Source organism: Lygodium microphyllum, chromosome 11 (genome assembly GCF_053477565.2).
Source record: "Lygodium microphyllum isolate KBCC chromosome 11, Lygodium_microphyllum_v1.1.10, whole genome shotgun sequence".
NCBI classification, from domain to species: domain Eukaryota; kingdom Viridiplantae; phylum Streptophyta; class Polypodiopsida; order Schizaeales; family Lygodiaceae; genus Lygodium; species Lygodium microphyllum.
In genome coordinates, this window is record NC_141145.1 from 45,499,574 (window position 1) to 45,643,752 (window position 144,179).

A 144,179-nucleotide genomic window follows, 5' to 3' on the forward strand; every position below is an offset into this window, starting at 1 on the left:
GAAGATTAGACTATGGCCCCTGTCTTCAATGACTTGAGTGTTTCTCATCCATGGTCGGCCTAGCAGAATGTCATAGTCCACTCCCTTCATGACGATGAAGTTCACAGAGAACTAGACACTTGCGATCTTCACTGGCCAATTCTTCAAGACTCCAAATGGCCTTACTTTCGTTCCATTAGCTAGAGTGACGTTGAATCTAACTGTTTTGACAGGCGGATTTCCCCAAGCCTTGAGCAAAACATGGCTCAACACACTCACTCTTGCCCTAGTTTCACGATTCCCTTCCATGGTATGTCTCCTAGGGCTAGGGTAGGCAACACTGCATGCATCTCAGTGCCTTCCCAAAAAGTGTTGACGTGTAGTGGCTTTGGCATTGAGTGCAGCATCAAGCTAGGTATGTGTGTGACTGCATCATGATCCTGCAAGTCATCTACAACATGCTCCATCGGTTCTTCCACCCAATGTTTCAACTCCTACCATAGCGTGGGGTGCTACTTGAGCAGGCCTCCTACACTCAGAGTCACTGGGGTGGTTACCAACATCGCGAGGAGGTTTCCGGTTTCCTGCCTCTCTCCCAGTGTTGTGTCTCTTGGCCATTGGTCTTGACTGGTTGGCTGGCCCATAGCATCTAAACTTGGCCTGGGAGGGGCCGCTTGTGGCATGGGTGCATCTCTCGATCTTGGTTGTGCAGGCAAGACTGGTGTGCTCATGCTAGAGAGATCCTCGATCTCGTCCTCTAGGATAGGCTCAACGTCCTTGAGGTGCTCTTGGGCTTTCTTTACCCGCTCTTTTACTTTGGCTATTGCTTCAAGTTGGTGCCTAGGATGAGGATACTCCCCTACCTTAGCACTTCCTTTCTCTACTGTCTTTGGAGCAATAGTCTCTGCTTCTTCATCCGTGACCTTCTTGCCAAGGTCACTAGTGTTGTCTCATCCTCAATCTTAAGAGTGACCTTTGCATCAATCTTTTTCTTCCTTATCCGTCAGCTCTTCTTTCCTATTGAGGCTACATCTAAATTGCTGGGGCCTAGCAATGATATTCCTACTTGTTTCGTCTATGCTCTAGTCATGATGTGCAAAGAGATGGGTGTATCCTCACTTTCGAATGTCTCGACTCCGAGCAGCCCCAAGGGTACTGATGGCACAATTGCCAAGCTAGGGGATGGCTTCTATCTAGGGTAATTGGCAAAGAGATGAGTGATGCCGCACTTGACACATCTGAGGTTGGCTTTTTTCTTACTTGCTTGTTCTCTCTTTGGACATCACGATAAGATATGGCCTGGGTGACCACAAGTCCAACACAAGATTGGATCTTGGGTCGGCCCTGCGAATCCTCGTCCCCTACCTCTACCTAATACCATCACCGATACTATTCGATAGTCCATCAGGACTAGATTTCCCTCTTCGTCATATGAGACGTAAGGGTTCACATAGGCTTTGTCTTTGTTAGGCTCCTCCACATAATGGATTGGAGCATCACTCGATATCTGGGTCACATAGAGTCATGGTGGTTTGGGTATGCCTGTCGAGTTGATCTCCATCCTAGGGATGGCTGGTTTTGCGTCGTTTGGTGCTAGGAGCACCAACTAGGCTCCTCTTCCAAAGAAATTTGGCGGCATGTTCCCTAGGTACAACGAATTGTACTATTGAACATAGGGGAATCTCCTAGGCAACCTACAGTGCATGGCATCATGGCCGAACCTACCACAATTCGCACAAGGCCTAGATCTAGAATCCTGGCACTCAATCGAAAGGTGATTGCCACCACAATGCACACATTGGGCATGCGATCGCGTTGGTTTCCTCACCAATTCATGTAGTTGTGCTAGCTCCATTCTCACCTCGTCTAGCTCCTGGCCTTGATCTCTAGCCTTGATCTACACTCTTCCCCCTATCTTGCGTGCTAGGGGTTGGTGGTCCCTTGCTCGAGATTGTGGCCCTCTCTGAGGTTCTGACTAGGGTTGTCATAGTTTGAACTTTGAGAGCTTCTCTCTCTCAGCTAGTCATCCACCCTAATCGCTTCATCAAAGACCCTAGCTAACACGTCTCGCTGTAAGCTAGAGTTACTTGCCAAAGCCTTGTACAACTCCTCGTTGCGGATCCCGTTCATGAACATGGTGGAGACAACTCTTTCATTGGGTTGCTCATTGGTGGGGATTCTCTTAAAGAGGCTACGCACATGAATGACATAGTCTCTTATGTCCTCCTTGTCCTTTTGATTGACGTTCATCATTTGGAACTATGAGGTTATCAGAGTATCCTGCTTTCGAGAATCTCTTAATGAAGAGATCTTTCAATTGGACAAACTTTGCCTACTTTGCCACGTCTAAGCTAGCGTATCATGTCCTACCTTTATCGCCTAAGCACATCCCAAATGCCTGGGAGCATTGTGATAGGTCTGTGAGACCATTGGCCTCGCAAACTTACTCAAATTGCTCTACGAAGCTATACAGGTCACTAGTAGGCCGGTACTTTTCTAGCTGCTTAGCTACTGCAATGATTTTTTATTAGTTCTTCACCCCCTGAGTAATTCCTAGGCCCGAGAGTAGAGAGGTTGCTAGTGCTACTGCAGTCTATTCAGTAGTTGTGTTGTCCATGAGCCACTTGGTCAAGCTCGCTCAACGTGAGGTTTGCCTCTAGTGCTCTCTCACTCTCTGCATTTGGTCCCACCTTGCTTTTGCCAGCTAAGGCTAGCACGCGTTGCACTTCATGCACATCTATGTCCTGTTGTAGCTTCCTAGCTCTCTGCTTGTGGTTGTAGGCTACTATAACCTATAATGCTTTCCTAACTGCTTTCCTCTCTTCCTCTAGGCTTGTCACTACCTCCTCTACTAGCCTATCGTGGATTACTATTCTAGTCAGCAGGTCGTATTCATTGACCATGCCTTGGACCGTGACTGGAAACTCACCCAAGTCCAGTTGATCATCTTCCTGATCTATGTTTTCTCCTAACATTATTCTTGCTTCTTGCTCCACTAGGTTGTCAATCAATCCAAGCAGCTCTGGTAGTGCTTTGCCCTCAATCTTGTTGTTCTTTCTATCCTGCTACTATCTTCGAGGATCTTATTAATGGGGATCTAAGGCACCTGACTGTGTTTTGGGGTCTCCTCATATTGGTGGGTTTCTTTGAGTTATTATGTTCGAGTGTGTTCCTTGTTATTGAAAGCAGTCCTCAACTTGTGTACACTTAGTGTTGGGTGCTCTATTATGCATGGTGCAAATTCAGGCTTTCCGTCCTTTTGGTGCACTTATGTAAAAGAAGTCATTGTGGGGTGCGCAAACAAAACAAAACAATCATACATGTATGGCTACCCCCTTGGCTTGTCCATGACCTAGTATGGGTCTAAGTTAGGTTGGTCTCTTGGCCAAGCTACTAGATTGCACTATTGCAGTTTTCTCTGGTCTTTGGCTTCAGCGAGCTAGGTCGGGTTTCTAGCGGTGTTTAGGAATGTTTCCCAATTGTTCCTAACCTAGGGGGTGGTCGTATTCGTGGTTCTGTTGTCCTCTGCCCAACTGTGAATCGAACGGTGGTTCACAATTCTGGTGGTCCGACTTTGGGAGTCAAACGGTCTGACTAGTGCATCCGATTGGATGGTCCAATTGGACTGGGCTAGTCCGACTCAAAGTTTGATCCGATTGGCAATTGGGTGTCCATCCAATTGATTGATGGCCCGAATGGGAAAGGTCATCCAATTGGATGGGTGGGTGTCCGATTGGATGGTTGGCCTGATCGAACCAAAGGGCTTGGTTCGATTGTCAAGTATGTCCAACTGGATGGGTGGTCTGATCGGACTCGAGGTGATGGTTGACTCTTGGAGTCAAATTTTTCGATTCTCCCAATCAGATGGTCCCGCGACTACCCAACTTTGGGAGTGGACCAGGATAGAATGGTCCGACTGCGAACCCAATGGCATGCTGCAATGCGACTTGGCTGATTTCTCCTAGCGCTTGGTACAACCCCCTATCATACCTTCCAAATCACATCAATGGCACATGAAGAAGATCCTTATGTACCTAGATTGGTTGAAAACACCAAAATTAAAATGCGTGAACTCCTCTGTGATCGGTAGGTCTCTCTCTTTCTCTCAAGCTCTCTCTTTCACTCTCAGTGTGTAGAAATGAGCTCTTTCCCCCCATCCCTAGGATTTTAGGGTTCTGCCTTACTCATTCCTTACCTCCCAACTCACCCTCCTTAGTCATTAGGCCTAGAAGCCTATCTTTTTCTGCTCTTTCCTGGCTGTGCCCCATTTACAGCAGCAAAACCCTACTGTTTTCTCACAATATTTTAGTCCTATCCTACCTTAATGCAAACAAAAATCACAAGACAATGCTTGGACTAAATCATCCTACTCATCTACACATCAAAAACCCAAAATACTACTTATTTCGCAGATTAAAATGCCTAAATCTCCTATCTACCTCAAGCACCGATTCAGGGATGAAACCCTACTTCTATGATGCTCAAGGCTCGAATCCGTTTGTCCCGGCAACGGAACCAAAATGAAGGGAGCTCTCTTGCTCAACCCCCAAGTCCTATGGACCACTTATTGGTCAAGTGTTTCAAGCTGAGTGGCCATGGCTACCTCTCATATAGCCAACACGCTATCCTTACCCATGGGGTGTAGTGAGATTGTGTTGATGCTCGATATTGAGTACCTTCCTCTCTCTTGCACACCGGTAGCTCCACGATCCTTGAGGTAAGCTCAAGCAACCTCAATCCCTTTTGATCAAGCTCCATCCTCCATAGCCACGAGAGACAAGAGAAGAAGATGAAGATGAAGAGAGCGATGGGGGGCTTCATCTCCTTGATCCCTCACTCTCTCTCACACTCACTCACTCCCTCACTCAAGCACAAGTAAAAAGATAAGAGAAGAGAAGAAGAAGAAGAAGCTTTTTGCCACTCGCCCAAAATGAGCTCTCATTCACTTTTTAAACTTTATATACAAAACCCTAAATCCCTTTTGGGCGGTCATCCCCTTATCTCCTTTTTCTTACATGGATAGGCCCTTTTTCCCATTGTCCTCCTTTATTCCTAGCTTAGTCCTACCGCCCGTTCATGGTTATGAATTGCACAGGAGGGAGCCTGGTGCTCTTTTACAGAGGTTTTGGTTATGCCTTTATATTTAAAGGTGCACCTTCTTGCTTTTAGCTTCTTGCGGCTTTCATGGTGGTCTTGTACTCCTGGTGGTTGTTACCATACTTTTAGGTTTTTTTTGGGCCCACTCTCTTGTAGGGCGCCTTTCCCCTTTTTTCCACCTTGCGCTTTTCCTCTTGATGCCTCATTTTCCGCTTCCTTTGCTTTGCAATAAACATTTGGTTGTGAGGATTTCTACCATGTTCCTAAGGACAAGTGCAATAAGATGGATCCTAAGTCCATGAAAGACATCTTTATTGGTTATGGGGATGTAGGTGAAATGGTCTATCGCCTATGGGATCCACAAGCTTGGAAGGTCATCCACAGCCATGATGTTGTTTTCCATGAGAAGAAAATTCATAAGGAGCCTAAGAAGGTAGCTAAGGTACATAGAGTGATATTTTTGGAGGAATCTCCTATCATTGTGTAGCCAGCTAGACAGCCTACAACAGTTGATACTCCACTGGCCCAAGACCATGATGTTAGTAAAGAGATACATGCCTCACAAGCTTTTTTGCAATGGTCTACTAGAGATAAATGTCACCTTGATTGGTTTGCACCCTCTATAGACTATGTTATACTGACAAATGTTGGTGAGCCTCTTACCTATGTGAGGCCATGCGCAGAGACTATAGTCACTCTTGGGAGAGGGCTATGTAGTCAGAGTATAACTCATTGCAAAAAAATCATACATGGGATTTGGTTCCTTTGCCTGATGAAAAGCACACTTTACCATGCAAGTGGGTATACAAGTTGAAAAGTATCCTTGGACACCCAAAACTAGCTTATAAGGCCAGATTGGTTGCTAAGAATTTTAAGCAGGAGTATGGTTTTGACTTGGATGAAGTCTTCTCTCTTGTATTCAAGATAACTACCCTATGCTTGGTACTGGCTTTAATTGTGTAGCTAGATATAGTACTCTCTCAAATGGATGTCAAGATGGCTTTCTTACATGGAGACTTGCATGATGATATTTATATGCAGCAACCTAAGGCCTTTGATGAAAAAGGTAGGGAACACCTAGTTTGCAAGTTGAGAAAGATCCTTTATGGCCTGAAGCAGGTACCTAGGTAATGGTACCATAAGTTTGATGTTTTCATGCATTCCTAGGGATATATCTTTAATGATATGGATTCATAATTAAACATAAAAAAGGCTCATGATGGCAGTCTTATGATTTTGGTACTCTATGTTGATGATATGCTGATTGCGCTCATAATGAGCTTGATGCCTTGAAAAATCATGTCAAGAAGAGCTTTGAGATGAAGGACATAGGACAGGCCTCACATATTCTTGGGATACACATCACACATGGTCGCTCTAAGGGTCTCCTTTACTTAATGCAAAAGGAGTACATCCAAAAGGTTCTTGAGTGGTTTCATATACAAGATGTTAAGCCTATTGGTTGTCCTTTACCTTCTCATATGAAGATTAGTCAAGAGGCCAATTGTCCACAATCTGATAACTAGAAAGCCAAGATGGCCAAGTTTCATTATGCATTAGCAAGGGATAGTTTGATATATGCCATGATAACCACTCATCCTAACATAACATTTGCCGTGGGAGTTGTAGCACGCTATATGGATACACTTGGTAGGCAGCATTGGGATGCAATGAAATGTATCATGAGGTTATTTAAGGGCTCTGCACATATATGCATATGTTATGATGGCTAGGATACAAGAGTCATGGGGTACACTGACTTTGATCATGCAAGACATACAAATAGTAAAAAGTCTACCTCTAGCTATGTCTTCACCTTTATTAGATGTCTAAGGTGCAAAAATGCACCATCTATCTACAGAGGTAGAGTATGTTTTGCAGCCCATAGAGGCTTGCAAGGAGGTTGTCTGGTTTAGGCCGAGTGGTCTCTCAAACCTTGGTATTTCTGATGTCATCCCTACCTTGCATTTGGATTCTATGAGTGCCATTCAATCGGCCAAGAATCTAGTCTTCCATGAGAAGACAAAGCACATTAAGGTGCATTGCTACTTTATCTGAGAGGTCATTGAGGATAAATCTATTAAGCTTGTTAAGATCTCGACTAATGAGAATCCTGCAGATCTGCTCACTAAAAGTCTCTCAACGGAGTGTTTTTCCTTCCTTAGGAAGTTGATGGGCATGGGATAAGATGACATATTTTTTCATCCTATTATACTTTAAGTATAATTGTCCTTTGTCACTTTTTCTCATTCTCTCCTCAATACTGGCACATTCACCTCTAAGTGGGAGATTGTTGGGGGTAAAGGTACCTATGTCTAACCACCCGTGTATTCATTACACTAACAATTGTCGCACACTTGTACACTGCAAGTAGCAAGCACCCATCTCCTTCACTTCATTCTTTATTCTTTCAGTGACATTTAAATAAGGAAAAGCCAGTCACACATTGAAGCTATTGAAGTTCCCACATAGGGTGTCTCTCTATCTCACTCTTACTCCATCTGCCATAGCTCTTACTTTGCTCTTTCTTCCACTTATGTACTAGCTCTACCTTTAAGGCTTGCCAAATGGCTTGGAGGATAAAAATATGTGTCATGTGTTAACTAAGCAATATTGACTTGGGTAGTTATTCCTGAAAGCCAAACATATAGAACAAAAGGGCCTCGTGTAGATTATCCATAATTTTCCATCTCCTAGCTACTTCTAGCCAAAGGTCCTTGGCAATGTAGCCATCCCATAAAGCATGTATGATGGACTCCTCTCTAATAAAGCCAATTTCTCACAATAAAGAAATACACTCAAAATACATGAACTATTAAAAAAATGTGGAAAGCCATGATCAAGATAACAGTAACCATGATCAAGATATCCACCTCTTGCAACGATGGAGCAAGGACTTAGCCCTTTGCTATGGTGGGAGGTCCAAAAGTTAGAATACCTTAAAATGAAATTGATTAATGTCAAAAAGACAATGAGCATCATTACATCTTAGCCTTTTATACTCTTGCCTTAAGATAATGAGCATTGTTATATCTCCATCTTTCATACTCTTTCCTAAATTTATGCTTTAATGAAATATAGGTTTAAGGAAGAGTATAAGAGGTTGAGATGTAACAATGCCCATTATCTTTTTTATATTACTTGGTTTCATCTTGAGGACTCCTAACTTTTGGACCTCCCACCATAGCAAAGGGGTGAGTACCTTGCTCCGCCATTACAAAAGGTGGATATCTTGCTACCACACTTATTTTCCTTTGATACAATGCTTTAGCATATTAATCTAATCTTTGGCTATGGTTATCTTGATCATGACTTTTCACATTTCTTGAATATTTCATGTATTTCTTTATTGTGAGGAACTTGATTTATTATATCTAATGAAGCGTAGGTTTAGGGAAGAGTATAAAAGGCTAAGATGTAACAATGCTCTTTTTTTTTCTCATCTTGTGAGGACTCCTAACTTTTGAACCTCCCGCCATAGTAAAGGGGTGAGTACCTTGCTCCACCATTGCAAGAGGTGGATATCTTATTGCCACACCTATTTTTCTTTGATGTAATGCTTCAACATATTAATATGATATTTGGCTATGGTTAGCTTGATCATGGCATGAGGAGGAATTTTGCACATCCCTCAAGTCTCAGAGCCCATTATATCCCTTCCCTCACATAGGTACTATGATGTGGAGTGTTAAAGAGGTAGAAAATTGATGAAGAATTAGCCTTTTCTTAGTATCCACAAGTTATTATAAGTGTTACAACCATTGGATCAAGGTTTATAGGGATTCTTGATTGAAAAAATGTAAATAGGGCATTTATAGGTCATTGATAGGGTATTATAGATTTATACATGTACTTGTAGATATAACCTTCTTCATTGGTGTTATAGATTTATACATGTACTTATAGATACAACCTTCTTCATTGGTGTTATATAAGAAGTACAAATTACCTATAGGTCCATTGCACTATTCCATAAGGTTTGTCAAAGAAAACAACACTTATAGGTTGCCTTTCATGTGAGAACAAGGTCAAAATAGGGTTCTGAACCATTATGGATAGGTTAAAGAACTTATTTTCAATATACAAAAATGCAATTCTTTAAAAAAATTGGACCCTTATAATGGCTAGAGGACTTTATAATAGAGGTATAGACTCAGTCTAGAGCCAGAAACACCTCAAACAGACACCTAAATCAAAAGTTATTAACAATTTTGTACATGTTGGTCACTGTGGATAGCATCTATTGAGTATGGCTAAGAACAAGACAAAGGATCTATTTATAATCAAGCACCTAGAGAGTGCCAATCACTTGAAAGGCCCTCTAATCATGGCATTGGTCAGTCCTCTCCTAAAGGGATTGGTAGCAACCACAATGGGCAGCCTTATCACACACAAAATTCATGGAACAAAGAGTCTTAGTGACAACAATCATATGGACAACCCAATTCTAATCTATTACCTTACAATGATAGGGGCCATTTAAAAAAAATAGACATTACAAATTTCAAGGGAGATAACTCTTCACCTGCAAAATGGGAAAAATGGGTCAATAAGCTTGATATGTACTTTACACTCTACCTAGGAGCAATGAAGCCAAGATTTATCATGCAACCCTTCACCTTGAAGGTTATGCCCACACTTGGTAGAGGTACATGCAAAAGATTAGGGAAAAGTCTGGTACATGGGAAGAATTCAAGAGAGTAATGCTTGATGTATTCATGTCTCCTATGGAAAAAGAGAAGCTACAAAGAAGGTGGTATCACTTGAAGTAAAGGGGAATGTTCATATGGAACTATTCTACCATGTTCCTAAATCTATCCATGTATGTAGAAGGAATCATAGATTTGGCAAAGCTGAATAAGTATATTTATGGGGGTGATTTACATCTTTCTTTAGAGGTTGGTGCTATGCAACCTAAGACTATACATGAAGCTATTCAGCTTGTTGAAAGGTACATCCAAAAGTATCGTAGAGATATGTCTTCCTTTCAGCCTAAAGCTATGGGAAACATACTTTCAAATCAATCTTCAAGGTTGGGATAGCAATTTAGTTAGTAAAGGGAGCCATTTAGGCAAGAAGGAAGACTCTAAAATTCTTACAACAAAGTTCCAATATTTCCTACAATTATGGTGCAAAACAGGAAATGAATTCTAGGCCTAGTGCTAAAATAAAATTAGATTTAAAGGATATATTTTGGTGGAAAATCTATAGCCATAATGCACAAGCGAAGCATGTGTCTAATGACAAATTGAAAGAGATGTATAGCAAAGACTTGTGTTTCAAGTGTGGGGTGAAGTGGACCCTTGGCCATAAGGCAAAATGCAAATCAAAGGGAGCTAAAATCAACATGATCATAGAAGATGGATCAAATGAAGAAGAAAATGAGAGTGAGCTATTTCAAATGTCATCTATGCCTACATTAAAGGAGACACATAAATATGAAGAAGCTACAAATGAGGAATTTTATGATCCTATGGATGGGCTTCCTTTTAACATGGATGGTTCTTCTATATCATGCACACTCTCTCATGATGCATGGATGCATAGTAGAGGTGAAAATACTCTTTGGCTCAAAGGGCTTGTGAATGGAAGGATTGCCTCTATTCTTGTGGATACAGACATCACACATAGTTTTATGAATACAAAATCTTTGGATGGGCTAAAGCTACTCCCTAAGGATATGGAGGCACCATTACGAGTACAAGTTGCCAATGGGGCTTTTGAAGCTAGTTGGGAGCTAGTAGTGAAGTATGCCCATGCACTTCTATCAAATTATCACCAATGTGCACCATTCAAGTCGATCTTGTAGCCTTAGAAATGGAACCCATTAACATAGTTATTGGTTGTGACTCACTAGAAACAATTGGAAGGTTCACCATGGATTTGAATGCAATGCAAAGAGAATTTTCTTTGGGTGGACAACAATAAACTTTTTCATGGAGTGTATCATAAAAAAATGGAGCTCATTCCTATGAAGAAATTAAAGAGAGAGATCAATGCCAGTCTTATGTATTTGCTCTTCTTCCTTCTAAAGAGGACAAAGATTAGCCCACACCCACTACAAAGAAGAAGAATTTGGCATTGAGCAAGTTATTAGAAGAATACAAATACTTATTTTAGTCCCCATCTTCATTACCCAAGAGAGAGGTCAATCATACTATTGACTTGGTCCCTACTAATACCAAACCCATCAACAAGCCACATTTCAAACTATCTGAGTTTAAGCATGAGGATTTGGAGCGGCAAGTCAAAGAGCTACTACAAATGTCATTGATCCAATCAAGTCAATTAGCTTTTGCCTCTCTAGTGCTACTAGTGAAGAAGAAGGATGGGACATTCCATATGTATATTGATTACATAGAGTTAAACAAGTCCACCATCAAAAATATGTACCCCATTCCCCGTATCGATGATCTCTTGGATGAACTTAAGGATGCAACAGTTTTCACCAATATAGATCTACATTTAGGAGACCATCAAATCTGCATGAAAGAGAAGAATAAGTACAAGACTACATTAAGAACGGAAAGGTTGTATCAATCCTTGGTGATGCCTTTTGGACTATCAAATGCTCCAACCACTTTTCAAGCACTTATAAATAAGATTTTATAAGCATTCTTATTCAAAACAGTCCTTGTTTTCTCTAATAACATTCTCATATATGGCAAATCCAAGGAAGAGCATTTAAGGCATGTATGAGAGGTTTTTGATACATTAAGAAAGCACAAACTCTTTGCAAAGGAATCGAAGTGTTCTTTTATGGAGGATGAGGTGGAATATTGGTTCACATAATCAATGAGAGTGGGGTTAGAGTGGACCCAAAGAATATGCAATGTGTCAAAAATTGGCTTACCCTAACTAATTCCACATCTTTAAGAGGTTTCCTTGGATTATCCTCTTTCTATTTGGTGGTTCATTAAAAATTATGTACATGTTCTGGACTGGTTGAAGAAAGAGGCTTTCTTTTGGGATTCCAAAGTGAACAAAAGCTTCATTGAGCTAAAGTCATTTCTTATATCACGACCGATTTTAGTATGTCCAGATTTTTATAAGGAATTCACTATATGTGTGAATACTAGTAAAATAGATATTGGGGGTTGTTTTACATCAAGATTATGGAGTCATTTCCTATGAGAGCAAAAAATTAGATGATAAGGAATGTCAACTCCATGTCTATGAGGAAGAAATGCTCACCATTCTTCATGCAATCAAAAAGTGGCATCACTATATCCTTTCTCAACCCACTTTATCTCCTAAGCAATGAAGGTGGTTGTCTACACTTCAAGGCTATGACTTTGACATCTCTTATATGGTGGGTAAAGATAATGTTGTGGCGGATTCGTCAAGTATGTGGGCACATTCACTTTCTTGAATCTCTACCCTATATAAAGATTGGATCCATGACATACAAGAGAGTATTTTCTTGATGAAAATGTTGCCACTATGATGAGAGCATTTTAGCAAGGAAGAGGCGAAGAGTAATTTTTCTTGGCATAATGAACTATTATGGTACAAAGGATGGGTCTATTTGATGCCCCAAGCATCCTTTAAGCATTGCATCTTGCAAGAAATGCATTCCTCACCTTTGGCAGGTATCCATGGGCTTTCAAGACATTTGACACTATCAATAGGAGCTTTTATTGGAAGGGAATTCGGCAAGATGTTAAAGATTATGTCATGCAATGTTTACCATGTCAACAAAATAAATACTCCACGCTTCTATCTAGTGGGTTGCTTTAGTGATTACCTATTCCTCAAGGGAAGTGGATTGTATAAGCATGGATTTTATCATGGGATTGCCTACAACAAAGCATAGATGGAACAGCATTTATGTGGTCAACCAATTAACCAAATCAACCCATTTCATCCCAACTAAGGTCAAATTTTCTACCAAATAAGTGGTTGATCAATTTATGGAGAGTGTATTTAAGCTTCATGGAATGCTAGTAAAGATAGTATCTAATCGTGATAGTAAATTTATGGATAATTTTTTGTGAAGCCTATTCTCTTCTATGGGCATCAAATTAACTCCTCCTAGCCTTGAAGATTAATTTGAAAGTACGTTTCCTGTAGTTTTAGGTTGAAAGGAAGACATATCTCTATGATACTTTTGGCTATATCTTTCAGCGAGCTGAATAGCTTCATGTATAGTCTTGAGATGCATAACATTAATTACTGAAGAAAGATGTAAATCAAACCCTTAAATGTACTTATTCAACTTTACCAAATCTGTGATTTCTTCTATAGACATGGATAGACTTAAGAACATGTTAGAATGGTCCCATACAGATATACCCCTTTGCTTCAAGTCATACCACCTTCTTTGTAGCTTCTCCTTTTGCATGGGAGAGATGAACATTACTCTCTTGAATTCTTTCCATGAACCAAACTCTTCCTCAATATTTTACATGTACCTCCATCAAGTGTGGACATAACCTTCAAGGTGAAGGATTGCGTAATAAATCTTGTTTTCATCACTCCTGGGTAGAATGTAAAGAATATTTCAAGCTTATTGACCCACTCTTCCCATTCCATAGGTGAAGAGTTATCTGCCTTGAAATTTGTAGCGTTGATTTTCTCTTTATACTCCCTATCATTGTAAGGTGATGGATTAGAATTGGGTTGCCCATATGATTGTTGTCTCCAAGACTCTTTGTTCCATGAATTTTGCTTCTGTTAAGGCTGCCCATTGTGTTTGCTGCCAATTTTTTGAGAAGATGCCATGAGTAGAGGGTCTTTCAAGGAATTGGCACTCTCTAGTTGATTGATCATGCATAGGTCTTCTTCCATCATGTCTATCTTCAAGATTAACTTCCACTCCTCTTGGCATAGTAACGGGCTAAGTGTAGAAGGATGTACAAAAGGGATTATACTATCTTCATTGTATTCAACTATTGTGTCCTCTTCATGCCTAGAGTTATGCTTTTGACTAAATTGAGGGCTAGACTTACTCTTGGACCAAGTCTTGGCAAAATGGTTCAATGTTAGTGAAGTGATTGCTCTCAAGCCTTAAGCATGATCCAAGAAGCATATAATGCCAAAAGCCCCATCAATTTTGCCAAAAAGGATTCAACAAGTCATGGTGAAGAAGAAGAGTGTTGTGCTGCCTATCAAATAGCCCAAAATGCACTGAAATGTTGTTGTACCATGTGGCTTCAAATCCCTGCACATAGGGTTTCTACTACAAGCATTCCATCCCAAGAATCCTTTGGTTGAGCCTTTGATCACAAAATGAGAGAGGGTAAGGAATGTATGAAGAGATTTTAGCAAGTTCCTCCATGAAATCTTGAACAAGAGTTTGAGAAGGTAAATAGAAACCCTTTTTTTTGAAAAGTAGTTATGCCTTTAGTTTCCACTAAAGCCTAGAAGCTCCATTTTGTCCAAAAACCACCAAAAATGGTCTCAAGAAAGGTCATAACCTACTAAAATGGCAGCTTGACTGCCATTTCTTCCAAGTATTCTTTGAAAGGTGAGAAGGATTGAAGCTTGCACTCAAGAGCTATGGCGGGAGAGCAAGAGCAAGAAAGAGAGAGACAAGAAATGGGAACTCCAATAGTCACAATGTGTGACCGGGCCTTCATTTATTCAAACTTTCACTGAAAGAATAAAGAATAAAGTGACGGTGACGGGCGCCCACCACCTGCATTGTGCAGTGGCGGTGACTATCAGTGTAGTAATACACGGGCGGCTAGGCAGAGGTGCCTTTAGCCCCAACATTCTTCCAAGAAGGTCCAAAATAGTTATGGTTTACTACAGAAGTCCCTAACTAGTGACGGTTTTAATGGACCTAGATCTAGTGACTAAATCTTGTACTCTAGGTACCAATCAATTTAGTGACTAGATTTTGCCAAGAAAATGACCTTACAGCATTATCAAAGCCATGTTCTGAAACCAATGTAATAAAGCCAATTTCTCACAATAAAGAAATACATGAAATATTCAAAAAATGTGAAAATCCATGATCAAGACAACCATAACCGAAGATTAGATTAATATGTTGAAGCATTACATAAAATGAAAATAGGTGTGGTAGCAAGACATCCACCTCTTGGAATGGTGGAGCAAGATACTTGCCCCTTTGCTATGGTGGTAGGTCCAAAAGTTAGGAGTCCTCAAGACGAAATTGATTAATGTCAAAAAGATAATGAACATTGGTATGAAGTATCCTTTTTTTCAATTTTGATTCATAATTTTAAACTCCTTAGACTACCTTCCATGCAAAGATCCAATCTTTCAATACAGATGCTAATTTCCCATGTTTTGTTGATTCTGATGAGCTTGGGTTGTATCTAAAGTAGAATAAAGGGTGTGTGGCTAATGCAAATAATAGGGGGCTCACAAGATACCCCTATCTACCACCCCTCTTGACAAGAAAAGGCTAAAGGAGCTTGTCATTCATTGAAACCAATGCCCCTGAATCTTCACCTAACATAAATGGGAGCTTAGTAATCTTGCTACAAAAGCCCATCTTTAGACTTACTTCTTCTATGTATTCCTAAGACACCTTGTCAAAAGCTCTTTCTAGATCAAGTTGAAGAAAAGAAAATTTCTAACAACTTGAGGTTCTTGCCCATTCCATAACTACCATCACATTCAGAACATTCTCTATGAGTGACTTCCCCTTCAAGAACAATCAAGAACCCATATTGCATTATTCGACGACATTCTTTTGCAAGATAGGTGTTAATCTCAATAATCTAGTCTTGGCAAAAATTTTGCATGCTACTCCCATACGTGAGATAGGGTGCCAATGAGATAGCTCAAGGCATTGAGTTCACTTTGGAATGAGATAGATGATACTTTCCATGAAGATGCAAATCTTCCTTCCTTTAAATATTGACCAACTTGGTGATGTGTGGCTTTAATAGTTGCCAAAACTTCTTGATCATTTTTATGCTCATACCATCATATCTAGGAGCTTTTCTAGTCCATAGCCTACTTAATGCATTGGATAGCTCCTCTTCCAAGAAGTCCTTGCAAATGTGGTCATTCTTTCTTGATTGATAAATTGATCAACATGCTACATAATACTTTTGATAGCTTCCTTACAACCTACATCACTTACCCCATAAAAGTGTGAGAAATAATCAAGGCAAGTTTTTTGGATCTCTCCTTAATAACTATCAATCCACTTTCCATCCTGGGTTTTAAGTACAACTAGACTTTCTTTTCAAGTCTTGAATGAACTCAGGTGTGATGCAGTTTGGATCTAGGGTAAATCTCTTACTGGATTGGAGGCTCGATTTCTCACACTCCCTTTGCAATGCTGCTTGCCATATTGATTGAGCTCTTTGCATTAATTGACTAAGCTCTCTCCTTGCCGTATTAACTAAGCTCTCTGCATTAATTGACTGAGCTCTTTGCTTGCCATGTTGATTAGGCTCTCTACATCAATTGTAGATAGCTCTCTGCATTAATTGTAGCTCCATTCCATCAACTCTCCTTCCTCTCCACAATTGGACAATTGCTTTATCGTTTCCTTTGCCCAAGGAAGTTCCTATTTCTCACAGTTGCAAAGCTAGATAACTTGCAACAAAATAAATTGTTGTACAAGGTCAAAGAAGTCCCATCATGGACCTAGACATTTGTTGGTAGTTGATGTGTTGAGATTTTTAATGACCCCTCCAACAAGTAAGTGAATTACAACAAATTAAAATGATGGGTATTCACAACCAAAGGTATACATTGACCTGCACTTCTTTCCATCCAAAAAGAGCTCATATTTATTATGATTGGCCAATGGTGCAATAGAATGCATGCATAATCCACACTTTGATTGACTACAAGTGGAAGCTAGTTCCCATCATTACTACTATATTAGTGATACAAGTGAGCCCAATATCTTGGAGAGCTGAGAGAGTTCTATGTCATAGGCCTCCATTTGCAAGTACTTACTTATATTTTTTGGTCCCAGATTGTTTGCAACATTAAACCATTCTAGTGTATTACCATGTTGAAATGTCCCCCAAGTAATTCCCTTTCAACCAAGACATTGCTAATCATTGCCCATCACTTTGTTCTTAATTATAGCCATAGACATTAATGATGTCCAGCAAGCCTTCCTCCCACTTAATATTTACTTGAAGCATCCTCCCATCCTACAAGTTGAATATTAAATTTGGTTTTTTGCCTTAGCAAACCACTCTTAAACAACTTGAATAGGCCCTGATGTGCCTCCAACAAAAGCATTCATAATCTTGGTAGGAAAAGATTGTTCCACTAATGTGATGAAATTTATGTTCCTACATAATAATCATATCTAGCTGTAATGAGTAGACCCATCTCCACAATAAAGATTTCTTCACCTCCCCATTAAGCCCTTTGATATTAATTGTGGCCAATTAGATTTTTTCTATTAACATTGTCAGGTTGAGAAGTTGTTTCATTCCTCCTTTTGAAACCTTTAACCCCTTCATCTAGCTTGCCTTGGTCTTTGGACTAGTTATTGGATTTGCCTCCATTCTTGTCTTGTTTCCTTATTGTGATTTGGGTTGAGAACTAGCCATGAAGTGTTGCCTCTTGTATGTTGGGATTGTTTTGTGTAGATAGCATCCTGAGACTTCATGTCTAGGCCAGGGTTCCCTTTTGCCAACCGCTCCAGTGGTATATTGTTGATGTTAGCAAATGTGCTAGCTCTGCCTCTACTAGATTTAGGGATATACAGCTTATTCTAGAAGTTTGCGATGTGGGGAGGGTTTGCCGATATGCTCTCTAGAATCATGTAATCCTGCTTGTTCTTCCCTTTTGAATTCTTGACCACTTGTCACTCACTTTCATTTGTGGACTTCTTGTCAATTGTTTTTTCTTCTGTCTTCCCATGACTCTTAGTCATTTGTGCCCATGTGGGCTTATCAACAAATGTATTAGCAACATGTTCTTATTCATTTTGAAGTAGTGATCCTAGAGTGTGCATTTATGGAATGCATTACTCCAAGACAACTTAAATCAAAGATCACCAACATAAGGCACCTCAATGTCCATGAAGTCAGGTTGCTTCTCACATTGGTGCCCCATAATAGACATAATTTGTTTTTGAAAGGGTTGGTGAGAGGGGCGGGAAGTATTGAGGACTTCCTAATGCATTGCAATATCTAGAAGTAGGTTCCAAAGATATGCCAACAAATCCATTAGGGCAGTCCTTTATAAGGCAATCCTTCCCAATCTCAATTAGTTGCCAAGCTATGGACCATATCCAGACAACTAGTGTATTCTAGGCAAAGCTTGAATTCATGGCGTATATTCTCTAAGCTGTTGACTGTCCTCTTGATCGTCTTCCCTTGGGACTATTGGATCATCACTAGTATTTTCATATTCTTTTGAATTGTGTTTCTGTTTGAGTGATCCAAGTCTCGAGTTGGCTTGCTGAATCACGACCTCATTATCTTCGACTACGTCCTCCATGTGCTCATCCTCTTTGGGCTTCTCTTGATGCCTGTTGATGAGTTTCTAGGAGAGCTCCCATGCAAACACATGCAAGAGGCACCACATGGGGTCCCACTAACTTGTTTTTAATGCGTGATTATTATTCGTTAATGCAACATGTGCTTGGAAGTTGGGCCATCACTCTTGCTAATGCTGAAAGCATGAATCCTATCCTTGATAGTTGGCATATATGTTTTTCAACACATTGATATTTTTTAAATGTGTTACCTATTTGTTCATGCCTAAAACAAAAACTTCACATAATCTCATACAATTATTGGCAGTTTGTCATTGTGTTTTTCGGTCTTCTAGTTCACATATTTTCCCGAGAGTGCCAAGCACACATTTGTCATCATGCCTAATGCTTACGTAATTTAAAAGGAAAATCTCTTGCATGATTTTTTGATTAATATTTAATATCGGTTAAGGAAAGTCATATAAATGATAAATCTAATCTTGCAGCATCCCATAATTTCAGCCCTAAGAAAATGATTTGTTTTTGTATGCTAGTTATAAGTTATAACTTAAGGCCAATACAAAACCTCTTTCCCGATACATTTCTTAATCGATGTCGGCCGGCCTTTCATGGCCTAGGCTGCTGCTGTGAATTCGAGGCAATATATTCGAATTATTTACCCGCCAAAATTTTCATGTGTTTCTCTCGGTCGATTCCTGTGGATAACTTTGTTTCGATACTATCAGTGTGCCCAATGGACCCAGAGAGAGAGAGAGAGAGAGAGAGAGAGAGAGAGAGAGAGAGAGTTAATTAAGAATAAGGGCTCTCAACTTTCCTTTGTTTCTCTCAGTCGATTCCTGTGGTTTACTTTGTTTCGATACTATCAGTGTGCCCAATGGACCCACAGAGAGAGAGAGAGAGAGAGAGAGAGAGAGAGAGAGAGAGAGAGAGAGAGTTAGTTAATTAAGAATAAGGGCTCTCAACATTTCCTTTGTTTCTCTCAGTCGATTCCTGTGGTTTACTTTGTTTCGATACTATCAGTGTGCCCAATGGACCCAGAGAGAGAGAGAGAGAGAGAGAGAGAGAGAGTTAGTTAATTAAGAATAAGGGCTCTCAACATTCCTTTGGATAGTCTCTTCTCATCAGCCGGCATCATTTTACTGATAGAACATTGGGCAATGCCAGCATGGACGCTCACATTCCTCTGCAGTTTTCGAGTTAGCTAGGCATCCTTGTACTAAGAGAACGTTGGCTGATGTCAATACTGCGCTTACACAGAGTTACCAATAGTTTGCCATAGCTGTGTGCCGTATTCAGCTGGTTAGCCTTCGTGATTCCTACTTTGGTTGAGTTGCTTGGTTCAAGAACATGCAGCTTCTAAAGAGGTTGACAATATTATCTGCTCTGGCCTTGATCCTTTACATTGCTGATGGCAGAACTGATCAAAATGATGGTGAGTTCAGGGACGTGACAGTGCTAGGGCTCTGAAAATTCATTGCGGGTGTATGTCTGGTTAGCTGTGCTCACAGCCATCCTTATTGATGACATTGCAGTTGATGCCTTGAATGCTGTTCTCCAACAATTAGAGGATCCCATGAAGTACTTGAGCACGAACTGGACAGGAAATGACCCATGTGGGAGTTTGTGGAATGGCGTTCATTGCAATGGGACACAGCGAGTGCAAGAATTGTATGTTATATCTATAGGCTTAGTTGTGTGATCACTTCTTTGGGCTATGGTTCTTGGTAATAAATCTACTTCTTCTGTACCGATCCCGGACAGGCTTAGGTATTGCTTGACCACCATCATAGGTTCCTCACCTGCAAACAAGAAAACATAACGACAAGTAGAACTAATGGTTTTTCACAAATTATTGAGTTGCAAGAATACATAAAAGCTAAATAATTTTGTGGGGTATGGGCAGGAGCATTCACTGCTAGAGATGATGCCTTTTGATGGCGTTATAAGTAGAACAATTCATGGGAACATTACCTTTGCACTCTTGGTTTATATGGATCTTATTGTACTTCCCAGGCCTCTTAAAAACCATGCTGACTGCCGTCCTGTACAGTTGTCATTGTTTCCCTACTATTTCTCCATTCAAGTACTTCTGCAATGCTAACATTTATAGACCTAGAAAGCACATATTTTGTTTTGCAAAATGTGGATCCTTATTGCTGCAAGTAGGTGAGCATAGCTAATTAGGGTTTAAGAGCCAGCTTGATGAAAGGTCATGATTCTGGGGGGAGTTTGCAATTGAGTACCAAAAGACAAAGCATTTAAGCATAGGACTAGATAGGGGAACGGAAGGGGATTTGGATGAGTCTCAAATCTTCGATGAGTCTCATATGAAGATTTTCTGTTACAAGAGTTTCCATAGTAAGGGCGGTCACCTTCTAAGCACTTTACAAGGGAGTGTGCAAATTTTCAGCACACTGCTGAATGTGTTACACAGGATTTCAAGGATGTTTTCTTTCTTGTGACACAGTTGGGACCAAAGTGTGTCGTTAATGGCACTTTTAGTGCGAATTGGCTACTTTTTAGCTTAGCCCATCCCACTTAAAGAACATCAAGCTAAACCAATGCCTCCGTCCTCTTTCAGGAAAAATTGGTTGGACAACGGTGCAGGCAAGGTTGCTCCTGTTCATGCCATGTGTACACCAGCCAGACTAACCACTTGATATCAAAGGAGACCTCCATTTTACTTTCCCCTGGTAAAGGTTTGCCTTCTGGCTGACATGCAGAACCCATACACACATTTAAGAAAAGGCAGGAACCAAGACTGGAGTGGAACATATAGTCTCCATCCATGGTGCAGCCACCTCTCAAAGGACGGCACTTGTAGATACCATAGAACCTACTTGCCTCACCTAACCATTATGACATGAATGCAAGAAGATAAATCAAACATAAAAGCCTTTCTAGTTGTCTAGATATGCCAAAGTCTGGTGTGATATATAGCCTTCATAATATCTACCTAGGGATGTTGCTCCAACTGTAGGGCCAAATGTAAATGCCTTGATGCTTTGCATCTAATAAAGTAGGTTTGTCCGTATGCTAGGGGTAGTCGGATGTTGGAACAAAGAGACTCATATCTGCTTGAAAGCTGCCTTTTTTCTTTCAGAGCATAAGTTGAATAGGTTAAACTCTTTTAGTGACGTCTGAGTCCAAGATAACAGAGGAGAAGGTAGGAGATCATGCTATTCATCGTCCTTTGCCTCATTCTCTCTCTCTCTCTCTCTCTCTCTCTTTTCGGGGGGGGGGGGGGGGGATTACGTTTTTTAAGTGTAATTTATCAAGTAAGCTAATTGGTGAGAGAATTTGAATTTATCAAGTAAGTTAATTGGTGAGATAATTCTAATTTATGTGACCTATAGACACACAGGAAGTGCATCTATACACAATATTCTACATAGGGGTGGCTAAGTTAAAGGAGGAAAAAGTGCGCGTACAAAAACCCTTTATTGAAAGGGCATTTTACCTCAAATATGCATACAAGGGGTCTCTTTATAGGGGCTTGAGTGCATGTTATAGGGGTAGTGTCTTAATAGCGATTCCCTCGGGTCCCCAGATTGAGAGGAACATGCAATGGCCATTCTTGCGATTTCCAATATGTGCAACTATCGTTGATGCAACTAGACATCCAAACTTACAAAACTCCGAGAGGCCATGTGCACCTTCTTAGATAGCCCAAATGCCGAATAACTCTTTTGTGATGAAGAAGTGTATCCCACCAACCTAATCGAGTCCACTCCTTTGAACAACTAATGAACATATTTTGGAGTATCATATAAAGAGTAAGGCTAACCTAAACAATCCCCAAGCTATCATTGCTTTGTCTAGATCTGGGGTTGCAAAGGAGGCTCAAAGGCATTGTATTTGGGATCGTCCCAAGTTTTAGGCGAATCCCCAGATGGGTATTCCAGGGCGTTCATAGTGAGATTAGTGACCTATGGAGAAGTACCATGGGCTGCAGCAAACAGAATGAGATGCAATTTAGCAATAGCAATTCATCCCTACTTTTGAGACTCGCCTGCATTTGGAAAGAGATCATTATTGTTAGAGGTAGTTGGAAGGGATTGTAGGCAGATCCGTACCTTGGAGACTTGTACTTTTTCCCATTCATGGCCTTTGTGAGTGTATAGTGCAAAAGCAAGAAAGGACACAAAGGACAACTACCGTTGAGTGCTATGTGGACTACAAGACAAGTCGCTTGTAGTAGGAGAGAGAAAGCACGAGTGGAAAGACCAAGGATTGATCTATGCAAGGCTAGGAAACCTGAATGCCCACCTAATATGCCTATGATGAAGTTGCTATCACATTGAAAGAACTCATAGATAGAGAGTGTGTCAGAGCTCTAGATGTGCTCGCTGGGGCGGTTCTAGCAGCTCATACAAGAGCTTAGAGTTGCCTCCTTTCTAGAACCCCCTAATGGACCTTGGTTATTGGCACATCTTCAACTGCTCCAATAGGAACAAGGGTGTGCACTCTGTGTCAACTATGCCCGTATGTTCAGAATTATGGAGGAGTGGGAGCTAACCACCATTCAAGAGGATCTTAGATAGGAGATGCAGGAGGAGCTTGATTCCATTGAGCAGAATCAACTTGTTAGTAGGTTTGGAACTTCGGTGTCTCCCCAAGAGAAAGATCATTGGTGTTTGTTGGGTTTACAGGACCAAGTATTGGGTTGATGGATACTTGGACAGCAAGTATAAGGCAAGGCTTGTTGCCAAGGTTTTTTCCCAAAAGCCAAGCTTGGATTATGCCAAGGCATTTTCTCCGACTGCTCCAATGTCTACCATCAGGATGATCCTCTCTCTTGTAGCCATCATCATTGGGCAGTATATTAGACGGGAGATTTATGTGGATCTGTGAAGATATGCTAGGGTTTATGTAGAGGACTCGAACTGAGGGTGATGAACACAGAACAGCAGAGTGCCAGGTAGTTGAGGAGGTAGATGATGATGTGGAGCAGCTAAGAGCCAAAGTGCAGCCGTCTGGAGATGAATTGTGAATTGGCAACTACTGCAGCAGATGATGACCATGCTGGACAGCAGCTTAGAACCAAAATTGCAGCCTCCAAGGAAGGGAGATGGCTGGCAATAGCAGCGAAATGATGAAGATGAGTGCTGATGATCAAAACACAGGGCTGTAGCAGCAAACTTAGACTGAAAGAGACCATTGAAGATGATGAAGATGAGTGCTGATGATGAAAACACAGGGCTGAAGCAGTGAACTTAAGACTGTAGGAGACCATTGAAGACTGGATGGCACAATTTGGGGCTGGCACTAGTAGGAGCTCCTTTGCTAGTTGGGTGGCACGTGTAGTAGTTGGCAACCACTTCTGGATGATGGTGAAATGGGTGTAGTAGTAGGGCAGCGGCAACTAACAACAGAGGGAGGGCTGATCTCAAGATAATGATGATGGAGTTATTGAATGAAGAGCATGCTCAACACCCTCTCTTAGGCCTAAAAAGGTGCCCAAGTGGAACAAGGTATTAGTAGTCCCTTTTTACCCAAAAGGTCGTACTAGGATGCTTTGGCAGTTTTATTGTGCATTTTTCTGCATTTCTTCAATTTTTGCATAGTTTAGTGTGCATTTCTGGTGCATTTTCTGCATTTCCTAGCTGGTCACCATTTGCTAGACATTGTTCAGACATTTGGCATTTTTCCGCTATTTTTTGCCACGTCAGCATGCTTGTGACTGCATTAAATGCAGTCAGTCGGCCAGTTTTTGGCCATGTGGACAGGTTGGCCAGTTCAATAGATTTTCTGCTATTTATAGCAGGCTTTGGCTGGGGCAGCATTCATTCTCTTCTGCAGGTTGTGTACTCTTCGGATTCGATACTCTCCGTCTTCGGTGCTGCCTCATCAGCCTGATTTGGTGCCCTCACTGATGCTGTGGGTTGCGTGTAGGGATTGATCAGTCCTCCCTTTGTATTCGGCATTCATTTTTAGTCAGTGTAGATTTCTTCCTTCTTGTTGTTGTTGTCTCTCTCTTCCCTTCTCACTGTGTTTTTCCTTCTTCCATTGCGTACTCTCACATGGTTGCCAACAGCAATGGAAGCTAGGCAGCAAAACCTAGTTGGTAGACAAATTCGGCTGAGATATTCTTTGCGAATGGGGTGTGAACAACAACAAGATGGCACTTGCAAATCGCAAAAATAAGATTTAGGTTGAGTGGTGGGCAACCTATCTATTTATAGATGGTTGGGTCCTCCCAAATTAGGGTTTGGCTTATGAGACATAGACACTCTCTAGGAATGCGTTTTCTAATGAGAGTTTAGTCATTTGATTAGTTAAGCTTGTTTTGGGGTTGTTTTAAGTGGCTAATGAGCATGTAATGCATTTTTAGCTCAATAGGAAGGTCTCCAGGGAAAGTGTCTCAGCTCCTTTTGGTTGTGCACTTGATGTAGATGGCAACTAGAAAGAGAAGAGAACTCATCAAGTCTATCCTCAAGGGAGACAAGGAGTGCCTTGAGGGCCAAAATCCAAAGTAGTAGTATTGGTGTACCAACTTGATAACCCCTTGAGTGTAATGGGGCGGATGTTCCTGCTGCCGTGTGACCAACAGATCTACCCGGTTGGGATGGAGGATGACCCCCTTTTGGCTATGGAGGTGGGGCAGAAGTGTTCGTGCTTGATGTGTAGGAGTTCCTAGGTGGAGAAGAGGGTCGAGTCTTGGGCATGGGCAAACTACCCTTGGCCTTTGAGCGACACTTCTTGTCAAAATGGCCAGCCCTTTGGCAATGCTAACAATACCTATTCCTTTTGGGGATATTTTGCCGACCAAATTTCAATCTGGGAGGGGATACCAAGCACAAAGAGTATGTAGGTTTTGTCATAGTCCTCGGCAATAGAAGCAAAATGTTGAGGCATCCAAGTGCAATGCAATGGGACTATGATGGATGCTTTTTCTTTCAAATGTTCTGTTCACTTGTTGGCTAATTGACCTCTCACCTGTGTCACAAGGAATCCAACTCACTCTCCCTACTCTTACTCCAAGAATGTGAGAGAGTTAGATTAAGCTTGAAAGTTCACTAGAAAACTTAACATTGCTTTTGCCTCCATTGTTGTATTCTAAACCAAAGAGGACAGCTCCGAGTCAAGCATAGGCTTCAAATGTGCTCTGTTGGCTCCACGATTTCTAATCCTCCCATCAAGCTTCCGCAAACAAGGAGAGAAGAAGAGGGAGTGCTCAAGAATGAAGGGGACATTACTCTCTCATTCTCTCACTCTTTGACTCTTCCACACTCTCACTTTCACACTTCCAATTGATGGAGTAGAAGAGAGGAGAGAATGAGTCTCTCTTTTCATCTTTTGGTTTAAACACATAGGTTTGAGCTGGGTTTCCACCCTTCAGCTAATTCTATTGAGGAGCACACTTTTACAATGTCCATAGGGCCTTTGTGGTGTGCATAGTTGGATTCAGATGCCTATGTTTCTGCATACCAGGCATCTGGTATGCAGATGTATGAAAAGCCATTTCATACCATTTTTTGGCTTTTCAAAAAACTGCTTCTGACAGGTGAAAACTGCCACTTTTTGCTTGGCACAGCTTTTTCCTGCAATCTTGGCATTTTCGCCTGCAGATTACCTACATGTCCAACCTGCATGCTCAAGCCTCCGCCTGTTTGTGTGGAACCAGCGAGATCAATAATCAGCCTGCACTCTGCAGAACCAAGGCAGCGTGTGCAGAAATTCAGGATCTTGACCCTTGACCCTTCAGTCTCTTGTGTTGTCTAGAGTCTAGAGTATTATGATCTATTATGAGTCATGACATTTTGTGATCTTAGTGCGCTGATTATACTTTATGAGTCATTAGTCATGACATTTTGTGATCTTAGTGGGCTGATTATAATCTCAAAATTCATACACTAAAATTTCAATGTCTTTTATGCTTGTTTTTCGAAGTGTAAGCTTTGTTGAAATGTCTACAATTCATATTTAAGGTTCAACTTATCATTCTTATATTTTTTTAGTTTTTAAAGAAAAAAATTAGGGCAACATATGATTCAGCTTGGGGGTCTGAATCATACTTCAGTCATACTTTCATACTTGTACACATATAGAAGTATGAAATGTATGTTATCAACTATGGTGGCATGCTTGTGGGATTTTTACATTGTGCATGGGAGAGAGGCCAGCTCGTTGCTTTACATCTGCATGCATTCAACTCTTGTGTACAAACCCATTTTTGTGGGAATTTTGATTATTCAGTAGTTATTTTTTACATATTAAGAGGGCGGAGCCTAAAATAATTCCAAACATTAAACAGGATACTTTTCGACTCCTGCTCATTTTCTATTTTTAGTAGCTGCCATATATAGCAGCTTCCTTCCATTCTTCACGGTTTCCTTTGCCATTTCTTACCTTCTTCTTGTAGTATTCTGCTTTTCTGCTATAGTTTTTTTTTTGTCTTGAAATATCCTGGTAACAATGTGGACTTCTAGCAGCATGCTCAATGATTGAGTTTCCAAATCTTGTTGGCTTAGTAATCCAATGTTTATCATGCACCAAGTTATGACAAATTGCATTTCCACACTGCTCTTTAGAGTTTGGGAATTGTTACTTCCAATTACTCCATGGTTCTTGGTCATCCAGGGGAGGATTGAGGCCCAACATTAGCATTAGACAGTCCCAAAACAGCCTGTAAACTCTGGGCACCTTCACTCCCCGCCATGTTGAAAGATAGCAATGGGGCGTCAGCATAAGACAACGTAGAAGGCCTTTGTCAGCCATCCCCTTACATTAGAGAAAAGGTAGAGAACTCCAGGGCTGAGAATAAGGTCATCCATCATTTGTTAGCATTGCAACTGAATACTTTTAAAAGACAATGAAGATGATGTTATTTGAGAGAGAGTTACCGGGAACTCCCTAAGAATCTACATTTTGGCCATTTCCACTTTCCTATTCTGTTTCTTTTTGGATGTTTCTCATCCCTACACTTATTGGGAACTCCCAAATCTTCAAATTTTGTCAAATTCTCTTCTCATTTCTCCTTCCATTCCCTCTTTCCCATAACTATGATGTGAGATACATAGGGTCATCTATAAGCACCTTACAAGAAGGAAACATCCTCAAAACAATACATTTGTTCTTATTAGTTTTGCAACCTGCTTGGGAATGCTGTACTTTGGTAGTGCCTCTTCTTATTGTGGGCAATAGGAAATAGAACTAGATCCAAGAACCAGGACTAGAATCAGAAATCAAAATTGAAAAGCAGTTTTAAAGATTAAGCCACAACCAATTTCAAAATGAGATTTGGATCTAGATTTGTCACATTTGTTAAGCAACAAAAGGTTGATTACCTTTAATCCCCTTTTTGCAGCTCATTAAACCTCCGCAAAACTCAAATATTAAATGTACCTGAAGTCTTTGGGTGCCTACATTTTACAGTATTCCCTGTGTTATTACAGCTTGCAAAGCTTTAACCTTCACCCTTGAGGTGCAAAGCACCTGCTGTTTTAGTACAGGATTAAATAAGATACATGAAAATGGTGTAAATTTTCTTTGGAAAACTGTAGTAATCCTCATATTGTTCGTTTACCTGTGTTTAGATAGACAGTTACTTTTCTTTTCTTTGGCCCCTGAGAAGGTCTAACAGGCTATAACGAGTCTCCTTTAAAAGGAACAAAATGGAATACTAAGGCAGTGCTCCCAAACTGGCTGTTATTATGGGTAGCTGGTTCATAAAACATATCCTTATTGTTAGCTATAGTATTTTTTTCCTCTCTTTTTGGGGGTCCATTGGGAAGGGGGGTTGGGGTTTGGGAGGAAGTCACATTACTGGTCTGTAGAGACACTTTGTCAGTTGGGAGGAGAAAGGGTCTTATCCAGGTACATGGTAATAACTTCACATATAAGGGCGGCTAGTGGCAGAGGCCTAGGGGAACACAAGGTAATGAATTCATGTGTCCTATTATCTGCAATACACACACGTTTAGATTGCTGTTTCAGAAGGAAAAACACACCTTTTTATTTAGGATATATGAAATAATCATGAGTTTTGGTCATCTACATTCATGAATTTCAATACATCCTCTGTACACTGTTTGCAGGCATCTTTTGAATATGAATTTGACAGGGACATTAGCATCCAACATTGGAAATCTGACTTCTCTTCAAGTATTGTAAGTAAATTATTTCCAAGCATCTCACAATGCTGCATCCTTAGTGCCTACTTCACTGATAAATGAGGTCAGAGTTATATTTTCTTTTGTACAGGGATGTCATGTGGAACAAGCTTTATGGAACAATTCCAGATACATTGGGCAACTTGAAAAATTTGACTCTTTTGTAAGCCTCTCTTTATAGTAATAGTTAAAGCATTCAGTCTCTAAATTAGCATAGAATTATGTAACATATTTTCCTGCCATGAATCACATCCACTGAAAATCTGTGTTTTTCATAATATTCTGATCTTAACTGTTGGAGCTCATTTTCTGTTTGATAAGTATATCAGGCAATGATCTTTCCAAATCAGATTGCCCAAAAGGGCAATGGCATTCTAGTTGTTGTAGTAGACAACCGTGAGAGAGTCGCATGGAAACTGAAGTGCCACTAGTAAGCTCCACAAATAGATAGCCTTCGTTTCTTGCTTATTGTTGCCCCAAGAGATGGGTGCCGTACCTGAGGTAAAGAGGTAGCTGCCATGGGAACACCGGATGTTAGGATCTCCTGCCTAGTCAGAGTTAATGTACCCCTACGAACATAAACCGGAACCATAAGTATGTCCATAAGAATAGGTATATCGCAAATATTTCAAAACACGAAGACATGCAATCCAATGTGACATCCTAGGTGCAATGAAATACTAACTAAGCAAACTAACTGAGTAAGCTAAATCTAGCCTAGTGTGAATCAACCAAAGAAATTTCCCTTCCACAGATCTATAGGTGTGCTCATCGAAGGGCTCATCGAAGGGGTGACCTAGGGTATCCTTAGAAAGAGGGACAGTGGGATCAAGAGGCATGGCCATAGGCCGTGTTTGATCCATGTAATACTGGTCCACTAACCGAAGAGTGCACTTTTGTTGTGACACAATTTTTTTTTCTCCAGATCAAACTACCTCCATCCCCAAAAAGAAAGACAACAAACCAAGGTTTGTCATCTCAAAAGTAGAACAAAGTTGAGCCTTAATTTTTGCTATGGTAGCAGAATGTGAGTCAGTGATAAGTAAATCATCTATATATAGCAGGGTATAGTTGACCCCTTTTGAAGTAATACAGGCGTATAAGTTCGGGTCATAAGGGGTAGAATGATATTTGAGAGTTCTGAGAAACTCATCTATCCTTCAGAACTAAGACCGCGGTGCTTGCTTTAGCCCATAAAGAGCTTTCCACAAGCGAAAGACCTCATCTTTCTGTTAGCAAAAGAAAATTTGGGAGGCTGCTCCACATAAACTTCCTCTAGATAACCATTTAGGAAGGCACTTTTGAAGTCCACCTGATAGATCGGCCAACTGTAGTAAGTAGCTAGCACAACAAACAAACGAAATAATGTCAACTGTGCAGTAGGAGTAAAATTCTCTTCATAGTCATACCTTGCTTTCGTCGAAACCCTTGCACCACAAGGCAAGCCTTATACTTGTTTAAAGTCCCATTAGCCTTTAGCTTAGTCCTAAAAATCCGCTTTGTCTAAATGACTTTCTTGTGGCTTGAATGATCCGCCAAGGGCCAAGTCTCATTTCAGTCAATACTCTCTAGCTTCTTTTCCATGGCCTCTCGCTATTGGGGGTGCTAAAGAGCCTCTTGCCAACTTTCTAGTTTAAAATAGCTTTTTAATTAGCTGTAAATAGCTACGCAAATGATGCCTAAGATGCAAGCTGGGTATTTCGTCTAGGCCCCTTTAGAGTGGAATCTGGTGGAAGGATCCTTGAATCTCCATGGTCTATTGGTACCGGTGAGGTAATGGGTCTCATGGAGGGGGACCTGGGAGTTGAAGAATCTGTGGGTGGGGTTGATGAGGAGTTGGTAGTAGACCCGGCTCAGAAGGCACTATCTTTGAGGGAATAATGTGAGGAAAGGGCTCGGAGTCTGGTGCAAAAAAGTGCACAATGTCCCTCTCATAAAAAACTACATCTCTCCTAACAATCACCTTGTTTGTCCAAGGATCAAATAGACAATAGGCTTTCGCTTCGGAGAAGTATTTGACAAAAATTAGGAGATCAGCTTGGGGAATGGACTTGCCTATCTTATCATTAGGGGTGTGCATGTAGCTACAACTCCCACAGACTCTAAAGTGGCAAAAAGTGGCAAAATATAGGTCGAGAGCCAAAGAATATCTCATATGGAGTCCTTTGAGGGACCGCCGTAGTCGGGTACTAGTTCATGATGTTATTGAAGTGTTAATAGCCTTGATCCAAAGGCGCTTAGGGAGCTCTACTGTGAACAACTTAGAGTGTGCTATGTAATTGTGGGACTGGGGGATCGAAGTTTAGTGAGAGTACATAGATGATAGTGAAGTGTGTGAGAGTGAAGACACATCACGACTCCCAATGCAATTATCAGAGTGTAATGAAAGTACAAAGTACAATCCTTACATCTTAGGGTTGTTAATGTGCATTCACACCCGAAAGGTGTAAAACACGATAAGTGCCCGAACTGTGGGACATAAGCACATAAAATAGAAGATAATATAACTGGGGGAAAGAACCTCTCATAAGGAGAGTAAAAGGTGCCCTAGTATCCTACCGCAGATCACTGACACTTCTCTATGAGCGTAGGTGTGAGTCAAACCCAACAAACCCTCATGGAGTGAAAAGTGATCAGCATATAAGGATCATGCACCAAAGGAGATCAAATTTAAAGCATTGTGAAATGCTTCAAATTTGTTGGGAGGAAAAGCTTTGGTGAAGATGTCTATCACATTACTGATGGTAGGATAGTAGACAAGGCTGATATCTGCTGCATGTAGCCTCTCTCTAACAAAGCGATAGTGAATCTCTATGTGTTTCTGTAATAGAGTAAAAGTGCCTAAATGCCTTAGCCAATATTTAACCTACTAGGGTCAAGTATAAAAAGCTAAGTTATAACTAGCCTCCATTTTACAACATTACATGTTTGAGGTCTCAACCTCCCACCATCTAAGAGGGTGAATAGTCTTAGCCACTATAGTTGGGGTGCATACCATGCTACAGCCACTCATCATTTGATTCTCAGCCAACATTGGTAATATCATTTCATACCTAGCCACCTTGGCTATGGTTTCTTGGCAATTTAATCTATTTATTGTATTTTTAGTTTAATGGCTTCTTGTGGGAATTAGCTTCTTTACATTGGTATCAGAGCACATCTTTGATCCAATGGGAAGGTCATTTTCATGGTGAATCTGGTTACAATTTAGACACAAAGTAACTGGAGGATAAGAATTAGTCACAGGATTTGACTTAGTTAAAATTGTGACTAGTTAAGGTCTTTGTAGTAAGTCATGACTAAATTTGATGGTCTTGAAGAATTTGTGAAGAAATAGTGGCGGATTCATGGTTATTTTGATGGTTCATGGTTAATTTTGGGCCATTTTGAAGGATCATGGACTTAATTGAAGCCTAAACAGGGTTTAGAAGGGTTAAACCGTGGTTACTTTTTGGAGCAAGCTTCTCTTTCCTCTTTCCAAGCTTCTTGCTGAAAATTGCCATGGAGATCTCTTCTTATTTCTCTCTGCCATGGCCATATCTCTTCATGAAACCTTCAAAGAATGATCCTTGATGTCTCAAGCAACTTGTAGACTACCTATTTACTTAAGCAACATCAAGATATTGACCACGTGGAGTGGGAAGAGGCTTGGACAGTTTGTGCCATTTTTCCAGCTCATCTCCTCCTGAAGAATCAACAATCTTCTGCCCCATTCAAGCTTCTCCTTGACATGAAGTACTTGCCTTTTGATATTTGATCTTTCACTCTTATTCAGCCCTTAAGCTTCCTTCACAACCATAGCTATAGCAGAAAGTGGACAGCATGAAGATTTCAGCAATTTCTTGAAGTTTTGAGTTAACCTTGGTCTCTTTTAGCTCCAAGAAGTGGAAAGCAAGCATCTACAACTAACATTGGGCAAACATTGGAGCTCCCAAGCAAGATTGAAGCATTTTTCTCATCTCAAATTGGGGAAAAACAGGGCAGCCATCAATCTTCATCAAATTTTGCTTCATTGAGGCTTCAATTCATGGGGCTTTTGTTGTCTACAACCTTAGGGAGGTCTAATTGAAGGTATTTCATAAAGATTGGGCTTACATTAAAGAATTTCTTTAAGATTGAAGGCATTTTTAGCCTCTTCTACATGGCAATGTCTGAAAAATCTTGGAATCTTTAATTCTAACAAAAATTTTCACTCTTCAAAGCTCAAAGGATTTTCTCCAACAAGCCATTGTAGACTCCTATCAAATCAGTGGATTCTTTTCATTGCATTGGAGCAATCTTATTGATCGGGAACTGAAATTATAGGGGAGCATTTATAATGGATAAAGCTTTCTTGAAGCTGGCCTTATGATTTTTAATCTTGGTCCATTGATGGTGGTTTATGTTGAATATTGATTGGTTGGATTCATCTACTGCTCTTCATCAATATTAAAGAGGTAATTCTATTGCTTTCAGCTTAATCTCTCTTTTCATCCAATTGTTGAACTAGTCCTATTGTTCATAAGAGAGATTGAGTGTAATAGAACCTCTTAATTCCCATTGAAGGGCATGTAGAATTCAGCCTAGGACTGATATAATTGCTTGATGAATTTCTTTCTTACCCATTCAAATGTTGATGCTGAATTGATTGTATAAATGCTACTCACTGTCTACTTAACTTGGATTTTTGTTGGATGTTTGAACATTGATGCTATAGGACTGAAATAATGATGAAAATGGTAAGTGGAAATATTGTAAAAGCAGTGAGTCAATGCAAACGGGTAATGCCCTATTCATAGCCCTTTCAATTGAGTCATTTCCCTTTACCCACTTGCATTTCATTGAAGAATTTAAAGGCTTTTTCAATAAATGCATAGCATCCTTGTTTGATTAGCCATTAGAATGTACTTGCCATGTTGGTTCCTGTGAGGAAAAGTGGATGCCAGGCAAGTCGGGGAGACAAAAGAGAGGCGACCCTCCCTTCTCGATTAAGACCCTGAAGAGGTGCACAACTTGGCTTGAGGTGGAACTTTGCACACCCCTCTTGTCTCGGAGCCCATGCAATTTTCAAATTTAGGTGCAGGTACATTTCTCATTATCAGAGTTTAATAGTAGTTCAACAGTGATCAGCCCTATTTAGGGTACCACAGGTGGTTGAAGGTTCTATTGGAACAAAATTGGAAGAGGTGCAGGGGATTTCCTATTTTCAGGATACCTACAAGTATTGGACAGAGTTTTTTACAGGACATACAATAAGTGCAGGAAACTCTTGTTCAGACCTGAAGATTCAATTACAGAATTTTTTTTCCTGATTCAAATTGAGAACTTGATAGCTCCATTTGAAGAGGGGATCCTAAGCTTCGATTTGAATAAAAAATTTTGGTGATCCGATATCGGAAGCTCAAGTTATTGCTGATTTACTAATACTAGGTATATTGAGACAACACCTAGACAGCATATAGGGGAACATTGTTTGACATTGTTCCACCCAAAGTATCCAACCCAAGTGCATATTTTTTGAAATCTAGTATATCCCCATATAATAAGCTTCCCATAGAGCTATTAAGCATTGGGATTGGTGTTATATTCTAAGAGAAACAGAGGATTAATTTATAAATTGTCTACTACTATATCACTACCATCTAATGGCTAGGAATAAGAAGAAAGACCCCATTATTCAAGCATTGAATGATTGTGTCACGGACTTTCAAAAGGATTAAAATTACAAAAATGAATCCCATAATGTTGAACAAATAGATAAATATTTAAGCATTGGGATTGCTTATAACACACATCAAGGATGGCATGACATACATGAAGTGTATGCAGTGAATAATTATCTTTTACTGTCAAAAGAGTTAGGACATGTCAATGAAGGCCTTTCTAAGGATTTGAAGACTTTGAATGAAGGCTTAAAATATGAATCAAGGTTTGTTGCAAGGGATGGCACAAGTAAACAAGAGAATCTCTAATTTGCAGTAAAGCAATAAATCTTCATTCCAAGAACTCATCTCAACCATAAAGGAAATTGGGAGAGCCACAAAGGGAACCTCAAACTATTGAAGATTCCCATGCAATTCCCTTTGTTGGTAATTTTTCCCATCCAAACAAAGAGAGTTCTCAGCCAGCTATGCACACTTTTGAAAGGGGAGAACCATCTAGAGTGAGGGGTAACCATCACCTTTCACAAATCCATGGCATTCATACCCCAAGGCCTCAATTTAGCAGTCCAAAAGATAATCATAGACATGAAGGGGAACAAGACAACACTCGATGGGATAATGATTATCATGGATGTGACCCCTTCTACAAGACTTTTTATCATCAGCCCTCAAATGTACAAAAAGGAAATGCAGTCAACAATCAAGTTCATGAAGGTGGAAGGTATGATGAGCAAAGATCAGCCCATGACATCCCAAACCAAGAGCATGTTTCAAATGGTCAACCCTCATTTCATGTTTTTGGGCCACCTACTTTTAGGCAAAACTCATGGAACAAAGATTCATGAAAGCAACATTCTTATGGGCAGCCATCTTACAATGAAAAAGAATATAAGGAAAATATCAATATCACTAATTTCAAAGGGGATAACGCTTCACCTTCAGAATGGGAGGAGTGGATTAATAAGCTTGAATTGTACTTCATCCTTTATCCTAGAAGTGTCCCGTTGAATTTCAAATTCATTATCTTGTGTTTATCTTGTGTTGGACCAAGAGGGACAAAGTTGAGAGAGATGGAGGTCGAGCAGGAGTGAGCGTGAGAGTGTGATGGCTGGAGAGGGTGTGAGCAGAGTGAGAGAGATGGAGGTCGAGCAGGAGTGAGCGTGAGAGTGTGATGACTGGAGAGGATGTGAGCAGAGTGAAAGTATGAGTCGATTAGAGTGTACCAACAAATGTGTTGGTACGCAAAGAATAAAATGTATTTGTACTTAGAGTACGTAAAGGGTGTGTTCACATGTACAATGTGTGTGTACTATACATGGAGGTTATCGGGCCTTTATCCAAACAACCTCCCACTTAAAGGTCCGATATGAACCGTACAAACTAAGTGCACCTTGCCCATAGCAAATAATTTTTCTTTGTGTACCCTTAAGGTATCGAAGAATACACTTGACAGCCTCCCAATGTGCTTTGCTAGGATTTGACATAAACCTGCTAACAACTCCCACTGCATGAGCAATGTTTGGACGAGTAGTAACCATAGTATACATAAGAGACCCACAAGTTGATGCATAAGGAACTCCCTTCATAGCATTTGCTTCCACGTCATCTTTCGGGATGTTGGCTTTGCTAAGCTTAAGATAAGGAGGTAAGGGTAACCCAAAAGGCTTAGCTTCAGCCATGTTAAATCTGTCCAGTACCTTTCCAATGTACTTTTCTTGAGATAAAAACAACAATTTCTGCATTCTATCTCTACAAATCCTCATGCCCAAAATATGCTTTGCATTCCCCAAATCTTTCATGGAGAAAGCTGATTTCAGCTGATTTTTGAGAGCATCCAAGCTAGTCTTTCTTTTCCCAGCTAGTAACATATCATCCACATACAAAACAAGTATGATGGGGCTGCCATCTGTATCCTTTTTCATGTACAAGCAATGATTTGCATGGCTGCATGTGTAAACTCATGAGATAGCATAAAAGTATCAAACTTTTTGTACCATTGCCATGGTGCTTGCTTCAGCCCATACAGGCTGCGTTTTAGCTTACACACCATCTGCTCTTTTCCAGGAACTACAAAGCCCTCGGGCTGTTTCATGTAGATTTCCTCATCAATGTCACCATGCAAGAAAGTTGTTTTTACATCCATTTGATACAGCTCTAAATCCAAAACAGCAGTAAGAGCAAAAAGCACAAGTAAAGTGATCGTCTTCACAACAGGTGAGAAGACCTCTTGGAAGTCAATCCCTTCCTTTTGTGCATACCCTTTGGCGACTAGCTTTGCCTTGTACTTGGGTTTCCCATCAAATGACTTGACTTTGTACACCCATTTGTTTGGAAGTGGCTTCCTTCCCTTGGGCAAATACACAAGATCCCAAGTATCATTTGCATATAGAGATTTAATCTCTTCTTGCATAGCTAGCTTCCATTTAATACTGAACTCACATGACTTGGCCTCTTTGTATGTAAGAGGCTTACCCTCATCTGTAAGCATCACATAATGCAAGGAGGGGTCAAACCTATGTGGTTGCCTTCTCACGCGTGTAGACCTGCGTACCCAATGATCAACATTTTTAGGAATTGGATCTACATCTAAAGGTATATTATTTTCAGCATTTATTGGTTGTTGTAAACCATTTTCAGCATGCTGTTCATGCTGTACAACACCTTCATTTTCATTTCCAGCACCTGCATTTTCATAATCAGCAAGCCTATCTTGTTGTCCATGACCTCCTTTGCTTCTACTTGCTGTCCATCATCATTTGGCTAAAAAATAACTGGCTGATCATCAGTTTCAGCCTGTGGTACAGCACCTTGAGGCTCATTTTTCGAAGTAATAGGTGGCTGCAAACTCTGAAACTTCACCTTTTTCAGATCTTCATTAGAGGCTGAAGTGGCTTTCAGCAAATTTGCCTCATTGAACATAACATTATGGCTGCGAATAATTTTCTTGGATTGAGGTAACCACACTCTGTAGCCAAATTCACCCTCATCACCATAGCCCATGAAAATGCCTTTGGTGGATTTTGGGTCAAGTTTATTCCTCAGCTCATCCCTAACATGCACAAAAGCATCACATCCAAATATGCGTAAATAGTCATATGAGGCCGATTTGCTAGACCAAAACTTCTCAGGGATGCCATTATTTAAGAATCTATTTGGAGAGTGGTTGCAAATGTGAACCGCAGTTTTGAGTGCCTCTCCTCAAAATGCATGAGATAGATTAGTAGTGGACAACATGCACCGTACTTTTTCACATAAAGTCCTGTTATATCTTTCAGCCACCCCATTTGAAGAAGGGCCGTAAGGGGTTGTAAGCTCCCTCTTAATACCATGCAAGCCACAAAAGGACTTGAATTCAGTCGATGTGAACTCACCCCCATTATCAGTTCTCAATCATTTCAGCTTTCTACCTGCCTAAGTGGTCACAAATGCATGAAAAGTTTTAAAAATAGCAAACACTTCACTTTTCTTTTTCAGCAAGTACACCCAAATCTTCTTGGAACAATCATCAATAAAGGAGACAAAATATGCAGTACCACCCAACGATTTCACGAGCATACTTCATACATCAGAATGCACTAAGTCCAAGACATTGGACTTATGAGAGACACCAGAGTAAAATGAAATTTTTATTTGCTTTCCAAATTGACACTCGTTACAAAAATCAAGTTCAGAGCCTTTTCCATCAACCCTTTAGAGAGGTAAGGACATCAAGTCCTTTTTGGCTCATATGGCCTAATCTCTTATACCATAACTCCAAGTGGCTGCAAATTTCAGCAACTGCAAGAAACTTGCCATTCAAGGCTTTACAGTGCAAGTAATACAAAGTGCCCTTCTTGGTTTCTTTTGCAATCAGCATGGAACCCTTTTTCACTTTCCACAAATCACCACCAAACAGTGTGGTGTAGCCATGCAAGTCAAGCTGACCAACAGATAGTAAACTCTTTTTAATGCCAGGCACATATCTGATATCTTTTAGCACGAGCTCTTGACCATTGTCTAAAGACAAGTGTACTATGCCAATCCCATCAATGTTGCAAGCATTGTTATTTCCAAGATACACCTTCCATAACTACCTACATTGAACATAACAAAATACTCCAAGCAAGGAGTCACATGGAAAGAGGCACCAGAGTCTACAATCCAAGTGTGAGTGACACTATCATCAACTGACAAGAGTACATCAATCACATCAGCCTTGGTAATCAGCATATCTTGCATGTGATATACAAGGGCATCATAATTAACCGCATATAATACATCAACCTTTGGATCTGAAAGCTCCTCTATGACCATGCTAGAGGCCACATTGGCCTTTTCTTTGCCTTTGGTTGTCTCAGATGCATCTGCCTTTTCTTCCTTCTTCTTTTTATCTCTTGTATTCTTCTTTCTCTCTTGTTCCTTCTTGTAGTACGTGCAATCAGGTTTTTTGTTGCCCTTCTGACCACAGTGATAGCAAGTAATGTCACTCTTTTCCTTTCCTTTGCTCTTGCTCCTGTTTTTGTGTCTTACATTTGCATTTTTATTTTCAGCCTTGCCTCTTACATTGTAAGCTGAGTTGCTGCCTTCTCCACTAGACATACGTCTAATTTCTTCATTCAAGATAGAATCCCTCACCTCATCATATGAGAGATTGGGGTTATTGCTGAGTGTAACCACCAAGGTTTCCCACAAGTCTGGCAGTGTCATGATAAAAAAGATCTCTCTCAACTTATCATCAAAGTCCAAATTTGTATCTTTGAGCTGATTTAGAATCCTTGTAAATACACTCAAGTGCTTAGCTGTAGGCTTTGACTCATCCAGTCGCATATTCACCAACTTGCGCATTAAATGTACTTGATTAGCATGTGTGGTGATCTCATAAGTAGTTTTTAGCTTCTCCCATATTGCATAACCTGTGTCTAAACCCTTAATGTCTATCAAAATGTCATCAGTGACACCCATCTTTATGTAAGCCACAGTCTTTTTATTCACTTTGGCCCAATCTGCATCAGACATTAGTAGGGGTTTATCTTCCTGCAAAGCATCCTCATAATCCTTTAGGAACAAAATGCCCTGCATACAGTCTTTCCAAAGGTCAAAGCCATGACCATCAAACCGTTTAATCTCCATCAAACTCTTGATGTCTGAACTGGAAGAAATTGCAGCCATTTTATCACGAACACAGGAGTAAATGCACTAATCTGCGGAAGCACAAGCTGAACCAACAAAATACACTATTGTTTTATTCCTCAACCAGAAATAAATCTCTGCTGTTTGTACATGAACTAGCCACCACACGGGCAAAAGATGCAGAAACTTACCAAATTTTGCACAAATCCCCAAAATTTCAGGTCCAAAATTGCATAAATGTTAGTCAATCTGACCCAGCTGAGCAAAACTTTGCCAATACATGAAAAGCCCCAAGTTTTTGGGATCCAATGTCAAGAAATTTTGCTCAAAGGGGAAAAATTTTGACTAATTTGGTAAAATCCCCAAATTAATTTGGTCATTGATTACAATGTCTGCAATTTTTTGACTCAAAAGTCATTGACAAGTATGAATGATGTCAAATCTGGGAAATGCCCCAAATTTTAGACTCGATTTTGCACAAAATTGAGACTTGTGCTTTCGGTGCGTGAATTGCCACCCGGAGTAAGCGGTGATTGAAAAATTTAGGAGAAAATTTAGATTTAAAAATAACTGACGTGGGTCGTCAGGCGGGTCGCGTGGCCTGTCTGCCGTGGGTCCCGTTGTCGTGATGTTATGAGAACACAGTGTGAAAAAGTATGGAATGCATCATCATCCGACTTCTTTATTGATCTAGAGAGTCAATGCGATCTGAGCCATGAGTAGTAGTGTGAGTTGCATGGATTATCCGAAAATACTAGATTTTTGGATAATTTTAGCCTATTTTTCATATTATTTATTGTAAATCCGAAAAAGTTAGAAAAAGCTTCTAGATTAGGATGGCATACAAAAAGCTAGTTGCTTTTTCTGCCAATCAGGGGATTTTCACAAGAAGGATAGATTGACGAAATCGCGCGCGTCGCGATCGCTGTAAACAGGCTGAAAACTGCAGATTGAACTAAAAGAAGAAGAAGGAGTGATTTGGGAGATCCGTGATCAGGTGTCCTGAGGTTTTATCCCCCTTTCGGAGCCAACAGAGCCATCAGATTTGGGTTCTGGGCAGCAGAGAAAGAGCTGATTTTTCTGATCCACGTTTTTGGTCTATGAAGGAGCTCCAAGAGAACTAATGCCTGGAGATTGCTTCCGAGTAGTGTAAAGATTCCAAGTTCTTTTAATACATATTGATTCAATTCATTGTGATTTGTTTTTGTCGTGTTTACCACTTGGGCATTCTTTATCTTCTCTTCCATCTCCTATCTCTACTTCCTTCTACTTCGGATCCCAGGTGGATTCGACCTTTCGATAAAAATCCCTCTGACATTGGTGAACCCGACGTGAAAGGTCGTCACAGAAGAAGGAAAGATAATATGGGAGAACCTTCGAATACAATTTCCAGTGATGTTTTGCAATAGTTGGTGCAAAATATGAATATGCTTATGCAGATACAACAACAACAACATGTGATGCAAGCTTCAGCTCAAACAGAAAGTGTTGTGATGAATGCTTTGCAAGCAGTTGACGCGAGGTGAAGTTATTCAATGGCAAAAATGTATCTGCATATGTACATACCTATACTCAGAAGATGGAATTCTTTGGAGTAGCTCAATCTGCATGGAGCCGGTATTTTTTACGTGTTACTGTTCATGAACTGAAAGCACGGATTACTGAATTATACTTGCAGGATGCTGATTGGGTAGCCTTGAAGAAGACACTTAGGGAAGAATTTTACATTGAGGACACCAGTTTGATTACTCGCAAGACTTTTCAGGAGTGGGTTACACAACCCAATAAGGGTCTTGTGGCCTAGAATTGTTAAGAGAATTTGAAAGTAGATTTGAGCAGTTGGATCTTGCAGAACAGCAAGCTCTTGCAAGTTGAAAAATTGAATTGTTTCTATAGGAAGCTGATCCTGAGCTTCAAGAGAAACTTGATGATTTGTTAGAGGATCAGACTATAGAGACAGGTTTGAAAACAGAGTGGAGACATGTCAAGGAAGCTATTCCTATGCTTGTGAAGAAACATAGAAGAAGAGAAAGATTGCATGTCTCTAGCTTGCCCATTATTACGGGTAAGACAGTTGAAGTATTCAGTAAGCCACCTGCTTCTGTGGCTAACCCTATGGCTGTACCTACTATTGTTCCCTCTGTTAGGGAAGATGTCTTAGATGAATTGGTCAAAGGGATGCGGGATCTTCAATTGAAGGTTGCAAAATTGGATGAAAAAGGACAAGAGGAAAGGGGACGGGTAGCAGCCCCTAAGCCTGGGAAAAGATGTATGTGGTGTGATAGTTTGCAGCACAAGAGAAAGGATTGTGCTGTCTATTAGGAGGCCTTGGCACGACAGCTTATCTTTTGGAAAGATGGCAAGATCCATGCATAAGAAACGAGATTGCCTCTTGCTTTGAATTTTGGAAAGGGAGGCATGTAAAAGTTGTTGGAAAACTTGGCTGTCTGAAATGCTTATGCGGCAGTACATGCTTCTACTTTTGGTCTACAGTTGAATAGAATGCATGGCTAAGTGATGGTTGGTCCAAAGGCTGAAATATGGGCACATGCTTTACATGCAGCTGAAAAGAGAAAGATCACTGAAAGTGAAATGTCTCATGCAAGGCAAGACATTCGTGGCATAACTGGTTGGGAATCACCGGTAGATGCATATTCAGTGTATGCATATTTAGCAAAGGTACAAAACACGGATGTACTTGTGGAAGAAAAACGAAAAAGAGATGAATATATTGCAGGGACATCTAAAAGAATGACAAAAAGAAGTATGGATCAGCCTAAAGCTGCAAATCAGCCACCTCCCGAGCATGTTATGGAAGAGGTCAGTTAGAAGCAAAAACATGATAACAAACAAGAGGGCAAAAAGAAGGATAAGCAGCCAGGATATAAGTTGCAATCTGACATTGAGACAGCCACAGATCTTAAAAAGGTTCTTGAAGAATGGATCTTAAACAGTCGGGTGGAATTTACCTTGGGAGAGGTGCTTGGCATTGCCAAGCGAGAGTTTCATGATGAGATCATTGACATAATTAAAAGGAAGCGTCAGTTTCTTAGTGATACCACTAGTGCATTGCTGCAATTTGAAGAGGAAGCTGGTTTGTTGGGTATTCGGGCTGAATATGAGCATGAAGTAAGTACATGATTGTCTATGCAGGATGCTACTAATCAGTGGACAGCATGTGGAAAAGAGAAAAAAGTGGTTGAAATTGCATTGTCTTGAAGCAATGTGCATGGTGGAGTAAGGCAAATGCAACAATATGGAGAAGAGACTCTAGGATTTATTCCTCACAGTCACTATACAAGAAATCATTGGGCTAGAGCTACCACTGAAACGGTAGTGAAAATAGGGGAACGTGAAACTCCTTGTGTTGCTTTACTTGACCATGGGTCTGAGATAAATGTCATTGAGTGGGGATTGTATGAAAATGGTGCATGGCCTGTGGACACTGATCATGGTTGGCATATGAGGGCTGCAAATAATTCTTCAAGGGAGCTCTATGCTGCATGTCCTAATGTAAAAGTGACAATTGGTGATGTACAGGAAGAGCAACACTTCTTTGTGCAAGATAATTCCTCATATGCAGTGATTTTGGGACAGCTCTATATTACAGGAGTGCGTATGGAAACAAAGGTACTTGATGATAGTTCTGCTTATGCAAGAGTCAGAAGCAAAGATGGGAGGAAAGCAATCCAATTTCTTACTGTTTGTGTTAATCATCCTAGAAATCGTGATACGCTTCGAGAGTCTCCTTTGGTTCCAAATGCAAGGGAATTCAAAGACCTGGATTTTCATTAAGCACTGCTGTAATGCGGGGCTACAGTAGTGCTGTTCGGAGGGTGTACTCGCCTCTTGATGAAATGAAGCATGTATTTACTATTGCTAATTCTCAGTTTACAGCAAACAGTTCATGTTGGTTTAAGCCTATGGAAGCTATGTGTAGGGCTGAACGCATATCTATGAAACGGGCTATTAAGAAACTGAGATCATTGGGACTGTTAGCTGAAAATGATGGCATTTCAGGCATCTTTTATGGGCTGAATATTACTGACACTATGGCTGAAATTTCAGCAACTATACATGCAGAAAATGAGGCTGAAAACAGAGTGTTGTCAGTATGTTCTTTGGATATGTATGATGTTATAGCATTGTTTGCTCAGCAGGAAGGATTACAATGGGCTGAAGCACTGGTGGAGACAAAGTATAAGACAGTTGACAAAAAAGTGAAACCAATTGCTTTGCCACTTCTACCAGAGAGTGAGGGTATGTATGAAAAAGTGTCAAGGCAACCAAGCTTACGGGATCCTAAAGATATAGGTCATCAGTTTATATCTGAAACATTACAAGAATTGAAAGTTGGTGTAGAAGGGTTTCTTTTGCCTGCTGAGAGAAACTGTTTTATGCAGATGTTGGCTAGACATGGGAAGGCATTTGCATTTCAACCAAGTGAAATAGGTTGTGTGGATCCAAATGTTGTCTCTCCTATGGTCATATTTACTGTGCCACATGTACCATGGAACTTGAGGCCTATTCCAGTACCTAAAGCTTACTTGCCAAAGTTGATGGATTTGCTAAATGAAAAGATTCACATGAAGATCTTGGAGCCTTCTTCAGCCCCGTACTCAAATCATTGGTTTATTGTGCCCAAAAAGAATGGGGCTTTGAGATTTATTCAAGACATCCAACCGGTCAATAAAGTGACCATAAGAAATGTGGGTGCAAGTCCTGTGGTTGATGAATTTGTAGAGGCTTTTGCAGGTAGAGCGATCTATTCTTTGGGTGATCTTTACTCGGGGTATAATCAGTTTCAGCTTGCAATTGAAAGCAGGGATATCACAACCATGAAGACTCCTTTGGGGTTAGTACGGATGTGTACTCTCCCACAGGGTGCAACAAACTCAGTGGCACACATGACAAATGCTATGAATAGGGTACTCAGGGATTTTATACCACAATTGACTATGCCCTTCTTGGATGATGTTCCAATCAAAGGGTGTGCAGTGGAAAAAGAATGAAGAGATGGATGCTCATGGATGCAAACAGTTTGTTGCAGATCATATTGTGGATTGTGAGAGGATTTTGACATGTCTAGAAGATGTGTATTTAACTCTTTCTGGACAAAAGTCTGTCTTTGGAGTTGAAGAGGTTTTGATTGTTGGGCATATGTGTGGGCTTTATGGGTGAAGGCCATCACCAGCAAAAATAGATGGGATTGATAGAATGCGAGATGTATGCATGAATGTATCAGAGGTGCATAGATTCTTGGGTGCATGTGTGTTCTATTTGATATGGATTCCTCACTTTGCACATGTAGCCGATGTTCTTTATCAGCTTCTAAGGAAAGGTCAGAATTTTCATTGGGAAAGGAAGCATTAAAAAGTAATGAAGAAACTCTTAAAATTTGCTTCAACGTTGAGAAAGGCTGACTATTCACATGGAAAGCCTATCATTATTACTGTTGATACAAGCCCAATCAGGATTGGATGGGCAATTAGGCAAGATGATGAGGAAGGGCAAAGATATGCAATATGCTTTGGTGCAAAAGTATTGATTGAACGATAGAGAAGATATCCACAGGTAAAAAGAGAATTATGGGGAATTGTGACAGCCCTTAAATGTGATAAGGAATATTTTATAGGTGCTCATGTAGTCATTGAGACTGATTGTTTGCCGGTATTGGGTATGATTACTAGTTGTGCTACCCTGGACATTGCTATACTCCGGTGGATTGCATACATCAAATCTTTGAACCCTGAATTTCAGCATATTGCAGGAAGAGGTAACCCAGTGTGGCAGACATGTTATCTTGAGCACGTTATGAGAATGAAGATGGGATGATGGATGAGGAAGAAGAAGATGACTTTCTTATGGCTAAAAATGATGATGCAAGAGTGAATTTAGTAATGCAAGGTATTGTTACAGCATTAACAGAATCTTGGACAACAAAGAGAAGACACTTTAGATGTTTTACATCTTGTGTAGAGGTGTTTTTGGAAGACAAATATGCAGGAGAGTGGTTGAGAATTGGTCAATATCTCAGTACATTAACAAAGAGAGATGAATGGTCAGATGAGGAGTTTAAGAAGATCAAGAGGAAAGCCTATGGATTTTTCTTAAAAGATGGATACTTATGGAAACATGCTAAAAAGAAACAAGGTATGCCATTGCGAGTTTTGGGTGATAGAGCTTCACAAGTAACTGTTATGCAAGAATTTCATGAAAGCTTGTGGGCTGGTCATAGAGGTGTTTGGGATACTTTTACAAAAATCAAAGACAGATATTAGTGGCAGGGTATGTATAAGGATGTTGCTCACTTTGTGGAAACATGTACGACATGTCAAATGTATTCAACTGTGAGACATTAGGATGGATTTTAACCCACATATCCATTGTCTCTTCATTTTAAGTGGGTGGTGGATTTGGTCACAATGCCTACAGGTTTTTGGCAAATGAGGTATCTTGTGCTTGCTCGTGAAGACTTGACTAATCAAGTGGAAGGGAGAGCTCTACGTACTAAGACGACAAATGCCGCATGTACTTTTCTCTTAGAAGAGATCTTTTGTCAATATGGCTGTGTGGGAAAAATTATAGTAGATAGGGGTGAGTTGGATGCAGATGAAGCTCATGATTTCTTTGCACGGTTGGGGATAAAGCTTACTTTAACATCAGCTTATAACCCTAAAGGAAATGGCAAAAGTGAAAGAGGTCATCCACCTATTGTGAAGGCATTGGCAAAAGCATGTGAAGAGAAGATAAAAGAGTGGCCACGATTGCTCCCTTATGCTTTGTGGGCTGACAGAACAACTCATAGTGCTGTTATAGGATATATGCCTGCAGAATTGATATATGGTCAAAAACCTATCATGCCGATAGAAGAGATGACAGTCACATGGAGTGTGTTACCTTGGGAGGAGGAGTTGAATCGAGAGGAGTTGTTGGCCTTACGCATTAGACAGTTGGAAAGAAAGTCAGAAGACATAGAGGTAGCAACTAAAAAGTTAAGGGCAGCAAGGATACAAAACAAGAAACGGTTTGACAAAAGACATAGACTGAGACCAAGAACCATACAAGATGGGGATTGGGTATTGGTTTATGATAGCAGTTTGGATAACCAATATAGTGCCATGCGTAAAGTTTCCAAAAGATGGTTTGGACCCTATGTGGTAAGACAGGTGTTTGATAATGCTACTTATGCATTAAATGAGTTGGATGAGACAGCCATAAAACTTCCGGTAGCAGGGAAAAGAATCAAATTATTCAAAATATGGGAATCTATTGCCTATGAGTTGCCAGAATTGGAAAAAAATAGTAGCCATGATACAGGGGCTAGCCAAGAAGATATGGAAGATGAAGAAGTAAAGGATATGGTTGCAGAGGATGAGGAGAACTCAGAATCCGGTGACAACTAGGATTTTGGCACATACCGGAGGATGTGCAGGTTCAGAGGGGGTGGATGTTGTGATGTTATGAGGACACAGTGTGAAAAAGTATGGAATGTATCATTATCCGACTTCTTTATTGATCTAGAGAGTCAATGTGATCTGAGCCATGAGTAGTAGTGTGAGTTGCATGGATTATCCGAAAATACTAGATTTTTGGATAATTTTAGTCTATTTTTGATATTATTTATTGTAAAAATTCGAAAAAGTTAGAAAAAGCTTCTAGATTAGGATGGCATGCAAAAAGCTAGTTGCTATTTCAGCTAATTAGGGGATTTTCACAAGAAGTACAGATTGACGAAATCGCGCGCATCGCGATTGCGGTAAACAGGCTGAAAACTACAGATTGAACTAAAAGAAGAAGAATGAGTGATCTGGGAGATCCGTGACTAGGTGTCCTAGCGTTTTACCCCCCTTTCGGAGCCAAGGGAGCCATCAGATTTAGGTTCCGGGCAGTAGAGAAAGAGCTAATTTTTCTGATCCACGTTTTTAATCTACGAAGGAGCTCCAGGAGAACTAATGCCTGGAGATTGCTTCTGAGTAGTGCAAAGATTTCAGGTTCTTTCAATACATATTGATTCAATTCATTGTGATTTGTTTTTGTCGTGTTTACCACTTGGGTATTCTCTATCTTCTCTTCCATCTCCTATCTCTACTTCCTTCTACTTCTGATCCCCGGTGGATTTGACCTTTCAACAAAAACCCCTCCGACACCGTCATTGCCCTTTGCCACCGGTGACTCCTGGTTGGTCCCCGCGCCGCGTGTCGCTGCCCGTTGCTGCTGCTAACTGCTGTCTGGTCTCCCTGTATGCGTGTTGCTGCCAGTCGCTTGCCTAAAGAAACCGTCACGTCGGTCGCCAGCTGTAGCAAGTCGCCTGCTTGTCGCTCGCCTGTCTGAAGGTCCCTTTTTGTTTGTTGTGAGCTCATCAGTGGGCCTACACATTGGACATTAGCCCTATCCCGCAGTCACTCGATTGCCCCTTGATCTCGGAAGCATGCAGAGTCTTAAGCTCTGATACCAGTTGTTGGACCAAGAGGGACACAACTAAGAGAGATGAAGGTCGAGCAGGAGTGAGCATGAAAGTGTGACGCGGCTGGAGAGGGTGTGAGCAGAGTGAAAGTACAAGTTCGATTAGAGTGTACCAACAAATGTGTTGGTACACAAAATAAAATGTATTTATACTTAGGGCACGTAAAGGGTGTATTCACATGTACAATGTGCGTGTACTATACATGAAGGTTACCGGGCCTTTATCCCAATATCTTGCTGAATTTTCAGATTAGCCATGGGTTGAATTTCTGCAATGCTCAATGGAGAAGCTGGCTGAACATTGTGTTCATATACTGAAACTCCAACTGTATCACCAAAAGAAATGGGCAGCAACCCTTCAAACACATCATTTGTAGCCTGATATGTGACAAAACTAGCAAGGGATAATTCTGATTTTTCATCAAAAATCACATTCCTATTGATAAAGACTTTCTTGGAAATAGGATCATATAGTCTATATTCTTTGCTCTCATTGCTGTACCCTACAAAAATGTATTTGACAGCCTTGTTGTCCAACTTCTTTCTTAGTACTTTGGGAATATGAGCATATGCAAGACACCGAAAAGTATGAAAATGAACAATTGAAGGTTTCTAGTTGTTCCAATCCTCAAAAGGCGTAACATTTTTTAATGCCTTGGTAGGGCACCTGTTTAAAACATGACAAGCACACATAACTGCTTCCATCCAAAAGCCATGTGGTAGACTCTTAGCTTTTAGCATACATCTGGCCATCTCCATGAGTGACCGATTCTTCCTTTCTACAACCCCATTTTGCTATGGAGTATATGCAATAGTAGTATATTGACGGACAATGCCTTTCTGCTTCAAAATATTATTCAGCAAGGAAGACATGTATTCCCCCCCTGGGTCCAATGGAGAGTCTTAATCCTACAGCCATATTGATTTTCAGCAAGTGCAACAAAAGCCAAAAATGCATCATACATCTCTAACTTTTTCAGCAATGAGTAGACCCAACAAAAATGAATAGAGTCATCAATGAAGGTGACAAAATAATAACATCCACCCAATGACTTTGTTTGTATAGATCCACATACATCTGAATGCACAATCTGTAATCTGGAGGTTGCTGTAAAAGCAACATCACGAGGAAACGAGAATTGATGCATTTTTCCCAAATTGCATCCCTTACAAATATGTTCAGGAGGTCTCTCCAAGAGGGGTAAGCCATCTAGCATTTGAGCACGTTGCATAAGCATCAAATTGCCATAGTTGACATGTCCCATGTGAACATGCCATAACTCTGCTTGTGACATAGCAGGAGTAATAGTAGATGCTAAATAGATTGACTGATCAATCGAACAGGCATCTAACTCATAGAGTCCATGACATAATGTGCTAGTCAAAACCAAAGTCAAGAATTCTTTATCCCTGAAGTATAGGGCACACACGAGATAAAACACATTTTAGACCTTTGTAAAAGAGCGCCAGGCTTCCTCCTGTGCAAGTTGTAAATGAAAAGGCACATGTAAAGGAGCCAAGAGAATAGGAAAGAATAGGAAAAGAGTGGAAAAGAGGACCAAGGCCGAATGGCCGGTCATGGAAATGGGTTGGGTGTCCAAGTGAAGAAGGGCATGTATAAAAGCCAAACAGTTAATGGATAAGCTTATTTTTGAGCTTATTCCTAGTGTGTGTGCAAAGTAGCTCTTCTCTTATTCTTGTTCTTGCTTCTTTCTTGTGCATGAGAGAGGGAGTGTGAGAGGGACAATGTGAGTGTGTGAGAGTGAGGGACTGTGGAGAAGCTCTTCTCCTCTTCTCCTTCTTCTCTTCTCTTTTCTAGCGTGCCCGGCTATGGATCTTGGAGCATGGAGATGGAGCTTGCTTGAGCTAGCGCCTTGAATTGTGGAGCCATCGAAGGATTCGATAAAGAGGACTACAACGATTAGATTCGACCATAAGCTCACTACATTTTTGTGTGAGAGTGTGCATGGCCATGTGAGAGGTAGCCATTGCCACTCACTTGAAACGCTTAACTTGATAAGCAATCCGTAGGGTCTTGGTGGTTACTAGTGATAGGGACGACATTTTGTTCCGTTTTCGGGACCTATAGATTTAAGCTTGAGTGCTTGTGTGCTCCAAATCGAGCGATGGAATAGGAGTTTGTCTCTTGAGCGACACTTGGTGTAGGTAGGAAGCGAGAGTCGGAAGGTATTCGATCTCCTTTGCCGGATAGTTTAAGTTTTGGAAGATTTAGGAACGTTAGTTAGATCAGTGGTATGGTGTTTTTCATTATTAGGATGCATTAAGATTGAGAAAATAAGGAAAAAGAAAGAAAAGATAAGTTTTTGTAACAACTAGGGAGTAGGGAAGCAGGGAAAGAAAAGAAAACAGAATTTGAATACCTTAGAAGGAAAACAGAGAGTAAGGGAGGAAAGAGAGAGCATTAAAAGAAGAGAAAGAGAGGGAAGAGCTCATTTTGGTATGTGAGAGATTGAGAGAGAGAGCAGCAAGTCAAGAGAGAGCAGTAGGTTAAGAGAGCAACATTAGTAGAAATTTGTTGTATCATCACTCTCGGTGATTCCAAGTATGCTCAGAACCTTCCTTGTTGATTGAGGAATAAAAATAGGATCATAGCTAGGTACACGTGATTTAGTGAGTCATTCGTCATCGATTTTTGTCATTTAGTGTGTTTTTCTGCCACTTGGACGTGCCCCAGGCCTCGGATTGCTGAGACTAACCGACCTCTCGGATGGTCCCACTCGGACAACTTAAAGTCCACTTGGACAGCCCTCACTCAAACGGCCTCGAACGGGCCAATTGCCCTCTTTGACTCACCCTCTCGGACTCCGACAAGCACCCTTGTCTGAGTTGGACTCGATTACTCGGACATGCCAAATTCGTTACTCTGACGGTCGAGTTGAGAACTCAGATGGACAAAGACCCGCAACTCGGACGCTCGAATTTGCAGAAAACCTGAACCAAAACACATATTTAGGGACCATCCAGACCCCCCAAACATACCAAAGGCCATGAGCTAATTACCGGGTGATCCTAACTGGATCCTAGATTTGCAAGTGTCACCATAGAGCTAATCAACACCGGAATTTACCCTGACAAGCCCAAGAATTGACCAAATTAGACGGCCACTTGCAGCTTACTTTCCAATAGAGACACTATTTGACTGCCTGGGCAGACTACCCATCAGGACTCCATAGAGAATCAAAATTGATTGCTAGGTGTGATCACAACTTGCGTAAAAGAGCTATAATAAAATAGAACTGACCGGCAAGGAGTGTGTATGAATGATTTCATTGAAGGTTGCACATTGCATTGTAGGCACTTAGGTGCATGAGAAAAGTTGAAAGCCTGATTGTGCACAACTCATCTTACATTGCACCATCCAAGTGTGTAAGCGTAACTTGTGAAGTGATTTAATTAGCCTAAGAAAGCTCTAGGATTAGTGGACAAGCCAGAAAAGAGGCCAAAGAGAGACGTGTACGCCATGCTAGGGATGAATAAGGAACAAGTGTACACGAATGATGGAATCAACCTAGTAGACATCCTTGAGCCCACTGTTAGATTGCAAGCTAAGATGATGCATGCTTTCTTCTCGAGCGAGAGGTACAATATACTCACGAACATAATAGGGGTACTACTGCTCGAGAGTATTGCAACCAAGGCACTAGACGAAGTAAATCTGAACTCTTATGTCCGAATGACAATCCAGGCATCGGCTAAGGCACTAGCATCAGCTCTAAGGCCATGAGCAGAGAATCAGTAGTAACAAAGACTGAGTCAGAAAGAGAAAAACCCACATCCAAGGCATTGAATATTGGTTTCGGAGGAGTGCTAACAGCCGTAATACAAGGGGCCATGGGGGAGATGGACAGAGAAGATGAAGAGGAGGAAACACCAGAACAATCGCCAAACCATGAACGACATTCACCCATTACAGTGAGCCCTCCCGTATCTTTCTTTACATAGAACCTTGGGGAAGGAGAAGTTAACAGAGTTCAAGAGGAAGAAGCAGGGCAAGCGGCTAAGAAGAGCGAAGTTGACCGCCAAACTCAACAACAAGGAACCTCAAGTAAGAGAGCAGTCAGCGAGTAGGGGTAGCAAGGATCAACACCATCTAGTGAAGGAGAGAGGCGAAGAATTATGCTGAGGATTCCCATCAGGAAGACCAGAACTACTAATGAAGAAGGCAGAGACTTATAGAGGGTTGAAGAAGAGTCGAGGAAACTTGAAGAGGAACGTAAAAAGAAACGAGAGAAGGAGGAAGAAAGGTTAAGACAAGAGGAGGAGGAGCATGTGGCCATTGCCATCAGAAGATCAATAGAACAAACCTCTCGATCCCAAGAATTGGCCATGATGAGCCCGGCACATGAAAATGTGCCTAGCTCAAGTGCTGCTATAGAGGAGGTTGAACAGAGACTAGTGGTAGAGGGTAAGGGAAAGGCCCCCATGCATGCAATACCATCAGTCATGGCTACCACAACCATCCCAACACAAGGAGCCACAGAAGTAGTGGTTAATGAAAGTAACGTGATGGCATGGGTGCAGTATCTATTGGGGCAAGGTGTATGAGCTGGCACCAACAACATCAGAAGGGGCCCTAGTGGTAGGAGCCAAGAGACCAACAACAGGCAATGCAGAATCCCGCACAGGTCCTAAGGTGCCATGCCTTGAGGTATCAACCACTTTGGTATCGTCGGTAGCAGTGCGCAACCCAGAGGAGTATGATGAGCTAGTGAAAGAGCTCCAGAGTTAGTATGAGAGAATGAATGAGGAAAGAAAAGCTGCGCTTGCCAAGTTAGAATTGGAAAATGATGCTTTTGTAGCCTTTCAACTAGAAAAGACACTGCAAATGATGATATACACCAGGCAAATGATGTTGCTGAAAGAGGCCTTGAAGGAAAGATAGGGTGACGAGAATTTCCGGACCTGTATGAGGAAGAAAGGGAAATCCGCATGGCATTAGAGCAACTGTGTGCCTTTAACTCTAAAGAAAAGAAACACTTGGAGTTAGAAAACAAGGAATTGAAACAACAGGGGATGTGTTGAGACTAGAGCTATAGGCCACAAAGATGCAAAGAGATGAAGAGGCTATGAAGAAGATGACAGAGCTGCATAATGAACTCCAGGTAGCACTCCATGAGCATGGCATCCTAAAGGAGTAGATGGAACACCAAGGCTAAGACAAAGAGAAGATGCATACAATATGGAAAGAGCAAGAGAAGATGGTAACCATCCTCTCATAAGAGCAAAACCAAAGTCTTGAACAGACGATAGAGAAAGCTAAAGGATGGGTGGAAAGGAACGATGCTAGAATCAAGGATTTAGCAGAGCACCTGGCGCTATTAGAAAGTGAGCGCATAATGACTGAAGGAAAAGCAGAGGCAACAAAGATAGGGATGCTAGCACAACAACATGCTTTCTTAAACATTGTGCTACATATCACTCAGGAGGAAGGAGAGCGATGGGCTTAAAAGGAAATTAGAACTCACAAGGAGAGCATTAAGATACAGTCTCCATGAAAAGACACCTAGGGCTAGCATCAGCCTAAGTATGGAAGAGCAAAGGCAACATCTAATCAAGGTAGGGTTATCTAGGCAAGAGCTCGACCTGTTGGGATTTGGGGACCAAGAGTAGCAAGCACAACTCCCTACTCATGAGCTTGTAGAGTCAATTCTTGAAGAAGGGTCTGATTTTGAGCAGGAGAATGATGAGGAAGAGCAACCTAATGTGCCAAGTCTATCCTCACAACTAGAGTCGCAAGAAGTAGAAGCACATGACGAAGGCCCCACTGCCCTAGAGAGAATTGTGAAAATGAGGAGCAGGAGGGAATTGGCAGAGTTGTCGCAGAGAAAGCTTAATGCCAAGCCCTAGTCAATGCCCGAAGTCCCTATCCCTCAATGTGAAGAGTGCTTCCTAGTCAACTGGGCATGAGAACTCACCCTATGGGAGCAATATAAAGGCCGCTGCAATCCATTCGAATTCATCTTCTCCTATCCCCAATCACTTGATCAAGTACTATTACCAAGGGTGGTGGAGGAGGTGATTAAGCTTTCAATGTGGCTGGGCAAAAGGTGGCTAGAAGAAAGGGCAAGGCAACCAGCGCTATGGCAGAGGGAACCAGCCAGATATTGGGAGAATAAAGTGATGGATGAGCCTAGAAAAGTTAAGAGCTATGAATCACAGCCGAAGTGGAGAAGGAACATATGGATACCAATATGGATGCTTGGATGGCTTTTTGTAACACATTGCCATATGAAAGGGATAATCCGACCTATATGCCCTACCCAAGGAGCATAAGAAAATAGATAGCCCCATGGAAAAAGAAGACCAGGAAGTGTGGGCAAAATTTTAAAATCAAGTACAGGCACACATGAGGTAAAGCGCATTTTAGTCCTTTATAAAAGAGCGCCAGGCTCCCTCTTGTGCAAGTTATAAATGAAAAGGTGTATGTAAAGGACCAAGAGAATAGGAAAGGATAGGAAAAGAGTGGAAAAGAGAACCAAGACCGGATGGCCAGTTATGGAAATGGGTTGGGTGCCTAAGGAGAGAAGGGCATGTATAAAATCCAAAAAGTTAATGTATAAGCTCATTCGTGGCGTGTGTGCAAACTAGCTCTCCTCTTGTTCTTATTCTTGCTTCTTGCTTGTGCATGAGAGAGGGAGTGTGAGAGAGGGAGAGTGTGAGTGTGTGTGAGTGAGGGACCGTGGAGAAGCTCTTCTCCTCTTCTCCTCTTCTCTTCTCTTTTCTCGTGCATGCGGCTATGGAGCTTGGAGCATGGAGATGGAGCTTGATTTAGCTAGCAGCTTGAATCGTGGAGCTGCCAAAGGATTCGAGGAAGAGGACTATGACGACGGTAAGCTCACAACATCCTTGTGTGAGAGTGTGCACAGCTATGTGAGAGGTAGCCATTGTTACTTGCTTGAAATGCTTGACTTGATAAGCGGTCCGTGTAGGGTCTCGATGATTGCTAGTGATAGCGACGACAGTATGAAAGGCCAAATAAGAGGGCCACAAAGAATTTAGAGTAGTAGAGATCAACTGTACATTTGAATAATACTCATCTACATTCATTAATTGCTCATGCAAGCAAGTCTTGAATTTTGTTAAGATGATCCTTCATGATATCACCTTCATCCATCTTCACATTCTCAAGCACTTTCTTCAAGAAAGAGATATGTGTCTCAATTTTTTCTAGCAAATATTTCTCAAGTATGAGCCATGCTTCTCGTGAAGAAGCTGCAGACTGTATGTGTGGGATTATAGATTGTTGAACTGCCAATGCAATCAGTGACAATGCTTGAGCATCTTGAATGTCCCAAGCCTTTTGTGTTGCTAATCATTGGGGAAGTGGCTGAGCTGGAGCGGGCCTTTGACCATGTCCTCCTGTAGGAGGTGTTGCAGGAGCCACAACTCTAGGACGGACTTCCTCACTACTAACATAATCCCAAATATTTTTTGCAATCAGCACATTCTTCATCATGAAAGACAAGAGTGAATAATTATTGCCGTCCAATCTATCCTCCTTTGATACATATGTGAATACATTACTTTATCCTTGATTTCCTATAGTAAATATCACCGTTTCAAAGAGCACAAAAGCAAGAGCCAAAGCTAGAACAACCTGGAAATCTGAAAATTTCCAGAAATTACAGCATGCACCATGTTGTAATTAACAAATCTGTGTCACACTCTGTCAAAACTGTCCAATGTACATGCTGTCCAATGCGCAAACAGTGCTCAGCTACACAATCAATGCAAAAGCACCAAAATTTTGCTGTCCAAAATGCACAAATTCAGTCTATTTCAGATTGAACCTATAGTACATGTGCCAACGAGTGTATAGACCCAAAAACTCCAAATTTCTTGGCTCGCTTCCCAAGAAATCTTTGCTAGAAGTGTGTCCAAGACATGAGATTGCTAGGGCAAAAAGCACCTCCTGCTAGGATTCAAATTTTTAAATTTAAAAAAAAAGTCTCTATTACCTTCTGTGTTGGCAGACTACTGGGGGGTTGACTGCTTGGAGGAGTAGCTAGATGCTGGTAGGCTTGGTGGACAAGTGGTGGGGGAGCTGCAGACTACGGAGGATGAACTAGGTGGTGCTCAAGAGGTGCACAAGAGGTGGACGAGGTAGAGCAGAAGGCGCAGGTAGCTGCACTGCAGGTAGCAATGGAGCTGGAGGAATTGGGAGAGGCAGTGCCCAGGTTGCGCAAGGTACAGTTGCTGGCACTGGAGGTGACGGGCGAACTTGCAGGTGCTGCAGAGGCAGTTGACAGGCGAAGCTGATGGGTGCTGCAAGTTGAGGTTGCTGGTGGTGGAGGATTGGACCAGGGTGACTGGTGCTGCAACCAACGAACAAATCCGGCACTGGTGGTGGGTGATGCCGGGCTGGTGGCTTAAACTGATTGAGATCTTCGTGCGGCTGAGTTTCTTAGCTCTGATACCAAATGTGGGACTGGGGGATTGAAGCTCAACTGAGAATATAGAGTTGATAGTGAAATGTGTGAGAGTGAAGACATAGCATGACTCCCAATGCAATTACCAAAGAGTGTAATGAAAGTATAAAGTACAACCCTTAAATCTTAGGGTTGTTAATGTGCATTCACACTCGAAAGGTATAAAACACAATAAGTGCTTGAATTGTGTGACATAAGCACATAAAATAGAAGATAATATAAGGGGGGGAAAAAACCTCTCATAAGGAGAGTAAAAAGTATCCCAGTGTCCTACCGTGGATCATCGACACTCCTCTATGAGCATAGGCGTGAGTCAAACCCAATAGTAATGGTCTCTATGATTCCATTTTGGGAAGGGGAGTTGGTAGAGGTAAGTTGGCGTGAAATACCATGCTCTTTGTAGAAACTCGAAAAACTCATAGGAGGTGAACTTGCCCCTACTAGCACTCCTCAGACATCCTACATAATGACTAGTTTGGTTATGCGCCAATGAGACCCAAGTAGAAAAATATGTGAAGGTATCGGACTTATGCTTGAGAAAGTACACCCACATATATTGAGAATGATCATCCACAATAAAAAAGAAGTATAGTGTGCCGTTTTTAAAGGCGACGGTGGATGTTGGTCCACAAAGATCAACATGAATTAATCTAAGAGGCACCTTAGCTCTATGTGTAGATTGTTGAGGGAATGGGGTATGACGTTGCTTCCTGAGTCAACAAGCTTTATAGATATCCCATGATAGCTTCAGACGTGAAAGGCCATCAACCATCCATAGACATGACAACTCATAAAGAGAGTCGTATCCAAGATGTCTTAAGAGAAAACACCAAAAGACACTCAGTGCTCGTAGGCTCCTGTGTATTGGCTAAAGCTTGGAGCAATGGAACTCAGAGCCCTTGGCTATCTGCTTGGACTAAAATTGTCTCATGTAGTATAGACCACAGGGCTGTGCCTCACCACAAGCAATCATTAAACCATTGAGAGAGTCAAGAACCTCGACTGTGGTCACTGTGAAGAAGACTGCTTGACCCAATTGGCAAAGTTGTTGAATGGATAACTTCATGCCAAGTTGATGTAAAAAAACATGGATCTTGGACATGGCTATGGAGGCTGAAACTCAAAGAACAAACTCATGGAGACATAGACTAGAACAATGACAGTCACAGAAGTGAATGAGGTTCCAAGATTAAGTGCTTGGACTCATGACCACAAACTTGTATGTATAGATAATGACACTAACTCTTAGTCAAGCACAAAAGTACAATAGCATTGCATTGAAAACTGAACCAAGTACATGCCTTCATAGCTTTTCAGCAGCTCCACTCTCCTCATCGTGCTTATGGGATACAAGTCTCCTCATCATGCAGCATACATCATTTGACCTATTTTCCAACAGTTGGGTGACATAGTATACATAATCCAATATAGCGTAATGTGAGCCTTGGTCAGTGGAAAAACTGACGTGATCGTGAGCTTGGATCTTGATTGAGAAATTGTTCCCAATTGTTTGACTATAGGGGCTTGGAAAATGAAAATGTCCTCGTTGGGGGTCATATAATGAGTAGCTGCATTGTCCACAATCCAAGAAGTAGTTGAAGTACTTTGCTGTGATGAGTGGGCCTTTACAATCACCTCGTTAGGAGGCAACTCATAGATGTGGATGAGACTCGCATCCTTAAATGTCTCTATTGAGACGATGTGGGCCTTTGCAAACCGGTCAGACAAGCCCTCTAGAGTTGAAAATGTTGTCGATTGTGATGGTTGAGTGGTGGTAGTGTGGGTCTGGCCTTATCACTGCCCCTGTTGAGGGTTACCACCACCCTATCTCCTCTGTTGGGGGTTGTCCGGACTGAGGGGCGATGGCTTGAGTCTTAGCTTTTGGTGTTGTGCCTCTTGCCTTTGTCAACACTCATCGTCAAAGTGGCTAGCCTTTTGACAATGTCAATAATACCAATTTTTCTTTGGTACATTCTATCACCTGCGTTTGGGAGACGACTGGGAGTTTCCTGGGGTCTCACTAGATTGATTGTGATTCTAATTTTGAGTTTGTTTTTTATTTTGAGTGGAATTTTGATTTTTTTTATCCTTCGCTTACTGCCCCTTCTGAGAAGAAGCAACAAGAGCCTCCTCTTTGTAGAGGTCAAAAATGAAACTAATCAAATAGTTGAGCATAACGCAGTAGCTGACACTCAAATTCATAGAAATTAGGGCATAGTGGGATGTGAGATCACTTGCTACACAAAATGAAAGTATTTCTCAGGCAGGTTATTTAGAAACAATGTGACCTGATCATCTGAGGTCTTAGGAGCCCCCATGGTAGAGAACTCAGTGAGAAGGTGCTGATACTTAGCCAACTTAACTTTAAGTCATCCTGATCAGTGATTTTAAAGTTTTGGATTTCATGATTCAAATTGATGCGACGGTTGAGCCACATAACAATCAGTCAAGTGTGCCCGATGCTCGGATGCCAAGTCAAAATGTTGAAGAAGTGTATGAAATTCAGGTAATAGACCTTGCATAAGCTCGACAATAGTGGAAGCATTCCTAGCCTTCCATGGGTGGACAACCTTGTATGGAACAAGTGCGGGATCAAGTTGGGGTTCCAATCCCTGTACAAGATCCTGTAGGTTTTGTGAGTTAAGGACATGTCTCATCAGGTTTGAGCAAGTAGTGAAGTTCGACCCGTTAAAATGGGTCTTGTCATTAAAGTCATGTTTGGTTGATGAAGAGAAAGAACCATGAGGTGTGAGATAAGCGGAATAAGTTGGATAAGAAGAAGATGGTGGAGGGGAATAAGTAGGAGGGGAATAAGTAGGAGGGGGAGGTGGGTAGGTAGAAATAGGCTGAAAATGTCCAATGGGTGCTAATTGAGGTGGAGGCACGGGAACATAAATGTTTCCATAAAGTATCGATGGAGGTGGAGGCAGCATGACACATAAGCCCTGGTTGGCTAGGGCACAACAAAATGACCAGAAGGCCCACTAGGTAATGCCATGGAGGCAGACTATGGTACCAATTGATTCACCCTCGGTGATGGCTGGTGGCATTTCCAAGCAGTGAAAAACTTGAAAGTGTGGGGATGGGAGGATGAACCTCTATCATGGAGACACCATCTGGCTGAGGAAAAGATGAGGTTCTAAAGGCTACGCCTAAGGGTGAAGGACCCCCCGGTGTGATGTGTGAAGACATGAAAGGTGCACGTAATGGAGGTTGAAAGGAAGGTGCAGTGAAACTAGTGGGTGGGATATTAAATGGATTTGTCATTTGTGTAGTTGTGGGAAATGTGTTAGGTTCCTTTTGTCCATTAAATGTAAATGATGAAAAAGATGATTCACCAAAATCAAATTGACCATGAGATGTAAAATCTAAAGGAAAAAATGAAGGAGCACTCACCAAAGATTCTTGCAACTTTTGCTTACCTTTTCTTAAGTGCAATTGGAAAAATCTATCCTCTTCGGGGCTTTTGAACCAATACTTGGTTTGAAGAGTTCCTCCATCATGAGGATCACCAATATCTTGCCGAAAAGAGGAAGTAAACTCAAAAGATTGATAAATAGTAATATGCATACTTGTCATAGAAGTGAATGAAGGTTGAGAAGTGTATGGAAAATATGAAAGAGGTAAAGATGGAGATGATGGTGGTAGAGAGCAAAATGGTTTATACTCCATGCTGGTTTCCACATCAAGATGGCCAATCTATTATGGATCTTTCATTCTTCTTGCAAAATCATTAGACCGATGCATCAAATCTCAAGGGGAAAACTCAAATCCACCTTCAATCTGTTGTCAAGCTTGATACATGAAGATGAGATTTAATCGGCTCGTGGGATCTCATATGGTTTGTGGACTCCATGGTAGTCCGAAGACTCTCTAGCCATGTTGGAGGGAGGAGCAAGTTGTGAAGCCCACTCCGTCTCATGTCTCAATGTGCTCGGCTCGGGAGCATAATGATGATGTGGTGAAGATGTGTTCGAAGTCATCTTGCCCTCCTGTTGTTTGTGCTTCTTGCGAAGGGCTTTCAGATCAAAGACCGAGGTTTCATGGAAGAGAACCTTGCTTTGATACCATGTGAAGAAATACCCTAATGCAGAAACATAAATGAAAGTGTACGACAAAGCATAATTCAACAGAACACAGTTAGGGTTGCGGTAACTTCGAGACTATGAATATAGTGGAAATTTAAATGAATGAATGAAGACTGAATATACAATGCTCATGCAGCAAACAAACCGTGCAAGGAATGAAAATTGTACCCAGAACTCTCATGTCTTGAGGACCGAGGTAGAGGTGATGAGTGGGAGAGTGTGTCGTACTCTTGAAGGATCCCGAAACACGGCAAGGCAGCCTCTGAGTGTCGAATAGCAGCAAACAATGCAAACAATGATGTTGGTGGATCAGTGTTGAATAGGTAGAAGAGAGAGAGAAAACCACAAACACAGATTCAACTGATGATGTGGCAGCAGCCTGCACACTAAACTCTGGCAGCAGACTGATGGCAACAGCTGGGATGAGGTTGCTGATGGTGGCTGAGCGGCAGTTGGGGCCTGCAAATGCAGTAGTTTGCTGATGTGGACAGGTTGTACAACAGCAGTGCAGCAAGCAGCAGTAGTCGCTTGGCTGGAAACAATGCGAATCAGCAAGGAGCAGGCTGGAAACAGGTGCCAGATTGATGTAGACAGCAATCTTCAGCTGAGATGTTCTCCACAAGCAGCGTGTAGGCAGCGAAGCTAGAGGGCTTGAAAACTACAAAGAACAAGGTTGGGCTGAATGGAGGGTAAAAAGTTTCAATACCTCATGCTGCACACCGTTTTAAAACTCTCTCAAACCACTTACCATTTTAGGGTTTTCATTAATTAAACATTTTTGGGGCTGTTGAAGAGGCTAATTCAGCATGCAATGCTTATTATAGCTCAACACTCTTGAAGAACAAAATTTGGAAATGACAAACAACTCACTTGCCATGACAATTAACCTGACCAATATGATTATGATTGCTTGAAGTCAAATCAAACATCAAAGCATTTCTTGTTGACCAAACATGCTAAAATTCTAGTTTGCTTTTGCTTGCTGGCCAGATGGCCTCTTGTACATCTTATTATTATTTTCAAAAGCCTTTACAAAAAAAAAAGAGAGAAAGAAATGTAAGAGAATGTTCCATTTGTAGAGTGGTAGTTGATGCCAACTTTCCCATACATGGCTAGTGGTGTGTTGATGTGCCAAAAACTGTCCACAAATGCACAAGATCAATCCCCATGCTTATCTAGCAATTGTACATGAAATGAAAAGTTGAAGAGAAGTTACGACAAAGACTTTAACTTGGTAATGAAACTTTTAGTTCCACACTTAGGAAATCCATCCCACCACTTCGTATGATTATACTTGTGTGAAAAAACTCTATTTTCTTCTCTATGACACATCCCTCATCTTCCACCATTTTATGATAGCATGGTTCACAAAAGCACAATCTAGTGATGGACAAGAATTCTCTTATCCAGGCAATGAAGTATGCTGCCATACCAGATTCTCCAACTCAGTCCAAATCAATTTATAACCCCTACGAATCTGAAAATGCTGTTAAATGGTGCAGAAAGAAAAATTTCTAAAGTTCCCAAAGTGATGATCTAGTAGTGAAGCTTGTGAGTCATAACCTAGAGATTGTAAGTTCAAGCCCTACAAGTGCATCATGGGTAGGACACCTATGTTCACACGAAGTGTTCATGCAGTTGAGACTCTTGCCCCTTGAACACTCAGGTGAACCCTCCTCCTTGGCAGGTGGCCTAAGGAGGAGGATCCTAGTTGCGGTCAAGCTCCGTTGCTCACTTGGCTTGCAGATTATTCTTGGTGTCCATAGATGATAGGAGATGCCTATGTTGTTTCATGGCTAATATTTGGAGGAGAGGCTCTGAGGTGCCCCCTTGTGGGCATAAAAGAAGGAATGAAGAGAGGCAATGAACAAGATACAAGATGACAACCCAAGCAAGTATGAGATGGAGAGGAGTGAGGGTGCTGCTTGTAAAGAAATTCTTGAACAAAGATAGAAAACTTAGTGTATGACAAACACATTGAATAGTAGAACTCAATATGAAGAGAACTTAGAGTGATGATTGAATGAATGTATGAATCAAACTAAATGCTGGTATGATGCAATGTGTTGGGTGTAAAGGCTCTTTGTTCACTTCCCACGTATTACACATGTATTATTTATTTGTACATTTGTATGCACCCTTGTGGGTAAAATCCGTAAACCCTAAAGTATAAATACATCCTTTAATCTTTGTGTACCAACACATTGTTGGTACACACCAAATTGTGGAGTCTACACACACACACACACACATTTTTTTTTTTCCTTTTCGTAATGGATGTTATATTTATAAAGTACTAAACGACAAAAGAGTTACAAAAGTCATGGCAAAGACACAGAGGAAATTGCCATATGCCAGGGAAGTAAGTCCTCCCGAGGGAGTAAGTTAGAGTGCCGAATGAGATCCATCTGCCAATGCAAGAGACCTTTAAGCCTAGCAATATGTCCCTGAACATTAGAGGCTGAATCAAAAAGAAAAGCATTCCGAATGGTCCAATTGTGCCAACAGCCCCAGTATCTAAGAAAGTGAAACAAGATCTTCATATGCGACTGTGCAGGTGTGGAGTATTTGGGCCGCACAAAAACCCAATCAAAAGGGCTTAGCGAGAAACCAACCACTGCTTGCCAAACCGTTGACAAGAGTGACCAGATTTCTTAGCGAGAGGGCAAGAAATAAATTGATGATGGGCCGATTCTACACTGGTGGTGCAAAAGAAACAATGGCCGTTGGAGATTCAACGCTTGGAAAGGGCTGAAGCAAGAGAAAGACCACCAATCATCACTCTCCAAAGAAAGACCTTGCATTTGAAAGGTGTTTTGTTCAACCAGCCCTCCATCACAGTTACCTTCCACCATGACTGAGATTTACACAATCCCATACAGTATTAGCTTTAGTAACCAGCCATTGATGATCTTTAATCAGAAGATGATACACCTGGTTAGCTGAGGCCTTTTCCAAATTCAGCCGGCCTGCAAGGTCCCAGTCCCTAGGGACGATCCGAAGCAAGGGCAAGAAAGGGTTGTCTGCTCTGGAGCACCATTAAAAGCTGTCCCCATAAATCACGGTATCCATGAGGGATCCTGAAAAGCCTCCTGGCTGTACGAAACGATATCAACACATTGCGACTGGCAAGGGTGGCATTTGCAACTGAAGTCAAGCCCAAACGTGCCATGCGGTTAAATTTTGGTCTGAGCTCATGTTTGCCTTCCCAAGAAAGTAATCGCGAGGCTGCCAACAATTCCAGTTGAAAAGAGTTAGTAGCTAAGCGGTCCTCCGCTGGATGCCACTGAGCCTTTTGGAGAACCAATTTCCAGGAACATACCAAATGAGTAAGCAGGGATGATGAAGGACTAGAAAACCGAGAGTCTGCATTAAGAACATCCCACTAGGAGCTCCGAATTTGGGTATTACCATGCACAAGCTCGTGATCCTCAAGAAAATAACGGGCTATAAAGACCCACGGGTGATGATCCAAGCACATGGCATGAAAAAGAGACAAACGGAGTGCTAGCATATGAGTTTCGGCATCCAAAATAGCCCCACCACCCATGCGTTTGGGGGTACATGCATGCGACCAAGAAATTCATGAAATGGCTGTATGCAAGGAGTCATTCTTCCATAACATAAAACAAATGTACTGAGTAAGAGCATTCAATGTAGTAGTAGTCCAAGGCAGCAATGGCAAGAAATATGTGAGCATTGGCAACATAATTGTTTGAGCCACTTTGAGGCGAACATGGAAGGGCCAAGCCTGTGACTTCCAATACAGAAACTTAGCTGCCAGTTTCTGTGAAATCCACTGTAATAGTTGCTTTGGCCGAACATCAACACCCAAAGGGTACCCAAGATGCTTGACAATGGAACCACGGGGAACAACCATTCCCTGCCAGTCCAATGACTGCAAATTTGACTCTGTGCAACTAAGAATGGCTGATTTCAAAGCATTGATATGAAGACCAGAAGCATGATCAAAGAGAGTCCAAACATCTAATGCTTTGCGAAGATTATCCTTGTCTACACACAAAATCATAAAGCTGTCATCAGTCAAGGATTGACTAATGGAGTGCTGTCCAAAAGGAAGAGACAATCCAGCCAACTGAGTAGAAGCTACCATATGAGATAACATCGAAAGAATCGGATGAGTCGCAAGGGCAAAAAAGAAAGAACTCAAAGGGCAACCCTGTCTCACAGAGCGTGCAAGGACAAATGGCTGGGTAACACCACCATTCAGCATAACTCGCGAAGAAGCCGCAGCACTAATGATGTAGATCAAACAAGACATCCGAGTACCAAAGCCCATAGTAGACATAAGTTATGCAATGAAAGACCAGTCTAAATAATCAAAAGCCTTTTCTAGGTCCAATTGAATCAATACCACCTCCTAATTAGAGTGCCTTGCATAGTCAATAGCCATTTGCACATTTAAGACATTATACAGAATGTTTCGGCCCTTAATGAAACCATATTGAAGAGGATGCACAATGGCAGGAAGATGCTTTCTTGGTCAAAGCATATGTTTACCTTCCCACGAAATTAACCGCGAGACTGCCAACAATTCCAATTGAAAAGAATTAGTAGCTAAGCGATCCTCCGCTGGATGCCACTGAGCCTTCCGGAGGACCAGTCTAGCAAACCCCTGTTTGCTCCAAAGCTAGCAGGTTGAGGGGTCTCAAGCTACTTGTGCAGTTAGAGACAAAGCTGCTTGACTCAGAGTATGTAGATGACATATTATGCATGTTGAGCATGATGTGGTGGTGGTCAAGAGGGTGAGTTTGGCATTGGAGGTGTTTTGGAAAATAATAGGTGCAAAGATGTGCTAGCATAAGCCAGTTGGATATTTCTTACAGATCCCAACTCTAGAACAAACTAGTGAGTTCACTTGGGTTTCAAACGGGGGTGAATATAGGGAAGACAATCAAATACACAACTGCCCATTAGTTCACTCTTGTGACTAACTCTATCCAGTGGAAGTTGACTTAATAGAGCAATGCCTATCTCTTTCTAGTGGACACAACTCTAGTGGTTAAGTAGTTCTTGCTAGTGACTGCCTTGTGTGTGGCTTCCTATTGGTGCTTCTTATCAGATAGTATATTTCAATTAGGCCACTTGGTTCTAAACCTCTTGTGGTCCAGTTTATAAGGGTCTAGGGATTCTCGAACTTATGTGGCATGACAAATTATCATTAGATTTCATTCAGAGGGAGGCTTGGGGATCATTGATCCAGAGGACAAGAGTTATGCCTTACTAGACAAGTTGGTGATTCGAGAACTTATATTGCATGGGTAGACCTGGAAGTTTCTCCTCTAGAAAGGCTTCCAAGAATGTCACCAATATCAAAAGATGACGTACCAAAGAGACAGTAGGGTTTGCGGGGAGGAACACGGAGTGAATTTGGCAAACATGGAGAAGAAAAGAGAAGAGAGAAGAAACTCTGATGAATGGAATGATGAAGTTCCGAATCATGGAGTGAATGTGATACAAGGGACCAAGGGTGCCGTAGCACAAGGAAGATGATAAAGACAGCCACGAACCATGAACTGCAATGTCCTCTTGAAGGGGTGTGAGGGTAGTGGAGAGGTTGGAGAGAAGAGGCGACAGACTAAATGAATTAGCCATGAGAAATGAATGAGAAAGTGGCCTATAAATAGGCACAATCAGTCTAGGATGGGGCCCCTTTTTGGGGCTGCAAAACCTAAATGCAAAACGCAGAAACACAAAACACAAACTGCGGGTGAAGGGTTTCTCAACACCCCCTCTCAGGCCCAAAAAGGGGAACAAGAGAAGAGTGAGGTGGAGATGCAATGTGTATGCTGAAGAATGCTCATACAGTAGGTGCCACTTGGACAGTGTCCCTCTTGGGGAAATTGTTCACTTGCCCAAGTGCCCTAGTACAAAGATGATGAAAACATGCAATGCGTAGGAGGAATGCCGGACTTTGTGTGGTACCGAGGACCATAAGGATATGCCCGTACTCGATCTCAGGAGGTGGCCCCATGTTGACCAAGTGACCAAGGCAAGAAGAGAAGAGGAGGAAGAAGATGTAGAGGATTCCTTAGATCCAAGAGTTTCACCTCAAAAGGGAACTTGCAGTAAAGACCAGTAGACAGAGTGAACTGGAGAACCCGAAACACAACCTCGGACGAGAAGCCACTAGCTTTGCACATCCATGCTGGAAGGAATACCAAGGCCTCGTCATCAAGTTGCGGCTGAACCTCTGAAGTCCCGATCTAGGTGGTACCTAAAGATCTTGGGTATCAAAAGAAGAGATGACTGGTCGAAGACAGCCACCCCAAGAAAGTAGAGGATGGGTGAAGAATTTCATGTGGAGTATGTTCCCCCTTTGAGGTGGGAGGTGGAGGGGCCCTTGCTGAAGTCGAAGAAGTAGATACCCCCTCTGAAAGCAAAGAAATAACATCCCCCTCTGAATCCCCCTTTGAAGTAGATAGGGAATTTAAAAACTCATGGATCACGAACTCCAAAATGTTTGATGACGAAGGAAGTGCCACCGGTCATGCTGAAGAAGGTATCTGGGGTGCCGAAGAGCTCCCAGAGGTAGCCTCTCGAATTTGAGTAGTCGAGGGTGGGGCTCAGAATGAGCAAGAGGTGGGCAACAGTCGCTGTCTCTCAGTGGAGTAGACTGGGTAGCTGAAGAAGAGGAAGGAGTCGAGTAGCCACTGTCTCTTGAAGGAGCAGACTGACGAGGAGACAATATCAAACAATCACCGTCTCTCGATGGAGTGAACTGCAGATCTGTAGATTGTGGAAGCCATAGTACCTGAAAATAAGTGGGAGAAGACTGCTGTTGGCATTGCGACGATCTCCAGGAGGTTGTAGTGCCAATTAATCCTCCATGTGCTTGAAAGGAGTGCTTGGTGGAAGATGCATGTACTCCAGGGGGGGTGGGGAGCAAAGGTCGAAGTCGGCAAGCATCGGTGGTGTGTTCAGTGATGCCACAGTAGGAGCACCTAGTAGTCTGGTCATCTATTGGTAAAGAAGCCATGGATACCAGTGTGCCTTGCTAAATAAGGAAGAGGTCAGCCACCATAAAGCATGAACCGCAATGTCCGCCTCAGTAGATGACATATTTCCGCATGTTGAGCATGATGTGGTGGTGCTCGATAGGGTGGGGTTGGCCTTGGAGGTGTTTTGTGTGGCAATAGGTGTGAAGATGTACTATAAGTCAGTTGGATTTCTTACTGATCCCAAGTCGAGAACAGAGTGGTGAGCTCTCTTAAGTTTCAAATGGGTGAGTAGAGGAAAGATAGAAAAATACACAGGGTTATAGGTCGGACTTGATATTGCAGAAGCCCATAGTAACAGGGGATGGCCATTTTCTAGCTTCCCGGCCGTCCCAGTCCCATCCTGTCCCCATACCATCCCAGTCCTGTCCCCATGTTAGAGCCCCCTTTCATGGTAACAGGGGATGGCAATTCCTGCCCCTGTCCTCGTTTCCGGCCCCTGTCCCTGTCCCCGTCCCCATCCCCAAAACCCATCCCATGTTACTGCAGCAGCCCATTACTTCATTCTTGTGATTGACTCTATCTAGTGGAAGTTGACTTACTAGAGCACTGCCTATCTCTTTCTAGTGGGCACAATTGTAGTGATCAACTAGCTCTTGCTAGTGATTACCTTGTGTATGGCTTCCTGCTAGTGCTTTTTGTCAGCCTGTATTTCCCAATTAGGCCACTTGATTCAGAACCTCTTTGGTCTAGTTTACAACTTACATGGTTCTAGGACTCTTGAGCTAATGTGGCATGACAAACCATCATCAGACACTATTCAAAGGGAGGCTAGCCCCCTTGTCACTACAGTGGTCTCAGTCCAGTCAGATTACTTTGTGCCTACGTGACAGTTCCATGTACATGATCTTTCAGCAGTAAGTTGGTTGATGCCGAGGTTGCATGATGGATGACTTTATTTCAAGGAGCTGTTACTCATGATGAGTGTCACTGGCTTCCACCCTGAACCTGATAGTGTGGGTGCTTGTCCATAGTAACAACACTTTGTTCGCTGAAGAAAAGCTCATTCCCTTTCGGTCCAGTCTCATATTACCTATAAGGTGGGGAGATCATCCTCCAGTACCTACTTGAAGGCCAATGTGGCAAGTTGCGGGGTGTTAAGAGAACGGGAAAACACTGAAAGATTTTTTCTGTATTTGGAGCCAAAGCCTTTCCTTCTTTTGAGTTCCAAGAGGTGTGTATCATAGATGGCATGGCTTTCCCTGGCCTCTCGTCCCTTTCCCCGAATTCTGTTGGAGGAGGTAGCCACCCATTGAGAGGTTAGCTTGGGAGAACTGGGTCCTTGTGTATGTTTTCCCATTTGAAAGATTAACTAGTAGAATGTACTTTGTTTTGGAGGAAAAAGAAACACATCAAATTGGTTCTGAAACTTACCCTACTTAAGGAAAATAATTTAGTGCTGGGTTACTTTTGGGTTTAAACGGCTTCATTGTTGAGAATTGATCAAAAGCCATACTTCATCAAAGCTCATCACTAACTTTTTGGAGACATCTTGTTTACTTCCAGGTTATTGAATGGAAATCAATTTTCTGGGGTCCTTCCAGATTCTCTTGGCTACCTTCCAAATCTCAGAAGGTTGCAAATAGATGAGAATAACATTTCTGGACCTATCCCGAAGAGCTTCCAATATCTGAACAAGGCAAGTCACTTGTAAGTCTTTACAATTTCTTGCACTTATGCTGCTACAAATTTTATCCACTATTTCAGTTTCACAGAAACCACCTGTTCACTTTTCCCGAAGACCATAATTCTTAGAACATTGTAGAATTAAATTTAGGTAAGCTCTTTCAACAAAACGTTACTGTGAATGCAGGCACATGAACAACAACTCCTTAACTGGGAGTATTCCATTGGAGCTTGGCAGCCTTCAAAGCTTGCTTCACTTGTAAGCCACCAACTGTACTTTTTAGTCTATTGCTTAGCAGAACGTAATTGTCAAGCATGTTGTAACAAAGAGATTCATTTGTTGAAGTAGATTAAGATATCTTATGGTGCACTGTTTTACTTCAGATTGTTGGATAACAATAACCTGAGTGGAGAACTACCTCAAGAATTATCAAATATTTCTACCTTACTGATTCTGTAATGCTGTCTTCATACCCTGAAGAATTTAAGTTGCATACGCAACTCTTCTTTCTTGCCTGATGACTTACAGAAAGATTGACAGGAAAATTGTGTGCATTGCAGGCAGCTGGATAATAACCAGTTTGTGGGATCCATACCTCCTAATTATTATTATATGTCTAAACTGACAAAACTGTAAGTATAACATGCATTTCAAGAACTACTCCAGTTTTATGTTAGATAACATCACAAATCAAATTTATCATGTACACCTAGACATAATTCTGTTTTCTTCTCTGATGAGAGATGATGATGTCAGTTGTATTAGTTATGGTCTCATAGGCCATTCTGGCCTTCTAGAGACGTTAATAGATCTTTCTTTTTTTCTTTCTTTCTTTCCCTTGTGAAAGACACTTGGGTTGACTATAGAGATCAACATTAAATCTTGCAGCAGATGGCTGAATGTGTGAAGGGATTTATAAGTCAGGAAAAGGTTATCATAGCAAAAGACTAGGTATATATCTTAGCTTGGATAGGATATGTTCCAGTAAAGCCTAGATAATGGCATACAGAAGATGGTATCCTCCTTTTGCTAGGAGGTTTCACTTCTGTTAGTTGATGCAAATCATTGTACAAAGAGCACAGCATGAGTCCATATGGCATGACATTATCAAAAAGATCTGGTGGTCTTGCTTTGAGATTTTGAAAACTTTAATGATAGAGTGAGTTTCAGCTTTTCAGAGGGGTTATGGTCCATAAGGGTTTCCTCCAATGGATTTGGGAGGATCTCTTCAATAGATTTCTCCATGGCTTGTTGGGAGTTGATGGTGTTACTATAGCATCTCACATTGTGAAGTCTTTTTACCAAAACCTAACCACTTATGTAGATTTATTTGCATATTCATTGTTGACTAGGACTTGTTTGATGATTGTCTGTTTTGCATTTTGTGAGCTCCATCAGTATTTGTATGGGGCAACTTCACTTTGGCAAGGCACTTAGTTTTATAGTTGTCTAATGATGCCACTACCAAGCAAGGAAAAGTGGACAAGTTGAAGTGGATGGACATGTGCATTAAAGGATTTTTAAAAACCCTAGAAGTAGGCATGATGGGTAGCAGGCATGTTTTTGGTCTCTACTTAGGTTGTGGTAGTCAAGGATTGGCACTACTAGGATTTCCACTTAGTTTAACAAGATAGTTCAAAAGTTTAGCTTAAATTAATTATTATTTTGTTTAATTATTTAGCTTGGGTGAGAATGGGTGAAGTCTTTGCATCCATTCCTAGGGCATCCTCTACACCTTCTCGGATCACTTCCCCACCTCATTAGGTGTTTCATTGGCAGCAGCCTAGTGATGGGCGTACATGATGGTAACCACATCTTTAGTATTTCCTTCTTCAGTTTTCCACACTCATTGCATTGTTTGTATTCATCTTATTTGGTAACGGCATTTCTATTTTTACTTTAAACATGTGTTCTATCATTTATAGTTATTTTTAAAAAATTAATTTAATTTTTTCTCATTCTAATATCGTACCATACCCCTTATAAAATCTTAAGGTACCATTTAGTACCATATTTTACAGTATCGTACCATATCGTACCTTTTGTATTTGACAACTATGCATGACCCTCAGGATATGGCTTTGCCAGCTTTGAGTAGATGACTCACTAACCATCAAGGACCATATCGACAAGATGGAGAAGACTGGGGATGAGTTTGCACCCCTTGGAAAGAGCATTTCATCAGAGGATATGGCTGTGATGTTGTTGCTACAGTTCCCGTCCCCAAATATGATGTCTTCTATAATAGTCTTCTCATACCAGGGCTCCAGATATCACAATGTCGCAAGAGCTTGTGTTGATGATTTTAGAGCAGGATGTCCAGGATAAGGAGACAGGTTTAGGTGGTGTAGAAACAACCAATCGAGCCTTTGTGGCTGGCACATCTACAGGTAGTGGTCAAAAGAAAAACAAGGGCAAGACACCTAAGATGGAGCAGGATAAGAAGCACGAAAAGTCCAAGGGTCATCCCAGGCACCCTTACTGTGGGAAGATGACCCATTTGGAGGAGAAATGGTGGAAGGAATGCCCCCACCTTTGTCTTGGGGTTAAGGAGGGATTGAAGGAGTCCTAGGCTACACGAGCCATGACAACGATCTCTCTTTGTTCATCTCTATGAGGTGGATGACACCACACTTGCTTCTTCTCGAATGAAGACTTTCCTAGTGGAGAATAGAATGTCTACCCATATAATCTACTGCCATGATTGGATATAGCATCTCCACAACAAAGGGGGCTTAGCCACCATCTGTGACAGGCACAATCATTCCAATACCCAAAAAGCCTCTCAACAATCAACCGATGCTTAATGAGATTTGGGCAATTAAATCCATTGTTATCTTTGTCCACTGTTCTAAAGGCTGAACTTACAGCTGCAATAATTCTGGTGTCGTATGCTGATTATGTGTTGCCCCCCAACCAAAACCCCCAAACAAGAAAAGAGAAATCCCATTAATAACCACCTTAATCAAAAGAGTCCAAGGTGCAAGTAGACAAATGTTTGCAAAGGGATGAAGAATGGGGGAGGAGAGAGGTGGTGCAGGAGGGCACAGAGGTGGAAGGAGGGGGTGCTGAGGATGGGGAGAGAGGGAGCTGCCTCTTTGTTTGGGACTAAACCCTTCAGAGAATTGAGTCCGATGTACAAGAAAGCACGAGCTTCACACTTGGGTAAGCTCCCATTGCAGTGAATCTTCCTTTGGTGGAGAACTTGGAGTCTTAACAGTCAGAAACATTAGCAAAAGGACCAGCCATTATTCTTCTTTGTCTGTGACCCCGGTTCCACCTGAAACTATGTCCGTTCAGGACTGCGTGTTCAGAAAAAGGACCAGCCGTTATTCTTCTTTGTCTGTGACCCCGGTTCCACCTGAAACTATGTCCGTTCAGGACTGCGTGTTCAGAAACATTAGCAAAAGGACCAGCCATTATTCTTCTTTGTCTGTGACCCCGGTTCCACCTGAAACTATGTCCGTTCAGGACTGCGTGTTCAGAAAATCTGTAACATCAAAATCTTGTTGAGAAAAGTGATGTCTCTGTGGATGAAAACTGCAGAATGTTTTAAAATAGCTAAAAGAAAATTACCACATTTTTGTAGAAGCAATAGGCTTAAGTCAGAATAAGTATCAGAATCATCGAAAACATAAATCTTGCTCATGCTGCAGTAATATTTTTGCTTCTACGATCTTAGATTCCTAAGTTTTTCTGATACTGCAGTAGCAATAAACATAAGTTGTGCTGGCACAGCAGTAATAGATTTGTGTCTACAGCTAAAGGTGCTCAATTACGCAGCACATTATTCATGGATAGATTTGAAATAGTATCTTTCGATTTCCATGACCATCATGCCAGATACCAAGATTCAGAGCAGAGCATTAGTGCAAGAGAATATGCCCGGTACTAATGCCAGGTTTTGGCAAACCCACCATTGCATTTGCTGAAAATAAAATGGCTTTGGTGTCTTTGAACTTCAGGAACTTGATGTATCAGTTATTAAAGTCTGGGGACATTTTCACCCATCACAAAATGAGGATCAATGCATCAGTTTTAAACAAGTCAAAGCATGCACAGAACATGCTTCTTGCAGTAACCTTATTCCATGACTGTCTTGTATAATGTCACCAAAAACACTTCTTGCAGTAGCTTTATAGTATGGCTATCTTGTCTAATGTAACAGAAAGCATTTCTTGCAGTAACCTTATTACATGACTGTCTTGTCTAATGTATGTTTTCCTTGACAAGGTAACATTGTTGATTATTTCAGAAGTCTGAGAAACTGCAATTTGAGTGGGATCGTACAAGGTCTTACGAGTCTCTCAAGTTTACAATATGTGTAAGTCGAGGTCCAAAATATGTGCAGTGAGAAAGTACATTTTCCTTCACTTATTGTCTTTGTCATTTCAATCCGTGTAATTTTCTTCTACTCTTTCCTTATCACAATTGGGGGGGATCTGTGGAGTTGTATGTTCCAGAGATCTAAGCTATAACCACTTTATTGGTGAACTTCCATCTGGAAAGCTTCCAGCTAATCTCAACACATAGTAAGTCTTATAGTTATTACAAGTCCTACGAAATGCTCAATAGATTGCATGTGTGGGCACTTAAACTTTACTTCTATGAATGTTTTGCAAATTGGACTGTAAGTCTCTAATGTACTGTCAAAACTTAAAGATCGATTGAGGAACTATGTTGCTTTCAAAGAGGACATTGCTTTTGGATTTCACAAATTAAATATATTGCAAGTGAGGCACTGCTAAAAGAATGAAAACTTGAAATCATGTAACTTATGTCTCAAATTTTTACATCTTTTGAGTTCAGCATTCTGGCATATAATGAGCTAAATGGAACCTTACTGGAAAACCTAGCAGCTTTGACAAAGCTGCAGTATTTGTAAGTGCTTTTCATTCTTGTACCTGTCTTTTTTCTCCCTCAAATATCTCATGTAAAAGGGATATGCCTACTGTACCAGGTCAGGACAACTGAGCAAGGATCAACTCACTGTTGAATAGATGTTTGTCAAGTTTGCACTTGAATTGTTGAATTGTGAAAGGTGTGACTATTTTCCAAAATAATATTTCAGGAATATAAGGAACAATAGCCTACAAGGCACAGTCCCTTACAATCTCTGTGCTGGTGTCCAGTTCCATTCTCCATCATCTAGACTGATTATGTGAGTAAAGAATATGATGCATGTTTTACATGCTTTTAATTATTTCTAATTGCTTCATTATGCAAAGTTGTCTTATAAATTGGTTTATATGGGTACACTTCTAGAGACCTTCGGAACAACAAATTTCAGGAAAATGCTTACATGAATTATACATCAAATGTGACATTATGGTACTATTTCTAGAACTTTTGCAAGATTTATGTGAATGCATCATATGAATTTGTGGCATCAATAACACATCATTTTTGTGTTGACCTGATTCTTCACAGGTTAAATGGGAATCCGGTATGCCATAATTTCCCACTTAGCAGGGAGTGTGCTTCTTCGAATGATGATTCTGACATAAAGAACCTCGGCTATGAAGCACCTTTGATTCCATTGGTACCTGGATGTACTAGTGATACATGTGATCCGTCTTTAAATCAGGATATAGTATACGGTGTTGATGTATGCTTCTGTGCATCCCCTCTACTAGTTGGGTATAGGCTGAAAAGTCCTGGATTTACTTACTTTCCTCCCTTTGAAGATGATTTCCGAAAATACATGTCAGATAAATTATCTATTTTTCTATATCAACTCAACATATCTGAGTTTGATATTGAGCCAGGTCCCAGGTTGGGAATGAGTCTCAAATTATTCCCAAGTCTTCCATCACATAGGTTTAATGATTCGGAGGTGTTCCGTCTGTACAGCATGTTTAGTGATTGGGCAATACCAGACAGTCCTGTTTTCGGCCCTGCTGAATTAATATATTTTTTGATTAGATTTCCTTACACTGGTAAGATTTGAGTAACAAATCAATTCTATTGATCTTTCTTTGTCTGTTTGAAAGTGGGTGATGCTAGAGTTCTTTCTCTTCTGTGAATGCAGAGCCTGTATTAATTCAGAAGGAGCATCCTCTAAGCCAGACAGAGTACATTGGCATAGTTTTCGGCTGCACACTTTCTGCAGCAGCAATAATAGCTAGTCTCCTATTTTTACTGGTCAAACTAATCAGACAACATAGGTTCAACTTGTGCAAATCAGGTAATTTTTCCAGTTTATATAGAGGGATTAAACAAAGTCTTCTTTGCAAAATACTGTTAACTACTGGGTGAAAGGCAATGCAAGATAAATGCTTTTGTAAAATAATATTGTCATCTTGCATTAAAAAGATAAATGCTCATAGAGTGCAACTCTAGTTCAAATAACTTCGCCAAATTGGAACTTGGCTACAAAAAACATACTAAAGATGCCACTCCATTGGGCAGTAATCAAGCACTTGTCAACCCTGCAACAGCAGAATGCAAGTACTGAAGACAGCTAAATGAGTATTGCCAAACTTTGGCTGGCAATATCGTATCTAGAAGTTGGCTTGAGTACCAAAGCTCCATGGTGCACTATATTGTTAAGTTGTCAGCCAACTTTGTAGGGAACACATTGTGTTCTCAACCATATATTTTGGGTGCAAGAAAAAGAGTGTCCCATTGTAGTACTTGTACGAAAACTTGATTTGCAAAGGCTCAGCAGCATGGCTAGAACAAAAACACAAGAGGTGAAAAAAGAGTCTCCCATTGTAGTACTGATTCTGCCTCTCAAGGTGCCCTACATCGATTGGGAACTAGAAGCCAAGGAAGAACAACATAGATCCATCAGGGCCTGTTGCCTTGTAGATGAAAGGTAGGCTATGTTGTTCTATCTGCTATACATCAAAAAGATATATCCATGGTATCGGGAGTGTTGAGCTAAAAATGCATTAGCTTCACTTGAACAACCCCAAAACATGTTTAATTAAGGAAGAAACATTGTTTATTTAAAAAGAAATGCGTTCCTAGAGAGTGTCTATATCCCATAAGCACAAACCCACTTGGGAGGACCCAAACTTTTCATAAATAGGTATGCTACCCTCCTTTCATCCTTAATCTTGTTTTTGCAAATTTCAAGTATTTTAGCTTGCTGCCCATACCCCGGACACAAAGGACATCGCAGTCCAAGCTGCGGTCCAAGTTGTCCATTGCTGTCTACAGCAATCTGGCACCTGTTTCCAGCCTACCACACACTATGCGGAGTTGATTTCAGAATGTTGACTGCTGTTGCTGGTTTTTCCTACGTTTTTAGTATTTCTCTCTCTTGCAGCCTACGTTTGCTGGTTTGCTGTTTTCTCTCTCTTGCAACCAGTGTTTTTAGTCTTTCTCTCTCCTGCAATGTTGTTTGCATTAGATTCAGCTTTCCTTGGTTGCGTTTGCTGGTGTTTGATATATGGAGGCTACATTGTTGCGATTCGGGATCCGTTCGGAGTACGACATGCTTTCTAGCTCATTCCCCAACCTTGATCCTTGAGATACAGGAGTTCGAGGTAGATTATTCGTTCACTACATAGTGTGTTTGCTGCATGAGCATTGTATATTCAATAGTCGTATCACTTCATTTATTTTCTGTGTTCATTGTCTCTGAGTTGTTATCGTGACCCTAACTGTGTTTATCTCTGAGTCTGTGCTTTGTTGTATGGTGTTATTTGTGTTTCTGTGTTAGGATATTTCTTCACAGGGAGTTTCCTTAAAAATGACACCTTTGACTACAGAAAGCACATCGAATACCATTCATGGCTTAAGATGAATGACAACGAGACTTCCAGACCTACCAGCCCACTAGACTGCCAGTTATCTCTTGCACCTCAATGTGTAAACATGATGGCTCCAACACTACCAGAGCTTCAAATTGGAGTTTGTGAAAGAGTTGGTGATTGCGTTAGTTTTTCTTTCTCTCTTCATGTGGTTTGTGGGGAACTGTCCCGCATATACGAGGCATGAAGGGTTTTGGCAAAGAAGCTCAAGGCATAGTTTGGAAACCTTAAAGCATTGCTTATAAAATGCTGTCGTGTTGTTCTCTACACAATATCCAGCTCAAAAGCATGCTTCTCGCCTCTCATCAGCTCAGACCTACTGATGGTAGCACTATTGGCAAATAACAAATGACAAGATTGGGATACCATGTCTTGGGTCTCACCTTGGAGCTTAACAAAAGCACGGCCATCCTACATCTAAACATACCACTCATGCACCACCTCCTAGTGAGGGGTCAAGATTTCAAGTCTTCTCTTTTTCACCAAAAAAAAGAAAAGGAAGTCTATTGAGATCTCTCGGCGGAAATCATCACTAAGGAAAACCCAACAGCTAGAATCCAAATAGGAAAGAATACAAGCACAAGGATAGACATCTCTCAAGTTGGTAGCTCTCAAGGGAGACTGTTCGGGACAAAAGCTATAGAATTTGCCAGTCTAGTGTTCTTTTTAGTGCCAAACCAACAATGCCAACATCTAAGGAGACATCTCACCACTTGCACATACACTTTGGATCTTCCTTTAGTCTCTCTCATCTGTCTCTGAGAGTTAGTACGATCTTTGTCCAAATGTGAGCGAGAATTGAGAGTCTCTCAAAATGGAATTGTGTTGCTAATCGATAGGGTCTTCCTTTAGTCTCTCTCATCTGTCTCTGAGAGTTAGTACGATCTTTGTCCAAATGTGAGCGAGAATTGAGAGTCTCTCAAAATGGAATTGTGTTGCTAATCGATAGGGTCGGTGCTACATCCATGCTAGAAACTATCAAGGCAAATTTTATAATGTGGCTGATCATTGTCTAGTGGCTTGAAATACAAAAAGAGACACACCTCTCAAAATCTCCATGCTGAGAAGTTCACCTAAAAGAGAAGCCTAAGGGTTCTCCACCAAGCCTCCTACAATCCAGCAATCCCCAAACGCAATGCCTTTAAGTCTCCTTGATTGTTCTACATCTCATGCATGGTATTAGGACTCTACTAAAGCCAAGCCAATGGCCTACTATTGGACTCCTATGTGCTAAAAGCTAAGGGAAATAATGTAGCTTCCTTGGCCTGAGGCTCTTCCCATAATTGCACTCGTACGTAGTACGAACTGGTTCGTACTATACGGTTCGTACCGTACCGCACTTACAAATTTGTAAGAAATTGTAAAAAAAACTTTTTTTTTTTTTTGGGTGTGTGGTTGTTGTTGTTGGTGGTGGTTTGGGTTGTTGACTGTTGTTGTTGTGGTGGTGGTGGTGATTTTGTAGCCTTGATCGATCAACCAAGAAAGGGGGTGGAAGCTTGATTAGACTCCTCATACATGTTTTGTTATGATTTATCCTAGAGCCAAAGGCCATACATAAGGTATTCAAGCAGTTCCAAATGTTTCTAATTGATGTCCCATCATTTTTCACAATATGTTAGTGTCATCAATAAATAAACTCAGCACCATTTGAGAATCATTAAGTAGCTTAATCCTATTGACTTTACCTTTGTTCACAGCTCATTTTGCACCACCCAACCCAAAGCATTAGTACACATTGCTAATAAAACTAGGCCAGAGGAAAGCTTGGCCTAATGTACCTTCTGAGAGTACACGAATTAGTGAATGTACCATCGATAGCTGCTTTACTCTTAGCAATGCCAAACAAAACCATAACAAAATTCATAAATCTTTTACCAAAACCTTTGGTGGTTTGTTTGGTAATTGTTGGTCTCACAGGTCATTTTGGCCTCTTGTAGATGTTAATAAAGCATCTCATGTCATTTCATCTCTCTCTCTCTTGCCTCTCCCTCTCTCTCAAGCATACATGCCTCTTATTTGTATGATTATTCATGTATGATGTATCCACTCCTATGTATGTACTTGTAAGTTGTAGCGCATGTTGCGCATGCGGCATATGCCATAGAGGTTTTGGCATGTTACCCTCAAGTATTCATCTTATATACTCCAATAGCATTGCTATTTAGACTTTTAACATTTGTTCTATCATCTATAGTTCAAAATAATGAAGTTTTTTTTTTTTTTTGTACTAATATCGTACTGTACCTTATAAAATCTTAAGGTACCATTTAGTACCGTATTTTATCGTACCGTACTTTTCGTACCTGACAACTATGGCTCTTCCCCACCCTCCTCCAAAAGTCTATTAGGAAAGGCTATGCCCATACCATGTTGTATATGAGTTGGAGTTGCTTTGAAGTCTTGTCACATGTAGTATAGAAGACACATCTAACCATTGGAGATCTTGCAACAGTGCAGTATGTCCCATGTGGGAAGACCCTTGTCAGAAACCTCCATAAAAAAAACATTCCCCTAGTAGGGAAGCGTAGACCTCCATAGTTGAAGCAACTAACCACACCACTTAGCTTTAATATCTTGATAAGACCAAACACTTTCTGCTTTCTGAGTCACTCATCTCTTACTCTCGACCATCTTATGATAAACATGATTAGCTGATCATTTCAGGAAATCATTAAGATGCACAAAAGCCTAGTCCACCTGTAGGGATGAAAGCTAAAATGTAGGCAAAAGGGAATGCCATCAACACTGTTCCTCCAAGTTGGCCCAAATTAGTTGATAAATTCAAGGAACCCAAAAGTATTAGTAGATACAGTAGAAAGACTAACTCGAGATTGACCCGGAATGATAGCATCTTGTATAGTCCTCAAACCTATTGTTTCATCCTGTTAAACCTATCAGGTTGCACGTGCTTATCAGGCTGGTCAAGCAACCTAGATGTGACCAAAACCTCAGCTTGCAATTAGTTAGCCTCCTTTCTAAAGTCAAGGGGACATGAAGTAGTGAAGTGAAAGAGTACGATGACTAGAGATGTCTAGGGCTTTTTGTATTGGGGCTCCAGAGGTGCCACACAGCACTACTACAAGACAGAAGAACTCACCTAGAGGGACCCACGAAGAGAGCAGTGATAAATGTTTTCCACAGACTATGTTGTACAGGCACTACTAGTTCAATAGACACAAGAGTCATCATGCTAGATTGCAGTTACTCCACAATGCAGAGTCACGGTAGACAGGCCATTGCACTTTGCCTTATCACCACCTTGATCACTCGGCCCACGATGACTGAGGGGCCCAGGGCCCATATCATAGTTAGATCAAACCCATCATTTCAAGGCACAAGAGACTCACCCCTCTTCGACAGATCAACATAGCAGCCCTACCATGTGGACCATGTAGACTTTGCGATTCAGAGAGGTTGCTGGAGTATCTAGATATCTTGTACATATAGACTTTGCGATTCAGAGAGGTTGCTGGAGTATCTAGATATCTTGTACATATAGTTCTTAGACTTACAGATCTTTAGACATTAGCCTTATACTAGAATACATTTTTTTCACTTTTATGATAAGATGACATTAGACAAAGATGTACTTTGGTTTTGTCTCATAAGCCACATCGGCTGTTTTTAGATGTTAATGCATCTTTCTGTCTCTTGTAATGGGTAATTACATTAATTACGAAGTATAGACTGTACATGAAACACATGGCTATTAAAGTATCAGGCACATGCACAGTGACTGAAAATATGGAAGGGGGTGTCCATAGAAGCTAGTTGGATATTGAAGCCATTTTCAGATAAACACAAAGCGTGTCCGATAGATGGGCCATCTTTTTAAGCTACTTACTGGTTCACTGAAGTCCTCTAGACTGCCCTAAAGAGAGAGGAGGCCTACACCAGTAGGTTGAATTTCCAAGGAGACAGCCTCAGCAATATGTCCTGTCTCCAAGAGCAAGGAATCCTGCTGCTAGTTGTGAACCATGGATCTCGAGAGATGTGGCCAACATTATGGTTAAAGATGCCTATCTTGGGGTAGTCATTGAGATAGTGGGGAGAGGAAGTAGGGACAATAGCAAATCATGCAGGAGAAACAGCAAATGTTTCAGTACATTTTTGTAGTACTACTGTGTAATATTGAAAGTATACTAAGCAGTTGGCAACTACTCTGTTAGCAATTGTAGAAGATGGTATCAGAGTGAAGGATAACACTTGTAGCTCTTAATCCCCATGTTTAGGCTGGTTTCTTCACAACTAAATGGCATTAAATTGTAGCATGCTTATTCTTGGTGGGTGAGTGATGTCAATTTACCAAGTTTTCAACTATCAAGGACACGACTGTGGTTTCTCAAACATCATATGAAAGTACATGATTTGTTTGACTGTTATGTTCCAGAAAACTATTATCAGCGTGAACGGATCAAGGTGGTTGGTGTACAAAGTTTTACATTTGAAGAGTTGTCTTTGGCCACAAACAATTTTCATGAGTCCATGCAAGTGGGACAAGGTGGGTATGGCAAGGTATACAAGGGTGTTTTCAATGATGGAAGTCTAGTTGCTATTAAGCGTGCCAAGGAAGGATCATTGCAAGGATCGAAAGAATTTTATACAGAAATAGAGCTGCTGTCTCGGATACACCATCGAAACCTAGTGTCACTGCTTGGGTTTTGTGATGATGAAGGAGAACAGGTATTCCAATCAGTGTTTCTCTTGAGTCTCATGGATACTAGATTCTCACATTGTCTTAACATCTGCAGATGCTGGTGTATGAATTCATGGCCAATGGGACATTGCGAGACCATCTTTCTGGTAATCCCTTAATGCATTATTCAATCCACCTCTAGGAAAACAGGTTCAGGAAGACTATTGCAAAAACTAATCAGACAATCACATCACATTGACTGCACTAGATCCAACGGGATCCTGTCTACAGCCTCAATGTGACAGGAATTTTGGGCACACTTTTAGCATTATTGTGGCTATTTTGTATGACAGTTTTTGGTTCAAACCGCTATTGAAATGCTTGGGGCTAATCCTGATACCCTAGCTGCTGCTATGGAACATTGTGTTCAGAAGATTCTTAGACGTTTCAAAGCTTTTTTGCTTAGTTCTTTGCTTGATAGCACAGACTATTACCTTTGTAGGATTAGGTGGAGAGTGGTGATTCAAAGACGCATTGTGTTCCAATCCTGGAATTGTATGTGTGTACTTTTTTTGCTCGGGTGCTTGCTTTTCCTTAGCTGGAGTGAGAAAATCACCAAGTATGTTAGCCTCACAAAGATGTACTGATGGAAGACTTCAAGGTTTCTTGGGTGTGTCTAGTTTGTCATTTCAAGCTGTATGATATTATTTCAAGAGGAATACCAGTGACAGTAATGAAAAAAACCCTTTATTTTCTGCCTTGGTCTTCTTCTAACTGAGAAAGACTTCAATTGCTAGGATTAGAGTATTGTTCAAAAGCTCCCACAGAAGGGTATCATTTGGGTGTGATGATACAATGAAATAATAATTAATAGATATATTTTTTCTTGCCAAATAACTCTAACATCCTTACTTTCCCAGTATCATGTCACTTGATGAAAATTGATTCATGATTTACATTATCACAACCAAATTCTGCATTCAACAATGTAGCTTCTTAATTGAGACTATATTTGAAGATTTTCATGTGACTCACCAGTTTGTAGTTCTTCTGCTGAAAGTCTTCGTTCACTAATATGAGTTTTCAGAAGCTTACAGTAATCTGTGTTACAGTAACATGTGCTTAGAGAAGTTCTCTTGAAATGCTAGTTTTCCGTACTAGGATGCAATACAACCTCCTCTATGTCACAAGAACAGTGTAATGCATCCTCTTTAGTATCCATTGTTACAGTGGTTTCCAGGATACCCCTAACTAAACTTTTTACAGGACAGACAAGCTTTGAGATTAATTCCTCTCACATGAAGCATTGGTCCTTCCAATTGAAAAAATAATGAATCACTGAATCCAGTAATGTATGAGATACCAACATTACAGGCTTTGCTTCAACTGGTGGGATGATTGAGTTTATAGGCCATAGATCTAGTAAAATAGGGTCGATCATTCACTCAATATGGCTAACTGTTTGCATCATTGCAGCCGGTATGTGGAATGAGAAATGTCTCAAGTAATCTCCTGAAAACAAACCTAAATATGTAACACTAAATGTGAATTTTAAATTAAGGACTCTTTGCTCTTGGCATTGGCAGCACAATCCAAGTGGCCTCTTGATTTTCGTTCTCGGATACAAGTAGCGCTTGGGTCTGCACGTGGCATTCTATATCTTCACACTGAGGCAGATCCACCAATTTTTCATCGAGATATCAAAGCCAGTAACATTCTGCTTGATGACAAAAACAATACAAAGGTTGCAGATTTTGGCCTTTCAAAGCTCATCCCTGTCTCTGATGTTGATGGCCTTGCTCCAGATTATGTATCTACAGTCGTGAAAGGAACTCCGGTAAGATTATGCACGAGATTCAGACAGAAAATGGACAAACTCCCCCTGAATTGCTTGTGGAAACTAGGTACATTACCATGCCCATTGTTTTAATTTCAGTACTCTTGAATGTGGTTGCAGGGATATCTAGATCCAGAGTATTTCCTCACTCACAAACTCACAGATAAAAGTGATGTCTATAGCTTTGGGGTAGTATTATTAGAGCTTATAACTGGCATGCAGCCTATATCCCATGGAAAGAACCTGGTCCGAGAGGTGATTGTTGAATGGCATGTCTTTATAAATGATGATTCAAACTGTATATCATCCACTTGAATCAAGGTTATTATCAGCACCCAACTTCTGATGAGCATATGCCATAATAAATGCAGGTCAATATGGCATATGAAGCTGGCATGATGTTATCATTTGTGGACCCACGGATGGGGTCATATCCCTCGGAATGCCTTGAGCCTCTGGTAAGGTTGGCCATGTCCTGCTGTAAGGATAGCACCGATGAGCGGCCTTCTATGGCAGCAGTGGTGAGAGACCTGGAAGACATCCTCCGAAGGACGCCTGATCCGGAAGGTCACCCTGAAGATTCAGATCTAGACATGAACGAATTCAGAAGGCCCTCTGCAAGTGCTTCCTGCAGATCGACTGAACTCCATGCAAATGATGATCTGGGTGTGGCACTGCCAGACATTATGCCAAGATAGGTCCACTGTGAATGTAAATCACTGGACCCACCAGGAGTGATTGCCTTAGAGCTGGTTGCTCCATGACATATAGCCTAGTGCAGGCCTCTATATACATGTACTGATGTTTTTCTCAATCTAGTTGTGTGATACTTACATATAATGAGGATTGTATCTGTATCTATACCACGATATGGCAATCGGCTTGAGCTTCGTATGAGATGTTTGCACATTCCCAAACTAGTGTACAACTTTAGCATGTTTTGTACATATAATTGGGGATTGTATCTATACCACTATATGACAATGAGCTTGATAAGGTCCTCTTCCTTCACCTTCTTTATGACATGTTTGCACATACCATACAACATTTTTTTCAGCTAGATAACCTTCACATCTTCAAGGTGGAAATGTTTGTGGTGGCAATCCAAAGAAACATGTTGATCATGCCACCTAACTACCCTTGCTTATCATTATGCAAGGCAGTGCATTGAGAAGATAGCTAGTCTTAATGCAAAACCACAATTGCAAGATTCCTTACATAGAATATCTATGTATGTTGTATGGATCAATCAGAAAGAGTAGCAAAAATAAGATGATGATAGCTTTGTATACGGATGAAATTGGGAATGGGGTTAAGTATATTATGACATACATTCTTGTTGTATATACTTAAAGAATACTCGGATATTGAAAATTAAGAAGTTTGCATGCTTTTTAAAACAAGTAGGTTCATTCTAAATTGTAACTTGGGAGGATCCTCTAGTATGCAGACATGTTCCAACAAATTATAGATTTCCTCCTACATTAGTTGCAATTATTTGGTCGCACCTACATGCTAACAATAATTGGGTTACATACTTATTCTAATACCTAGCATCAAGCTTTATGTTTTCATGGGGCAAGGTATTGTTGCCCAATGCTTCAGTTTTTAGTTAACGTATAGGTATCCTCATCAATTTACCTTTTAATGACTTGGTGAACTTGTTTAATAGATTAGTAAGGTTTTAGATATTACTAGCTCCCAAAAGTCCCTTCAATTAGGCAAAAATATAAGCTTATTGAAAACTAAAACTTGAAAAGGAGATAGTCAAGCATGAGAACATGAGCAATGTGAACTCCTCACGATTGACACACCTACCTCATGATATATCTTTGTTGCCAACTTCAAAGCTTTACATGTTCTAGCTTTGAGTGGCATCAACCCAAGTTTATTTCCAACAACTCTTTGTCCCAAATGCCATATCACTCATTTTGTGCTAAAACTTATAAGTATCCCCACCCTCACTACTATTCTAGACTTTGATGAGCCTAGGATTTCATGTTGCCTTGTCTCTTATGAGTTTGGTTCTCAATGAACATGTCTTGAATATCTATATCATGAAACTACTTGGACATACTTTTGTTTGGAGAGCCTTGCAAGAAAAAAGGGCACACTTGCTTGTGCTGGAGCATTTCCTTTTGTTCCCTTATTTTAATTTTGATGTAACAAAATGATTTAAAGCAAAATAAAGATAGCTCTTGACTCAATTAAACTAGGAGTAAATTTTTAATGATGATTCAACATTCCATTATACCATTGCAAAAGCATATGCCCTAATAAGCAATGCGAACAAAAGTTAACATGTAGTATATCTTATATCTTTTGTCACTTATGGAAGATGTCAACTTCTTTGATAAGGTAATGGGTTTACTAATCAAAGAGATTAAGGTAAGCTCTCTTCAAATAATAAACCGAAAGTAATATGTGCTAACACCAATAAAATTAATAAGGTTGATGAAAAGCCTAAGAACAAATAAGTGAACCATATCATTTTATGCAAGAATGTTCAAATTTGCTAGAATAAGAAGCACAGAATAAACACGAAAGCATGTCTACTAAAATATATCTTACCATCAAATGTGGAACTTATCATTCTAGAGAAAAAGAAAAATGGGCATTGAATACACAATGCTATTACAGTACATGTTTACATTACTCATGCAGTATTTAATGCTATTATAGCACATATTTATATTATATATGTATATTAGTCCCAAATGTACATGTCCAGTACTTTCTTAGAGCGAATGTATCAATTCTTGACTAGGTGATTTGATCATTTGAGTTCATCTAGATGTTTTAACCAATTGATGTCAATGACATTGCATCTAGTTAGAAATCCTATTCTCCTACTAAGGAAGTTGGAAGGTTATTTGTGTTGTTGCTAATAGTAGTGCATCTACACTTTTCAATATGCTTTATATTGTGGAAACCTTGTATTCGAGACTTAACTATGGGTGAATTAACTACATGGTTACAACAACACATAGAATTATAAGTGGTTGTGGGAGAAGAGAGAGATGGTTTTTTTGGGAAGAAGAAGATTGATGTAGAAGAGACCTTCCCATCTCATACTCTATGTTCTCTTACACACTACATTTTTGGTATAGAGGGCTGGGCAGTCTTCTCTTAGCCCTCTTAGTCCCCACTCACCTCATCAAGACAAACCTATGTTCACTCTACTGGAACCACCATGAATTAAATAAATGCACTGAATCATACATTATTAGCATTTTTGGAGTAGCAAAAACATCGATACTTGTCCTTAGGTTCTAGGATACAATCACAATCTTTTGTAGCACTTCCCATGGAAGATGTCCTTTATCGGTTAGATCACTTCCACAACATTTTAGGATATCATGTTTGGGTAGAAGATTAGAAAACCAAACAGATAAGGACATTGTTGGATGATTTTGTATCTACATGGTATGTTCAATGGGCAAATTACATAAATGAAAGTCGACAACTCCTCAAAAAGCATCGGTGAGACTTTTCACTCCGAAATATCACCCAATCATGTTTGAAAAATTTGAGGGAATGGTAGCAAAATTTTCCATTAAATTATTCACATAATAGCAAGAGCAAACTTGACAATGTCAAAATCCATGAACTTGTCTTTTCTTTGGCCCCATTGTTGAGGCAAAATGGTTACTAAGGCACAAGCATTTGCAGGCTCAAGCCTAAAGAATCCAAACCTAATTTTTCAAATAAAATATATACTCCTATATATAGGAGTTCAATGTTTATAATTTACTCTCACTAAAGAACTTAACATAATCACTTGCCAAATACTTGTTAAAGCTTTATAGCCTACATGAGCACTAGATAGCTTGCTCTTATTCGATTAAAAAAAATGTGATTATTTTTAAATATACTTAAAAAGATAAATACAAATAATTTTAAAAATAAAATTAAATATTAATAACACCTTAGTGTTAGTTTGCTTGCATATTGCCCCAATATTTTTAGGGTTAATAACAAATATGCATTAGATAGGGATGAATATACATTAGATAGTAAAAGTGGAGAATAGAAGAGGACAAGAGCTTCTTGCACCAGTGTTGGGGAGGAAAAGTGTCAAGTCGTAAACCACTAGGATTCAAGAGATAGAAAAGTTAGACAGAACAATCAAAAGAACCTAAAACACACTATCTATTACTCTTTGATAAATTTGTACATTGTAACCACTCTCAGATTACAAATTCTGCCTTTAAGGCAATGGCTTAGATGAAACTCTGCCAAGACAATTGCTTGACTACTCTATCAAGCCAAAACCTCTTGCTACAGAGTACAATGAAAGACTATGCTTCATACAATGACAAAAATAACCCGAATGCACTATGGATGACTCAAATGTACTTTAACCCACTCTTTTTGTCAAAATCCTATCACAAACTCTTATTTATAGCAGTAAATCTCTTTCGGAATCTAACCTACCATAGCAAGTAACTCCACATGCAAATCTACTCCAAATTATTCCAAATTGGGTACTTTTAGGTAAGCCTTTTTGGGCAAAAGGCACCCACCAAGTGGTAGAATCACATTAGTCCACAAGATTTCTCTATAACATAGCTTTCTTAATTTCCTAGACCTTCATACATCAATCCATGCATCTTATATAGGAGTCCATTGTCTTGCTTTACCTTACTGTACGGTGAATGTTTGTGCGAGTGTGAGTTCAATTGAGAGATGGGTCAAACTCTAAGCAAGGTTGGAGTATTGTCCCACACTTGAGGACCTAGTTGGTGTGAAGGGAGATGCAAGGCAATGCTCACAGTGATAGGCCTACCAAGCCTACCCTAGGATGTCCTGCCCTTGATGTGCACTAAGACTCTGATGTGGGAAATGAGCTAAGACCTTATGTGCACTAAGACTCTGATGTGGGAAATGAGCTAAGAGGGTTAGGAGTAGTGCTTGTTGCTGCTAACGGAGATCACAGGACACACCTAACTTGAGGGCCCCTAGGTGTTGTGATTGTGAGCACACCTATACTAAATTGGAGCGAGCTTTTGTTCTCTTTTATTTCACTATCTTTTTGAAAAAAGACATGACATTTTATTTTTGTTCTATCTCCCTTCCTTGTGCTATTAGTGAGAGTGGTCTTAGTGATTGCTCAATGTAGACTATTGTCAATGGTGTTGTCAAGAGCAACATACAATTACAATTCATCAACTTGCCAACATTTATATCCTCAGTGATCTCACTGTCCCAAATTGATAGGGTTGGATTCTTACCTTTGTTGAAAGGGCATATCTTGCACCCATTGGGAAAGGGAGCAAGCTTTCTCTTGATTCTTTTCACTTTCTCCTTTTTTCTTTTCTTGGCTATTCATTACTTCTGAGAGAGTAGGTTCATCTTGAGCAATTGTAGTGTCTTCTAACTCTTATGGTGTTGGCTCTATAGTATTCATTGGATCCCATTCTTCCACTTCGAACAATGCTAAAGAGGGTGACGGTTCTTCTATGGTTAGGATGTTGATCATTCTTAGATCTTTTGTTGTGTTGAGCCCAAATTTCCTTAACCATAGTACACAATCATCCTTTCCTTCAAATTGAGCCAATCTTGTGATCTACTTAGACATGGTATTGTCAAGAATCGTATGCTGGGGGGACTTGCTTGAGTTGCTATGTCAAACTCGCACCATACACAAAAGAGGAAGCTCACTCGAGAAAACAAGAAGAGAGATGGAGACCAAACATTTTCTTGCTAGTTTGTTCTTCTTCTTCCACACATAATACAATGTACATAAAGTATAGATAAGATACAACATAAAGAAAAGTGGCCTACGAAGTCAAACAATGCATAGTTGACTATATGTTAACCCCAAGTCGAGATGGCGGAAAAATGGAGGAAAAAGCAAAAGGAAGATGGAAAAAGAGCAAAGACACGCAGGCGGCCTCTAAAGATGAACCGGGGCAAAAATCGCAACCTTAATTGAAAAAGCGCCTCAAAAAACTCGAAAAACTCTTGTAAAAGAGTTCCAGGCTCCCTCTTGTGCCAATTATAAAATATTAGATGGGTGTAGGCTAGCGGCACAAAGCTAGAAGAGGGAAATGGAAAAAGGACCTTGCCACAATGGCCGGCCATGTAAAAAAGGGATGGGTGCCCATGGGATTTTAAGGTTTGTATATATAAAGTTCAAAAAGTGAATCAGAGATCATTCTTTGGTGTGTGGCAACAAGAGTCTTCTTCTTCTTCTCTCCTTCTTGCTTGTGTGTGCTCTTGAGAGAGGGAGTGTGAGAGTGTGAGGGGGTGAGTGTGTGAGAGTGAGGGATCAAGAGGGTGAAGCTCTTCACCATCTCCTCTTCTCTTCTTCCCTTCCCTTCTCTCTTCTTGCGCGCACGGCTATGGAGGATGGAGCTTGGAGGTGGAGGAGGTTTGAGGATGCTTGAGCTAGCATCTAGGATCGTGGAGCTACCGGCGAGTATGAGAGAGGAGGCAACTCATATCGGCACTAAGGTAAGCTCACTACACTCGTAGAATCGACGGCGCGTCTCCTAGGTGAGAGATAGCCATTAGAGCTCGCTTGGAACTCTTGAAACAATAAGCGGTCCGTGGGTCTTGGCGGTAGATCGAAAGCTCCCACACTATACTAATCAATTGGCGCTATAACTATGCCAGCTATATGCAGGTGCAACAAACTAAATATAATAATTGTTAAATCAATGGCCATGTGAGGATCATAATGACTACCAACGTGCTAAGTGTAAACATGCGGACCCATCTAGCTAGGCGATCCATCATCAATGTCTGCACATGTTGAGCTTGCCATCTCAACACTCCCCCTCAAGCTCAACTATATCTCTGTAACTCCAAGAAGCTTTGAAACTTTTGAAGCTTCTTTGCACCCAATTCCTTTGTGAAAATGTCAACTATTTGATCCTATGTGCTAACATATACTAAGTCAATCTCTCTCACAAAGTGGTAGTGCACCTCAATGTGTTTTGTTCTAGCATGGAACACTGGGTTCCTAATTAGCTGTACGCTACTCATGTTATCACAATGAATGACAACTGGACTATCTCCCTACACATTCAAATCACCCAATAACTTTTGTAGCCATATCACCTCGCATGCTACCATAGCAACACCTCTATACTTAGCCTCTCTACTCAACAAAGCAACTATAGGTTGCTTTTTGCTACTCCATGTAATTGCCATACTACCAAGGGAATACATGAATCCACTAGTAGATCTTATGTGTGATATGCTACCAGTCCAATTGAAATCTGTATATTCAAACACTTGTACATCCTTACTTGCCTCATAAAGAAATCCATAATGCAAAGTGGACTTCACATACCTCAATATGCACCTAATTGCATCAAAATGAGGCTTTCTAGGAATTTGGATAAATTTATTGACAAGGCCAACAACATAGCTCAACTCTGGCCTTGTGATAGTCATGTAAATCAAACTCCCTACTATTCTCCCAAACATAATAGGGTCTTCTATCTCATCCCAAACATCATCACTCAACTTTACGTTTTGCTCCAATGGCGCTAAAAGAGACTTACATGCTATCATACCATACTTGGATAACATATCCAAGTCATATTGTCTTTGGGACATCCATATACCATTATCACATCTAATCACCTCAATACCAAGAAAGTACCGCAACTCACCCAAATCCTTCATCTCAAACTTCTTCTTCAAAAAGTCCTTAACTTTTGCAATTCCACTATCATTGTCACCTATAATAATCAAGTCATCCACATAGATGATTATGATGACCAAGCATGCATCTCCCTTTCTCGCATAAAGTGAGTGGTCAGCATAAAAAACATAAAGCTAATGTTGACAAGATACTCTTTGATATTGTCAAACCATACTCTAGGTGCTTGCTTTAGCCCATAGAGAGCTTTCTTTAACCTGCACACATATGTGGGATGCTCTAAATCCTCATAACCTGTGCTAGGTGCTCCACATACACCTCTTCTTACAATTCACCATGCAATAAGGCATTCTTGACATCCATTTGCTGTAGATTCCAACCTTTGACTGCTACCAAAGTAATCACACATTTAACAGATGCCATTCTAGGAACTAGACCGAATGTCTCTTCATAATCTATGCCATATGTTTGAACATAGCCTTTTGCAACCAGCCTAGCCTTATACCTGCTAACCGAACCATTGGCATTATGCTTGATTTTGTAAATCCACGTACTTCCAATAGCTTTCTTTCCCTAAGTCTTATTGGCTTCTAATGCAGCCATCTCCTCATCCATTGCTACATCCCAATGAGCATGACAAGTGGGCTCAACATCCTCAACTACCTTTATCATATAAGCATAATGGTGAGTTATATAATCTTCAAAGACAAATCTTTTAATAGGATGTCTAACCTTGCTAGACCTGTATACGACTGGATTAGTTAATGGGGCCTTTACATTACCATGTGCTCTCTATATACCTGGTGTTTTGATTAAAGGAATACCAAGCTCATCATCCAAACTCTCTGAACTACTAGAAGCTCCATCAAATCCCAAATGACTAGCAGATGCAACAATACCATCCAACTCTTTCTTCTTTCCTTTGTCTTTACCTACAACACTTGAAAGATCCACCTAAAGATGTGGGGCTACTCCTTAGTCTCCTAGGACAAGAGCTAACTATAGATGTAGTACTAGATGATATTTCTAGTCCACTAAGGCTTCATAATTCTTGTTTTTCTTTCTACACATAACAATCATGATCATGATCATGATCATGATCATCTAATGCATCACCACACTAGATGTATACCAACTACTCATCTCATAAAAAATAACATCCCTACTCACTTTGAACTCACTTGTGACAGGTTTATAATAACAATACCCTTTTTGCTCTAAAGAGTATCCAATAAAAATACGTTTATCAACCTTTGGATCAAGCTTCTTTCGCATCTCATCTGGCACATGAACATATGCAATACAACCAAACACTTTTAAGTGTGACACATCATGCTTCTTGCCTATAAAGCATTCTTCTAGGGTCATCCCATGAATTGTAGCTGTGGAAGTTCTATTCATAATATAGATGGTAGTATAAATAGTTTCAAACCAAAATTACTTTGATATATTCTTTTCAGCCATCAATGCTTGTGCAACTTTTGCAATATGCCTATTTTTTCTTTCTACAACCCCATTTTGTTGTGGGGTATACCTACATGTAAATTGTCTCTTTATCCCATGAGACCTCACGAAGGCACTAAACTCATCAGAGAGATACTCTCCCCCTCCATCTAATCTCAAGAACTTAACTCTCAAGCATGTTTTTGTTTCAATAGTTGCCTTGAAAGTTTTGAAGTGTTCAAATACATCACTCTTTTCCTTTATGAAATATACACATAGCTTCCTTAAACAATCATCAATAAATGTGACAAAGTATTTGCTACCACCAAGAGATACATTTTGTGGAGGCCCCCAAACATCTGTATGCACAACATCAAGTATATTTCTCCTCACATCTATGGCATGTGAAAAAGGTTGTCTTGCTTGTTTACCAAATTGACATGCTTCACACACTTTATGAAATTCTGCAACTCTAAAAGGAGGCAACCCTCTAACCAATCCTTTGGACTGTCTTGATTTCAACCTTTACACATTTGCATGCCTAATTCATTTATGCTATAATTTGATGTCTGCAACCACTCATTTTCCTTTAGCATTCATTACAAGAATTCCAGCATCTAAATTGAACATACAACCAACTCTACTTCCTTTTGCGACCAACCTACACTTATCATTAAAGTCTTCTACAAAAAAACCTTTTACAGCATTAAATTAAGCTTGCAATTGTTGCTCTACCATTTGGCCAATAGATACTAAATTCTTTGTGACTGATGGTACATATAATACATCTGATATACTCTTTGTCTGGCCATCATGCAAGGGCAAGGGGACCTTTTCAACTTGTAAAATTGGGAGGTATGAATTATCACTGTCTGCACATAACCTAGATTTTGTAAGTCATGTCTCTCTCCAAACCATCATGAAGTTATGCTATTCATCACATGTTGTTCGTGAGTTTAGCCTCAACTCTTTTGAGACCCTTACATTGAATTCAAATCTCAATATGAACTTTGAACTTCTTGTTTGAGTACATCATCTTTGTCTTCATATTGTTTTGACTATGCTTGTCTTTGCACCTCATACATCAACTATAGATTAGGATATCAATGTCCACCTATGTCGGTTTCGAGTATGATGGCACTTTGTACTGTGGTGATGATGCTTGGACCCAATTACAAGCATATGTATATGGATCCCAAACCCTCTCACATTGAGAGATTACTCATTGATGTTGAAGTGAGATTAAATTTGAAGTCAGAATGGCTCGAATACCTTAGGGTTCTAAATTACAAACAAAAGGGATACTAGTTCAATGATCATTCTCTAGATCTTGAAGTGTTCACAATTGATGAGAACTTGACCAAAGTCCAAGAGAACACCACCACATCAAGTTCTAAAGTCTAACTCTAGATCAGATGGAAGCAATGATTCTAACCCAAAAATTTTCCAACTAATTAGATCTACCAAGTTTAAGACCAAACTTTCAATCCACTTGAGATGAAAACACTTAAAGTGTAATACTTCCATTGAAGATTTAGAAACTTGAAGTTAGAAAAAGCCACAAGACCTCCCACCAAGATTCACAAAATTCAAAAAGAATGATTAGATAATTGTCTTTCTTGGTACAAAACATGAAGATACATGTAACGAGCCCATTGAGGGACTGTTAAAGGTTAAGGAAGTAAGCATTATAGCACCGAGGGAATCCCCCTAGCTTGTTTACATTATCAAGGACATGAATGTGAAAGAAGAGGACAATTTCGTCACTTGCTGAAGGAGTATTGGGACATTTTTGTCTGGAACTACTTTGACCTTAAGGGTGTTCCACTCTACAGGTCCTCACCCACATGATTCCTCTAAAGAGTGACTCTAGGCCTATCAAGTAATGGCCGTATGTGATGAATCCTTGTTATGCCCATCATGTCAGAGAGGAGATTGGCAAGTTAAAGTAGGACTCATCTATGAAATTGAGCATGCAAATTGGTTATCATTGATTGTCGTGGTACTAAAAAACAATGGAAAGATCCATGTATGCATTAATTATAAGAAGTTGAATGTAGCTATCGAGATCACTACCCACTACCATATGATCAAATGAGCAACAACAAAGAAATCTTATAGCTTCTTAGATGGGTTTTTAAGATATAATCAAGTGCAAGTCCATAGATGATAGATGCTTTGGCCTAACTAACACATCACTAACCTTCCAAAGGCTCATGTGCACTATCCTCAAGGACATGCTACAAAAGTTATTCTATGTGTTTGTCGATGTCCTATGCATCCACTCTAATTGGGTAGAATATCTTAACAAACTTCACCTAGTATTTGATAGATGCATGTAGTACAACCTTTCCTTGAACCCCCTAAATTGTTAGTTCTAGGTCAAGCATGGTATAACCTTGGGCCATTTTGTGTCAAAAATTGGAATTGCAACTGACACCACTAAAATCAAAGCCATTATGAATCTCTCTCAATCCACAAATCCAAAGGAGATGTAGTGCTTCTGTGGCTACATTGGGCATTATTGATCCTTTATGTTAAACTATGTTGCCATTGTACAACCACTTTATATATGCTACAAATTACCTCGGCTTGGATAGAGGTGACGGCCCCAGATAAGTGGGCAAAATGGCTATATGTAAAGTCATTGTATTAATTAAGGTTTTGGGATGGATATTTATGTCTTCTTTATCTTAAAATTACTAGCATAAAAGTCGCTTTATCATTTCTCTCAGTAGTCCAACCATCAACTATTTAATAACCTTCTTTACTTGCAATTCCTTAAACATTACTATTCAACGTCCCAAATTTGAACTACAACCCATAGTATACAAACTCCAATGTTCTCAAAACTTTGATCAGATGAAAAAATCACTTAAAAACTCTTAATTAATTCTTGTATTTTGCTAATACTGTAATGCAATCACTAATATTCACTAATTACTATTTCAGCCTTGAATGGTGTTTTACAAAGGAAGTGTAGGTAAACGAAATCCATTATCCATTAAACTTTAGAAACATATTTTGAATAGAAAATGAACTATAGTATCTTTTCAATTTCCCTTCTAATTCCTTCATTATCAAAAGTTATTAATTTTCACTTATTACCACTCAAAACAAATGTTTATAATAATTATATCCCATAATAATACATCAAACCTTATTAACCAGACATTTCACATGATTAATGTAGTGTATCTACTAGTTTGGATCCATAAATCCTTTCATTTATTCTTAATATTCACTAATTAATTCTCAAAAACACCTAAAAACTGCTATTTTCACCCTTAAAAATTCAATAACTTTAACTACAGATGTCCATTTAAACTAAGATTTGATATGTCAATCCATCTTAACCTAATGCAACTGTTTTTTTAGGTCTTGTCATTAATCTCCAATTAATGTTCTCAAATTTCACTAATTACAATAAAAAAATATCATTTTTATACTAAAACACATAAATCTTTTAGTAGATTCATCTTCAGGTTATGGAACTTCATTTCTAGATTCATATTCTAACTCTATTTTGATTCAATTCTTATTAATATTTTTGAGAACTCTTAATTTCTCTTAATTATGGCTAAAAAATATACTTGTTAGCCTATTTTCAGCCCTTTCTCTACCGTTTCAATGCAACCAATGCAAGAACTCAAATTATTTTCCTTCATTCAACACTCAGAGATCAAAAACTTGATATATTCAACCACAAATCATTCATTCTGTCCATTCTTCATTCAAATTTTCATGAAAATGAACATACTCGATTAAGAAGATAATTGAAGATATTCCATCGTATTTGGGGATGCTGGTGCTTGCTTCTACTTTCCCTTCACTTCTAAAAATTTTCAAATTCCTTAATCTTCCACTTCTCCCACTAATATGCATTAATCTCCTTTTAATCTTGCAAAAAATTCCTCTCACTACACTCAAGAATGCGAACCAAGAATGGGATGATGGAGGAGATGGAAGAGAGGATCAAATGCATCCAAATGATGCTGATTTCATAGTCAAAGTCTGTACCAATCTCCCCTAAGAATGATGACACCCACTTTCTTGGTGTTTTTTCTCTCTTTCTTCAACTCCTCCTTCACATGACAACTCCCCCCCCCCTCAACTTCTTGAATAACCCCTTTTCAAAATTGAGAGTTTTCCCACTTGAACCGGTTTTCCTAACACCTTTCCACATCTCTAAACCTATTTTGTCCCTGCCCAGCTTCTCAACCCGAATTGTGTGTATGCATACTAAATTATACCTGTATTTCTACCGGTATCTAAAATATGTACTCCTTTCACTAAAAAAATTTCCACATCCGCTTTTTAGGCAGTGGTACCATAGCGTCAAAAATAAGTGCTACACTACCAACAAAGAAACTGAGTGTGCACAAATAGATGCCGTTGACAAGATCTACAACCAAATGGTGGCTGATACTACAAACAAAAGACAAGCACAAAAGATATACCACAACATGCTTCACCTCTCGGAGCATACAAAAACCTGTTATGTGTCTGAAAATGAGGAATGTTATAAGGTCCTATATGCATAGGATCAGGACTATCATCATCAAGATGAGGTCTAAGGGTATCCATCCACAAAATCTCCATACCTGTATCCCATAAATAATATATCCCCCCAAAAAAACAAAACAAACAACAAAATAAGCACGAAATTTTTTTTGATAATTTATCTACACCATTCAACCCAAACTTCTCAACTAAGTCACAAAATGTTTCAAACGAAGACCATTAACTTGAAAAGGTGCATTAACTGTCTCCAAGTCTTGAATATCCACTGAACCGTTATCATACACTTCTTTAACTTGAAATGGACCTAACCATTGTATATGAAGTTTCCCTATAAATTTATAGTAATGACTATCATACAATAAAACTAAATCATTCTTGTGAAAATCTTTAAGCTTCAAGCGTCTATCATGCCAGGCTTTCCTTCATTTATAATGGGCTTTGATACATTGTAAAGAAAACATACGATCCTCATCCAGATTGACTAACTTGCACAAGAGATTACTAAGAGATTCCCGCTCACCAAGGCAATTAGATAATGCAACACGCAAAGTGGGAACTTCCAACTCAATAGGAAATACAGCTTCAGTCCCATAGACCAAACTAAAAGATGTATTATTAGTTGTTACCTTGTAAGTAGTCCGATATATCTAGAGTGCTTCTAGTAAACGCTCATCCCAATCACATATATTCTCAACTACTGTTTTGGTTAAAACTGCCATCACAATACGATTAGTAACTTTGACAACACCATTGGCATAAGGATAATAAGGGGTAGACTTTCAATGCTTAATTTTATAAAGATCCATCAATTTGAAAATTAAATTATTCAAGAAATGAGATCCATAATCGCTAACCAATTCTAGTGGATAGCCAAAGCAAGTAATAATATTCTCATAAAGAAATAGAGCGACATCCTTGCCCCAATAAGTTTTGAGTGCTTCATTTAAGAAAACTTCCATCTACTTAATCAAAAAATCTTGAAAATTTGCCATCATTGCTCTCTAAAAAGTAGCTAGTGCATTACACAAACCAAATGGCATTACCTTATAGGCAAAAGTCCCCCATTTTGTAGTGAAAGTAGTTTTGGACTGATCTTCAGGGTTAATTATAATTTGATTATAGCCACTAAAACCATCCATAAAAGAATATAATTTGTGTCCTACCACCCGATCTAATAATTGATCAGAGAAGGGCAATGGAAAATGATCTTTATGAGCGTGCTTATTTAATGTGTGATAATCCACGCATATATGAATTTTATTAGAGTTCTTTTTAGGGACAATGACTATAGGTGAAACCTAGTCATTGTGCGCAATATGATAGATAAAACCCACATCTAATAATTTAGTAATTTCAACATGCACTTTGTTTGCATAGTTAGGATTTGTGTGCCGCTAACACTAGCATATAAGTCTAATGACAAGTTCAATATCAATATAATACAATTCAAGTTTCATATCTTTCAAATCTACATAGCTCCAAACAAACACATGAGAATATTTCTTAAGAACTTCTATAATTTCTCCAAAGCAACACCTTGCAATTGACTACCTATTAACTGTTAGACGAACAAGGTGAAAAATATGAAAAAGCTAAATCAGAAGACAAAGGCCAAGGCAAAAGTGAAACGGAAGATGAAGGCGCGCCAAGAAAAATATGGAAGCACAAGAAATACAGAAAAGTCTTAAATAAAGGAAAAGGGCGCACAAGAAAAAGCGTGAATCAATACTTTTGTAAAAGAGCGCAAGTGCATCATGGTTTAATTTAAAGAGCGCCGGGCTCTCATCTGTGCAATTTGTAAAGGTAGATGAGCGGTAGGAAGGAAGCTAGGAAGATAGAAGAGCAATAGGAAAAAGGGCCTAGGCCATGGTCGGTCTTGTAAAAAAGGGGATAAGGGGATGACCGCCCAAAAGGGATTTAGGATTTTGTATATAAAGTTGAAAAGTGAATGAGAAGCTCATTCTTGTGTGTGGCCAAAAGTGGCTCTCCTCTTCTTCTTCTTTTTCTTCTTCTTGCTTGCTTGAGCTTGTGCTTGAGAGAGGGAGTGTGAGAGTGTGAGGGAGTGTGTGTGAGGGTGAGGGACCGAGGAGGAGAAGCTCTCCATCTTCTCCTCTCTTCTTCTCTTCTCTTCTCTTATCTAATCTTACTCGCGGCGATGGAGCTTGGAGCATGGAGCTTTAGGATGGAGCTTGCTTGAAGCTTGCACTTGGATCATGGAGCTACCGGAGTGCGCAGGAGAGGAGGTAACTTGATCGGCATGGAGGTAAGCTCACTACACCCGTAGATATGGATGGCGCATTGGCTATGTGAGAGGTAGCCATTAGTGCTCGGCTTGGAATGCTTGAAACAATAGGCAGTTCGTGGGTCTTGGCGGTTGAGCGAAAGCTCCCACATTTTGGTTCCGTTGCTGGGACCAACGGATTCAAGCCTTGAGCACTTGCCTGCTTCGAATCGAGCATCGAAGTAAGGGTTTTCCCCCTGAACCAATGCTTGAGATAGATAGGTAGAAAGCGAGGGAGTTTGAAAAGGTATTCGATCTCCTTAGCAAGTAGGTTTTTGGTTTTTTGGATTTGGAAAAGCATGTTGGAGTAGGGTAGTTATTTGCTTTGTGATTTGGGTGCATTAGGGTAGGAAGAAACAAAGAAAAAGAAGAAAAACAAGCATCAGGATTTCTGCTGTCATAACAGGACATGAGGGTTTGATTCGTTTGCCGATTTGCATTTTGGAGTTTATTGGCTATTCCAGGTATATACGACTCTTCCCCTCCATCCATAGCTTTGATCTGGAGGTGTGTATGACAGGCCGTGATGTAATCGTGTGATTCGGGCGATTTATCATTGCGTTGGTAAAAAATGGGCCGCGCTCGACGTGTCCGAGTGATGGCAATTTTGAGTCGAGTCCTAGAATCAGCCCTCAGCCCACTACCACTCGGACCACTTGACTCAGCCCACCTGACTCGGCCCTCGGATCGCTCAGCCATTCGGCCCTCGGCCCACTACTACTCGAACCACTTGACTCGGCCCACTCGACTTGAATACCCACCGCTCGGCCTGTCCGAATTGATCATTTGGACCAACTTTGAAATTCGGCCCTCGGCCCTGCTGACTCGGCCCACTTGTCTCGGCCCACATGACTCGACCCTTGGCCCACTCGACTCGGCCCTTGGACAACCAGACTCGGACTGGCTGAATTTGACATTCGGACCAGTCACATTTGGCCCTTCCTACTCGGCCCTCGGATGGGCCGAATCGGGCACTCGGCCCCTGCAATTTAGACCTATCGGGCCGAATTTAGATTTTTTCAAATTTTAGCCTAAAGGCAGTGAAACTGACCGAGAGACCATATAGAGCCAAAACCATATCGTAGATCGATCACTGGGCTGAAACTTAGAGCAAGTAGTTTAAAATTTGGCTATGAACGGTCTTTCAAATCACTATGGCATTTACCATAATGGCCCTGCGGGTCGGGGGGATTGCCCCCCCTGAACCCCCACAGAGGGGGCTCTGTCCCCTCCGCACCTCCCCCGAGTAGGTTGGGGAGAAAACGCGCACCATGACAAGTCCTCCAAAATAGACCCTAGTGTAGCAATGGCTCTACAGGAGCATGGATTCTCACTTGCAAAAGAGCAACCAAAAGCCCGTACCTGAATAGAGACAAACAGAGACTCTAGAACCTCAATGGGCCCATCTAGCCAACAAGGGCAAAGAGGCCACACTGCAAAAACACATACGTGTTGCATTCGGACTGCATCTAGTCAAAGCAGAAAGCAACAACATCAAGCTACAATAGCGAGAATGACTAGATATGACAGTCGCTCCTTGAATAGCACTACACTGACGATCCAAGGCACCAGTGGAGAATCCACATCTAGTCGTGCAGTTGGGGACTCGAGGGCATTTGTCAGAAGGCTTAAATTTACAAGCCAAGACCCGGAAGATGAAGACATAGTACCACTTGCTTATCTTAGGGTTAAACTCACCGCGAAAAGAGAGCATACTATCGATGTTCTGATTGATGAAGGAGCAGATTTTAGTATCTTGACCTATGAATCATGGACCCTACTAGGCCAACCAGAGCTCACACCGACTAATGCAATTCTTAGCCCTTACGGGGGACACCCACAAGCACTCATAGGGAAGTGCAAAATCCTTGCGACAATTGAAACTAAAAGCTTGCCTATCATATTTCATGTTCCTCCAAATAGTGCTAATTGTGAGAAGGGAACCCTCCTTGGAAGACCCTTCAAAAGGGAGACCAAGTGTGAGGCCGACTATGTAGCACAGAGGATACACCTGAAATTATCACGTGTAAGGATAGTCACGACCTTTAGCAAGGGTGACCTCATCGAATCTCGAGGGAAAGGCAAGCAAGGTGCTGACATAACAGTCAAGCCTGCTGATGAGAGCAAGGACTTGTTGGAAGAGTTAATACAAGCACAGGTCGAACAACGAGAACCAATGAGTGAGGCCATGCTTGAAACAAGAAGGTCAGGAGACAATGCCAAGGATGGCCTTTGGACTTACAAATATCGTAGAAGACCCCAAAAGAATCCCAAGCCTTATAGACGAAGGCATCGAGAGAGAGTCAATACAATGCCGCGATGGATATCCAAAGCGTTACTACGTGCTGAAGGGTATTATGCAGGTAACCGATGGATTTGGGTACCAAAACCCCCTGTTAAACCTCCTTTGTCGACTGAAAGCCAGATCGTATCAAGAGCAAAGAAGCGTAGGAGGAGATCTAAACGAAAAACCAAGTCTCAAGTCAAAAATAGTGGGGTGACCGAGCCCCTCATGGTCGAAATCAAGAAACAACGAAAAACCAAGTCTCAAGTCAAAAATAGTGGAGTGACCAAGCCCCTCATGGTCGAAATCAAGAAACAATGGGACCAATTGGAGGGTAGATCCTCAGCCTAGCGTGCTTGACAAGCAGACATCAGATGTAATCATTGAGGATACGCAAAAGCCACTAGTGCCCAAGGAGCCTTTGATTCCCCAAGAGGATACCAAGCATCATAGGCACAACATTGCTCATGGCAAGGTTAAATGCTCAACAAAGCAAATAGCAAAATCATCTAACAGCCACGAGCAAATCTCCCAGCTAGTGTCAAAGCCACTTAGGAGTCCCAAGTCTCCTACGCCCTCTTCCCCTAACCGAACACAGGAAGCACAACACTCGTCAAGTGCGGCTACTCAATCCCAATCTCTACCTACATCAGAGCTTCCAAATGTCCAAGAGGCAGGACACGACACCACCCTTAGCTCTCAACCTAAGGATATGCCTGTGCAATCCACCGTGGCTAGCTCAACTGATACTCAATCTACACAAGTGAATGCTCCAAGGGCAACAAAAGACACGACCACTTCCAATTGCCCTAAGGACTTGACACCACAATCCACCAATAGTAGCAAGTCCACTGAACTAGCTGCTACTACTTGAAATCAAGGATCACAGCAGCAGCCCTTGGCCGTGACAATGCCCCTTGTGGAACGTATCCTTAGTAGTTTACCTGTGGAGGAGGTGTCGCAACCAAATTCATTAACAACTCCAGCACTTCCAAAGCTCCTAAAGCCTAGACTGGAGGAGTTAAACAAAAGGGAAGAGCTAGACTCTCCAAAAAGGGAGGTAGTTGTACCCTCACAACCTAGCAAGGCTATTCAGTAGGCCACGGCTATGTCTCATGAGGACACACCAGCGCAGGGGAAATTTGAGGCCCAACCAAGCACATCAACGACTGACCTAGTTCAGGGTCTTGAGTCATTAAGTTATGCACCTTCACTGACCAAGAAAAAGAGGAGAAAACAATGAAAACAACAGCAGCTACAGGTGGTTGTGGACCCCAAGAGCATTGAGACCAAGAGCGCTGGAGAGCTAGGGAATAAAGCATCAAGTCCATCCACCAATGAACCCATTCATGTCTCTCCTAATGGAGGTGAAACCTCAGACACATCCGTGTGCTCTGAAAAATCAAAGCAGCTGTTGCCATCAACAGTTTCTTTCAACACTCAATCCACTGACAATAGAACTTGCATCGATCAATCAAGAGTGGATACAATGCTATCACAATAGGGTGACAAATCTATACCAGTCACATCCGAGGAGGACCATGAAAAAATAGCAGCAAAACCTCAGGAAAAACACACAATCCCCAAGAGCATAAGCAATCCTAGCATTGACCAACCTTGCTCATCCGGGCCTGAGCCCCTAGCTATGCTAAAGCCTAGGCAAACTCCTAGAACCTTGCATGAGATAGCAACCGAGCAAGCCCTCGTTGAACATAGAAGTGTCGCAGAATGCTTAACTGAGTTGGATGCTAAGCTACTTCTTCTCAACATGGACAACTTTGCTTCATCCACACATTGTTACGTGAAACTAGCCCGCGGTCTGCTAACTACGTAATATCTAAGTATGCACGAGCACTCACATAATATCTGCACTTAAGTATATACACAGTTTGGGTCCTCAAGTGCACGTTAATACTCTCAGCTTGCTTAGAGTTTGCTTAGAGTTCGACCTGTCTCCCAAACTAATTGCACTATGTCTTGTGCACAATAGAGAGGACTAGCACTACCCCTAGGGAGACACCACCTATGAGAGGTTTTCAATTGCAGGTATTGAAGACTCCAACAATAGTGTCATTCGCTCTTCATCGACACCCAACTCTGAATTCTTATCCTTTATCATCCTGCAGATCCCAGTGCTATGCGATGAAGTCATATGTGGCATAAAGAACATAAAGGTTACTTAAGGGTTATGCACATAGACGGTGCATGCATGGGAAAGATTATATGACACATGCATCTATGGTACACAAATTTACCTTGCATTAAAGTCTTGCTAATATCACGAGCTATTAGTTCATTGGATTCTTGAAGTTATGCGTAGCTAGTACAAACAACAATCATTAGGATTATAACTATGATGCCTTGAGATCTGTCCAATAGCGAATATGTTTATCAATCCTATTCAAGGTTGGGTTAGATGTAACAACAACCTTAGGGAAAGTGAAGAGCTCAAGGATTAGGAAACCCTAAGTCAAAGGATAGACTGATGTTTTTGTACTTGTTGGAAAGAAGGTTGGGTTATTGATCAATGTAAGTGATTAATAGAACTTACATCTTGTAAAACCTTTGAAACCTTAGCATATGCCCTACCCAAAGGAAGGAAGTACTAGGTAAATTTTGCATAGGATAGCTTAGATCCCAAGGGGGATAGCAAATACGCGATGAAAAGGTTATCGCGACTATCCTTGCAATGTTTGAAAAAGAGTACCATTGTTATGTTGGTTGATCAAAAAACATCCTAGATGCTTTTACATTCCATTGATTGTTGCATAGTGGTTTTGATGATTATTCTAGGTGCTTGTGATTGTTGGAAAATTCATGGCAGGGGTCTGTGATGACAAGTTACCATGGGAATAAAGGAATGTTCTCTTGGAAAATGATATTAGGCTGATTGCCTTGATTGTGCTTGTTTCTTAATTGGATTAATTAAGGAAGAATATTTTGCATGGGTGGATCATCTCCAAGGTCACGCCGCATTTCAACTCAAGAGGGCACTGCTCGATTCACGGGCCGAAGGTTGAGTGGTAAAAAGGCCAACCATGGAAGTTGTGTCTCATTCCCAGGTTGTTTGGGGTCAATGGAGCTCTGGATAACCCTCTAGTCCAGAATGGAGTTGTAGATTGTCGTGAGGCCAACGTCTAGGGCATTGGAAGATCCTATTCTAGATAAAGGATAGAAATTATGGTGCCATGTGATTTGGACCAGGTACTTCTGTTGGACATAAGGGATACATAATTCTCTTGTATGGGCAGGAAACAAAGATTAACTTGAAGATAAGTTAAGGAACTTTTTTGTCAAAAGGACTACTTGTTTTTTTTCCTTGTCGGTGCTATAAATTATGCGAACGAACCCTATTTCCTAAAAGGCCTAATTAAGAAAGTTGATTTTGAATGTCACACATAAATGTGATAGGACTTAATTAGAAAACTAAAGCTATCAAGGGAAGCGGGTTGGGCAGAACCCGGGCAGAACCCTGCGACGAGTCTGTCCTATGACAGGGTGGTCCCAGAGAATTGGGAGGCTTTCCACAAGGTTTTACCAATGTTGAACCTTTAAGTGTTGTTAGGTTAGAATCCGATTCACGCCGTTTTAGGGGACCGGAATAGGACTATTCCCTACAAACAGAGAGGTTGAGCGATGCATCCCTCTCATTTCCCATTCTCTTTGAACCAAGTGCGACATGGGTCTACTTCGGCTTGGGTATCTCTGCATAAAGTAGAATGTCCAAGACCTAATGCTAGAAGTTTGTCAAGAGACCTTGTCCATTAGAAACCCAGATTTCAGGTTGATCCTAGTGGGTTCAACAACTATGAACGTTTCGTTCCGAGGCGGACTTGGGAGACCCTAGGCAACAAATCTCGTAACATTCCATGGGAGTGCCAAGCGGAAACACTTAGATTCATCTCTCAATGAGCTGCTAAAAACATGCCTAGACAACCGATAGGCGGGCACATTATAGTGGATATGAGTTGTAGTTTGACAGATCTTTACATGTTCCATATTTCATGTCATACTCTTGCAAAGGCATGAATTTTATAGTCAAGACAATGTAAATGAGAGTAAGTGATGATGTGTCAAGAGTATGTAATAATTCTATAGTCAAGATACATGCAAAAAGCTAAGGGATAGGATTTCCAGGACTTGCCAAGGGTTAGTTGGAAAGTTTACATGAATGAGAGATAGTCTATATGTGAAAATGGATCGTGATATCCTTAAGGGTCAATGAAAGTGACCAATTAAGTGGTCTATTCCCATGGCCATGTACCCAAAGCACATTTTAATGAGCCAAAAGCAAAAAGTATAAGAAGAGGAGAATGCCTAAGGGTAAGAACCTTGAGAAAAGTAAGAAGAGGAATGCGCCCTACAATGATCAACTAGCCAAGATGTGTACTACCCTTCCAAAATTTGATGGCTTGCTACAAGGCACCATGCCCTACGTTTTTACTACTAAAAAAGCTTCATGGAATAGAAAGAACTAGGAGGGAAGCAACTCCCACTTGAGTTTTGAGAGGGCAAACTTAGTGTTCTGAAGGAGAGAAAATATGCCATACCCTTATTAACTTTGTCTACATTAAGAGAGCATTGAAGGACTGAATTGAGGGTTAAAATTAGATATAATATTGCTATAATAATTGAAATTGTAGGGCTGAACTAAAGTCTTGTGAAGGGTCAAGAGGTTACTGCCTTTCTTCCCTAGAGGCTTTCTCGGATAAAGGGAATTTCAGGATACATTTGTATGGCTAAAAACCTACTACTATAGCTGAATCTTGATAGTGAAAAGAGAGAGTTTTTTTATAGGGGATTCGAGGGATCTTGGGCTGAATAATATCCAAGAGCTATATGAATCATTTGGGCTATTTAGAGTGATCTAAATGCATTGTTTTAAGCAAAATACTTTGTTTTATTGGTACAGATTTGTATTGTTGAATAGCTATTGGTATAGGTGAATCTTTGCTGTGAAAAGAATAGGGTAGCTTGCTATCCATAGAGTTTTTGACCTCTAACAATGGTTCAAGGATCATCTCTTGGGTGCATATCATTCTTATAATTGGGGAATGATTTGTACTTGTCCAAGACCAAGTTTTAGGAGGATTTGGAGCTACATCCAAAAAAGGAAAAAGAGAAAAAAAAGAGAAAAGAAAAAGAAAAGAAAATGATAAAAGAAAAAAAAAAGGCACCCACGATCATAGCATAGCACCTAGGGGTCCTCAAATTAGGTACGTTCAGTGACCTTGGTCGGTTGGCTCCATCCCTAGTCCCCTATCCCTTTACACATCCCCCACAATTGTTCAGGGCACATCAAGGGCATGACATACCTAGGGAGCTTGTCTCGCAGACCCATCATCACCATGAACCATTTGCACAATTCTTTTTCACACTCCATTTTAGTGTACCATCACAATCAATAGTGGTGAGCAAGGCACGAAAGTCCATGGAAAGTACACTGTACTCTTCAAACACTACAAGTAGCCACCAACTACCAAAAGCTAAGGCGTCAATGAGCTCAATTATGTCACATCGTGTTGTCAAAATCACAAATGATATCTCAAGAAGCCTTCAAGTGTACTTTACCTCAACATCGATAATTTTTTCCACCCCATTGAATCCTTGCTTCATCTACACATTGCTACGAGGAATGAGACTAGCAGTCTTCTAACTATGTAATATCTAAGTATGCATGTGCACACACATAATATCTGTACCACAATCTATACACATCTTGGGTCCTCAAGTGCAGGACAATACTCTCGGCCTGCTTAGAGTTCGACCTATCTCCCAAACTAATCAAACTACGTCTTTTGCACGATAAGAAAACTAGCACTAACCCCCAAGAAGAGACCATATGAGAGGTTTTCAATTGCAGATAATGAAGACTCCAACAAAAGTACGGTCAGCTCTTCATCAACACTCAACTCTAAACTCTTGTCCTTTATCATCATGCAAGCCCACCAAAGAATCATCATGTGCAGAATCTCCAAAACACCAATACTTGTGCTAGCTATGAGTGCCACTCCCAACAAGGAGCATCCCTATTACCAACTACAACAATCCTATCACTAGCCAATCAAGCCAACAAAGTGCCACCAACGACCTTCATCTGCACCACCACCAAAACTCCTCCAAGGCAAACCACAACAGTCCCTTTCACCCACGTCTTTGGTGCATGCCAAAGCCTGCTACCTACAATGGAGAGTGCCATGGGACTGGCACTCGTCTAGGAGGGGGTAATGTTAACTCTCAGATGAACAAGGTGGAAAATCCAAAAAAACTAAAGTAGAATACAAGGACAAGGCAAAAGTGAAACAGAAGACGAAGGCATGCCAAGAAAAATCTGGAAACACAAGAAGTGCAAAAAAGTCCTAAATCAAGGAGAGAGGCATGGAATGAATTTGGGATGGGAGAGCATGAGAGTAGCTTGCCAAGTTGAAGACCGAGATAGGGAAAGGTTGAGTTAATTCATTTCCTCTCTAACCCCCTCTCTAATTCCCTCTCTCATAGCCTCTCAAGATCTTCTTCCTCTCTCTATCTTTCTAATCCTCCCCCTCTCTAGCTCCCTCTTGTGGCCTCTCCTCTCTTTCTCGCACCTGTCAATTGCTCCCTGTGCCTCTTATTTATAGCCAAATTAGAGAAGAAGGGTTCTGGCTAAGAAGAAGAGCTCTTTATGGAGGGGATTTAGGAAAAATCAGCAAATCTGAAGATGCAATCTGATGCTCAAATCGCAAATTTGATGGTTCTGTTGGCTTTGAAAGGGGGGGGGGGGGGGGGGGGGGGAAAGGGTAAAATCCCAAGAGACCTAAGATACCTACTAAAAAATATTCCAGATCACTCATTCTTCTCCCCATTCTTTTTGCATTAAATCACCAAAATTGACTTTAAAAACCACTTTCGTTTTTTACATGACACCTTGAGAGCAGAATTTAAAGCCCATGAACGTGTGGAAAAGAAGTGGATAAGTGCAAATTCGAGATAGGAATTTAAAGCAAACGGAAGCAGAGTCTGAAGATCCGACAATTTTAAAGACCAAGAAAGATGGAAATACAAAACTTTGACCATTGTGGTGGTTGCAGATTTTTAGTACTTTTTTCAACCACCAGATTGGAGAGAGGCACCTTCTTAGTCATTACGGACCTTGAGTCGAGTAGGCAAAAATTTTTGGAACTCAATTCGAAGGCTGGATAGTGAAAATATGAAGCTGGACACGGTTGAGGCCAAAAGGGACCAAAAAGATTTGAATTGGGCATGGACACTTTGGGGGGGCTGTAGTGGGAGGTCACACTCAACCGCCAAGACCCACGGACCGCTTATTGCTTCAAGCGTTTCAAGCCGAATGCTAATGGCTACCTCTCACATAGCCTACGCACGCTCATGCCTACCGGGTGTAGTCAGCTTACCTTCATGCCGATCGAGTTGCCTCCTCTCTTGCACACTCCGGTAGCTCCACGATCCAAGTGCAAGCTTCAAGCAAGCTCGATCCTCTCGCTCCAAGCTCCAAGCTCCATCGCCGCAAGCAAGATAAGAGAAGAGAAGAGAAGAGAAGAAGAGAGGAGAAGATGGAGAGCTTATCCACCCCACGGTCCCTCACCCTCACACACTCACTCCCTCACACTCTCACACTCCCTCTCTCAAGCACAAGCTCAAGCAAGCAAGAAGAAGAGGAGAGCTACTTTTGGCCACACACAAGAATGATCTTCTCGTTCACTTTTCAACTTTATATACAAAACCCTAAATCCATTTTGGGCGGTCATCCCCTTATCCCCTTTTTTACATGGCCGACCGTGGCCTAGGCCCTTTTTCCCATTGCCCTTCTATCTTCCTAGCTTCCTTCCTACCGCCCATCTACCTTTACAAATTGCACAGGTGAGAGCCCGGCACTCTTTAAATTAAACCATTGATGCGCTTGTGCTCTTTTACAAAAGCATTGATTCACACTTTTTCTTGTGTGCCCTTTTCCTTTATTTAGGACTTTTCTACATTTCTTATGCTTCCATATTTTTCTTGGCGCGCTTTCGTCTTCCGTTTCACTTTTTCCTTGGCCTTTGTCTTCTGCTTTAGCTTTTTCAGATTTTTCACCTTGTTCGTCTAATGGTTAACGTTACCCCCCTCCTAGACAAGTGCCAGTCCCATGGCACTCACCGTCGTAGGTAGTAGGCTTTAACATGCACCGAAGACATGGGTGGTAGGGACATTGGTGGCTACCGTGGAGGAGTTTTGGTGGTGGTGTGGAGGAAGGTCGTTGGGGGCCTAGGTGGCTGGTGGTAGGGTTGTTCTTTGCTGGGGATTCGGCACATGACGATTCTTGGCGGGCCTGTAGGACGATAAAGGATAAGAATTTAGAGTTGGGTGTCGATAAAGAGCGAATGACACTGTTGTTGGAGTCTTCAATACCTGCAATTGAAAACCTCTCATAGGTGGTCTCTCCCTAGGGGTAGTGTTAGTCTTCTCTATTGTGCACAATACATAGTGCAATTAGTTTGGGAGACATGTCCCTTCGACGACGGATAGCATCCTTGCAAGCCAACTGCACTGGGTGCTCCATGTCGGCTATTGTAGGGGGGCCTACAAAATGCAAACCAAGGATTAGGCCTCGAGGTAGGATAAAACTATTTGCATGGAAGGGATTATACAGTGGGTTATCAAGCGCATATGATAAGGAGGGGAGAGGTGAGGCATGCAGTGTTTGTTGTAGAGGGATGGCCCCCATGATGATGTTCATTTTGCCTCCAGCCATTAGCAGATATTGGCTTATGCTAAGTTGTGTGGACTGGTTGTCATGGAGTGGGGCAGGGCTCATCCTCGGAAGGATAGACCGGAAAGGGAGAAAGGTGTATAGAAAGGGATGGTACCCCGTCTACACCATCAAAGTTGTTGGTCAAGGCTTCCTATGGCGGTAATGAGGGTTGCATGCCCTTCATTTGGAGGTGGGGATGGTCACACGACTTTTAAATGTGTGATGAGAGGAGGACTTGAGGAGCTTAGCATGTCAAACCCAACTCTTCTCCCTGCGCTTGACTATCATTTCTTGTGTGTGTTGATATTGTCTATACAAGGTCACAAAAAAATCATTGTTTATTTATATATATGTATATATATATACGAATCCATCTCACTTCACGAGGATAAAAGCCAATTGTAGAACTCTGGATTGTACTGAAGTGTGGCACACGCATCTAGTACTCGTGGCAGCTTACTCAATATCGATAGATATTTTGCAACATCGAGTAGCATTGAACCTTGTCCGAGTCTACTAGCAACATGTAGCTCCTCCTCAATGAGAACCTTATCAGCCAAAGAGTTCTCTTGCCTAGTTCCAGCTAAGTTCGTAACCCCCAATGGCAGTTAGCACTCGAAAGGAAGTTGGCACCACATAGGTTGGGTCTCTTTGAGACCGCCATTTGGCCAATCGCTCTTCTGAGACTGTCATGATTCGGGCTCCTAGTTCGGCCATTGCAACACGGTTTTCAAACCAACGTTTCTCAAATTGACTTTGACCCTTCAACTGTCGCTTTAGTTGCTCTATGTCTAAGAGATTTGGTTGGTAGAGCACATCATCGCATGCATTCATGCAAGAGCCTATCATAGTACTCGTTAAGATGTTCTTGCTCTTCCCAAGATAGGAAAAATGGAAAGTATTCCCCAAGCTGCTCCTTAGGGAATGCGCCCATGTCCGCAAGGACGTAGACACGTGCAAACACCTTGAGCTTAGCATCCAACTCAGTTAAGCATTCTGCGACAGTTCTATGTTCAACGAGGGCTTGCTCGGTTACTATCTCATGCAAGGTTCTAGGAGTTTGCCTAGGCTTTAGCATAGCTAGGGGCTCAGGCCTAGATGAGCAAGACTGGTCAACGCTATGATTGCTTATGCTCTCGGGGATTGTGTGTTTTTTCTGAGGTTCTGCTGCTATTTTGTCATGGTTCTCCTCGGATGTGACTGGTATAGATTTGTCACCCTATTGTGACGGCATTGTATCCACTCTTGATTGGTCGATGCGAGTTCTATTGTCGGTGGATTGAGTGTCGAAAGCAACTATTGATGGCAACAGCTGCTTTGATTTTTCAGAGCACACGGATGTGTCTGAGGTTTCACCGCTATTAGGAGAGACATCAATGGGTTCATTGGTGGATGGACTTGATGCTTTATTCCCTAGCTCTCCAATGCTCTTGGTCTCAATGCTCTTGGGGTCCACAGCCACCTGAGCTGCTATTGTTTTCGCTGTTTTCTCCTCTTTTTCTTGGTCAATGAAGGTGCATAACTTAATAACTCAAGACCCTGAACAAGGTAAGCCATTGATGTGCTTGGTTGGGCCTCAACTTTCCCCTGCTCTGGTGTGTCCTCATGGGACATAGCCGTGGCCTGCTGAATAGCCTTGTCTACACTTAGCACATCGGTGGTCATTATGACTCTCACATGGCCATTGACTCATTACTTATTATATTCAGGTTGTTACACCTGTTTATAGCTGGCATAGTTATAGCGCCAGTCTACTAGTGTAGTCGATTATGCATTGTTTGACTTAGTAGGCCACTTTCCTTTATGTTGTATCTTATCTATACTTTGTGTACATTGTAAAGTGTATGGAAGAAGAAGAAAAAACCAGTAAGAAAATGTTTTGATCTCTATCTCTCTTCTTGTCTCTTGAGTGAGCTTAATGTTTGGTTGTATTGCATATGTTCATGTGCCAGATGAGTTACACAAGAAACTGGATCCAAAGGCTGAAAAGTGTGTCTTTGTTGGATACTCTTAAGAGCAAAAAGGGTATCGTTATTATAACCGTGTCACATGTAAGTTCAGAGTGAGCAAGGATGTCATCTTTGATGACATGAGCAATTGGTATGCATCTAGTGGTGATGCATTGGATGATGATGATGATCATGACACTCATGTGTAGGCTCAAAAGCAAGAATCACGGACTCTTAGTGGACCAGAGACATCATCTGGTAGTCCTTGGTCTAGGAGACTAAGGAGTAGCTCTACATCTTCATGTACATCTAGTAGCACTACAGGTAAAGACAAAGGAAAGAATAAAGTGTCAGATGGCATTGATGCAGTTCTTGATGGAGACTCTAGTGGCTCAGAGAGCTTGGATGATGAGCTTGGCATTCCTTCAGTGAGGACTCCACGTGTGCAAAGAGCATGCATCAATGCAAAGACTCCATTGAGTGATCCAGTGGTGCGCAGGACTAGCAAGGTGAGATACCCTATTAACATATTTGGTTTTGAAGGTTATGTAGCTCACCATTATGCTTATATGGTGAAAGTGATTGAGGATGTTGAGCCCACATCTTTTGAGGAGGCTGTTGGTCATGCTCATTGGGATGCAGCAATGGATGAGGAGATGGCTGCACTAGAGGCCAATAAGACTTGGAATCTAGTATCATTGCCGAAGGGCAAGAAAGCTATTGGATGTAAGTGGGTTTATAAGATTAAGCACAATGCAGATGGTTCTATTAGGAGGTACAAAGCTAGGCTGGTTGGCAAAAGGCTATGCCCAAACATATGGCATAGATTATGAAGAAACCTTTAGTCCAGTTGCTAGGATGGCAACTGTTAGATGTGTGATTGCTTTAGCAGCAATCCAAAGTTTGGAGGTTGCAGAAAATGGATGTGAAGAATGCCTTCTTGCATGGTGATTTGCGAGAATAAGTGTATATGGATCAACCAGCAGGTTATGAAGATTTAGAGCATCCCACGTATGTGTGCAAGTTGAAGAAGGCACTCTATGGGCTCAAGCAAGCACCTAGAGCATGGTCTGACAAGATCAGAGAGTATCTTGTCAATATTGGCTTTTATGTTTCTAATGCTGATCACTCATTTTATGTGAGAAAGGGAGATGCAGGTTTGGTCATCATAGTCATCTATGTGGATGACTTGATTATTACAGGTGATAGTGATAGTGAGATTGCTGAAGTCAAGGACTTTTTGATGAAGAAGTTTGAGATGAAGGATTTAGGTGAGCTAAGGTACTTCCTTGGCATTGATTTGAGGCAATAAGACATGCCAACTTATTCCCCGACAAAAGAATCACTTTGCGGATTCCTTGGCTGATTATGCCTTTATTGAAGATGTCTTTCTTAACAGTGGTCCTGAAGGGTTTTTACAATTGCCTTCTGATGTTAGTCTAGGGTTACTATGGGGATTGCTTATACTGACTTGTCTTGTTTTGGCTACCAATGGTTAGTATGGGTTATCATCCAAGTAGTGATTGACCATCTTCCTATTTTATCATGGGCGGATCGGATCATTCAATGGCATAGGCCAAGAGGGCCATTTGTTTGTTTGGTGCAGGTGCGGTTAATGGTTTTTGTTTTAGTGTTGCACTAAACAAATTCAACGGAGCACCTAGAGAGAGCCTCTTGCTACGCAAAAGCTTATTATGTCTATGTCCACGTGATGTCCTTCCTTTATGAGTTCTGTACCATTATGCTATATGTGTATATGTATGTGGGGGATTTCTTTTCTTTCTGTGGGGGACTGGTATTCAAGGCATGAAGTCCCAAGGTTAGGTTAGGTGTGTCTGACAAGGTTTAAGCAGTTGTCCTGCCTCTTGTAAAGACATTGTCAGGCACTCTAAGAATTGTTTTTTAGAGTAGTCTTAGTGACTCTATTCTGCTAGCCTGCTATGCAGCTGTTTCTAAAAATACCTATTAGTTGTAAGGCAGTTAGAGAATCTTGCCAAATAAAAGAAAGAGAAGAATATATATGAAATAAAGAGTTGTGTGAAAACAAGTTTAATCCCTAGCATCGAGTCGATGATGCACGATGGTTCAAAAGTGTAATGGTAAGTAGATTGGGTAATTTGGATGCATGAAAGGCTAGGAAATAGCATCAACCGTCCATTTCCTCAAAATACGAGACATATGTATGCAAATTTTTGAGTAAGCAATCTTTATTTACTTTTTATGATGAATTGTTAATGCATATGATGATAAGCTGAATGCAAATGGTTGAAACATGTCTATTGATGTCTGCAATTTCAAAAATTCATCCATTTTCTTTTTTTAATGATAATAATAATAAAATCACAAAATTCAAAACACATTATTTAATGAAAATAGTGTTATTTTCGAGTTTGGGGAATCAAATGATATTCATACGATATGAAAATGAATATACTAATGGATCACACTTCACATAAGTCATTAAAATTTTAAAAATTAAAAAAATAATCTATGTTAAAATAAATTAAAAATCATGAAAAATAGTCAAAAGGAGAAAAAAATTAGTCAATTTTAGTTTTTATGCATAAAAAATTATGGAAATTTGGGAGAATGTTTGTGAATGTGTAACGAAGGTGAAGCATGAGGGTTTACCTTTTTCATGGCTTCCTTCTCTCCCTTCCTGTCTTTCTCTCTCCTTTCCTAGTATTTCTCTCTCCTCGTCACTCTCTTTCTCTCTCTTCCTACAGTCTTTCTCTCTCTTCTGCACTCTCTCTCCTCTTCTTCTCTCTCTCTCTTTCTCTTCTTGACAAGTGGTATCAGAGCTCTAGTTCTGATCCATTTAGTTACCTTGCATGCGCTGTTACCATCCTTTTCAATTAAAAATCCAAGAAGCTTCACGTACACAGGGACGAGCACTAAAATGGAGGAGCACTGAAGGACCCAGAGGTCAAGGACCAGGAGGACAGCAGTCAAGAGCATTAATGGAGTCCTTGTACCAAGTTTAGGGATTGGAAGACTGGATTTGGCAGCTGCTTGTGGGTCATTTTGGGCCAAATTTGAAGGTAAATTTCTAAAAAAATAGTGGTAACACGAGTAGAAGAGGGTATAATTACTGTTACTTTTCAGGGAGAGTCTTTCTCTCTCTTTCTTTTCAAGCTCCTCTCAAGCTTCCATGGAGGCCATTCAGTGCACAAGTTGTTCCTGATGGGAAGGCTCACATGAGAGCTGGTAGCAAACATGGTGTACAGATTAAGCCTCAAAAAGCCCTAAGTAACGAGGCGTTATCTAAGCGGGAGGAATGGGCAGCATCAAAGATTCAAGTCGTCTTTCGTGCTTATCTGGCTCACCGTGCATTTAGAGCTCTAAGAGCCCTAATTAGATTACAAGCCCTTGCTTGAGGCAGACTAGTGAGAAAGTAGGTTGCTACAACTTTGTGGTGCATGCAATCTTTGGTAAGAGTACAGGCTCATGTCCGTGGCCGCTGTGTTTACTACTCAAAGCTGGGCCAACTAGTGCAAAATCATCTGAAAACAACAAGGTAGTAGAGTAAGAAACTAGCAAAAGGTTGGGTCAACAGCATTGCTATTATTCAGGAATTGCAATTAGCCTACTAATTCTCAAGCATACTACTAGGAACCCTCATGTTTTTGTAAGGAACACCACCTTCCTGTAGAACACTTGCTTTCTGACTTGAACGATTACATAGTTTTTGTTCAATGCATGCCAAGGACTGTAGCAACTTTCTTGACCTCAAAACCTACAAGCTACAACAAGAATAAGGGGTCTCAAGAATCTGACTTAAAAGATCTCTCAGGACTGAAGCAGAAACAGACGGTGTATCTTTATTGGATTCTCCAAAAGCATCTTCTTGGACAACTTCAAGGAGACCTCCCTGGTAATACGAAACTCTTGGAATCATGGCATCTTGCCTCTCAGAATTCTGCTTCGACCACTCTTTTGAAGGTGGAGTCTCTTCTTCAAGCTCAAACGCATCAACTTCTGCAAAGTACTTGTTCTACTCTTTAATAAAGTCTACTGGGGTTTCCACACTTTTCTTTTGATAGACATTAGAATATGAAAACGGCCAATCAACATTGTTGCTGTTAGATTGTCCCATGTTGATTGTGCAGCTGGATGAGAAGGCATATGCATCAAGGGCACTGATGCCACATCTGGACAAAGGGGAGTGGTTAATCCAGTCGGCGCTGCTCTTACGTCTAGAGGTGGATAGCTTTGGAGGATTGGGGTTATAACATACATCTTACTTTGTGGAAGTCGACCATTTTGGGCATGTACAGAAGCAGGAATTTTTCGGTCCATTCTAAAGTCAGAACCTAGTTTTGATGAGGCCCCATGGCCTTCAACTGTGCATTCTCATCCTTCGCTATAAACAAGAAATTCTCTAGTTTCATATCTCAATGAACAACTCCTTGTAGATGACAAAAGGCCACTATAGTCAAAATCTGAACTGCCATTGCCTTTGCATCCTCCTTAGAGTACTTTCCACCCCTTGAAAGTATTCGATCCAGCAAGTCACCTCCCTCACACAACTCCGTCACTATGTACACATTCATGTCATCCTCACATGCATCATAAAACCTGACTAGGTTGTGATGCCGATCAAAGCTTTGAGGATCTTAACTTCTCTCCTGACATCCTCAATCGCTATAGATGTTGTCATCTCAACCCCTCCTTCTCCCATTGAAGAATCAACCTTGAAGACTCAATTCTTGGTTGAAGCTTTGTCATCATGAAGCTAATTGGAGCATTGGAGAGCAACCTTGGGACATTGGCCACTGATTCTCAGCCCTTCTTCACTAATCAAAGAGGTAATTGACTCTTGAACTCTCTTTTATTTCCATCCTATTGCTGAGCCAAAAAAGCCTATTGTTGAGAGAGATTCAAGTAGTCAATCATGCATTTTATTCAAGGTTTCAATGCTTACATGCTGCCAATATAATCTCAGTCCTCTCTTAGGCTTTCTTACATTGAAAATGGTCCATTCTATGCTAAAATTTTTCACTACTGTTTAGTGATTGCCTCACCCTAATCTCTTGACTTGTGATGATTGTTTAAGCATAAACTAATCTCTGAAATCCATTGTAAATGAGAAGAGATAGTAGTGAGTCATTGCTTGGTAAGCCCCTAACCTTGACCCTAATTTTCCATTCCATGCATTTCATGAAAATGTTGAATTCTACTTCCGAATGCATCTCATGTTGGGTGTTTAATTAATAAATGTCTACCATGTATATTCTGGGTGAGGAAAAAGCCTAATGCCAAGCGAGGTGGCAAGACAAAAGAGGGTTGCACAACCTGGCACGGGAGGCACTTTGTCCACCTCTGACAGATGATTTTTGATGCCAATAAGTGCTTAAAAATAGGCAAAATTTACGAATATCAAGGGAAAAATAGACTTCGTCAAAGGCGGCAGTGGCAATCAGTACGATTTTAAGCAGCAAGTCCCTAAAGCGCTAATGCTAATTTTCATGGGAAATCAAATGGTGGTGGATGGCCGAGCTGGAGTTTTCCTAAATGCAAAATGACGTCAGGAATCCAACACAAGTCTCAGATCTTAATTCTAAGGTCGTTTGATCCCCATTTAATCCCCGCAAGGTTCAGGGTTGTGAAGTGGCTACTAGATCCAAAAGTCGAGAAGAGGGTGACATGGCCCAGCTTTGTAGATTTCGATGCCACGAAACCACCCGTCTAGACGGATCTCGATTCCAATGTCGCTTGCCCCTCCAAAAGCGAAAAAACCACTTACCGGAAGTGTGAAAGCAAAAGGCATGAACTAGATAATTTGATTAAGAGCTTAAAAGCTCTTAATAAAGAGCTTAACAACCAAGATAGCCACAAAATGAAACGTTGGGGGGGGAGGGGGGCGTCAGTTTTTTGCGCCCCATTTGTCCCCCATTTTTTATGGATTTCTGATCAATCTGAGGCAGGAGGAATCCTCTTGGCCCTGAGATGCTTCTATCCTTTGCCCTCTATCGCCACAAACGGATCAAGGAATGATGCACTGAGCAAAGAGATAAAAAACCAGTCTTTCTCTCTCCTACATAGAGGCAATTCATGTGCAAGAAATCAATAAGAAGAGGGACTGAAGAATGCTTGTCCGGCTGTGATCGGATTGTTCCAAGATGAAGAGAAGGCTGAGGAAAGAGGTTAGGCACTGAAGAATGGTTGCTGGTCAGTCCGTGAGCTGCCGAGAATAATTATTAAAAAACCCCCAACATGCAAGACACGCGATATGCTCCAATTTTATGAAGAAATTTGCTTGTTTTTGTTGTTTCACGGTCCAAATGTTGTTCATATGCGATGAATTTTTGTTTGAACCTTGTTTGTATCATGTTTGAGGGTTGTAACTACAAAAATGCAGAACCTGTAATGATTTAGAGCCGTTATTAAATTTTTAAAACCCGTAAAATGTCATTTTCAATGGAAATGAGTGGTTTTTTCGATTTTGAGTTGGGAAAAAGGAGTGGAAATAGAATAAACTCAGAGAAAATGTTAAGTTTTAGTCAAAATAATAAGCCAACACAAATAAATCAGAAAATACGTATTTTCCATGAATAATAAATAGTAAAAATAAAGAAAATTGGGATTTTCACGCTCAAAAAAATAGAAAAATAAGATTTATGTGCATAAATGTTTGGTGAGGTTAAAGCATGAGGTTAAGCCTCAGTTTGGCCTCGTCCTTTGTATTATAGTATGTGTTTATTATCTTTTATATACAAAAATGACACAAAACAACCATTTACACCTATGCAACGCAGCAACACCTAAACGGTGAGGGGGGAATGAAGTTTATGCGACGATCTAATTGCTGAAAAGATACAAATTCTGATTTCCCTCTTTCTGCATAGCATTTAGGGATCGTTCTATAATTAAATATAGGCGACTAGTAGCACGAAAGTCGCGATGCTAGTCCCTAAAGCAGCTCAACATGTAACGCTTAGTTAAAATTCATGAAAGAATTGTTTTCCACACCTCACATGGCTGTTTTTTTAATCATAAAATGGTTGTGCACAATCCTCATACACCTTGCATCAAGCATGCCATGTGGTATCTCCTGGAATGCATTGCAATTGATAAACTTTGACCAACGCTGAGAGGACAGGAAACCTAAGTTATAGGTTTAGACGGGTGTTTCCATTTGGGAAAGTTTTGTGAGGCAAATCAAAATCTCCTGGAACGCTGAATTATGAAAGATTGGAGTTTGTGCGAATGTTATATGTGTTGGCGATGCATCGAGGGGCCAATCCCCGAGGTGTAGGAGAGTCGCAGTGGAGCCGTGGCAATCAGCCGAGAGGTGCTTCCCTATGTGTGTATTACGAGGCATTATGCCTATATGTTATGGAATCTCCCTCTGAGGAGAAGGGAAGGTGAACATTGGACTACATATTGGATACAAACATAAAATCAACATAAGCATTTAGTGCAAAGTGAGTTTTAGATGCTCTTGGCCTGTGAGGCCGTGTGGTGGGGTTGTATGTCATATGCATGAGGTTCGGCTAGTGCCATAGCCAGTGCCCGGCCCATTTTAGGTCCCATCAGTGGTGCGTTTACTGAGAGCCGCCTATAAGTGGTGATTTCCGAATCTTGGTCTTTTAAGGGACCTGTTACATTTATTATATAATTGATAGCTGCCTTAAAGCAATGGATGCTAAAATAGGCAGATTAAAGTTTCAGCGATGAGCATGATGATGAAACCAAGGAATCCCCGTAACCCTAACGATACCTTGTCCATTCTAAGTGGTTTAGTGGGATCTTTAGCTAGAAATGTGACCGATTACTTTACCCTTTGCCCTAAAAGTGACACTGCTAGAGTTTGGGTCACTATGGGGAAATACCCATGGAGTAATCATGAGAGATAGTCCATGGGAGCTAGAGGAAAGATTAGGGAGTAAAAGCGATGTTAGGATGGCATAGTCGTTTGTGATCCTCAAAAGCAATAAGTTTTTGAAGGAAAAGACCGGGATGCCATTAGTCAAAGAAATATATGCCTATGAGCAGGAGATACCTCCGATGCTAGGGCCCGATGCAATTGGGTTCCAAAGCGCAATTTTGCATATCCATAAAGCATTGGACAATATCTACATATGTGGAAAACCCTTATCAGAAAGGAAGGTCCTATTAGGGCCTACCTCCGATTCTAGGGAAACAATAGCAAATGAGGATAGAATTACTAAAACACCAACATCAAGCGATGGAGTAGACTCCTTATTGCATAGCATAGGACTCCCTAGACCACTCTGTGAGTTGGCAGAAAGGGATAGCAAGGATGATATTAACCTTCCTACACCAGTAAAGGTGGAAATGGAAGAGGTTGGAGACCCCAAGATACTAGAGTTAGGTCATGAATATGAGGATTTTAATGGCCCAGTGCTGATCCCGAAGGAAAGGACTAAATGCCCTCCTCCTTATAAGAATCTCCCAGTGTTTCATGGGCTGGTTAATGAGGATCCGATGGTGCATTTACGAGAATACGGCCTAACTTGCCTTGCAAGTGGGTTCAATGATATTCATCGGATACTCATATTCTCAAGTACCCTAAAGGGAGAGGCTAGAAAATGGTACTAGAGCCTCCCAAGGGGGTCTATTAAATCCTTTGAGGAGTTGAGTGATCGATTTTGAGATGAATATGAGAAGAAGGTACCTATGACCCAAGTTTTAGGGCACCTGATGCAGATTAGGCAAGAGTCATATCCTTCTATTAAAGAATATGCTAGATCCTTTGAGGATATTCTAAGGCTTTGGCCAAGAAGAGCTACTGCATTGCCAGGTGATGTGCTATGTGAGCTCTTTTTGAGTGGCTTAGAGATTAACATGCAAATCCAAGTGGGACTACAGAATCCTAACTCATTAAGGGAAGCAAAGATGCATGCCATTGATTATGAGGGACATATTCAGAGATGTTGGGAAAACTATTGGAGTTTTCCCCGCTCAGTACAAGTGTATCCTAGCTTCCAACCATTTCTACAAGGAGATAGCTCACTTGTTGATACCAAGGCAGCCTATGAGAGGAACCGTGGTAGCCAAAATCTCCAACCAGAAAATGGCAATAGTAGGGATAATGTACCCCTCGGGGATAAAAAGATTCCAAGCCCAGTAAGTCCCATCAAGGCTTTGATGGGACCTCAAATGGGCCGGCACTGGCTATGGCACTAGTCGGACCTCATGCTCATAACAAACAAACACACCCTCACGGCCTCGCAGGCCAGGAGCATCTATCTGCTGCTAAAGGACAAACTATCCTAAATTCTAATCTATTCGTTTATAGTTTTGTCGTCCAACGTTTCCCTTTCTATAAACTCCACAGAGGGAGAACCCATACACATTGGCAATAAATGCCACGATAATCACATACATCGGAGGTAACCTCTTGGTGAAAACACCGCGGCCCCACTACAGCTCTCCTACATCGTAGGGATTGGCCCCTTGATGCACTGCTCCACATATAAATCAAACGAACAAACTCCACTCTTTCAGTTTGAAAGTATTCCAGGAGATACCATGTGTCCTTACCAAATCATCCCCCAAGAAACGAACGTCTATCCTACAGCTTAGGATGCCTTTCCACACTCAAGCGTGGGTCATTGTCATTGAAAACAAGTGCTATGCATCCAGTCCTTCTTGTTCTGATGCCATGGTCGACATGCACATGCAAAAATGAATGATCCTAAAGTGCTCAAACATAATTTCCAATGAGACATGTGTTGTGCACAACTAGGCTTTCCAATGCTCATTCACTAACTTGTTGCGGCGATGTAAGAATAGCCCCGAGACAACACTCGTGCCACTATCCTCTTAATTAAAATACAACAAACTCTATGTCATGATATGCATCAGAAAATCAACAATAATCAGCATGCAAATCACACCATTCAAACATCCCAACCCCCTACGTTTAGGAATTGCTTTCGTTCCATAGGTGTAGAGGTTCATTTTGTCATGTTTTGATGTATAAAAAGCGATAAATCACAAAATTTGACAAAGGTATAGGGAAAACTGAGGCTAAAACCTCATGCTTTGCCACTACCATACATCCACAAACAATCATTATATTTTTCCTTATTTTTGTAAGACATATTTCTATTTTTTCTCTTATTTTTTCTATTTTCTTGATTTATTTGTCAATAAAATATGCTATTTTATGATTTTTCTTATTCCAATCACTTCAACATACTAACATTCAATTTATCTTCCATTTTTCCCCATGAGAACACATTTTACGCACCCGAAACGACAAAACTACCATTTTACCGCTTAAAAACCGCATTTCGGATTTATGAGAATTAAATAGCGCATGTAAATCATTGCAAAATCAAAATTTTCTAATAAACAGCAATTAATCATGATGCAACCAGCACATAAACAAATTTTCATCCAATAAGAACATCATTATCATCATAAACTATCAAAAATCCTTCATTTTCTTCATAAAAATGGTCATACCGTGTGTTTACGAAACTCGAGACGCCTTAAATGACTGCATAACTAGCAGACGGAGCATCCATTGCTCTCAATCCAATGCTGCACATCAATCTTCAGCATCTCCATCAATCTCCATCAACGCTTCCTTCAACCCCCTTCCCGATTTCTCCTTCAAGATAGTGTGCATGAACAGCCCATAGAGAGGAGAGAGAGGGAGGAGAGAGAAAGACTAGATTCTGATCTCTTCATCTAGACAGCCATATCTCGCGCGAAGACCGGCGATAGAATCAGGAAAGAGGGAGAAGCTAATGGCCATTGTCGATTGCATGGGTTCTTTGCATCCTAGAATCATGATGTGTGAAAGGGGGGGGGGGGAGTTTTAAAGTCCCAAAGGGCACCCCCCTTTAGCCTTAGTTTTGTCCATCCTTTCAAATCTTGGCCAATTTTTGGCCTCTTCCTCGTCCGGACTCCGTTTCAGCCTCTGAAAAATCCTGTGCATCCGTCTCATCATCCCACACTGACTGGCAGCTCCTGGCATACCGTATGGCAGTCAAAAAAATAATCAAAAATCCACAAGTGTCGCTCAAGCGCCTTTTAAAAGCCGTCTTTCAGTGGTGCTTAAAATCGTCCTAGTTGCAGCCGTCGCCTTCGATGTTAAATATTTTTTCCCTAAATTATGGATTTTTTGGCAAATTTTAAGCACATCCCGGGCTCAAAACTCCGCTCTCATTGGCGACTCAGCCCGTCGAATTCCACAACAGATCTGCACAAAACAACCACAGGAAGCATCAAGCTGATACAAAATAGATACATATTAAAACACAACACCGTGCTCATCCTACCCCCTAACAAAACCAAGGCATGAAATCCACAAGGAGTAGGCCTAGCATAATGAGAGCGGAATTTAGGTGACGGGAAGTGCTTAAAAATAGCTAAAAATTATGAATATCAAGGGAAAAATATTCAATGTCAAAGGCGGCGGCTCGATCTAGGACGATTTTAAGCGTCAAAGTGCTTTAAAGGCGCCCGAGCGACACTTGTTGATTTTTCATAATTTTTCAGACAGTCGTGCGGGTTGACACGAGCTACTGGCCAATGCGGGATGCTAAGCCGAACGCCCAGGATTTTTCAGAGCTCAATTCCGAGTCCGGACGGGGAAATGGCCAAGAAACCGATCAAGATGCGAAGAGGTGGACAAAATTTGGCCAAAATGGGCAAGTGACCCTTGGGAGCCCAATTTTAAATGTCACATGAAAGTTTGATGTCTTGCATGAAGAAAAAACATGGGGAGGGAGATGTCAGGATGCGCCCGATTTTTGCGCCCAATCTTGGAGGAGGCATCATGCAGCTTGTGAGCAACCCACCCAATGGATCTTGGGCATTGATTCCCCTCTGGATGCAAACTCTATCGCCGCCTTTCGCCCGTCAAATGATGCTCTCTTTGAAGATCTCTGATTTCAGTCTTTCTCTCTCCTCCCTCTCTCTCTTCTAAAGGCAAGTTCATGTGGGAAGAAGAAGGAAGAAGAAAGAATGATGAAGACTTGTCCGGCATGGATCGGATTGCTCCACGGGCTAGAAATGGTGATTTATGATTGTACTGGACATGAAGTGCTACTGATTTTCAGATTTGCAGCCATGGACATGAAACCCGAAACACGCAAATAAGCGGTAATTTAAATTTTGCAAAGAAAATTTGAGATTTTATGGCTTTTGATTGATAAAATGTTGTTCATGTGGGCTAAAAATTGTTTATGTTGCTAATTCCCATGAGTTCTTGCTGGTCATAATCAGAAAATCAGAAAAATATGCATCTTGTGGTTCAAAATAATACACTAAAACACGTAAAAGATGGGAAATGAAGGGAAAATGATGTTTTTGGGCATAAAAATGGAAAAGTGAATAGGAACACCAACTAAATTTTCATTTTTGCTGCAAGAAGGAACTAAGGGCCACAGCCCAAAACCTATTTTGAATTTGCAGTAATTAAATAATGTAAAAAATAAGGAAAAATACAAGGAAAATAGAGAAAAATCACTAAAAATAGGGGGAAAATGCATTTTGGGTGCGAAAAATTAGTGAAAATTAAGAGCAATGTTTGTGAATGTTTGTGGGGACTGAAGCATGAGGATTTGCCTCAGTTCAACCCCACCTTCTTGTTCTAGTGTGTTTTTCCCACTTTTTATACATAAAATAATGGCAAAATGCCCTATAAATCTATACAACAGTGCGACATTTGATCGATGGGAGGGTAGAGTAGTTGAAATATGTCTAAATGCCGTGTGAAATGATGAAAAAGTTGTTGATTTCTATGCGTAGCATTTAGGACGGATAATAATTATAAAATAAGAGCCTAGTAGCACGAGGGTTCCCTTGGTGCTAGGTCTGTGCAACGCCGCATAAGAACGGTAGTTGAAAATCATTGAAAGGATGTTTTCCGCATGTGCACAATATCGATTTTATAATTGTTTGAGCACTTGGCATCCACAATATGCATAAATCATGGAAATATTTAAAGGTATCAGAAATCCTGGATGCACAGCAATTGTTTTCATTAGGACATTGACCCACGTTGAGTGAGAGACAGGACACCCTAAGCCATAGGCTAGTCGTGGGGTCTAGGGAAAAGAGAAGTAAGGACAATGGTACATTCCTATATACGATTAAATGGTACCTTGAGTGGATTTTGTGCGAAATGTCTATATATTGAGCGACGCATCGAGGGGCCAATCCCCAGGTGTAGGAGAGTCGCAGAGGGTTGACGGCATTCAGCCGTAGGAGGAACCCATGTGTATATGATTCGAACCTTTTGGCTATGTGAAAGGGACTCCCTCTGAGGAGTAATATTGGGTTAGGATCAGTTGGACTACAACGTATTACAAACGCAATGTTTAGGAAGGCAGAGATTTTGATAGACGCTCCTGGCCGCGAGGCCGAGGGGTTGTCTTGTGCGTAGTGATGAGGCCCGGCTAGTGCATGAGCCAGTGCCGGCCCGTTTTTAGGTCCATCAGTGGTGCGTCTGCCGGGAGCCGCTTAAAAGTGGCAGTCCTCGAATCCTGGTTTTCTAGGGACCAACTAGCAGTTTATGCCAAAGGATACTGAGATTGATCCGTTATTTATTGATAAGCATCGTCTAGCAAAAATCCAAAAGCAAGAGAGAGACGAAAGAGCTAGGCGACATGCTGAAATTTTTAGGAGATATTCCCCTACGCGTAGTGGTGCTGAACCCTTACGAGGGAGTGGATCTAGTGGTCTTAGTACCACAAGCAGTAAGTTAGGAGAAGGTGGAAGCTCTAGTGCTCCCCTTCCTTCCATAATCCAGCCTATATCAAGTGCGGGAGGCGTAACCCCACCGTCCCCTATTCCTAGTGCAAATCCAATCCTCGTCATGGCACAGCCTATTGCAATTCCAGCAGGAACGACGGATTTGCCGGCTCTAGGTTACCCGCTACCCATTTTTAATGGGCTAGTTGAGGAAGATGCGGAACTCCACATTAGGGAGTTTCAAAAGCTGATGTTTAACTGTCGCATTCAAGAAGAAGGACATTTAATGATGTTCTTCAATATGACTCTCAAAGGAAGAGCCGCTATATGGTATCATGGTTTAGAAGCCGGAACCATATTGAATATTGATTCATTTTATGGAGCTTTTCGAAGGGAGTTTGCCCCTGAAAGGGGTGGGCAATATTGGTTGCGTATACTCAACGTGACCCGCCAAGAACCACACGAGGATATTCGTGCTTATGCGAAGAAAATAAAAGAGGTTTCCATAAGTTGGACACCTCTATTCCTATCCCCGCAGCTGCCCAATTGCAATATTTCCTATATGGTTTGGACTTTAATATCCAATTGCAGTTGAGTAGTGTCCCCTTGGGGGATATAGATACTGCCATTACACGAGCACAAGAGGTGGAATCCCGACTACAAGCAGCCTATGCTTCTCGAGGCAATTCGAATATGGGTTTAGTATTGGGAAACAATATGGCAATGGCCAATGGCAGTAGTGGCCAAGGGATAGCAATGGCTAACCCTAATGGGAGAGGGAACATGATAGAGAATGTCCCTTTATTACCAGCTCCCCCTAGCATGTCGATGCCTACGGGCAGTCAAATGGCTCCAAATAGTGGAGGCTAGACGGTCAATTCTAACACCATGCCTGTGGCTCAACAACCAGTGCCTAATCGAATTGTTAGGCCGATGGAACGACATGGTAATGACCAAGGCTATGAGTCGAGTTCTTCCAATGTTCTTGGCGAGGTTAAGGACATGATGAAGCATTATACCGACATGATTACGGAGCAGTATCGACAAATAGCCGTTGATGTCAACTTCCTTAAAAAACAATAAAATTTGATAGGAAGTAAATACCCAGAGGAGGCTGCACCGTCGAGGTTTAGTTGCAAATGGTGTGGTGGGCAGCACTATCCAAGAAATTGCCCAAATGTTAAGTGCGACATTTGTGGAAAATCCGGCCATTTAGCAGCTACTTGCTGGAGTAAGATCAGTTTCCTCCAGCGAGGAAGTCGGCAACCAGGGCTTGTTAATCATCGTGCCTAAGGAAATGATTCCCAGCGAGAGGACGGGCCTAAACAAATACTTCAACGACCAAAGACTACAATGGAGGAGCTACCAAGTGGTAGTGGGGTTAGTTTGATTGAGGCTGTACGCGTTAATGATGCTGAAACCTCTATTTTGCGAGCTGTTCTTACAAGAGGTCAAAAGTGTAGAGAAGCCGACAAGGATAAGCCTGTCGACGGAAACCCTAAACAAGGCGACAAAGGAACGCAAGTTTTGGATCCTTCCATGGACGGGGGACTTTTGAAGCCCGTGGAGAGTAAAGCCGATGTTAAGAAGGATAAAGAACCAAGGAAGAAGGTGAAAGTTAAAAAGGAGGCATTAAAGCTGGTTCAGCGACCTAAAGAGCGGATGGTTTGGCGTGAAAAGCGAGCTCTATCAAACTATCATGAATTCGATTTGGCGAGCTCTCTTTGCGAAGTCAAGCCGGATGTGAATTTTTTACAGCTTATTAAGCTTTCCCCAGGAGTACGCAAGGAATTTAGAAAGATCCTACGTACCGGGTATATCGTAGAACCTTTGGGTATTGCACGAGTTGGTGATGACTGGTTCGAGCATGCTGAGAAGCATTGCCCAAGGGTTGCAGCCTATATCGATGGGATATTAGTAGATTATGCCATTGTCGACACGGGATCATCTGTTAACATTCTGAGTTCTGAACTGATGGAAAGGTTGGGTCTTGAGATCCAGAAAGATACCTCTACAATTCTCAGAATGGCAGATGATAGTTTGAGATAGCCGGAAGGCTGCATTACTAAGGTCCATGTCACTGTTGCAAATGTAGAATGCATGTTGGACTATAGGGTGATTCTTTTTGCAGGCCGTCCAAGTTACCAAGTATTACTCGGACGACCTTGGATCTTGCAAGTGGACTGCCAAGTGGATATACCCGCCGGTCGACTAATATTCGGCAGAGATGCCCAGCGTGTGGTGGTTGATGCTTATCCTGAGTCCCCGCAGAGTGAGAGAGCTCCTCTATCTTCTACAGAATTAGAGACATTAGAAGATTTATCTGCCAGTGAGACATCATCGAGTGATGAGTCCAAAGAGGGATCCACCACGGAAGACATCTATCAAATCACTTTGAATGAGCCGATAGAGGGCCAAGAGCATATAAGAGATGCAGATGTTATCGAGCTAGACCTTGGTACGCCTGATGATTCGCGGCCAATCAAATTAGGTTCTATGCTCAGCACAGCAGAAAGGGAGGACTATGTGGCCTTGATCCAGGAATTCCGTGATATCTTTGCCTGGAGTTATGATGAGTTGAGAGGCATCCCTCCTAGTCTTGCTGTTCATACAATTCCATTGAAAGAGGGCAGTCGTCCTGTACGGCAGAAAGTAAGGCGTATGCCTTTGGAACTGAGGGACGGCCTGTTTGAAGAGTTACAGAAGCCTCGAAAAGCGGGTTTGATTTTTCCTTTGCAACACACGGAATGGTGTTCGCCAGTTGTGATTAGAAAGAAGAAGAATAATCAAATCCGTTTATGTGTAGACTTTAGGGAGCTAAATAAGCAGACAGTTAAGGACTACTACCCGTTGCCATTTATTGACCAGATTTTGGATCAATTAGCGGGTAGGGAGATATATTCATTTATGGATTGCTTTGCAGGATACAACCAAATGGCAATTGCAAAAGAGGACAAGTTAAAAACAACTTTTATCACTGTATTTGGTACTTTTGCGTACCATGTGATGGCCTTTGGTTTATGCAATGTCCCCCGGTTCGTGGCAACGAACAGTAGATAAGACATTCGGTGACATATCCCCTGAGGAGTTGAAGGTGTTTATTGATGACTTAGGGGCCGCCACCGTGAGAGGCAGGCAGTTGATCATTTTAAGAAAATGCTTTGAGCGCTGTAGACAATTTTGCATCGCCCTAAACCCACGGAAGTGTGTTTTTGGAGTACCTTATGGGCTATTGCTAGGTCATGTGGTCAGTTCAGTAGGGATTGCGACAGACCCCGAGAAGGTTAAAGTTATAGTTGCCATGGGTCCACCACGCACTCTGAAGGAAGTTCATAGCTTTCTGTCTTCGATTGGTTACTACCGTAGATTCATCAACGCCTTAGCAGAAAGAACGTTGCCACTTACAAATTTATTGTCCTTTAGCTGTTCATTTGTATGGGGTGACCCTTGTAAGGTAGCATTCGAGGATGTGAAACAAGAGCTAGCAAGAGCGCCCGTTTTAAAAGCACCTAAAAGAGGTGAGGTGTTCTATATATTCTCAGCAGCCACCATGTATAGTATCAACTGCTGTTTAGCCCAAATTTGGGAAGAGAAGTGTTACCACCCGATCGCTTTTGCCAGCGGGAAGCTGGGGGTATCCGAAATCAATTACACTTACATGGAGAAATTGTGTCTAGCGATGGTCTTTGGGACCAAGAAATTCAGGCATTATATTCTCTATGAGAAAGTCGTGCTTTATACGAAGGCGGAGGGACTTCGATTATTGATGAATAAGCTACAGCCGCCTGATCGTCTAGCAAAGTGGTTGATCACTTTGCAGGAATTTGATTATGAAATTAGGAGTAAGCCACCAAGGTTGCAAGGCATCGTGGAATGTCTTGTGGACTTTGGGGAGCCGAAAGAATCTGTGGCTGAAGGTAGTGACATGGAGTTGTTATTTAAAATAGATACGGCATCTATTCCCTCCTCGTATGCTGCAATAACGCATTATTTATCAACAGGAGAGGCGGGATCCGAATTATCTAAAGCTGAGAGAAGGAAAATTAAGCAGCAAGCGTTAAAGTTTGCTTTGATCGCAGGCACATTATATCGGCAAGGGGTTGATGATATCTATCGCCGGTGTGTGATGCCTGACGAGGTGCCATTCATTTTGGAAGAATGCCATGATTTTGCTTGTGGTGGCCATTTTGCTGGACGGCTTACAGCACAAAAGGCTTTAAGAGCAGGTTATTGGTGGCCTGCCATCTTCCAGGATGCGTTTGCGTATGTTAAGAGATGCGATATCTGTCAACAACATGATAGTCGAGAGAATAGGAAACGCCCACTCACCCCTATTATGGCGATACTTCCATTTGAGAAGTGAGGAATAGATTTTGTGAGTCCTATTACTCCGTCATCGACTACACAAAAGAGGTACATCATTGTAGCAACTGACTACTTCACAAAGTGGTCAGAAGCACGTGCAACAAGGAAAGATGATGCTAAAGAAACTGCTAGTTTCCTTTTAGAGCAGATAATATGCCGGTTTGGTCCGCCGAAAGAATTAGTGTCGGACCGCGGAACACATTTCCTGAATAAGGTGATTAAAGGTTTGACAGAGATGTGGCAAATCAAGCATAACAAGACAACCCCATATAATCCGCAAGCCAATGGGCAAGTTGAAAGCACCAACAAGCAGCTTGTGGGCATCCTGTCCAAAATTGTATCGGAAAAGAAACGGGATTGGGATAAAAAGTTATACGTGGCAGTGTGGGCCTAAAATATGACTTTCAAACGAGCCACTGGTCATACCCCGTTCAAGTTAGTATATGGGGAGGAGTGTATCTTGCCTTTAGAGATTGAGCTGCCGAGTATTCGGTTTGCCATCAATCATTCTTTGAGCGATGAAGACGCACTTTTTGAGCACTTGATGACACTGGCACATTTAGATGAGCTTAAGTTGCAGAGCTTATTACACCAAGAAGTGGCGAAGCGCCGAATGAAGCAGCTACATGACCTCAAAGCCAAGAAATACACCTTCAAGAAAGGACAGCTTGTTCTGTATTATGATGCACGATGTGAATTATTTCCAGGCAAGCTAGAGCCCAAATGGGATGGGCCCTATAGGATCATTCGAATAGGAAAGAATAAATCCACAGTCTTGTTAGCTGACCTTGAGGGGATAGAATTTAAAAATAAGGTTAATCTTAATAATATTAAACCTTATTACTTCTGATTGCACTAATGCTATGACTGCCTTGCAGGTCTAGGCGAGATCGATCAAACATCTGCAAGAAATCGTGATAGAGGTTGATGGGTCGTCTGATCCCTTATTTAGAACACCCATATTTGGAACAGAGGTATCATCAGGGAAAGCTCATTTGGTGGAGCAAAGGATACAAGGTGATTGAGCAAAAAGGCGGGACATTTATTTGGGAGATCAAGGTCTTCTGCCATCACTGCTTACAAATTTTGACGAGCATCCCTGTTGAATTCAATGATGATGGAGGGATGGAGCCTACAGTCCACCCATTGAATATGCTGAATTTCGATTACCATAATTACGAGTAAAGTTCCGGATGGCGGGATATGTAAACCCTTTATGGACGTACACCTTGTACTTTGATGGGGCGTCCAGGGGTCCATGCAAAAAAGGAAGTGTAGGAGTTGTCATCCGAGACCCCCGACGATGCATTGTCATGAAGTTAGCTGCTTATCTCGGGACGAATTTTACCAATAATATGGCAGAATACAAAGCCCTGATTATGGGTTTGAATATTGCAAAGAAGGGTGGTATCCGCCAGTTATTGGTGAAAGGGGACTCTCAGTTGGTTTTAAATCAACTTAATGGGACATACATGGTACGAAACCCCATCCTTTGTATGTACCATCATACTGCCATAGCCCTGCTAGACGAATTTGATAGAGTGTCTTTCCAGCTGATTCCACAGAATTGGAATCAGTTTGCCGATTCATTGGCTAATTTCGTGTATGACGAAGACCTCTTCTTTAATTGTGGCCCTTGTCCCGATATATCTATTGATGGTGAGACAGGACCCGGTCGTTTGTGGGGTATGCTTTATGAACATGCCCTCTTTGGCAGACGATGGTTGATCTGGATGATGCAGAGGGTAAGCGAGACTCATCTGCCTTTATTATCTTGGACCCATAGACTGATTAGACGACATGTGATGCGAACACCTCTTGCGATATACGCAGGAGGGATGGGTCATAATTTAATGCACCTAGTTTAGGGCTACGAGCCTCTGTTCCCCTGGGAATAGTATGCTTTGCTGTCTACCATAGTTGTTTCCAGGAGGATGTTATGCATAGTCATGTTTTTGTTTCATTAGGCCAAGAGGGCCATTTCCCTGTCTAGTGCGGGTGCGTTTAATCGGGTTTTTGTTTTAAGTGTTGTGCCGGACAGATTTCGTGTTTCGTGGAATTTGGTGGAGTCTGGAGGAGCCTTTGCTGCGATGGAAGCTTCTTGTGGCCAATCCAGGTGATATCTCCCCTTTATGAGTACCTTTCTTTCCTGTTATATGTGTATTTGTACTTGTCGAGGGGACACATTTTTGTTGGGGACCAGCAACCAAGGCATGAAGTCCCAGGTTTAGGTTGAGTATGTTTGAGGGAGGTCGGAGTAGTCATTGCCTCCTGCAAAGACATTGTTAGACATTGAAAGACATGTTTTAGAAGGAAGTCCTAGTGGCCCTGTCCTGCTAGCCTACTAGGCAGCCGTTCTGGGAGTTCTTGTTAGTAGTGAGGCAGTTAGAGAAGCTTGCCAGAAGCTAATAATGATGATGCCCAGAAACTCTGCACATCCTAAAAGATGAATATAAATACGAACGTGTGTAAAAAGGGGTTCTAACCCCTATCAAAGAAAAGAAAAGGAATGAAAAGATATAAGCAGTTGATCATTGCCTTGCAAAGGCCTGGTAGGTTCCTGGGGACGAATCAGTCCCGGGGCTGATACCTTGTCTTCCTAGGGGTGGCTTCTTGCTGGAAAAAAAAAAGACAAAATAAGGAAGGTTGGAGCGAAAATAAAAGTGAGCGTTAGAAAAGGATTAAGTGTCGCCTTGCGAGGGCTTGGTAGGTTCTTGGGTGCCGAGACAGGTCCTGAGGCCGATGCCCTGTTCTCCTTGGGTCGCTACGCTCACCTCCCTCCTTTTTACATGCCCAAGTATGTTCATCCAATAACAACCCTACAAGAAGAAATGTACTGAAAGAAAATACTCTTTGATCAGGCTATAGGAGTCCTCACCTTGTAGGAGCTCCTAGTTGTGTTGTCTTTAGTTGGTAAGTAGTGCAGACTACCACTTAGGGCAACCTCTTTGATAGGTTCTTTTAGTTTGGCTCTGTTGGAGCAGCTGGTTAGTGACTCACTTCGGATCTTCTATTAGAGGATGCTAGGCCTACTCCTTGTGGATATCATGTTTTGGTTCTGTCCAGGGGTAGGGGGAGCATTGTGCTGAGTTTTATTATATATTTGTTTTGTATCAGTTTGATGCTTCTTTGGTTGTTTATGTGCAGATATGTTCGTGGATTCGACGGGCTGAGTCGCCCTATCCCGTGGTCGCCGATGAGAGCAGAATTTAGGTGACAGGAAGTGCTTAAAAATAGCTAAAAATTATGAATATCAAGGGAAAAATATTCAATGTCAAAGGCGGCGGCTCGATCTAGGACGATTTTAAGCGTCAAAGTGCTTTAAAGGCGCCCGAGCGACACTTGTTGATTTTTCATAATTTTTCAGACAGTCGTGCGGGTTGACATGAGCTACTGGCCAATGCGGGATGCTAAGCCGAACGCCCAGTATTTTTCAGAGCTCAATTCCGAGTCCGGACGGGGAAATGGCCAAGAAACCGATCAAGATGCGAAGAGGTGGACAAAATTTGGCCAAAATGGGCAAGTGACCCTTGGGAGCCCAATTTTAAATGTCACATGAAAGTTTGATGTCTTGCATGAAGAAAAAACGTGGGGAGGAAGATGTCAGGATGCGCCCGATTTTTGCGCCCAATCTTGGAGGAGGCATCATGCAGCTTGTGAGCAACCCACCCAATGGATCTTGGGCATTGATTCCCCTCTGGATGCAAACTCTATCACCGCCTTTCGCCCGTCAAATGATGCTCTCTTTGAAGATCTCTGATTTCAGTCTTTCTCTCTCCTCCCTCTCTCTCTTCTAAAGGCAAGTTCATGTGGGAAGAAGAAGGAAGAAGAAAGAATGATGGAGGCTTGTCCGGCATGGATCGGATTGCTCCACGGGCTGGAAATGGTGATTTATGATTGTGCTAGACATGAAGTGCTACTGATTTTCAGATTTGCAGCCATGGACATGAAACCCGAAACACGCAAATAAGCGGTAATTTAAATTTTGCAAAGAAAATTTGAGATTTTATGGCTTTTGATTGATAAAATGTTGTTCATGTGGGCTAAAAATTGTTTATGTTGCTGTTTTCCATGAGTTCTTGCTGGTCATAATCAGAAAATCAAAAAAATATGCACCTTGTGGTTCAAAATAATACACTAAAACACGTAAAATATGGGAAATCAAGGGAAAATGATGTTTTTGGGCATAAAAATGGAAAAGTGAATAGGAACACCAACTAAATTTTCATTTTTGCTGCAAGAAGGAACTAAGGGCCACAGCCCATAACCTATTTTGAATTTACAGTAATTAAATAACGCAGAAAATAAGGAAAAATACAAGGAAAATAGAGAAAAATCACTAAAAATAGGGGGAAATGCATTTTGGGTGCGGAAAATTAGTGAAAATTAAGAGCAATGTTTGTGAATGTTTGTGGGGACTGAAGCATGAGGATTTGCCTCAGTTCAACCCCACCTTCTTGTTCTAGTATGTTTTTCCCGCTTTCTATACATAAAATAATGGCAAAATGCTCTATAAATCTATACAACAATGCAACATTTGATCGATGGGAGGGTAGAGTAGTTGAAATATGTCTAAATGCCGTGTGAGATGATGGAAAAGTTGTTGATTTCTATGCATAGCATTTAGGACGGATAATAATTATAAAATAAGAGCCTAGTAGCACGAGGGTTCCCTTGGTGCTAGGTCTATGCAACGCCGCATAAGAACGGTAGTTGAAAATCATTGAAAGGATGTTTTCCGCATGTGCACAATATCAATTTTATAATTGTTTGAGCACTTGGCATCCACAATATGCATAAATCATGGAAATATTTAAAGGTATCAGAAATCCTGGATGCACAGCAATTGTTTTCATTAGGACATTGACCCACGTTGAGTGAGAGACAGGACACCCTAAGCCATAGGCTAGTCGTGGGGTCTAGGGAAAAGAGAAGTAAGGACAATGGTACATTCCTGTATACGATTAAATGGTACCTTGAGTGGATTTTGTGCGAAATGTCTATATGTTGAGCGACGCATCGAGGGGCTAATCCCCAAGGTGTAGGAGAGTCGCAGAGGGTTGACGGCATTCAGCCGTAGGAGGAACCCATGTGTATGTGATTCGAGCCTTTTGGCTATGTGAAAGGGACTCCCTCTGAGGAGTAATATTGGGTTAGGATCAGTTGGACTACAACGTATTACAAACGCAATGTTTAGGAAGGCAGAGATTTTGATAGACGCTCCTGGCCGCGAGGCCGAGGGGTTGTCTTGTGTGTAATGACGAGGCCCGGCTAGTGCATGAGCCAGTGCCGGCCCGTTTTTAGGTCCATCACATAATCTGATAGAAGGTCCGAAGCTAGTCACTAACCAACTGCTCCAACACGGCCAAACTAAAAAGAACTATCAAAGAGGTCGCCCTAAGTGGTCGTCTGAACTACCTACCTAACTAAGGACAACGCAACCAGGAGCTCCTACTAGGCGAGGACTCCTATAGCCTGATCAAGCAGTATTTTCTTTTAGCGCATTTCTTCTTTTAGGTTTTTAGTTTTCCATACTCGGGCGTGTAGAAAGGAGGGAGCTGAGCATAGTGACCCAAGGAGAACAGGGCATCGGCCTCAGGACCTATCTTGGTATCCAAGAACCTAGCAAGCCCTCATGAGGCGACACTTAATCCTTTTCTGATGCTCACTTTTATTTTCGCTCCAACCTTCCTTACTTTCTTCTTTTCCAGTGAGACGCCACCCCTAGGAAGACAAGGCATCGGCCCCAGGTCTGACGCGTCCCTAGGAACCTACCAGGCTTTCGCAAGGCGATGAGCAACTGCTTATAAATTTTTTTCCTTTTTTCTTTTCTATTTTTATAGGGGTTAGAACCCCTTTTTACACACCTTTGTATATATTTATTTTCTTTAAGATATTCGGAGTTTTTTCCTCGCTATCATCATTTTCCTTCGGCAGGCTTCTCTAACTGCCTAACAACTAAGCAAGAACTCCTAGAACGGCTGCCTAGCAGGCTAGCAGAACAAGGTCACTAGGACTGCCTTTAAAACAGGTCTTTCGATGCCTGGCAATGTCTTTACAGGAGGCAGCAACTACTCAAACCTCCCTCAGACATACCTAACCTAAACCTGACCTAAACCTGGGACTTCATGCCTTGGACCTTCGTCCCCAATAAAGAAAAGAAAAATCCCCTACAAGTACACAAACACATATAGCATAAAAACACGGTACTCGTAAAGAAGAGATATCACCTGGATAGGGCCACGAGAAGTCTTCGCATGACATAGACTCCTTCCAAGCTCTTCTTTAAACCTGTCTAGCACAGGACTAAAACAAAAACCCTTAACCGCACCTGTACTAAACAGATGACTGGCCCTCTTGGCCTAATGAAATAAAGCACTTCACTACAAAACTGATCGGTCCTCTTGGCCTAATGAAATAAAACAACATAGCACCTACATATCCCTCCCCGAAATAGTACAGATATACAATAATATGCTCCTTTCCAAGGAGGAAAAATAGGGCTCGCAACCCTAAGCTAAATGCATAAGATTATGACCCTGCCCTCCTGCATATATAGCAAGAGGCGTATGCATAACATGTTGTCTAATCAACCTATTGGTCCAAGATAACAATGGTAGATGGGTCTCAGCTACTCTTTGCATCACCCATATCAACCATCGCCTGCCATATATTGCATATTCTGATAACATTCCCCACAAGCGACCAGGTCCTGTCTCATTATTGATAACAATATCCAAACTAGGACCACAGTTGAAGAATATATCTTCATAAGCAAGGTTTGCCAGTGAATCCGCAAACTGATTCTAGTAACGTGGAATCAACTGAAGAGACACTCTCTCAAACTCCTCAAGTAGGGTCATCGTAGTTCGATGATACATACAAAGGATGGAATTCCGCACTGTGTATGTCCCATCTAGCTAATTCAAGATCAACTGGGAATCCCCTTTTACTAACAACCGCCGAATACCACCTTGCTTGGCAATATGCAGTCCCATAATCAAGGCTTTATACTCCGCCATGTTGTTAGTGAATCCTACCCCAAGATAAGCAGTTAGATTCATCGTAACTCTACGTCGGGGATCTTGGATTACTACTCCAACACTCCCTTTTTTATTAGGGCCCCTGGACGCTCCATCAAAATATAATGTGTACGTCCACAATGGGTTTACACAGCTGCCATCACAAACTCCTCTATTCGTAATTATAATAGTTAAAATTTAACATGTTTAGAGGATGAACTGACGGCTCCATCCCACCTTCTTCATTGAACTCAACAGGGATACTTGTCAACATTCGTAAGCAGTGATGGCAGAAGAATTTGATCTCCCACACAAAGGTTCCGTCCTCTTGCTCAATCACTTTGTATCCTTTGCTCCACCAGATAAGTTTCCCCTGATGGTATCTCTGCTCCAGATATGGGTGCTCCAAATAAAGAATTAACCGCCCCATCAACTAGCTTTAAGCTCTTGTGCAATTCTCAAATCAGTCCCAACATGGATCTGCAATGCATTTTTTCGTGTTAGTATTCTTAGAAATAATAAGGTTTAATCTTATTAAGATTAACCTTATTTTTAAATTCTACTCCCTGCAGATCAGCTAGTAGAGCCGTAGACCTATTTTTTCCTATCCTAACAATCTTGTAGGGCCCATCCCATCTAGGATCCAGCTTCCCTGGAAACAGCTCCCTACGTGCATCGTAGTACAGAACTAATTGCCCTTTTTTAAAGGTATACTTCTTTGCTTTAAAGTTGTGCAACTGCTTCATCCGACGTTTAGCTACCTCCTAGTGTAATAAGCTCTGCAATTTCAGTTCATCCAGGTGGGCTATGGTCGTGAAACATTCAAAGAGTGCAACTTCATCCCCCGAAGAGTGGTTAATTGCAAACCGTATGGTTGGTAACTCTATTCCAAAGGGTAACACACACTCTTCCCCATAAAATAATTTTAATGAAGTATGGTCGGTAGCTCGCTTGAACGTTGTATTATATGCCCATACCGCCACATACAACTTCATGTCCCAATCTCGTTTCTTCTCAGAGACTATTTTAGACAAGATACCCACAAGCTACTTATTAGTACTTTTGACTTGCCCGTTGCTTGCAGATTATAGGGAGTCGTTTTGTTGTGCTTGATTTGCCAAGCTTCAGTCAAGCTTTTGATCACTTTATTCAAAAAATGGGTTCCACGGTTCGACACTAGTTCCTTCGGTGGACTGAAACGGTAGATAATCTACTCTAAGAGGAAACTTGCAGTCTCTTTTGCATTGTCATGCCTCGTCGCCCGTGCTTCTGACCATTTTGTGAAATAATCAGTTGCTACTATAATTTACCTCTTCTGAGTAGTAGACGACGGGGTGATAGGACCCACAAAGTCAATGCCCCACTTCTCAAATGGAAGAATAGCCATAATAGGCGTAAATGGGCAGTTCCTATTCTCTCTGTTGTCATGTCGTTGACAGGTATCACATCTCTTAACGTACTCAAAGGAATCTTGGAAGATGGACGGCCACCAATATCCAGCTCTTAAAGCTTTATGCGCTGTCAACTGTCCAGCGAAGTGCCCTCCACACGCAGAGTCATGGCATTCTTCCAAGATGAAAGGAACCTCGTCAGGCATCACACATCAGCAATAGATATCATCAACACCCTGCCGATATAGTGTTCTTGCGATCAAGGAAAACTTCAAAGCCTGCTGTCTGATTTTCCTCTTTTCAGATTTTGATAAACCAGCTCCAGTCTCTCCCGTTGATAGATAATGCATGATAGCAACATACCTAGATGGGATAGAAGCTGTATAAATTTTAAACATTTCTTCAATATCACTTCCTTCAGCCAGAGTCTCTTTCAGCTCCTCGAAATCCACAAGGCATTCCACAATACCCTGCAACCTCGGTGGCTTACTCTTAATCTCATAATCAAACTCCTGCAAAGTAATTAACCACTTTGCTAGACGATCAGGCGGCTGCTTGTTCATAAGCAATCTAAGCCCTTCCGCATTCGTATAGAACACTACCTTCTCATAGAGGATGTAGTGCCTGAATTTTTTAGTCGCAAAGACCATCGCCAGCCACAACTTCTCCATATAGGTGTAGTTAATTTCTTATATGCCTAATTTTTGACGAGCAAAAGCTATCGGATGATACCACTTTTCCTCCCAGATTTGGGCTAAATAGCAACTGATACTATGCATGATGGCTCTGCTGAAAATATGTAAAATACCTTGCCTCTTTTAGGTGCTTTTAAAACTGGTGCTTTTACTAGATCCTATTTCACATCCTCGAAAACTACCTTACAAGGGTCGCTCCATACAAATAGACAGCTAAAAGATAATAAGTTCGTTAGTGGCAACGTCCTTTTTGCCAAGGCATTTATAAACCTCCGATAGTGTCCTATCGATGATAATAGAAAGCTATGTACCTCTTTCGGAGTGCGTGGTGGACTCATAGTGACTATAACCTTGATCTTTTCGAGGTCAGTTGTGATCCCTACTAAACTGACCACATGGCCTAGCAATAGCCCATAAGGCACTCCAAAGACACACTTCCGTGGGTTAAGAGCGATACAAAATTGTTTGCAGCACTCAAAGCACTTTCTTAAAATAATCAACATCCTTTCCCTTACAGTGGCTGCCCCCAGGTCATCGATAAATACTTTCAACTCATCTGGGGAGACGTCACCAAAGGTCTTGTCTCCTGTTTGTTGCCATGATCCAAGTGCATTGCACAAACCAAAGGCCATCACATGATACGCAAAAGTACCAAAGACAGTAATGAAAGTTATTTTCAACTTGTCCTCTTCTGCAATTGCCATCTGGTTGTATCTTGCAAAGCAATCCATAAATGAATATATTTCCCTACCCACTAATTGATCCAAAATTTGGTCAATAAATGGCAACAGGTAGTAATCCTTAACCGTCTGCTTATTCAACTCTCTAAAATCTACACATAGTCGAATCTGGTTGTTTTTCTTCTTCCTAAGGACAACTGGTGAACACCATTCTGTGTGCTGTACATAGAAGATTAAACCAGCTTTCCGTAACTTCTGTAACTCCTCAAACAGCCCGTCCCTCAATTCAAAAGGCATACACCTTACCTTCTGACATGTAGGACGACTGCCTTCTTTTAAAGGAATAGTATGAACAGCCAGCCTGGGAGGAATGCCTCTCAACTCATCATAACTCTGAGCAAAGATGTCGCGGAATTCTTGAATCAAGGACACATAGTCCTCCCTTTCTGTTGAACTGAGCATGGAACCTAATTTAATTGGCCGCGAATCATTCGGCGTGCCAAGGTCCAACTCAATCACATCCACGTCTCTTATCCTATCTTGCGGCTCTATCGGCTCATTTAGAGTTATCTGATAAATATCATCTATAGTGGACCCCTCTCTAGATTCATCGTTGGATAATGTCTCACTACCAGATGGATCATGCTGTTTCTAATTCAGTAGAGGATAAAGGAGCTTTCTCACTCTGAGGAGACTCAGGGTAAGCATTGACTATTACTCGATTAGCACCTCTACCTAGAACCACTCGACCAGCAGGTATATCGACTTGACAGTCTATTCGTAAAATCCAAGGCCTGCCTAGCAAGATTCGATAGCTAGGACATCCTGCAAATCTTATCACGCTAAAGTCCAAGAAGCATTCTACACTTGCAACTGTAACATGGACTTTAGTAACGCAACCTTCTGGTTGCCTTAGACTATCATCAGCCATTCTAAGAAGGGTGGAGCCGTCTTTTTGGATGCCTAGACCCAACCTCTCCATCAACTCTGAACTCATGATATTAACAGAGGACCTAGTGTCTATGATAGCATGCTCCACTAATATTCCATCCACGTATGCTGGAACCCTAGGGCAATTCTTTTCAGCACGATCAAACCAATCTTCCCCTACTCATGCTATGCCCAAAGGTTTTACAATATACCTAATACGCAAGATCTTCTTAAATTCCTTGTGTACTCCTAGAGATAATTTAATCAACTGTAAGAGATTTACATCTGGTTTGACTTTGCAAAGAGAACTTGCTAAATCAAAATCATGATAGGTAGCCAAAGCTCTCTTTTCTCACCAAACCATCCTTTCTTTTGGTCTCGGGACTGGCTTTGGTGCTTCTTTTTTAGCTCTTGCCTTCTTTCTTGGCACTTCCTCATCCTTCTTAGGAGCAACTTTTTTGTCAATAGGCCTTAGAGGTCCCCCTTCCATGCCAGGATTCAGGACTTGCGTCCCATTATCCCCTTGCTTAGGGTTTTCTTGGACTAGTTTTGCATGATCTTTATCACCCTCTTTAGCCTTTTGGCCTCTTGTCACAGCTCTTAGGTTAGAGGTTTCAGCACCATTAACGTGTATAGCCTCAATAAGGCTGACTCCATTGCCTTGTGGCAACTCCTCTATAGTGGTCTTTCCCCTTTGCAATATTTGTCTTAGTCCATCATTTTGTTGGAGGTTACTACCTTATGCTCTATGATTAACTCGACCTGGTTGTTTACTACCTTGTTGGAGGGAACTAATCTTACTCCAACAGGTAGCAGCTAAGTGGCCCGACTTCCCACAAATATCACATTTAACATTTGGACAATTTCTAGGAAAATGTTGTCCGCCACACCACTTACAGCGGAATCTTGAGGGTCCACCCTCTTCAGAGCGTAGACTCCCTATCAAATTTCGCTGCTTCTTCAGGAAATTGACGTTAACAACTATTTACCGATATTGTTCAGAAATCATATCAGTATAGTGCTTCATCATATCCTTAACTTCGCCAAGGACATTAGAGGCACTCGACTCATAGCCTTCATTATCTATCCATCGTTCCATGGACCTAACAATTTGATTGGGCATTGGTTATTGACTCACATGAACAACATTAGGGTTAGAAACTTGGCCTCCAACATTTGGTGGAGCCAACTGACTAGCCATAGGCATAGTCACACTGGGAGGAGCTGGTAGAAAAGGCACATTTTGAACCATGCTTCCTCTCCCATTAAGGTTATTTATAGGCATCCCTTGACTTCCATTCATCAATGGTAAATTGCCTCCAGGTACTAGACCTACATCAAGATTTATTCGAGAGGAGGAGGCCGTTTGTAATCATGACTCTACTCCTTCTGCTCGCATGATAGCGATATCTATATCAGCCAAAGCCACACTGCTCAATTGTACCTGAATATTGAAATCCAATCCATGCAAGAAGTATTGCAATTGGGCAGCCGGCGGAATGGGAATGTAAGTTTGTAACTTACAAAACACTTCCTTAAGCTTCTTGGCATAGGCTTTCACATTCTCATGGGATTCTTGGCATGTTACATTCAAAACATGCAACCAGTATTGGCCACCTCTTTCAAGGGCATATTCTCCCTGGAAAGCTGCATAAAATTGGTCGATTGTAGTGATGGTTCCAGTCTCTATGCTATGATACCATACTACAGCCCTTCCTTTTAATGTCATGTTAAAGAACATCATAAGATATCCCTCATCTTGGATGCGGTAATTAAACATTAGTCTTTGGAATTCACAAATGTGAAACTCCGCATCTTCTTCAGCTAACCCATTAAAAATGGGCAAAGGAACTCCTAAAGCTGGCAGATCTGGCGTCCCTGCAGGATTTGCAATGGGTTATGCCATGACGACAATCGGATTGACAATAGAAGTTTGGACTAATGGGATCACACCCCCACTTGACAATAGGAGTTTGGACTGATGGGATCACACCCCCACTTGAAGTGGGTTGACTTGGTGGAAGAGAGGAAGAACTTATGCTTCCTCCTACACCTAAAGGACTATGTGCAACAGTTGGGTTACTAAGACCACTGCCTTTTATGCGTATCAGGCTACTCCTTTGAGGAGAATAGTGACTTACAATCTCCAACCACTGTCTAGCCCTCTCATCACGTTCTGTTTTCTGTATTTCAGCTTGACAGTCCTTGTCAGAGGACATAAACCAACTTTTTGGTCCCTAAAACCCTAGATTCGAGAACCACCACTTGTTGGCAGCTCTCGGCAGACGAACCACTAATGGGACCTCAAATGGGCCAGCACTGGCTATGGCACTAGCTGAACCTCATGCTCATAACAGACAAACACACCCTCACGGCCTCGCGAGCTAGGAGCGTCTATCTATTGCTAAAGGACGAACTATCCTAAAACCTAATCTATGCGTTTATAGTTTTGTCGTCCAACATTTCCTTTTCTATAAACTCCACAGAGGGAGAACCCATACACATTGGCAATAAATGCCACAATAATCACATACATGGGAGGCAACCTCTCGGTGGAAACACCGCGACCCCACTACAGCTCTCCTACATCGCAGGGATTGGTCCCTTGATGCGCTACTCAACATATAAACCAAACAAACAAACTCCACTCTCACTTTGAAAATATTCTAGGAGATACCATGTGTCCTTACCAAATAATCGCCCAAGAAACGAACGTCTATCCTACAGCTTAGGATGCCTTTCCACACTCAAGCATGGGTCATTGTCATTGAAAACAGGTGCTATGCATCCAGTCCTTCTTGTTCTGATACCATGGTTGACATGCACATGCAGAAGTGGATGATCCTAAAGTGCTCAAACATAATTTCCAATGAGACACGTGTTGTGCACAACCAGGCTTTCCAATGCTCATTCATTAACTCGTTGCGGCGATGTAAGAATAGCACCGAGACAACACTCGTGCTACTATCCTCTTAATTAAAATACAATGAACTCTATGTCATGATATGCATCAGTAAATCAGTAATAATCAGTACGCAAACCACACCATTCAAACATCCCAACCCCCTACGTTTAGGTATTGCTTTCGTTCCATAGGTGTAGAGGTTCATTTTGTCATGTTTTGATGTATAAAAAGCGATAAATCACAAACTTTGACAAAGAGATAGGGCAAACTGAGGCTAAACCTCATGCTTTGCCACTACCATACATCCATAAACAATCATTATATTTTTCTTATTTTTGTAAGATATATTTCTATTTTTTTCCATTTTCTTGATTTATTTATCAATAAAATATGCTATTTTTTGATTTTTATTATTCCAATCACTTCAACATACTAACATTCAATTTATCTTCCATTT

At 41.2% G+C, this 144,179-nt stretch overlaps 1 protein-coding gene across 6 annotated transcripts; it reads left to right on the forward strand.

Annotated features, from left to right (window-relative positions):
* Nucleotides 1-19,533: 19,533 nt before the first annotated feature.
* LOC148028774 (putative LRR receptor-like serine/threonine-protein kinase At1g06840) lies at nt 19,534-84,539 on the forward strand. Of its 6 annotated transcripts, none has more exons than XM_087687557.1 (20): nt 19,534-19,907; nt 20,008-20,143; nt 28,516-28,587; nt 28,682-28,753; nt 68,871-69,014; nt 69,178-69,249; nt 69,375-69,446; nt 69,552-69,623; nt 73,247-73,315; nt 73,455-73,523; nt 73,801-73,872; nt 74,063-74,152; nt 74,257-74,322; nt 74,422-74,930; nt 75,023-75,178; nt 81,145-81,437; nt 81,506-81,557; nt 82,977-83,227; nt 83,348-83,482; nt 83,599-84,539. In XM_087687557.1, the coding sequence occupies exons 1-20, from the start codon at nt 19,823-19,825 to the stop codon at nt 83,923-83,925; spliced, it is 2,814 nt and encodes a 937-aa protein (XP_087543683.1). In that variant the 5' UTR covers nt 19,534-19,822; the 3' UTR covers nt 83,926-84,539. The 6 variants fall into 6 exon arrangements, with proteins under 6 accessions (XP_087543683.1, XP_087543684.1, XP_087543685.1 ...); XM_087687558.1 differs by having other exon boundaries at nt 73,250-73,315; XM_087687559.1 differs by lacking the exon at nt 73,455-73,523.
* The last annotated feature ends 59,640 nt before the right edge of the window (nt 84,540-144,179 follow it).

Bases quoted from the DNA above. Each gene is read 5' to 3' on its own strand.
- LOC148028774 (XM_087687557.1), top strand. From the start codon at position 19,823: ATGCAGCTTCTAAAGAGGTTGACAATATTATCTGCTCTGGCCTTGATC. The intron at 73,316-73,454 runs GTAAGTCGAGGT...TGTATGTTCCAG, and splicing joins CTCTCAAGTTTACAATATGT to AGATCTAAGCTATAACCACT. The intron at 83,228-83,347 runs GTAAGATTATGC...ATGTGGTTGCAG, and splicing joins CAGTCGTGAAAGGAACTCCG to GGATATCTAGATCCAGAGTA.